This window comes from Panicum virgatum, chromosome 6K (assembly GCF_016808335.1).
Source record: "Panicum virgatum strain AP13 chromosome 6K, P.virgatum_v5, whole genome shotgun sequence".
Taxonomy (NCBI): Eukaryota; Viridiplantae; Streptophyta; class Magnoliopsida; order Poales; family Poaceae; genus Panicum; species Panicum virgatum.
The window spans coordinates 36,406,069-36,545,786 of record NC_053141.1 but is presented as its reverse complement, the minus strand read 5'-3'; the positions used below and the strand labels follow the sequence as shown (position 1 = coordinate 36,545,786).

At 43.6% G+C, this 139,718-nt stretch overlaps 14 protein-coding genes and 1 long non-coding RNA gene across 23 annotated transcripts; 10 read left to right on the top strand and 5 right to left on the bottom strand.

Annotated features, from left to right (window-relative positions):
• Positions 1-7,400: 7,400 nt before the first annotated feature.
• Positions 7,401-11,244, bottom strand: LOC120712417 (WAT1-related protein At5g64700-like). The gene is made up of 6 exons (XM_039998197.1): positions 9,276-11,244; positions 9,125-9,187; positions 8,745-8,861; positions 8,140-8,545; positions 7,846-7,997; positions 7,401-7,746 (listed from the first exon to the last, which is right to left on the bottom strand). Exons 1-6 carry the CDS (start codon positions 9,446-9,448, stop codon positions 7,545-7,547), a joined length of 1,113 nt encoding a protein of 370 aa, XP_039854131.1. The 5' UTR covers positions 9,449-11,244; the 3' UTR covers positions 7,401-7,544.
• Positions 11,245-19,588: 8,344 nt separating this feature from the next.
• Positions 19,589-23,984, top strand: LOC120712416 (ultraviolet-B receptor UVR8-like). 2 transcript variants are annotated; one of them, XM_039998196.1, is made up of 11 exons: positions 19,589-19,794; positions 19,913-20,057; positions 20,179-20,289; positions 20,382-20,442; positions 20,519-20,637; positions 20,991-21,076; positions 21,168-21,369; positions 21,725-21,778; positions 22,678-22,788; positions 22,909-23,021; positions 23,471-23,984. In XM_039998196.1, exons 1-11 carry the CDS (start codon positions 19,757-19,759, stop codon positions 23,514-23,516), a joined length of 1,086 nt encoding a protein of 361 aa, XP_039854130.1. In that variant the 5' UTR covers positions 19,589-19,756; the 3' UTR covers positions 23,517-23,984. The 2 variants fall into 2 exon arrangements, with proteins under 2 accessions (XP_039854130.1, XP_039854129.1); XM_039998195.1 differs by having other exon boundaries at positions 19,595-19,794; positions 22,909-22,965.
• Positions 23,985-24,414: 430 nt separating this feature from the next.
• Positions 24,415-28,344, top strand: LOC120712413 (translation initiation factor IF-2-like). Of its 2 annotated transcripts, none has more exons than XM_039998191.1 (7): positions 24,415-24,588; positions 24,706-24,976; positions 25,960-26,016; positions 26,712-26,944; positions 27,123-27,251; positions 27,361-27,417; positions 28,047-28,344. In XM_039998191.1, exons 2-7 carry the CDS (start codon positions 24,766-24,768, stop codon positions 28,119-28,121), a joined length of 762 nt encoding a protein of 253 aa, XP_039854125.1. In that variant the 5' UTR covers positions 24,415-24,588; positions 24,706-24,765; the 3' UTR covers positions 28,122-28,344. The 2 variants fall into 2 exon arrangements, with proteins under 2 accessions (XP_039854125.1, XP_039854126.1); XM_039998192.1 differs by having other exon boundaries at positions 24,417-24,588; positions 24,714-24,976.
• Positions 28,345-28,754: 410 nt separating this feature from the next.
• LOC120712414 (protein CURVATURE THYLAKOID 1A, chloroplastic-like) lies at positions 28,755-32,667 on the top strand. Of its 2 annotated transcripts, XM_039998194.1 has the most exons (6): positions 28,756-29,112; positions 29,171-29,294; positions 31,299-31,399; positions 31,487-31,594; positions 31,725-31,796; positions 32,249-32,667. In XM_039998194.1, the coding sequence occupies exons 2-6, from the start codon at positions 29,171-29,173 to the stop codon at positions 32,315-32,317; spliced, it is 474 nt and encodes a 157-aa protein (XP_039854128.1). In that variant the 5' UTR covers positions 28,756-29,112; the 3' UTR covers positions 32,318-32,667. The 2 variants fall into 2 exon arrangements, with proteins under 2 accessions (XP_039854127.1, XP_039854128.1); XM_039998193.1 differs by having other exon boundaries at positions 28,755-29,294.
• Positions 32,668-34,090: 1,423 nt separating this feature from the next.
• LOC120712412 (14-3-3-like protein GF14-C) lies at positions 34,091-37,132 on the top strand. Of its 2 annotated transcripts, none has more exons than XM_039998189.1 (6): positions 34,091-34,199; positions 35,219-35,631; positions 35,717-35,795; positions 35,919-36,041; positions 36,582-36,698; positions 36,789-37,129. In XM_039998189.1, exons 2-6 carry the CDS (start codon positions 35,240-35,242, stop codon positions 36,846-36,848), a joined length of 771 nt encoding a protein of 256 aa, XP_039854123.1. In that variant the 5' UTR covers positions 34,091-34,199; positions 35,219-35,239; the 3' UTR covers positions 36,849-37,129. The 2 variants fall into 2 exon arrangements, with proteins under 2 accessions (XP_039854123.1, XP_039854124.1); XM_039998190.1 differs by lacking the exon at positions 34,091-34,199 and adding an exon at positions 34,273-34,288 and having other exon boundaries at positions 36,789-37,132.
• Positions 34,124-75,802, top strand: LOC120712411 (14-3-3-like protein GF14-C). The gene is made up of 6 exons (XM_039998188.1): positions 34,124-34,199; positions 73,894-74,306; positions 74,392-74,470; positions 74,594-74,716; positions 75,265-75,381; positions 75,472-75,802. Exons 2-6 carry the CDS (start codon positions 73,915-73,917, stop codon positions 75,529-75,531), a joined length of 771 nt encoding a protein of 256 aa, XP_039854122.1. The 5' UTR covers positions 34,124-34,199; positions 73,894-73,914; the 3' UTR covers positions 75,532-75,802.
• Positions 50,343-55,341, top strand: LOC120712408. 3 transcript variants are annotated; one of them, XM_039998184.1, is made up of 12 exons: positions 50,343-50,472; positions 51,650-51,921; positions 52,008-52,110; positions 52,202-52,329; positions 52,427-52,508; positions 52,612-52,744; positions 52,848-53,002; positions 53,159-53,647; positions 53,751-53,823; positions 53,930-54,003; positions 54,878-54,973; positions 55,065-55,341. In XM_039998184.1, the coding sequence occupies exons 2-11, from the start codon at positions 51,753-51,755 to the stop codon at positions 54,951-54,953; spliced, it is 1,482 nt and encodes a 493-aa protein (XP_039854118.1). In that variant the 5' UTR covers positions 50,343-50,472; positions 51,650-51,752; the 3' UTR covers positions 54,954-54,973; positions 55,065-55,341. The 3 variants fall into 3 exon arrangements, with proteins under 3 accessions (XP_039854118.1, XP_039854120.1, XP_039854119.1); XM_039998186.1 differs by lacking the exon at positions 52,427-52,508; XM_039998185.1 differs by lacking the exon at positions 51,650-51,921 and having other exon boundaries at positions 50,399-50,472.
• On the top strand, positions 62,960-72,823 carry LOC120712410 (GDSL esterase/lipase At4g10955-like). Its single transcript, XM_039998187.1, has 4 exons — positions 62,960-63,050; positions 71,037-71,156; positions 71,323-71,336; positions 71,588-72,823. Exons 2-4 carry the CDS (start codon positions 71,073-71,075, stop codon positions 72,606-72,608), a joined length of 1,119 nt encoding a protein of 372 aa, XP_039854121.1. The 5' UTR covers positions 62,960-63,050; positions 71,037-71,072; the 3' UTR covers positions 72,609-72,823.
• An 11,222-nt stretch (positions 75,803-87,024) lies between the features above and the next one.
• LOC120712407 (probable ubiquitin receptor RAD23) lies at positions 87,025-93,765 on the bottom strand. Of its 2 annotated transcripts, XM_039998182.1 has the most exons (12): positions 93,566-93,765; positions 92,485-92,646; positions 92,217-92,267; positions 91,751-91,818; positions 89,336-89,398; positions 89,094-89,156; positions 88,749-88,926; positions 88,097-88,252; positions 87,902-88,018; positions 87,708-87,817; positions 87,532-87,613; positions 87,025-87,411 (listed from the first exon to the last, which is right to left on the bottom strand). In XM_039998182.1, the coding sequence occupies exons 1-12, from the start codon at positions 93,629-93,631 to the stop codon at positions 87,286-87,288; spliced, it is 1,242 nt and encodes a 413-aa protein (XP_039854116.1). In that variant the 5' UTR covers positions 93,632-93,765; the 3' UTR covers positions 87,025-87,285. The 2 variants fall into 2 exon arrangements, with proteins under 2 accessions (XP_039854116.1, XP_039854117.1); XM_039998183.1 differs by lacking the exon at positions 89,094-89,156.
• A 3,038-nt stretch (positions 93,766-96,803) lies between these two features.
• Positions 96,804-100,013, bottom strand: LOC120712406 (protein FLX-like 3). Of its 2 annotated transcripts, none has more exons than XM_039998180.1 (4): positions 99,805-100,013; positions 97,659-98,186; positions 97,338-97,471; positions 96,804-97,255 (listed from the first exon to the last, which is right to left on the bottom strand). In XM_039998180.1, exons 2-4 carry the CDS (start codon positions 98,177-98,179, stop codon positions 97,104-97,106), a joined length of 807 nt encoding a protein of 268 aa, XP_039854114.1. In that variant the 5' UTR covers positions 98,180-98,186; positions 99,805-100,013; the 3' UTR covers positions 96,804-97,103. The 2 variants fall into 2 exon arrangements, with proteins under 2 accessions (XP_039854114.1, XP_039854115.1); XM_039998181.1 differs by lacking the exon at positions 99,805-100,013 and adding an exon at positions 98,714-98,839.
• A 3,679-nt stretch (positions 100,014-103,692) lies between these two features.
• On the bottom strand, positions 103,693-106,157 carry LOC120639197. Its single transcript, XM_039915198.1, has 3 exons — positions 105,766-106,157; positions 105,584-105,670; positions 103,693-105,154 (listed from the first exon to the last, which is right to left on the bottom strand). Exon 3 carries the CDS (start codon positions 105,104-105,106, stop codon positions 104,282-104,284), a length of 825 nt encoding a protein of 274 aa, XP_039771132.1. The 5' UTR covers positions 105,107-105,154; positions 105,584-105,670; positions 105,766-106,157; the 3' UTR covers positions 103,693-104,281.
• A 609-nt stretch (positions 106,158-106,766) lies between these two features.
• Positions 106,767-116,002, bottom strand: LOC120713444 (replication protein A 70 kDa DNA-binding subunit B-like). Its single transcript, XM_039999405.1, has 14 exons — positions 115,896-116,002; positions 115,269-115,334; positions 109,392-109,536; positions 109,034-109,307; positions 108,848-108,944; positions 108,606-108,733; positions 108,451-108,532; positions 108,234-108,345; positions 107,999-108,156; positions 107,598-107,908; positions 107,408-107,496; positions 107,276-107,329; positions 107,124-107,188; positions 106,767-107,043 (listed from the first exon to the last, which is right to left on the bottom strand). Exons 1-14 carry the CDS (start codon positions 116,000-116,002, stop codon positions 106,974-106,976), a joined length of 1,758 nt encoding a protein of 585 aa, XP_039855339.1. The 3' UTR covers positions 106,767-106,973.
• Positions 116,003-118,820: 2,818 nt separating this feature from the next.
• On the top strand, positions 118,821-125,054 carry LOC120712404. Its single transcript, XM_039998179.1, has 5 exons — positions 118,821-119,224; positions 120,002-120,081; positions 120,196-120,549; positions 120,645-123,202; positions 123,314-125,054. Exons 1-5 carry the CDS (start codon positions 119,203-119,205, stop codon positions 124,545-124,547), a joined length of 4,248 nt encoding a protein of 1,415 aa, XP_039854113.1. The 5' UTR covers positions 118,821-119,202; the 3' UTR covers positions 124,548-125,054.
• Positions 125,055-125,813: 759 nt separating this feature from the next.
• LOC120712405 lies at positions 125,814-128,712 on the top strand. The gene is made up of 2 exons (XR_005690870.1): positions 125,814-128,259; positions 128,347-128,712. It is a non-coding gene; the product is annotated as an uncharacterized LOC120712405 (long non-coding RNA).
• Positions 128,713-133,201: 4,489 nt separating this feature from the next.
• Positions 133,202-135,538, top strand: LOC120712403 (cytokinin hydroxylase-like). The gene is made up of 4 exons (XM_039998177.1): positions 133,202-133,515; positions 133,620-134,091; positions 134,333-134,735; positions 134,849-135,538. Exons 1-4 carry the CDS (start codon positions 133,230-133,232, stop codon positions 135,287-135,289), a joined length of 1,602 nt encoding a protein of 533 aa, XP_039854111.1. The 5' UTR covers positions 133,202-133,229; the 3' UTR covers positions 135,290-135,538.
• Positions 135,539-139,718: the final 4,180 nt, after the last annotated feature.

Here is a 139,718-nt window from a genome sequence, read left to right as displayed (position 1 = left end):
ACTTGTGATCTACCGGTAACTTCCATATAAATTCGTTGATATTGTATAACAATTTAATTTAATTAGTGGATTGGCTGAATTAGATTTGGTGCTTTAGAACACTGGTTTAGTATTACAATTTGAGTACTGTTACAGACTTTTTCAAATAAAATAATTATACATTAGAATAGAATTATGACAGTACCTTATTGATATTGCAGTATAAGACAATAAAATTATGACAGTACCTATATTTTCACGCATCGATTTGGTATACGATATGTGCATTGCTTAAATCATTGTTTTTTTATTTGGCGCACCACACAATAGCGCCAATGTCTTCGTCAGGATCAACCTACATTCCTTGGAGCAAGTGTAAAGCCACCGTACCCGAAGGAATTGATGTGCCAATGTGCTTCTGCGGTTCGTTATGCAAGTTCATGCAATCTGAGGTTTTAGGAGATGACTACGGCATGAGGTTCTTTATGTGTGAGAACTACGAATATGATCCACCTAAGCGATACAGCAAAGACCGGGCCAAGGTAGCAGGAGAATATACGCTATTTTTCTCTGTGACCTAACATTGAGTTATGATTCTAACTTGTGTTGGACAAAGTCTCCTCCGCCTCTTTGTGATTTTATGCAGTGGTTCGACACCGTGCAGTCGCAGCAGGCAAAGGACATTGTGGAACAAAAAGCAAGGTGGGCTGCAGAACGTTGGCGCCGAATGAAGCACGAGGAACAGCAAGAGGAGAAGCGCAAGAAAGAGCAAGAAGAGATCCGCAAGAGGATTGAGGAGGTGGATTGTAAGGCGGCGGCCGAACGTGAAGCTGACAGGGAGAGAAAGCGAGAGAGGGCACGCCGTGCGAAGGAAGCCGGGGCCGAAGCAATTAGGAAGGGCAAATATCCTAGGTGCACTCAGTAGAGTAGTACCATGTAATCTCGGCATTTTACGTTCCATAAGGCATGGTAGGTTTAGATGCAACAAGAAATTATCTTGTTGCGTGCACATGCCACTGCAATTAGTTGTTTATGTTTTAAGTTGAGAGCTTAACTTTGTGTGTTGTAGCCTTTACCATTAATTTGTAGTTGTAGCCGGGAGTCTATGAAATCTTTGAACTTGTCCTTAATATTTTCGGAGCTTTTCATGTCACTAGAATACTAAAACACACACATTTTATTAATATAACGATAAGAATTAAGAACTAAGAAATACATCGGGGTCTGCTGCTAAAAAGCACACATTTTCATGTCACTAGAATACTAAAAAGCATCCAGAGACCTCACCCGCCGACGATGATGACGACTACACGCTCGAATAGCTCAAAATAGGAACCATAGTGTATCTAGCTGCGAGTACGAGATCACATGTTGCCACTGCTCAGCACGGCAATCACGGGTTTCAAATAGCAGTGCTCTTCCACCATTTCAAATAGATGTGACAAGCAACCACACCAGCTCATCTTCAAAGCAGTCTCTCTGGCGAGGACGACGGACCTGTCATTCTACAGCGAAGGTCTGTGGCGTGTAGTGGGGAAGGCGGCATCTAGGCGCGATCGACCGAGCGGCAGCAATGCAGTGCTGTGAGTCTGCATGCACAGAGATGCATCGAGTAGTCATTTCGAGCATCGAAGCTAGCCTTTTCAGTGTTAGGTCAGCTAGCCTCTTCACTGTGTTGTCATGTAGGCTTTTTAGGTGCATTTACACTCAACACTCCGGGTATCAGACCTTTGTGCGCCTATAAATACTCCCAAGTTTGTGAACTCCCAGCACAACTCAAACACCAAACCTCATTGTATACCCAATGTCTGAAGGTGGGTCTAGCGGGAAGAATTACTATGGTTTTGGGAAAGGAAAAGGGGGAAGAAAGGGAGACCCCATAATATGGGAGGGGCCTCTTGGACCTGATTCCTTTCCGGAACCAGTGTTTGAGTTTCCGCCACAGCACAAGAGTGAATTTACCAATGAAACTCCTCTTCGACAATACGATAACCGTAGAGAACCGTGGCCAAAATGCAGACATGGTGCGGACTGCTTAGTGCAGATGTGCACCGACGGGATGGATGGCGGTCGGCGTTTCTTTAAATGTCCACACGCATGGGTAATACTCGGTTGTTTCATTTCTTTATCTTCAATGAGACACCTTACATGAAATTTGTTTTGCAGTCTTCCGATGCTCCAGAAAACTGTGGTTTTACTAGGTGGGTAGATCCTGCACCAATTGATTCTGTTCAGGAGTTCATCGAATACCTCCAGATAAAGATCTTTGATCTGGAATGCAAGGTGAACCATTATGAGGAAGTGAGCGAGGGTAACAAAGATGACGAAGTTGATGATACCAGCAATGTAGCCGGTTCACAGGATGAACCATGCACTATTCCTTACTGCAACTGCCCTTGTCACAAGAAGAAGGGTCCTGCGCCTCCGGCACCACCGCCTGCACCACCTGCAATGGGTGGATACTGCGGAGAAGGCTCAACACAGTTTGCTACGTGGGGGTACGGCTACTAGGACTTCCCTAGTGCTAGTGACATGCTGCATCGTTGTGTTTGTTCTGTTTTTTTTAAATTACCTAAGGCATGTTAGGTTAGTCCGGAATCTGTTTACCGTAGTTTGTAACGGGTTCTGACATGCCACTGCATGTGTGATGTGTTTTTCATTATCGTTGTATTATGATATAAAATTTGGTGGTTCACATTACGTAATGCATTTCTTAGTTCTTATTTCTTATCGTTCTATTTATTACATGTCTGCTTTTTAGTATTCTAGTGACATGAAAAACTCCGATGCCATAGGGGTGGTTAGATATATCTGATGTTTGTATCTCTGATGTTTATTTGTAATGAGATAGCTGTGGACCGCTTATTTATACACATCAACGTTCGTCACTGATCACTCTCGTATTTTCCATTACATACAATAGATGGTATGTTTATACTTCGATGCTCCATTACGACTAAGTACGATTCAAACTCGACATTATGTACATGTCCAGTGAATGCAAGTTAGGTACGAGACATACATACAAGCATAATACAACATTAACAATACTAAATGCGAATACATCTTAAACCGATGAACATCATATGTTATAGATCATGGCATGAAATCATCTAGGTCGTCATCCCAGTTGACAGATGGTGGTGCTGCAGGTGGTGTAGTATGGCTCGACGAACCTCTTGGCTTTCCCTTTCTCTCTTTTCTGGATCTACGTTCATGTACAGGGGGGGAACATCATGTGTTGGAGGCCATGGTTTGGGGGGCATGAAGTCATCCATGTTGTCATCCCAGTTAACACAAGTTTGTGCTGCAGGTGGTGCAACATGACTTGACAAACCTCTTGCATTTCCCTTTGTCTCCTTTCTGATTCTAGGTTCATGTACAGGGGGAGGAACATCATGTGTTGGAGGCCATGGTTTGGGGGGCATGAAGTCATCCATGTCGTCATCCCAGTTAACACAAGTTGGTGGTTGAGGTGCTGAAGCATGACTCGACGAACCTCCGGACATCTGTTCTTGCGCAGGCCAAGTACTATCACCCGAAGATCTTATCCGCCTCCTTCGTCTAGTTTGCGGCATAAGTCCACCACCGAAGATACATACCAATTTACGGAAATTTGGTATCGTTTTGTTAATCAACTCCGTGTCCTCGGGGTAATCCTAGCATATAATTAAAAAACAATGTTACTGTTTCATAAATATGGATTCGAAATGACGGACGGGATTAGAACTGAATGAGAGTTACCTTAATGTGCATCTCATACACCTCTGGCCGCATCCATATCTTACAAGAACTTTGTAAGAATCCAATGATATTAGGATGATTTGCTAGTTCACATACTCTCATGTATATCTTCCGACGTTCTAGCAGGTGTCCCATTACATCTTGCGTCGTAATACCTCGAAATAATGTAAAATCTTTAAACTCTACTACTTTGGACAACACCATCTCTATCGTACCATTCGCTAACGGATCCAACTTCTTACTGATAACAAGATGGGTCATGATATCAAGTATTATACTAGATTTTTCTTCGGTCCATAAAAATCCTCCACAATTTGAGGCAGCCATTGCCTTATGCTGCAATATCAATAAGGTACTGTCATAATTCTATTCTAATGTATAATTATTTTATTTGAAAAAGTCTGTAATAGTACTCAAATTGTAATACTAAACCAGTGTTCTAAAGCACCAAATCTAATTCAGCTAATCCACTAATTAAATTAAATTGTTATACAATATCAATGGATTCATACGGAAGTTACCTGTAGATCAGGAGTACGCAATTCGGCAGAGCTTCGCCGCTTTTCTTCTCCTCACCCCTCTCTTTTTTCCTGAATTTTTAGGCTCAAATGACAAAGGGAATGGTGGCGAATGGCGGCCAGGGCTTAAATAGGGGGGAAGGGCCCCTGTCGCCCCCCCCCCAACGGGCGACAGGCCCCTCTTTTTTTTTCTCCAGGGACTTTGTTGCAAATTTGAAGATGAAAAAAATTACATTTGAGCCCTGTCGCCCCCCATAGGGCGACCGGGGTATATTTTTGAAATTTTCCAAAACGGACATATATTTTTGAAATTTTAATTTTTTTAAATATAAAAAAAGAAAAAACCGCAGGCGGCCGAACAAACATGGGCTGACATGCTTGCAAGCAGGCCAACAGGAGTAGAGCGTGCGCAAGCCTAGGCGGCCCAGCGCGAAGCTAATTCTACATTCGACCGTGATTTCTCTTCCGAGCGGTCGATTTTTTTCCACAGCTTCCATATGGCGGGACCCACCACCCACTACCGCCCCCCCCCCATCTTCTCCTTCCTCCGTCCCTCTCTCTCAGATCCATCCCCGCGCTGCGCCTCCCCCCTTCTCCTTCCTCTTGCTGCTCCCCTTCTCCTTCCTCCTTCCCTCTCTCTCAGATCCATCCCCGCGCCGCGCCTCCCCCCTTCTCCTTCCTCCTGCTGCTCCCCTTCTCCTTCCTTCGTCCCTCTCTCTCAGATCCATCCCCGCGCGCGCCTCCCCCCTTCTCCTTCCACCTGCAGCCTCCCTTCTCCTTCCTCCTACGTCCGCGACGCGACCACGAGTCCGCGACGCGGCGCGGCGGCGGCGGGGTGGGGAGCTCCGCTAGAGCTCCGCCCGCGAGCTCGGCGGCCCCGAGTCCGCGGCGCGGCGCGTCGGCGACGGACGTGGGTAGCTCTACACGCGGCACGGCGGCGGCCCGTGGGGAGGCGTCCAGATCCGCCGCCGCCTCGCGCCTCCATTTTTTTTGCAAAAATTTTTCAACAATTTTTTTGAATTCTTTTTGATTTTTTTCGGATGAATATTTTTTTAAATGACGCAAAAAAAATTTCTTGAAATTTTTTGTGCTCTCCAATTTTTTTTCTTGAATTTTTTTTTCTGGTCTCCAATTTTTTTACTTGAAAATTTTTCTGCTCTAATATTTTGCTTGAAATGTTTTTTTGGTCTCCAAAATTTTTCTTGTATTTTTAAAAAAAAAATTAATCAAAAAACGACAAAAAAATATATAAATGAAAAAAAAGTAACGGTCGGAAAATCGACCGTACGGGAGCCTCCCGTACGGTTGACCGTAAACTATCAATACCCGCGGCCCAGGCAGGGGGCGAGTGGCAGGAGCCGGCCGATAGCAGCCGCATGCTCATTTTGGTTTGCATTGTCTTAATGCACTTGCTATTTAATTCCTGCTCCCTTGCTTAAGTTAGTCAATTAGTTTCATTGTGTCACTAATATTTATTAGTCTTTGCTTGCTGAACTAATATTTGTACATCTAATTCTTGTTAATCTATGCATACTTAGTCTAGTAGGCTTTAGTTTATTTTGGTTGTGATTAGCTCTAGTTAATCTATGTACATCTAATTCTTGTAATCTATGCATACTTATCTTGATGGGCACTTTGGTTAGGCAGTGCTTCCGCTTGATTTTGAGCTTTGCTAATCTTTATGGAATCATTGCATACTTAATGAAGAAAGTTGTTTTGCGATTCTGGTTGGAAAGCTTTTTCGGCATTTTGGTAAATCGGTGCTTCCGCTTCGTGCTGTGTTTTGCTCGAGTAGATTGCTTTTCGCTTGCTTCCCCTTTGCGTCGAACTTTACGAACCGTTTCTAGGGCGAGCTTGTCACTTGACTTGTGTCATCCTACCGGTGTGGTGTGGGATGATAATCGGGACATAGGTAGATTCTCATAAGGATTTTTTAAAAGACTCTCATTCACTCTTCTTTGGTCGCACTTTTCCTATCCTTTACCAAATAAGAGCGTACAATCGATCAAACATAAACGAATCTATTATCTTTTGTTACTTTGTATCTTTTCGAAAATCCTAACTCTTTCAAATTCCATACCGGCTGTTATTCCTTTATCTCGATGATGTTCGAGGAGGTTCTAGATAACCAACTGGCTCTAAAACAGCCCAAAGTGCATTTACCTCGACGGGATCCCAGGATCCCTCGTGAATGTTGGTTGGATCTTCGTCAGGCTCTCCGATAAAACCGGCCCAACCGGTGCACCAAACCAGTCTAGCGGCGTTGCGAGGCACTATTGCGAGCATGCCTCCAAAACCAAGTTAGACACAGGTACCTAATACGTATGCATGCATCTATAAAATCTTTTTCAATTGAATTGCTTTACTTTTGTTTTCAATGATCATCTATTCGGTTTATTTGCTAAATAAAGTTCAGCACTGGCCATGAAGAAACTACTGATAAAAATTGAACTTGCAAGCAGCTAGTCTACCGACTTATTAGTTAATTTGCTCAACAATGTCATTTCAGTTCAATGGTTTTCTCCATTCATTAGATTTACAACTATCAATTGTACTCAACTATTTATTTATTGCAAAAATGATCATGCAAATGATCAGGTATCAACTGGTCAACTGATTTGCACAGTATCCTTTCAATTGTATTTTTCCAATTTCTTGATGGATTTATGATAGCCTATATTCAAGTACTATTTGTATTTTTTGTCATATTGTCGTTAAATAATATTTTAATATTTCCCTTGGGTGTGTTTACAACTGGCTAATATATGTCCTGATTGGTTGGTGAGAAGATGTCTTAACCAGGTGATTTCTATCCAAAACACTAACATCCAACTTTTCCCTGTCATCTATATTTAAAAGGGAACATATCAGGTGCAAACCAACCTATCCGTGGAAACTATGCAAACTTCAATCTAGGCCATCGGATCAACATCCAAGGGGAGGGCACAGGGGGAGTGGGAGAGAGATTTGCAAAAGTGTGATTATCTAATCCAAGGGCGGGCAGTTAATTGTAAAATTACCCCTTTCTCATGTCCCTTGGATGTTGATCCGGTGGTTCAGATTGAAGTTTGCATAGTTTCCATGAAGAGATTAGTTTGCACCTGATAACCTGTTAGATAGGGAGTTTGTGGTGTGCTTGTACCTAGGATGAAGCTTTTTAAAAAACTATTTCCCTATCGTCTATATTTAAATTTCTGCATTTAAGCAGCTGTTAATTATTATAAACTTTAATGCAACAATTTTGGTGGCTTAATTTGTAACAACAACGACGACATAAATGAATTAGAGGCAGTATATTTTTTATCACACTACTTTGACTGCTGACATTGACGTTTCTTCCTCTCGCTCTCTCTCGCCAAGCTCCGCCGCTTGAGGATTCTTGTGTTCTTGTCCATCTTGTACACCATTGACAGTGTTGGCCCTACACTCAAAAACCCTGCTCTCCCTGCTTTTACCCCATAAGACGCTGTAAAGGCCGCAAACCAATAGGAGTCCGCCCACGATGCTGCCAATGAGAAGAAGAAAAGGGACAAGATCAGCTGCTCAACATAATTCAACGCGAGCCCTTTAATTTGCTCTTGTAGCAATACAATTTGGGACTTACCTGCCGAGGTGAACGATCTCTCCAAGTAAGGAGGAGGAACAGAATGTTGTCAACACGAAGCAGAGCGGGCTCCATACGGCGAGGAAGACCGGGCCTTTTATCTGCACGCACCATGCTTGCAGGTAGTAGGAAACTCCAGTCACCACAAACCCCTGTCTCAACCATTTGATCGATCCATACATGCATAATGCAAAAAAACATAGCAGCCACGCATTAGCTTCTCTTTCTGCAACTCGAAAATTATTCAGAATTTCAGATAAGATAACATTCGAGCGAGTAGCAGATCATCATTACGGTGTAAGCAACAGCGAGCAAGCTGATGTCGAAACGGAGCTTCCACTTTGCGAAGTCCCGCTCGGCGACAGCCGCGACGACGAACGACTGCGCCGTGCTGAGCACGCACTGCGCTGTCGTTAGGAGCATCTTGTTGGGGAACTCCTTGAGCAGCGCGGCCTGCCAAACCATCCACAGGGACCATGTCACGTTGGACAGAAGCATGAGGAACGTGCCGAGCACCCATGTCCCGCGACTTGTTGGAGCTTTTGAGGCATGATGGGGAGTGCGGAAGGCACGGTGGTGGTTGATGGGACGGAGCGGCGGCCCGGTGTAGAAGGCGATGGTCAGGGCACCGGCGAGGCAGAGTGCCACGCCGATCACCTTGGCGATGCCTGAGGAGCTCCTGAATTTCACCACCTCCATCCTGCCATGCCGTAGCATGCATGCGAAGCAGTTAATAACAATCTAAGAAACAATTGTATTTCTGAATCTGGTCGTATCGATCGTGATCTTAGTATAAATAGCGGAATCTAATAACTGATCATTCATATATCTTGCAGGATTCTTAAGCTTGCTGATCCTCTGGATATGGTGGAAGATGAGCATATAGATAGCGGTGTTACCTCAGCAGCAGTGCCAGGCAGAAGGTGATCACAGGGGTGGAGTTGCTTGTTGCAGAGGCTACAGTCGCTGATGTGAGCGTCACACTTGCATTGCAGAAATTCATGCCTAATGTGTTCCTGGGAATTACAAAACGATATAAATATAGTGTATAGGAGTAGTATCATATCGTCTGATTTCGCTACGACATGCAGATTTAGCTCCAGAAGTATAAACTACATGACATGATCTCATACAAATTAAGACCAGATCTTGATAATGTCATCGTGCAAACAGAAATAGCCGTATGTAAGGCATGCAAATTCACCAATCATTCCTTGTTCACCGAAGGAGCCGCCGATTGACTAATCAGAGTATGAAGATGGCAAAATAGCATGCATACCCAATCAAGGCGAGGAAAAACAGCTTCAGGAGCAGCCCAAGGCGCAACGACTGCACATTTTTCCTGAGAATCGATCGAGAACTAAACGAATTATTCATCAGCTCGCCCAAGAATACGTAAGAGGCTGGATAGTTGCGAGTTACTGACGTACCTTTCGAGGACAAGTGCGATAGGCAGCAGGAGAAGTGATGCAGCAGCCTGGCGGTAGAAGACGAATACAAAGCTGTTCATTCCTTGGTTGAAGGCAGCCTTGGATATCACATACATGCCAGTGTAGATGGCTACTATGGTAATGGCGAGTATATACGGCGTCTTTGTGTCCATCTCAGATTGATGATCTTCAACGAATGGAGAATGGATCTACCTAGATCCTAGAGGTCAAGCACCTGCGTTGTCTATTGGTGTATATGTCTATATGCCTGAAACAAATAGGTGAAGAGTGTCGATCATGACCCGTGCCTTCAGTTATATGGTTATAAACTTATAATATAGTCTTTTGAGTAAAGTGCATGTCCGGTCTTTAAATTTGTTCGGCTGTGTCACTTATTAGATCCCTCTACTTTCAAATTGCAGATCTTTTTGCTCCCTAAACTTAGTCTCGGGTGTGTCATTATGTCCATATATGTTATCAAAATGCGGTTTTTAAAAAAATGTTATCAAAATGTGAATCTAAACCCCTAGACTTAGTTTCGGGCGTCATATACCCTATACTCGTAAAATATAGTTACATCCCAGCAATAAGATATAATAGGATCAAATATTGTGCTTTCAAGCAGGATTCTACTTTCGTTGCCTTCTTTTCTAAATGATTATGTTGCCCCATCATTTGGTCATTCAAGGTGTTCACAAGCCCTGATTCTGCTTTCTAGTTTGGCAGGTGCAGCTACAAATTATTTAGTTTGAACAATCTTCTAAGAACAAAATATGGTTGTCATATAGACCTAACAAACTAAGATATTGCCTCCGAAGTAAGAATATTATCAACCTTCCTGGATTCATACTCACCAACATTCTTTTATTCACGTTGAGCTAAAAATTACTTTATTTAGTATAAATAAATTATATTGATAAAAACTAAGTGTTTTACCAATTTAATTGGGATGTCACTGTATTTTGATAGTACAGGAACCTAGGTGACACCCGAAGCTCAGTTTAGAGAGCTAGATTTGTATTTGAGAGTGAAGGGATCTAAATGACACTCGACGCTATGTTTAGGGATCCAAATCTGCAATTTCAGAGCAGAGGGACCTAAATGACACATCCAAACAAATTTAAGGACTATGCATGCACTTTAATCTCTTGATTTTCTTATAGATAAAGGAAGAATACAGAGAGTGCCTAGATAAATAGATGGGTGTTAATGCGCAGAATGAATATTGTGCGTGCATCTATACTGATCACGGGTAGTTGCTTTCTTGTAACCTTCCTTGTTTCACAAAATGAGAAAAGCTATAAGTAAAGGAGAATCACTTCCGAAGATAGTTATAAATATATAGTGGCGTCTGAGTCATTCATGCGTAAAGGATTCACCCGAGGATTGCACTCAGATAACAAAAGTAACATTATTAACTTTTCACAAGTGGGATAATGGTACATAAATAGCATTCCTTTATGCGTGCGGCGTCATCTCCACGCGACCATATTAGGTTAGTTGGAAACTTAGGAAAAGCTGTATTGAATTTCTTTTGACATTTTCTATAATCAAGAGCTAAACCATTTCCATCGTGACCCATAATCAAAGGCATACTTTTCACAAAGCAAGTGAATAGTATGCAATATCAGAAACTAAACAGAACTTACCACTACTAAGTTACATAGGAAGCTGCAAGTGCACAAAAGTGGTTAAAAAGTGTAGGAAAGAGATGGATGCCTTCCAAATATACCACTTTTAACATCACAAATTAGGATGTTCAAACTAAATTGACGTAGAAAATCTTTGATGTGAAGTTGTACGATTAGATTAACTTTAGATTTAGGAATTTACTTGAGCGGTTATTGCAGCTAATTCTTTAACAATTTGATTATATTGACATGATATGAAAAGGAACAGAAACATCAGCTTAGGGACTAATTTCTATTGGAACATCACTTCTTTGAATACAAGCAACAACCCTTGTACAAGGACCGATCACTTTTTTTTAGCAAAACAAGGACCGATCACTTACCTGCTCTATTTTGCCAATCTCTGCGTGTATCTGTCTCAGGCGGGCAAGAGTAGAATTCGGGCGTCGATTTATGGGCAGATTGGAAGGTCCAGATCCGGTCTTTCAAGCCCGCGCGGGGTGGATGAATCTCAGTTTTGGCACAAATATGGTTGTTGGGCTTTGCATGAGCCTATGTGTATTGGGTGGGCCGTAAGCACATTTTAAGCGGTTCCAAACAAACTCTTGGAAGAGTCGAATGGCCCATCTTCGCATTCTTTTTCTTTTCTGTCCAAACATATTTTAAGCTGTCCCATTTCCACAAATAAGAAAAATTCTCGGTTTGGATCCACAAAGATAATCCATTAGCTAGTTAGCTAGAATTAGTTTTTTTTTGCGATTAAACAGAGCCTTTATAGATTATCAGTCATGGCAGCATTACAATCTTTAAGAACAAGGTGTTTCAACAAGGTGTTTGATACATTCTGGAACACCTGCTAACCACACCGCATACGCATTAACACGCGGTACGCGATGACTCAACCAAGGTTTTTTCCCGACCGGTCCGATGAAACTGCCGCCATCCGGTTTCGGTAAACCGGTCCGGTTTGACCGGTTACAGTAAAAACCAGTCAAATTCAAATTTCAAACAAAAAATCACAGTTCCACCGGTTAGCCGATCGGTTTGCTCGGTAAACCGGTTCGGTGAACAAAAAACCGATGGCTTTTAAGTGGTCCTCCGGTGTGAAATAAATGAAAATTTTGGCAGGAGCTATGCACATATTAATGTAAAAGACAACACCAAAGCAACAATTTACAATCATGCATACAAATACAATAATAATAAGCGTGCATACAAATACCATAGTCATAATCGTGCATACAAATACAATAGTCACTGATACACATCAATAAAAGTTAAACGTAAGAATGGGAAGACCCCCATTTGGGACGCCATTTGGTATTCGGCGGTGGACATCACATTCAAACATCGCACTCTAAGCAGCTCAACCTTGTAGTCTTGCCATTTTTTTCTTTTTCTTTTTTGGTTTAAATTTAAATGCCCGCAAAGTATACTAAATAAATAAATATTTAAAAAAATTTGACACCATTAGATTCGTCGCAACTTGAAGTATTTTTAGAAATTTTTCATTTTTTTGAATTCAAATTTAAATTTTAAATTTGGATCGGTTTCCAATCGGCCGGTACCGAAACGGCGGAACCGGTCCGGACCGGTTACACCGATAACCGCGGTTTTCGAATCGGTACCGGTCGGTAAAAAAAACCCTGGACTCAACTCGTGTGCTACTGTCTTTTGGCATCTCTTTACATGTTGCAACCTGAATTCCTTTAAATTTGACATATACTCCTTTGCATCAACAATCCATGGTGCTAGCTTGATCGGTCTCTTTCCTCTGACATCAAGCTTCTTCTATACTGTGTTGTTATCTGATTCCACCCATGACACCATTGTGAAATCAGCCGTAGTCCTTCACAGCACGCTGCAATTTCTACCTCCTCTGCTGAAAGACAGTCAAAAAGTACACACCATGACGAGACCACGACCACGACGTGACCTCGGTGATTCCTTACCACTGCACCTGTGCATGCCTGTCCTGTTGCCTCTACGAAGCTTGCATCAACATTTAATTTTGCTCAGGTGGAGTACACATGCGCTGGCCTAGATGATCGCTAGATATCTTTTTTTTTTTTGAGGAAGATGATCGCTAGATATCTTTGCCAGCTCTCTCTTTCATCTTCTTTGATTCACCAATGACAAGATTCCCTTTAACATCATCTAATTGGATCATCATTATTTAGCTAGTTATTATAAGACCACTTCCGGTGGAGATTTTATGAGAGTTTTATACACATTAAATAGGGTGTCATGTCACTATTTTAAATGATGTGACACTGATTTAATGAGAAGAGAGATGAAATGAGTTTCATCTAGATGAAATCATGTATGCACAGTTAGCAACACTTGATGAGTCTTAGAATTAAATAGGACAAGAGCCTATGAAATAGCAAACATGAAGCAATACATTATGGGGTGAGTTTCATCCATGGTTTTATTTGCGTTTTGGTGATATGACACTCTTGAAAACGAAAAAATGAAACTACCCATTGAGATTAGCCGAAGGACTTTAACTATGTGTTAGCTGGCTCCATTTGGATCACCCCAGCTAAAGATAGCTACCAGCTATCAGCTGGTGGACCCAAACAGACTAAAAACTAGTGTTACGTCCACTCTTGTTTCATTTGTCAACTTGGAGCACCCAAGGCGCCAACATGCTAGATGTACCCACACAGTCTATCAAAATAAATGCACCTTCAAAATATATTTCATGATGGACTAAATGAAACTAATTGTAAAATATTGGTGTCTTTTCTTATAAACACGATCAAAATACATATGTTTTGACTTAAGATAAAACTAAAGTGAGCTATAATTTGGAAGTTGGAACAGAGAGAGTAACACTTGAAATTACGTATTCAATATGCCTATTGAAATAAATGGTGGATGTCTCCGCAACTGCAATCGCTCATGGAGCATCTCAACCAATGTTGACAACGTGCTAAACACCAATCTTTTTCATTGCGATGGACATGTTGAATCCTACAAAACAAGTACCTCACCTAGTTTTATCTCCAATTCTTCTCTCCCTTACATTTAGTTAACCCATTAACTCATTGTAAACTTTTCTGCAAATCTATAGCCCTCAATCCTACATCTGTATGATCATAACTACCAATCACCCACTAACTAGTCGGTATTGTCATGAATCGAAAAAGATGACATGATAGCAGATTGATCATGATTTTTTTTTCATTTAGTACGTGTCTATGTCATTTCAGTGGCACTTATCTTCCACATCTCCCACCTGTTTTTCTTAGAGTCAATGTCTTTTTCGAAATGGCACCATATCATCGTTACATATCACTATTAGAAATTTCACATCGTATATGCCCTAAATGCAATACAATCTTAATAAAACGGTATCTTGAACATGGCAAACTTATTTAATAACCACCGCCGCATATAATTAGCTCATACCATATTAGTCCACTCAACAAAAACGACATGATTTTAGCATGGCTGGTCACCATTTCCCCCATAGTAAGGTACCACCCCCTTCTAATAGCATTTATCTTCCAATGTTACCATACCACAAGTCCATAACCAACAAAATCCTTTCAACCCTCACACCACCAACTGCAAACCGCTAACCAGAGACACAGTAGAGGTAGTGCAGCAGCACTATGGAGTGTGGACAGGAATCTTTTTGGGTGCATGACTCACCAATACCAATTCTGGCCATTTGGATGACTCACCATGCCGTGGGACCCACCTCACCTCACGCTGGCCCACCCCCGAACCCAAAACCCTACTGCGCCGCGCACCAAAACCCACAAGGATAAATTTGCTGGGGGACATCCTTCAAATGTGACTTTTGCTAGTAGCCACTAAAAAAACAACATCCCTTTGCCCAAAGATATTTTCCAATCAATGTAATTTGCCACAGGACACTGTAACTCATATAATAGTATTTTCAACCCAAAGAGATCATAAAACACAATTTCTGGACAGATTTACCCTTACCCCTTCAAACACATCATATTTCAGCAAACCAGGTCAGTAAAATTACATATGGCAAATTTTAACAGCAGAATAGAACAGATCACAAAAATAGCCTCCTCCAGCCACGTTTGACCATCAAGTACTGTATCATTACATAGTAATCCATCCTTCGGTAGTGATGCCAAAGGAGCAATCTCAAGTCTACCATTTTCTCCATGTTAAAAAAGCAGGCCAATGTTACATAATCACCATTTAAGCAGTTCCCTAAAGTCTTAATAATGATGGAAGAAAAGAACAAAACTTTTATTTGGATGACCTTAAGTTGGCAAGCTGTAACATCATAGTCCAAGTGGCCCTTCCAAGCAAAATTATCCCACTGGCACAAAGAAAAATCCCGGATTATCAAGCAAGCTTGGGCCCTGTCCAGGACATGCAGTGCTTTTAAGGCCATCATTTCCATTCTGCACCGAAATTTCAATGTTCACACCTGAGGATGCAAAGAAGAGTTTAGGGACTAACAGCACTATAACAAAACTAAATATCTGATATTATTCTAAATGTAAATGCCAGTGAGACACTAGCCGATTAGGTTCTGCAAAATTATTTAGGTGTTGCACTTCAAACCAACCTTTTGAGAATCATGCGGGCACATATAATGAACTGGAACTGCAAAATAACTAAATGATCCAACCCGTGAACATAGAGTTTTACTAAGGACATTGTGAGAACCGCCCAATTTGATACTATTTTAAACGAACCGCCGGTCATTATCATCTAGATGAAAGTTAACACGTGCTGCCCGGAGAGCGTGCCACGTGTTATCCCACATCTAGAGAGACGAATAACCGACACGTCATCCGTCCAAAATAACATCAAATCCGGTAGTCCCGGTATGTGCTCCAACATACGTCCAGGATCCAATATATGCACATACCGTTTACAATCAGATATGTCACCACAGAACCATAATAGCAGTTTTACATTACCAAGTTCAACATAGTTTTAACATAGGAGGGTTCAAACTAACTTCCATTACAAGCCTTGGGCTCACGAAATCCATATTAATCAGGAACTTAGAGTTTATTGAATTTACATGCTCTCACGGAGCTCGACTACGATATCAACATACTTAAGATGACGGTGTCTTGCTCAAGGACACCACCACGACCGCAGCGACCTACTACTCCTCCGTACCTGGATCGGCGGGGTAGAAGTGGCCGAACACCACTTCGGGCTCACCTGCAACTAGGTTTAGAAAGCAACCTGAGTACAAAAGGTACTCGCAAGACTTATGCAATTAAATAAACAAGGATCATGCAATGGCTTAAGTAAAAGCTTTGATGTTAAGTAATTATTGCAGAAACATGAGCTCTTATCACCTAGCCAAATTGATTAATATTGCCCAACCCCAAACAATTTTAGTTGATTGAGAGTGTTATATAAACTATTATCGATCATCGAGGTGATAAGAACCACTCCCACATACCGAAACTTTCTACGAAGAGTTCAACAGACAAAGAGCTTGCTCATAACCGAGAGCGCGGCAATTCGAATTGATTTAACCTTGCAAGGGTGTACTACTTTACCCACACGACACAAGGACCATGCGGCTCACCCAACTAGCTAGGTTGGATAAGGGGGTACTCGCGTCAACCGTTCCCAACAAGGCTCAACCGTTGAGGGTACGCCTAGCTTGCGCGGAGAGTCACTTAGGTCCACCGGGGACACCCCTAAGCCTCTCTACATAGCCCCTTGGCCACGCATCTAGGACCGGGCCTCAATGATCAAGTCAAAGGAGGTAATTGGCTCATCCGTACCATTATTTGGATATGTGGTAGCACGGAAAGGTGCTCAAAGCCGACGTCATCCACGGACGGTCCTTAAACGATCCGAGCGGACTATGCCTATGTGACTTCATTCTCTAGGCCCTACCATTCCGCTCGAATCTCGATACCACCAAACCCTTAACAACCAAACTGAATCAGTGCGATCAAGGGTAATCGGTAAATGTGATCCTCCAAACTATTCCTGTCTAGCGAGCAATATAAATATCCTAAGCAGGGCTAAGCATCTAGTCAAGTTAAGTGATTAACTGACTAACTAGTGCCAAGAACAAAGATAACAAATCAAGAAAAGATAATGCATGCAAGTAGGTACAAAAATGCAATACATACATAATATATAAGCAACCCAACAGTACCCGAGTGAGATAGCTAAACTAATCAAATTAGATAGGTGCAAGGAATCATGCTTAGCTGCTTGCCTCGGTTAACTTTGGGATCGACTGCGAACTGGACTCCGGGTTCAGGCTCAACGGACTCGGCGGGCTCCACGGGTTCGACCTCCGATGGTTCGGTTACTATAATGCATGAATGCGATGCAAGAATTAAGAAATGAACTTATACAGCAAGCATAAATCATCAAATAATTAAGCTTGCAGAGGACATTACAAAGAGCTCATGAAACTTGGTTTGGCAGCAAAAGCATTTTCCTATAATTAATCATAAATATATTAAGTTTCAGCTATTCGAAACAAGATAAATCAGAAAAGACATGCAACCTTAACCAAACAAATCCAAGAAAATTATCTTAGATACTAGACATGAAAACAAAGCTAACAAAACTTGTTTTATCCTTTTATCACTTTCCAGCAAAAAGTTCTACAATAAACCATTTTCCAATAGAGCAAAAGAAAACACTCTAAAACTTTAACAAACAGCAAGGAAACATATGAGAAAGTTGCACTATTGGAAACTATACTTCACAAGGAGTCTAGCAAAATTTGGTTTGGAATTTTTAGAGCAAAATACAAATAAATAAGCATTTTAATCACTTTAATAAGATAAAACTATAGATAAATCTACAGAAAAGTAACATGCAAAAAAATATTTTTCCTGAGTAGATCTAAGCTAGTGGAATCCAAGAAAATAAGTTCACATTTTTCAGAGCTATACACGAATTTCTACACATTTTGCAAGATTGCTGTTCAAACAAATATGCTTGAAAACGCTAAACGCACACAGATCCAGCCACACCAGCCAGACCAGAGGCCGACAGGTGGGCCCCACGGGCAGGCGCCCCACCCAGGCCGGGTCAAGGCAAGGCCGGGCCTTGACCGCGGCGTGGGCGCGGCCACGGCGCGCGTGGCGCGTCGCGCGCGCACACGCCGTGCGCGACGACGGCAGCGTCGGCGCAAGGCGGCGCCGACGAGGCGGGGCCGGAGCGGGGCAGGGGCAGGGGCATGGCGTGTTCTATGGTGAGGCAAAACTCACCCCACAAGCGGACGGTGAGGAGAAGCGATGGGGAGGCGGCGCGACGGCAGTGGGCGGCGGCGGGCGGAGGTCAGCGCCGGCGGCCCTGCACGGTGAGGGAAGGGGCCGGGTGAGCACCCAAATCGATGGAGGAGAAGGGGGAGATGCTCCCCATGCGAGGAATCGAGGAGTGGTTCACCGGAGATGACAAAATCGCGGCCGGCAGCGGAGCTTCTCGCGACGGCGTCAATGGAGGTCGGCCGGGTACGGGGTCGATTTCGGCCAGGGTTGGGCTCAATCGAGTCCGGTGATGGGCGGGGGAGACAGAGGGCGAGGTGAGGAGGCCGTGAGCGAGCAGAATCGAGGAGCGGCGACCGAGGTTGGTCGGGGTGCCGGCGGCGGGGCAACTCTGCTCGGCTCGTGCGCGAGGAAGAAGATGAGGAGACGGGGAACGCGGCCACGGGGAGGATAAGGCCGGTGACGACGGCTGTGGATAAGGACGCACGCGCGGAACGAGGATGGCCAACGTGTGTTACGAGGATGGATGCCGGCGACGCCGACATGCGGCACGCTGCGATGCGCGCCACGGCGAGCACACGCGCTCAGCGCAGGGGTCGTGACAGACATGAAGTCGAGCGCCGCCAGGGCCCTCCATGCTCCGCGAATCCCCTGCGCTGGCCGCCTGCGACGCTCCCGCGCTGCCGTTAGAGCAGGGCTTATAGATTTAGCCCGCTGCCGGCGGATAGCAGCGCCAGGTCATCAGCGATTCTTTTTTTATTCATTGGCACTTGCGCCATTTATTGCACGTGAGCACGATTCATTGGCACTTGCGCCATTTATTGCACGTAAGCACGATTGACCAATAGGAGTAGCAGGATGCCAGGATCCATACTCTGCCCGCTGGAAGCCGGCGTTTTCTGAACCGCCCGTTCCCTCCTCTCTCCTCTATTATCACTCCACGCAGGACTTCGCTGTCTACTCGCCGGCCACAATACTTGCTCTTAGCACCCCTGCGCGGACGGCCGGACGGAGGAGGCCTGCACGCCGGGCGGCGCTAGCAGGCCCTGGGCACGTGTGGACGGATGGCCGGAGGGGGCCTGCACGCCAGTCGCCGGAGCAGGCCGGAGGGGGCCTGCGGTAGGCGCGATCGTGCGAGCAGGCACCTGGAGAGTGTTGGAGGGGTGATGGCGTGATGCGGATGGATTGGATTGGGATGGGTGTGAGGGCAACTTGGTCATTTCGTTGGTTCACAATTAACCTAAATAAATAATAGATTTTGGTGTCTTGTGGTAAATTACATTGATCGAACGGTGTCTCTGCTCAAAAAGAGATTTGTTTAGTGGCTACCAGCAAAAGCCACGTTCCAAGAATGTCCACCAGCAAATTTACCCAACCCACAACCGCTGGTTCCGCACGGGGCCGCCGCACGGGCGCGGGGGCACGGCGCGCCCACGGACCGGACGGACACGCTCCCGAAAAGATAGCCCCAGGCAAGGGACACGGCCCCAAATCCCGGCCCTGCCGCTGCCGCGGCGCACGGAAACCCACCTCCACCGCGTGCGCCGTCGGCTGCTCGCTTGCTCGCCCCTCTCCCCATCCCTTCCGCTCCCGCCGACACCGAGCGGCCCCGACGCGGCGGCGGAGCTCTGCTGCCGACATGGCGCCCCCGCCGCGCGCCACCACGGTCCTCGCCTGGTGCGCCCCGCCGCCCTCCCTCCCGCTCATCCTCTCTCTCGCGCGCGCGCCGCGGGGGGAACTCAGCTTGTCGCGACGCGGCCGCCGCTGATTTCTCTCTGGCTTGTGCTCGCCGCAGGGGGTCCGGGGAGGACGGGCAGCTGGGCATGGGCGGGAGCGAGGAGAAGGACTGGGCCCACTGCGTGGAGGCCCTGGAGCCCTACAACGTCACCGCCGTCGTCGCCGGCAGCCGCAACTCCCTCGCCATCTGCGACGACGGACGCGTGCGTCCCGCCGCCCCCCTTCCCGGCCGCTGGCCTGCTCCGCCCACTTGCTCGCGAGCCTCTCTGCTCTGAGTTCTCGTTCTGACCCGTTTTGCTCTGGGCTTCCTCTTGCCGCGCGCAGCTCTTCACGTGGGGGTGGAACCAGCGCGGCACGCTCGGGCACCCGCCGGAGACCAAGACGGAGAGCTCCCCGGGCCCCGTCGACGCCCTCGCCGGCGTCAGGATCGTCCAGGTGCGCCCCCGCCGCCTCCGCTCCAGCCGCGAGATTCGCGTCCCTGTGCCGCTGACGAGACGCGCTCTCCGTATGGGTTTCGTTGGTTCCAGGCGGCGATTGGCGGGTGGCATTGCCTCGCGGTAGACGACAAGGGCCGCGCGTACGCCTGGGGTAAGCGGGCCCGCTTCCTGGCGCTGCCCGTGGCCGATTCACGGCTGGTTTGATGCAATGTGCGTCGGTGGTGCAGGAGGGAACGAGTACGGGCAGTGCGGCGAGGAGCCTGAGAGGAAGGAGGACGGGACGAGGGCGCTCAGGAGGGACATCCCGACCCCGCGGCGGTGCGCGCCCAAGCTCAAAGTCCGTCAAGTGAGTGCAATTCGATTCCTGAGCTGTGCTGAACACCAGTGAGAATGTTCTTTTTGAACTTTGGCAATTTTGGTTCGGTGCCCTGGTTGTGGAGAATTCAACAAGTTGCTAATCCTCTTGTCACTTTGGCATATGCCTTGTTGCCAAAGAAGTAGTTTGGTTGCGAACCACATATGGGATAATTTATATGATGGAACTCGAACTTTTATGATGTTTCATGTCTGTATGAATTATTCCTGTCCCGTGGAGTGGAACTGGAACTGGGATAATTTATATGACGCTGCAACTTTATCTCCTGCACTCATGATTCCCTTCATTAGCTTTTGGGTTGCTTATTCATTTGCTAATTCTAGGTAGCTGCTGGAGGGACGCACTCAGTGGTTTTGACTCAAGAAGGTCACGTCTGGACATGGGGGCAGCCATGGCCTCCTGGTGATATGTATGGTGCCTTGTGCCAAAAATCTTCAGTTTGTTTTATTTGATTTGTTATTTTCTCCTTGCATCTGTCGTTGAGCATCCGTCATTTTCAGCAAGCAAATATCTACACCAGTACGTGTGCAAGGTCTTCAGAAAGTGAGGGTGATTGCTGTAGGCGCATTCCATAACTTGGCACTAACAGATGATGGAATTTTGTGGGCATGGGGTAATAATGAGTATGGTCAACTGGGAACTGGAGATACCCAACCAAGGTCACAACCAATCCGTGTTGAGGGGCTATCTGATCTCTTACTGGTCAGTCAAGTTCATTTCCTTTTTCTTTGAATTTTTAATACATTTGTAAATTATCAGTGTACACGTGGAGTTTTCTCAAATTAAGCTGGCTTGCTGGCCAACTGAAGTAAAAAAAAAAAAAATCCAAACTTAGGTCTTTTTACCACACCATCTAAAATTCATACCGACTTGCAAGGAGTTAAGCTTCATTCGGCCAACAAGTTTACTCAGTTCGGGACTTCAAGTGTAATCATCAAACATTAGCAATAAATATGTTTGATGTTGCTAGTACAAAGAATCACACACCAGATATTTTGTCTGCACATTGACTTTCTGATTTCTCGCTTGTTACATATACTCCAATTTCAATTTGCAGGTTGACATTGCTGCTGGAGGTTGGCATTCAACTGCTCTAACCAACGAGGGAGAGGTATTTCAACTATTTTGACTTAAGGATTACCATCTTGTATAGATACTGCTTTATTCTGCCATGCCATGAGATGACACAGATTTAATTGGCTGTGTACTTTTCTTGCATTCTAGGGAATTAAATTTGTGAAGGCTGTTGTCATGTTATACACTTACACATTGTTGAACTGTAAATTCATACTTGCTTTTTATTGAGAGCATGCTTGAAAGTTGTCCATATTATATCCCTGAAAATAATTATTTACAATACATATTATATGATGAAAGTAACCTAGAGTAGGGTGTTAACCATGCTGAGCTCATCTGAACCAAATACAGACCTTTGTTCAAAATATGCTACTGACTCAGGTTTACTTGAGTTCCACTGATCTAGTTCATGTGGTCCTCATTCTAAATTTTCTGCAAAACGAACATTAATGCCATGGAAATATGTTTAGTCAGTAGGACAGTGGCACTGATTACAAGAAAATGATGAAAAATATATAAGGCATGGCAAGCTAAGTATTTTATTGCATATTGAGGAAGAGAGATTGAGGGGGGAGCATGACGAGGGTGTATATTGAGAGATGAACTTAACTAGGCTGCTTAGGTTTTCTTTTAATAGACAATAGCGAGGCCTTGTGGCTTCTTATTCAGAAACAAACATTGCACATGTGAAGCACATAGGTGCTGTGTTGTGAAACTGCAGATATGCACTTAGGTGTCTCTGCTATGCTTGTAAATTCAAAGGAATGAGCAAGTTGACCTGATCCAAGCTCAATTAATTCTGTCATCTTGAAAACAAGTATTTCCTTTAACTGCAGCATCTATTCATCTCACATCAGTGACTAGAGCAAAAGTGTGTTTTAGTCCTCCACACGGTTAAGCATATTAGCTCATTTGTTTTTTTGGTACATGTAGGTGTATGCTTGGGGTAGAGGAGAACATGGGAGGCTTGGATTTGGAGATGATAAGAGTAGTCACATGGTGCCCCTAAAGGTTGAACTTCTAGCTGGAGAGGACATTGTCCAGGTAATACACGTAAACTATTCCTAGAATGTTGACTAGGATCATCCTTTTCTGTTGCCCTGAAGTGGTTGAACAATTTTCTTCTCCAACTTGAGAAACAGAGCTCATTCTCCATGTTTGCAGGTATCATGTGGAGGAACCCATTCAGTGGCGCTAACTCGAGATGGCCGAATGTTTTCTGTAAGTAAAATTTATCTCCAGCTGGTTACCGTGTGCTTTGCAAGTATCTTTTGGAGGTCAGAGTTAGGATATATAAATGAAGATTATTTGGTCACTTGACCATTTTTACAGCCTTTTTTGGTAGGATTTAGCAACAAATTTACATAAATAAAGCATTTTTGACTGGAGCAAAACAAGGCCTGTCTAAATCTTGCATATGCTATATATTTTTGCACCAGCATGAGACACAACACCATCACAATTCACTGGTCAGTTGCCAAAGCTCTGCAACAGTTTTTCAGAACATGCCCATAGTTGAGTAACAATATATGGACACTGAAGATAAACAGACCATGTTGCTTTATAACAAATAAAGAACACTTGACAGACGGCTCAGGAAGTGTTGATCTGTAAATACCAACTGTATGAAATTTACCCAAGTTTCACTAACCACTTTTCAGTTAGCATTATTGATTTTCCGAGCTTTCTTCTCATGTTAACCGTGAAAACCCTTCTGCGTGGCCAGTACGGGAGGGGTGATCATGGCCGTCTGGGCTACGGCAGGAAGGTGACGACGGGCCACCCCCTGGAGGTGCCCATCGACCTGCCGCCCCCGAAATCCAGCACCAGCTTGGACGGGCAGTGGCAGGCGAAGTACGTGGCCTGCGGCGGACGGCACACCCTGGCCATCGCCGAGTGGAATGAGGCAAACGACTGATCTGCGTGCCACTCCTGAGCTGGACAAGTGTATTCCTACTACAGCGATGGAAGAATAAGCATAAAGCAATGCAGAATTAGGCATCGTAAGAGTTTTATTATACGAGCTGAGTTTTGGTAACGAAGAACAACAGTCGGGAAGGGAACTTTGTGCAGAGATAAATGAGGTTTTGGTGTTTCGGCAATATATCGATGAACTAATTCTGGTCTGTGGTCACTGTGTTCGGTGGTCATTTAATCTACGATCACCAATGTGGACGATTGCAGCAGAAAGAACCACTGCGTTATACAACAGGAACAGGGTGTGTTTTTCGTGTCTGAAAGTCAGTGTACTAGCATTTCAATCCGCAATTACGGTTTTGTTCCTTTTGGCTAGTCCGTCGTACAATAGTATACTCTGAACAGCCAGCCTCTATCTGGTCCCTCGCGCTCTGAACGGTGCCGTTAAGCCTGCGGCGCCGGCCCCTCGTCGCCGGCTGGCATCGCCTCGCCATGCCGCGGCGGCGACGCTGCAACCGCCTCACGCTGTCACACATCTTCTCTTCTCCCACCAGGCCACCACTACAGCAAGCTCCGCAAGGGATGGGCTACGGATACGGATACGCCGCCGAAACGTACGGAATAAGGTTGAATTATAGGATTTTCGGATACGTGGGCCGACACATTTCAGCCCATATATTCTTCTGTCGGATACGGCCCAGCCCAGCTAACGGACGGTATTTGAGGCGTCGCGTCGCTACTGGCTCGCTTCGTTCTGGCCGTTGGTCCCTGCGCCAGCCCTAGCCGCCGCCGCCGCCGCAGCAGCAGCAGCTATTCCCCTCCCCTCGACTCCGACGGCGTCGTGACAGCTTGGCCACCGTCGAGAACTCCCCGCGACGCATCCGCCCCGCCGCTGCAGACACACCGCCGCCAACTCCGGTCCCGCAGGTCTGGCTCCTCGAATTCGATGTCAGTGTCACCTAGCAGCACGCGGATGCGGCTGACTTCTTTGGTAATGGCTGAGTTTGTGTAGCTGTTCCGTTCGATGACCATTGCTCCGTGCAGAACTGCAGATTTCCCCTGAGCCTCACCTGACCTGGCCCAGAACCCCCGTCGGCGGCCGCGATGATAAAGAGGCGCTACTTCAGGCAGGACCACGGCGACGATAGCGCCTCCTCGTCTTCCTCGTCGTCGGGTTCGGACTCGGACCGAGACGCGGCGGAAGAGGCGGCGACCGACGACGAAGTAGAGGAGCAGGAAGTGGAGCAGGAGGAAGCGGCCGGGGAGGAGTCGGGAGAAGAAGAGGAAGAATTGGAGCAACAAATTCAGGAAGAGGGTGAGTGCTTCGCCACATTATCGCACCGTGGGGATGGGATCTTTCGCATATATTCTTCTCAATTACGTCGGGTAATTTCGTCTTGTGTCTGTTCAAGTGGATGGGTTTACCGAGTTTAATCTGTCTAGTTGAGTCTGCTGTCTATGTATCTTCTGAAGCAGAGGATGCATTGCATTTTTCATGTGGACGAATGCAGCTATTAATTTCTCCATTGTACCTTTGTTTACCATTTGGAGTGGCCAATTTTGGCACCGCATGTACTAAATGTAGACATGTAACATTTCCAACCTAACAATGAAAAAATTTCAGTATATTGGCAAAGAATATTTGCCTTTTTTATGGTACAACTTTCATATGATGTTAGGTCTAGCTAGAATTTTCAGTAAGGCCACGTTTGGAACCTTGGAATTGAACTCCATTCTAATAATCATAATTTAGACACAAATCTATTAATCTAATATGATTATATATACGGAATATATTTGTATACTATTGTTGGCCATATGGGGAGATACTTATGCACTATATTTGTACTATAAATTACGGAATAGACATATAACCTGGTGGTGTATAGAATTAATTTCCATCTCCCATCTCCCACCCTATGAATTTATGATAGGCTTATATCTAAACTTTGGAAAGTGGTGGGGTGGGATGCCAAATTCTAAGCCAAATAGCCTAGTTTATTAAGTACTAGATTTCAATTCCTCCAAAATGAGAGCATCCAAACAGCCCCTAAGGGAAAATGTAGAATCGATGGAGAAACTGAACAAAGGAGCAGTGTGGCATCATTTGTTAAGCAAAATTGTCATACCCTTTAGTTATTGTTAGACTCTGTTTATACAATGTTTCTATGTTCATTTGTTATTTTTCAATATATGTATAAATGATTAAAGTTACCCCCAAATGCAGGAGTAAATTAAAGTAAACTTGTGACGTGAGAAAAGCATTGATCAAATTTCTTCTTTTTTCATGTCTATCAGGTTCAGGCTACCAAAGTGAGGAGAGCTCTGGGAATGTTGTTGATAGTCCATCAGTAGGTATTCCTTTTTATTGCTAATACGTCTTGCTTTATCAATTCTTGACCTTAAGTCATTTCCCCCTCAATTTAAAGGAGCTTTGAAGTGTGCAATCATGGTTTAGACTAAGTTGGATTCTCTAGTTATTGTAAAGCAGCCGCTGATGTCTGTTTGTACTTAGTACAAGAATCAATTATTATTTCTAAGACTCATCAAGGTACTTCTGAAGTCGTGCCAAACACCGAATTGCGGTTTGTAGGAATTACAACTTATAGTGGTCATTTCACAAAATTAAAACTTTTACTAACATGCACAACTTCTACAGAAATCAGTTGTGGGCCCACCTGTCATCCAAATAGATGTGGACTATTCTCTATTTTATTGAGGGTCTCTTAAATGTTTTTGTGGAAGTTGTAGTTCCTTGTTGGGACAAAGGTGTAATTTCGTGATATGATCACCGTAATTGTAGTTTCATTTTACATCACCCAGTACTTGTAGTTTTGTGATATTAACTCAAAAAAAAATTGTTTTGTGTTTGTGAAGAGTGAAGACCAGCTACCCAAGCAGTACTTATCTTTATTTCTGATTCATGTTATCTTTATTGAGAAGTATGGAAGGGAGCTGGTTGTGCCCATTGCTATTGAAGTTGTCTCTCTTATGTCTTGACCATTTCTTGAATATCGTCGACACCAATTTTTTAACTGGTTTGGTTTCAGATGATGATCACAGCAGCCCAAGAGATCAAGAATGCCATGAAATAAGTTTGCCTGTTAAGAAATCTTCTCCAGCTAATGCTGACTCTGCCAAGAGCGCTGCTAACACGGATGATGCTGTTGAAGCAGATTTTGCTAACTACATTCTGAAGTGCAAATCTGTGTATAAGTGCAAGCTCTGTCCAAGGATCATGTGCCTAAATGAGGAGATGGTTAGGGTACATCTCAAATCAAAGGTAATTAATATTGAGGAATGCTAATATTTCCTTTCTGTAATAGAAGGAACAGGGTCCTAAAAAATTGATAAGACTTTTTCTGTTATGAAGATTGAAAGCAACCTTGTATCACAGTAGAGTCTCGTACCTGTTCCTGCCCATTTTTTCCTCATGCTTTCCATTTCATTTGTCTTTGTAGAGGCATGCTCGGTCCAAGAAATTACTAGGAGAAGGGAGGCTTAAGATGATGCTCAACAGTGATGGCGAGCTGGAGGAAGAGGAAGAGACACATGCTGAACGACATGCTAGAACTATAGCTCTCGCTCAGGTATATGCACTATTTATAAAATTCTTTTTCCTCCTACTGATACTGATATATTATTTTAAATAACATTCAGTATATAGTTTTGGCAATAATTTGTTTATGCCTATTTCAGCAAGTACAGAAACCAAAGAAGGATTCAGGAAGGCAGCGGCAAAATCGGAGAAAGAAGGTAATTGAATTATTTCTTTTTGCATGTGCACTTTTTGTGGAGCACATATCGAAGGCTTTTAGGTGTCATTTGGAAAACCTATTGAGCTCAAAGTTTGTGCTATATTGCTTTCATCATCTTGGATGATCTCAAGCAGCACACCACTGCAGAGGTCATATTTGGATGTTGAATACACTTAACTGAAACTGCATTACTGTGGTACTGCATGTAGATTTTTTTAAGCACACATCGAAGGCTTTTAGGCACCATTCCGAATGTCCTGTTGAGCTCAAAGGTTGTGCAACATTGTGTTGTCTTTATCTTAAATGATCTCAAGCAGCTCACCACCATGGAGGTCATGTTTAGATGTTGAATACATTGGAACTATGAAGTAGTACCGCATTTTGATTTTTTGGTGAAGCACGGGTCAAAGGCTTGTTAGGCGCCATTTGGAAAGGCCTACTGAGTTCAAAGCTCAGTGCAATATTTATCATCCACGTTGAGTGATCTTGAGCTGTATGCCACATTGGGTTGTTGAATACATGCAATGAGTTTTCCTGGAATGTGAACCTGTAAGGTATTATGGTCTGCGAAGCTACTGGATGGTCCATTACACTGTATTCTGATATACTTTGCTGTATATCTTACAGAGGTCTCGGAAGCACCAGGAGAAGAAACAAGAGGCACAAGGCTCTAATAAAAGGCAGCGCAAAGCTAAAGGATGAAGGGGTTCCACAGAAACTGTACTCAGATATTTTTGCTGGTTGCAGCTTGAGATAGTTGCGGTATTCAAAGTGTTTTCTGCTTGGTTGTACCTTCTGTTTCAACCCAAGTTGGTTATAATTTGTTGAAACTGAAAAGGTTGAATTGAAATGGAGAAGACTTCTGTTAGCACTGAACCACCAACACTTGGAAATCCTTACTGCAATTTATCTTCTATTACCGCAACTTTGTTTGTTACTATTGTATTTGCATTTGCGATTTCACAGAAAAAACAAAGTTTTAAATAGCTAGCTATGGCTGTGTTGAACTCCTAAAACGCAAAGCTATTATTGGCTGAGCGCTATTGCTTTGAATAGCTTGGCTATTTGCCATAGCTTAGCTATCATATATTTGTCTCCATCTCTACAAGACCACGAGATTGATTTGTTCATGACCTAGGCCTATAATACGATTAAAGTGGGGCTACTGGTCTTTGTGTGCAACGGTGCTACCTATGGTATCCAGTCAAATTTTCGCAAAAAAAAAAAAGGTGCCCAGTCAACTGAATGAAACTGCTTGTAGCGAGCTTCAGAAATTGGTTCTCAGAAATGCTCGAGGCATATCTCTGTTTATTTGCGAACAACCTGAAGAAATTGCAATAGCTTTGTAGCTGTCGTCTGGATACCTCTGACTCTGAGGCTAACCGGCCTCGATCTGGGTCGCTCAAAAGCTCGATGGAACGGTGCCAATAGCCTGCGGCGCTGCCGGAATCTTCTCGCCGGCGACACAGCCGGCCGCCCGCCGCCGCCTCACAGAAGTCTTCTCACACTGTCCCAATCACACGGCTTCTGGCACCACGTGCTGCACCTACCCGTTGTCCGCTCCAGCCCACCCACTGAAGCCCCACAAACTAGCATTTACTCTTCTCCCTCTTCCTAGGGTTAGCAAGCTTGATCTCCTAGGCCTGCGCTGCGCGACTGCGCCTGCGGCCCCGCTGACCGCACCGGCGCCGAGATGCTAGCCGCCGCTGCGCGACTGCGCCTGCGGCCCCGCTGACCGCACCGGCGCCGAGATGCTAGCCGCCGCTGCGGCGGCGCGGCCGGTGCCCCTCCGCCGCCCAGGCGCTCTCCTCCGCGCTCCGGTGCCCTGCAGCCTGCCGGCCTCCCGCGTCGCGGCGCCATTCCCCCGCCGCTCAGGTACTGAGTGGCTCTCGTCTTTTGATGTTCTTCTGAATCGCTCATATGCTTCGGAATGGGATGGGCGACGGTTGTTCATGGCATCGTCCTGCTTAGACGAGCGAGCTGTTAGCTATTCGAATTTCAAAATGCCTAGTTGGAGCTATGCAAAATTTTGAGGATTGGGATAATAAAACTACACTATAATAACACATCTCGAACGTGCAGGTTAAATAAAAAAAAATATTGGCTAGCATCTGGACCTATTTGGCAAGTTTTAGACATGGAGCTGGTAGGACCAACTAGCAGAGCATAACTTCCTCATTCATCAATTTGTGACACAGCAGACAGTTCAAGTCATCTAGAAAAGTACAAAACACATGATTCAAATGCTAGAATCGAAAGTTTTCTGATATTTCTCATGATTCAGATGATCATGTGTTTTGTACTTTTCTAGAAAATGATTTCATGAGTTGCTTAGAAACAGGGGCTATGATCATTTTTTCTGTCAGGTCCTACTTTTGCACTGAATGTTGCTACTCAATCATGAGTTCATTAACAAGTTTCCTTAAACATTTATTTTTTTTCCTGCTCAACAAGTTCCTAAAAAATGCCATCCAAACTCCTAAGTTTTAGGCTGATGTTTCGGTTTGTGCTGAAATGTTGTTTGTCATCAATTTCTTTGTTTAGGATGTTAAATATTTTTTTTTGAAAAAGGATTTCCCTGCTTTTATAGAAAGCATATAGTAAGTTTGATACAACCGAACCGACCATAGTAGCCTGCTGGGGAAGTGGGGATAGCAGCTGTCCAACAGAAGCACCGATAGCCAAAAAAAAAAACCACTCAACACCTAAAAACAACCACAACGAAACAAACTAACACAACCAGCTAACAAAAAGAGTTCCTCTGAGGCCTCCTGGATCGTTCAAATAGGTCTCCACCCACGCTCGAACTTCAATCATCCATCTGTCCAGCTTCTCTTGATCAGCAGCAAATTAATCTCACCTTCCATCTCTGCATACAAGCACAAGTTCTGAACATAATCCCATAGGCTCTCGTAGAAACTCTCCCTTAGTTGCTCTTTATTCCTAACACCCCACAAGACCCAGAACAGTACCACCAAAAGAAACATTTTCATATTTTGATCAGCCCCCCCCCCCCCCCCCCCCCAAAGGAATCCAATTTTCCAAAACATTGTACGTGGTGCTAGGAACCCCCCTCCACCCCTGAGAGCCTCTCTGAAGCAAGACCAAGTAAACTGTGCTATTACACACCGAAAAAAGATGTGATTGACATCCTCATCCACCCTACAAAGACGATGCTGATCCCCTTTCCATTTCTTCTCTTTCAGAGCTGTCCCTCTCTGTAACCTCTGTTGCATTGCTAACCACATGAAAACTTTCATTTTCATCTAAACGTCAAAAAACTTTACATAGATCTGACAGTGTAAGCTTTTGACTTTACCAGTGCCCAAAACACTTGATCCTGAACCCAAGTTTAGAGAAACATCCTGCCCCAGTGGATTTATCCCATTCCTGCAAATCCTCTTGGGCAAAAGCCCTACAGAAGTCAAAACATAGCTCCCCTTCCAGAAAACATTGGCTTACCGTTGCACAGTTAACCCTACAATAAGAGTAGGCTTTGGGGAAGAGGATTCTCAAAGGAACCTCTGCAATCCAAACATCATCCCAGAAAAGGTTTAGGATGTTAAATCATTATTACCTGTTAAGAGGACATAGGTGCCAAGACAATGGAAGTGCTATTACCTCACAAGATCATCTCGGGACAACTAGAGAACTCAAGCTAACTTCTTGCGTTTGTGCAGGCTGTCATAACTCATAATTGTGATTTGGTAAAGTATGTTTGTTCTTGTTAAAGGAAAAATTCAATTAGTTAACCCCTCCAAAGAAATAGACAAATGTCTGCTATATAATTGGCAAAGTTATCTAACAAATCTAACAAATATTGCAGAATTTGGTTGATGGTAAAAACCAGTCTAACGAAATTTCATTCTTCTTCAACAGCTTCCCTGAAGATTTCTCAACTCCAGTTAACAGCAACACGATTTTCAAAAGAGAGTGACTCTGCTGAGGATGATGAGCTCCTTTCTGAACTAAGGGAAAAGGTTAGTTAAAAAGCAATAATGCAATATTATCTCTATGCTTATAAACTTGGTACAGAAAATCAGAAATTCAGCATGATGAGACTACAGTGGGATGCCATGGGGAACAAGTCCTCTCTTCTCTTGTATGGTGGTGGAGCAATCCTCGCTCTCTGGATATCCTTGGTTGTGGTCAGAGCTCTGGACTCTGTCCCATTGGTATATAGCTAGCTTATCTTGCTATTCCCATTTACTTGTGGCTGTTTGTTCTCTAAGGCCATGATGTTGTTCATATTGCCATTGCTTATTTGATTGCTGTTTCTCTTCGTTCCTTTGCCATGATCTGTAGCTCCCAGGCTTACTGGAGCTAGTCGGGCTCGGCTACTCGGGATGGTTTGTGTACCGGTACCTGCTCTTTCAGGTAATCTTTAAACCATGTAGGTTGGCCGTGAGGCTTCTTTTCCAGTATCCAACACTAGTTTATCAAGTTCAAGTTGTCCCTAAACTGTGAACACCTAAAAGGCTGTTGGTGGAACTGTGGAAGATGCACAGCTTTGATATTAATGAGCTAGCACAGATCAAGTTGCCCACTGTCATTGCCTGGCGTGCCTAGCAGAAAAACAGCTGTCCAGTGTGCTTTGTCAAAGCTAGATACAGTGTCCCTTGCATCTGGTTCAATCTGAAGACAATTCAACATATAGCATTCAAAATGCAAATAATTTATATTGAATATGTGTTGGTGCAACCTGCTGTAAGACGAAGACCCAATACCTGATTCATGTTCTTTTAGTTTGTCCAAGTATTGGTTCTGATCATCAGTATGCTTTATTTCCATTAATGTATGTTTTCTGACAATCTGTATTGTGCTGGCAGGAAAATCGGAAAGAATTGGCCAATAACTTGGATGCTCTAAGGAAAAGGATTACTGGTGATGATGAATAGCTGTATCCTGGTTTGAGATTCTATTTCTCTGGTGAAACCTTGTAAACTTCTATTATTAATGCCAGTCGATTTAGGAATATTCCAGAAATATTCAGAGCTATTGAGGTATGGCCTTCCACGCCTTCTGTGCAATCTGCGTTTCAGCATGGTGTTCGTTGAATCTTTTGATTCCTGAAGATGCATCTCTACATTTCTAGCCGCCCTGAAATTCTTGTGATTCCCCAATTATACCACCGTGGTTCTCTGTGCTGCCCACATCAGAAGTTAGCCGTCAGAACGTACAATTGTAAGATGTAAAAATTATTTGGAATAAAACCACTTGGTCAATCATGCCACACCTTATATTGCTAGTTGAGTGATCACTAATTTTCCAGCACTGTGTATATGCCACTTCTTTCCTTTCCATGTTCTGCTGAAGTTGTTGCCACCAACCATTTCTGTTGCCCTGCAGTTCCATGCATGAATTATCTATCACACGAATAAACGCTGTATTCTTTTCAAAAAAGAATCAATGCTGTATGATATGTGATGGTTGTCACGCACCGTCTGATCTGCGTCTGATTGATATCTTTGCCGTACGAACGCTGTCAAAGACCCACATCTGGCCCGGGTCTGCAGCCCGTGCCCATCACCCTCCGGATTGCCATCTTCGGCGAGATGCCATCCCTGTCTTCGCCGGCGATGTGTCACCCGTGACGGCGACCCCCGCGATGGCTGGCTGGGCCGGGCTGCAACTTGCCGGGAAGTGTGTTGTTTCTTTGACAAAAGCTTGTACGGCGCCATATTTTTATATATTTTTTAACGATTTTATTTTTAATTTTTAAGGAGCGTCTAAATTGAGAGGCGTATGTTCGCCCTGAGAAGAAGAACTTGGCCTTGTCCGGACTAATTTTAAGATATTTTGGCAGCGGTACCATGGCTACAATTCATTAAGCTGCTCGCATGTGGGCGTCCACAATGCTGGAAAAGGCACCGGGTCACCGAGCATTTGATTTTCTTGGTGATGTGGTTTGCTGGCAAACCACATTTCAGCCGCTTTTTACGCCTTTTTATAGCATCTGAAAGTGTCTTTTCTGGGCAACCGATGTCTATATCAAGATTCAGGCTTGTTGTCAACACTGGCACCCGAAAACATAACTACATATTTTAAATGGTGGGGGAAAGCGATTGCTATCTGCATGATCTCCTACCTTTTTCCAAGAGAAAGGGCTACAGATTATAGTAGTTGGAGCAACCTTTTCCTGTGCAATGCTATGTGCAAGCAAGCTGACCAGCTGTGCATGATGCTGAAGTGCTGATGAACCGTCAAATTAGACCCTACTAATCACATGATTATGCTGATGAATTACAAGGCTTTCCCTTGTCATGATGCCACTTATTTAGCACAATAGTAATGTGGGGTTTTCCATTTTTGCAGAGATGACCATTTCCATTTAATCGAGGAAGGGAAAGCCTGTTCCAAAAAAAATTTGATCATAGGGATCCACATGTCATAGGCAGGGGCCCAACCTTTACCAGTTCGCGGAGCCCGGGGGAGAGGTTCTCAATCGCGCAGGGGGATATTCCCCACCGACCACGTACTCCGAGCCTGCCACCCACGGCAGCCCATCCTACTGATGCTTGGGTCCCACCGCCTGACCGGGCCCGCATGCCAGCCTCAGCTGCCGCTCGCCGCGCCTTGCTCGAGGGGTGTCGGCGTGGGCCCCCCCGACGCAGGCGTGGCGCCGCGCCATTGGCCCGCTGACCGCAGCCTCGCGGTCGCGTCCCGCTATAAAGATGCTACCCCCTCGGAGTTGCTTCCCCTTCCACCACCACCCCCGCAGCAATCCGGCGTCCCCCCCGATCGCTCGAGAGGCAGCCGCCCCCCACCCGCGCCCAGGAGGTTAGGGTTGCCGATCCGCCCATCCCTTCTCTCGAGAAATTAAATCCCGCGTGCTGTCGCGCTTGATCTCCTTGTGCTTCGCGTTCGTGGTACGGGAGGTGCGCGAGCGATGTGATTTTTTGTTTAATTTCTTCGGGCTGTGTTCTGGGATGCGGTTAGATCCGCCCGTCCCGGTCGCTCGGGCGTTGCTAGGCGGGTTTTCCTGGGCTCGATCTGTGAGATCTGGCGCGGGGCGCGTAGATCCGCACGATTCGGCAATTGTTTGGTGTGGGGACTGAGGAACATTTGGGGTTCCCCTTCGTAGTTGGCAATCGGGTGGGGAATGGAGGGTGGAATGTGGAATTTCGGCAGTGTAATGCGTTCGTTGATCTGAACGGTTAGTGCATGCCATGGATATTTGATCTCGGTCTGTTGCAGGGTGTGCTGGGTCTGTGATTTTTCGGTTGATGAACTGTTATGTGGGATTTGCTAGGGATACGGAACCTGTTGATCTGCAGCGGAAAATGTATTATTGTTGCAGAATCATTTTCTATACCTGTCCTGGTTAGATCTAGCTGGCCCATTTCAGTGATCTGTTAGTCAGTAATAATGTAAATAGATGGCTTATAATTTGGACATGACATGGATTCTTTTAGTCTCTTGCATCATATTGTAATGTGTGATGGTTTGCTTGATTCAAATGGATTCGGTATTACAGAATTATATTCACTAATTTGCTTGGATTCACATTACTATTTTGAACCTGACTTTTGTGCTAGCTTGTTCAATTGCTGATGCCTCGTGGTGTGAATGTATGCCACTGGTTGAAATAGATTTGTGGCCCTATCTTGCTGCTCATAAATGTTTAGTCACAGGCTCACAGCACGTTCTCAGCAAACATCATTGAGCCGAATGACTTGTTTTTACAGCCAGCCATGCACATTTACTGTATACCTGAATAATTTAGGTTACTCGCGCCGTTGTTTTGGCTTTCCTGCTAGCTCTTGGCAGTGGCTTATCAGTTCCTTCTGTTGTTGCAGTAAGTTTTTTACTTGACCAATATGTCGAGGGAGGAGAATGTTTACATGGCTAAGCTGGCCGAGCAGGCTGAAAGGTATGAGGAGATGGTTGAGTATATGGAGAAGGTGGCCAAGACTGTAGATGTCGAAGAGCTCACTGTTGAGGAGCGTAACCTCCTGTCAGTTGCATACAAGAATGTGATTGGGGCTCGCCGTGCTTCATGGCGCATTGTCTCATCCATTGAACAGAAGGAGGAGTCCCGTAAGAATGAGGAGCATGTTACTTTGATCAAGGAGTACCGTGGCAAGATTGAAGCTGAGCTGAGCAATATCTGTGATGGCATCCTGAAGCTGCTCGACTCACACCTTGTTCCTTCTTCTACTGCTGCTGAGTCAAAGGTCTTCTACCTCAAGATGAAGGGTGACTATCACAGGTTAGGAAAGATGCATTGCAATATGTAATTGAATATTATAATCTGAAGTAAGAATGACACTTGTTTACCTTTGAAATTATTGCAGGTATCTTGCTGAGTTTAAGACCGGTGCTGAGAGGAAGGAATCTGCCGAGAGCACGATGGTTGCTTACAAGGCTGCTCAGGTTTGTTCATTTTGTTGCTGGAATTTAATGACTACTGTCTATAGGTGGTCACTATCTTTTCACATACAAGATGACCAGACATCTGAGTATTTATGAAACTCTATTCTGCTCTGTGTTGTGTAGGATATTGCTCTGGCTGAACTGGCGCCTACTCATCCTATCAGGCTTGGACTTGCTCTTAACTTCTCGGTGTTCTATTATGAGATTCTGAACTCCCCAGACAAAGCTTGCAACCTTGCAAAGCAGGTTGGTATCACATCTACCGTTTTATCACATTCATTTTACTTGCACATGCTGTTTGCGGTTCACTTGAACATGGGCTAACGAACAGAACCAGAAGTTACAGGATCATTATTGTCCTTTTACTGTTTAGTATATATAAAGTTCTTGATTGTCGTGTCATACTCATATTGTAGAGCTTGTGGTCATATATGTTCACAATTCAGTTTTAGTACTAAACACCTTGATTGCTAGACACGTGTTCTTTGCTGCACATAACATACTTTAATTTAATAGGTGTGCTAGTTTTGTGTCATTTTGCATTCTGCCCTGTCATTGCTAGACATTGTATTAGCACTCTTATTCATGTTGTGGGATTATGATGAGAGTTGCAATGTCTGGTGCTCATATTATCAAATGATAACGATTTGTAACTATGCCTTGTTTACTCTGCCGAAGGACCTCAGAATCTTCTGTGTGGGTTGCCTGAACTTTTATATTGTCCCTTATATGTCTAAAATTCATTGGAATATTGATAAATTGATATTGATGTACTACTATTTGCAGGCGTTTGATGAGGCTATCTCTGAGTTGGACACCCTTGGGGAGGAGTCATACAAGGACAGCACTCTGATCATGCAGCTCCTGAGGGACAACTTGACCCTCTGGACCTCTGACCTCACGGTACCTCCACCCTGCCAGCTTCATCTGTCATAGTCTATTCTGTTGTGTGCTCACCTGTAGTTGCTAAAACTCTGAAATTGCTGTGTGCAGGAGGATGGTGCTGAGGAGGGGAAAGAAGCCCCGAAAGGCGACGCCGTCGAGGGCCAGTAACCCTTGAGGCTTGTTCTTGAAGCCCATTGTTTTAGATGCCTCTGTGCTGGTTGAAGCTGTGCGCTGCGCCATTATTGTAGCTGCTTTCGTTTCTGCTCGCTTCTTTCCCTACAGTAGGCTGGTAGTGGTCGAATTAGTTGTCATTGCTTTGCATTGCCGCTAGTTGGCACTAGGTCCGTGTGGACTGGTATTGTTGTCCTGGATTTGACAAGCATGTGTGTTGTCCCTCAAGCGTTTTATTAAGCAATATTGAAGTTGTCATTTTCAAATAGTTGTTGCAATCAGCTGTTGGTAGTGGTTTGCGAGTCAGGTGTGTGGATTGGCCGACTGGACTTTTGCTAACCTGTGTGGCCTACAAATGTGCTTCTGGTTCTCCGGAATGGGCAATGCCACGATGGGACTCTTTCGTAACCTTGCGCCATGTTGCAAAGGAGCAGCTTTCACGAATGCAGCATGCGTCTGTTACCATTGACGAAAGGCACATTAAAATGTTGTGAATAAATCATCCAAAAATATGAATCGATAGATGATGCATGCAGAATTGGAGATTTTTTTTTTGATAAAATGTATCTGTATTCCTATTGTTGGGTAAGAAAAACGTAAAGCAAAATGTACAAAGACATGAATACAGATACGGTACAGCAGGATACAGAGGCAGCTATCCCAACAAACACGAAGAGGCCCCTAGAGAAAACAAAAATTATAAGAAGGTCCTTATCCTCCGTGCCTTCATCCTCGATCCTTGGCGAGCTCTGCCGCCGGTCAGCACCAGCATCAAGAGCACCCGAAGCTTAGATATGGAGAAGCCCCATCACTAGAAAGCTTTGAAACGAGCCGAAGTTGTTACTCATCACCATGCACGGGATGAAAGACGTCGGCGAAGACACATCGGCGGGACGCACCCCAAGCCTCTCTGATCATGGATCAGCACTTGTCAACGAACGCCGATGGAAGGTCGAGGTCAATCCACTCTCCAAACCTACAGCTGTTGCAGCCCTTTCGATGAAACGCGCCGCAAACACCGTCTCGTCGTGGAAGCGATGCAAGCTTAGACTCCTGAACAAGAGCCGAAGCCACACTCTCCCTCCACACGCTCGTCGCCGACATCAGAGTAGAGCATCGCCGAGATGGGGAAGAGAATGAGAGGACCTTATTCCTTGGTGACGCCATCACCGCCGCCTCAACTGTGCCGCCAGAAATCTAACCATAGATCTACTAGGACTACCCTCGATCGGCGACAGATCGGCGACATACTAGCGGTCTCCACTACCTTGCAAGGCCTCAAGGGCTGTCGGAGGCTGGTTTTGCCTCTCTCAACTGTAGGTGATGCGAAAGAGTTCGAGAGAGACGGAAGGGCTAGAAAATTTGAGAATAGAAACAAAAGGAGAACATCAGCATGTTTATTGCCTTACTGGACATTCTGGGTTACTATTAAGGAGTAATTTTTGCTTATGGTGAATGATTTCTTCTTAGGTGAGCTAGACATATCTAGACTTAATCGTGGGGTTATTACTCTGGTTCCAAAGGTCAAAGACGCCATCAATGTGAAGTAGTTTATGCCGATTTGCTTATTGAATGTGAGTTTTAAATTTTTCGCCAAGCTACTGATGGAAAGGATTTAGGCGTTTGCTGATAGCATCATCAGTAGGAACTAGTTTGCCTTTGTTATAGGGAGATATAAATTGGATCATGCAGTGATGCTACATGAGGTCATGCACAAGCTATCCTCCAAAAATCTGAAAGGAATTCTTTTGAAAATCGACTACGAAAAAGCTTCTGACAGTATTAATTGGAACTTTGTAGAAGAAGTCCTGAGTAGAAGGGGTTCGATCCTTGGCTACAAAGTTGGATCATGAAGACGTAGGGGTGGTAAAGTTTGTATCAACAATAATGGTCGCAAGGAGGGGTACTTCAAAACACTTAAGGGCTTAGGCACTGTGGGGGTCGGAGTGATGGGGGTCGGAGTGATGATCCCAAGCAGAAAAGAAGGGAATAAACAAAAGTAGTGAACCGGGGAACAATGGCACAATTGTAAATTGCACTATATTCAAAAAATGTTCAACCGGTTACGGTGTTGTGGAGGAGGGCTATTTATACCCCTATCTCATTACATCATTCCTACAATACCTCTCCGTCATTTGCAGAGGTTCAGAGATCATGGAAGTGGGTTTTTGGTCTTTTCCCAAGTTGAAGTGTCCAAGTTGCTCACTCCAACCTAGATCACGCTTCTCACGCGGTTCCAAGCCGGACTTCGGATTCCGACCTCCGCGAAAGGCTGTCATCAGCGCACCTTCGGCCGACCTCCAGTTCCCCCAAGGTTCATCTTAGGGAGACCATCGCCCCGCTTGTTCTTTTGGTCCTGCACAAGAAATTCACGAAGTATCATTGGCTAGTTAGTTTTTGTCTAACCTTCTGTGAGCCACCTTCGGGTCCACCTTTAGACCATGAGGCAATCCCCAACAGGCACGGGGATCCGCTTTCACCTCTTGTGTTTAACCTTGCCGTGGATGTTCTTGATGATATCCCTAAAAAAGCTAGAAACGGGGTTTATCAAAGGAGTTGTCCCTCACATTTTTCAGGAGGATGGGGGGTGTTTACACATCTGCAATATGCGGATGACACGGTAATCCTCATGGATTGTGAGGATTCCACTATAAGAAACATGAAATTTCTTTTGTATTGTTTTGAATGGATTTGGGGCTTAAAATTAATTACCATAAGAACGAAGTGGTGGTGTTTGGGGTCCTGGAAAAGGAACAATGGAGAATAGCAAACATGCTGAATTGTAAAGTTGGGGGGTGCTCCCAATGAAATACTTGGGGCTTCCTATTAGGAACAAAAGCCTGGGGTGGGTTCATTCTCTGATATGGTGGGGAAAATGGGTATAAGCTGCAGCCTGGAAAGGCAAGCATTTATTGTATGGGGGTAGGCTGGTGCTTACTAATTCTTCTCTTAGTAGCATACCGACTTATATGATGGGGATGTTCCTGCTCCATGAGAGTACGCTTCAGCAAATGGATTCCATAAGGTCTAAGTTCTTTTGCAGGGGGCTGAGAGCAAATTCAGGTATCACATGACAAAATGATGTGTATTCCAAAAGGATTTGTGTGTGTGTGTGTGGGGGGGGGGGGGAAGGGGGGGGGGGTGTGGCATAATTAGCACTAGGATTATGAACGATGCTGTTATGGCCAAGTGGGTGTGGAAGATTTATATAAACTCTAGTGAGGGTGACCCTTGCATTGACCGGTTAAGAGTAAAATATCTCTCCATTAGACCTTTTGCGAAGAGCAAGGAGTGGGGTGAGTTCACAATTTTGGAAGAGGATTATGAAGATTAAACACAAATTTAAATGGGGGTCGACTAGCTATGAAAGTTGCTGATGGGATGAACACCCTTTTTTGGGATGATATTTGGGCCGCAGAGGTCCCTCTCAGACTTAAATTTCCTAGAGTTTATAGATGTTGCTGTGACAAAAATGTTCTTGTCAAAGACTATTGGTCTTCCGGGGCATGGGTTTTGATTTTGCAGAGCCTTTGGGCCGGATGAGCTCAAGGAATGGGAGGAGCTTATCTCTCTTCTTCATGATTTCAACTTCAGTAACTCTTCTGACAAAGTTGTTTGGGTATTAGATAAATCTGGGTTTTTCTCTACTAGATCGCTGTATAGGCATTTGTTTTTTAGGGGGGGGGGTGGGGGATGGTTAATAAACGAATGCAGCTAGTTTAGGAGAGCAAGTTGCCCATGAAAATTGAAGTTTTCCTTTGGATGTGTTTCTAGAAAAGATTTCCCTCGGGGTATGCTCTTAAACGGAGGAAATGGAAGGAAGATAGCAGATGCGCCCTGTGTCGTGTGGTGGAAACAACTGACCATATTTTCTTTCATTGTTGCATGGCACGCTTTGGACTTGTTTCAAGGAGGCACTGGGTTAGGACAGGACTCTGGTGGGCATGAATGATTTTTTAGAAAATTGGCTTCCGTTGGTTGCTTCGAGATACAAGTTCAAGTTGTTTCTTTATGCAATTGTGCTTTGCATTGGGTGCAAGTTCAAGCTTTAAATAAATTGAGAATTGAAGGGGTGTTTGTTCGTAACCCGTCTGAATTAATTATCAGAATACTATCCTATTTACAGAAGTGGAGAGTGCTGCTATGAGCTGCTGATCAGAAGGCGATGGAGGAACAGAAGACGCTGGTCTTTTCTATGAGGCCGAGGGAGGCTGTGGAGGATTTCATTTGATATTGGTTTTTCAGTTTTTCCTCAGTTGTGTAGGGGCAGGAGTTTAATTCTTGCAATGATTTTTTCTTCGTTTTTGCTGTTCCTGACTGTTAGCTAGCTGGTAACCCCAGCGTTGCTGTACCGGATTTCGCTATATGCTCTCTCTAAAAGTAGGGTTAACCCTTTTTCAATAAAAGAAAAGAAAATACAACGACCTTGATGACTCTATGCATGGCTAGTTAGACACTTAGACTGACAGAGGAGAAAAACAAAAGGTGCACTCATCATCGCAATGCAATGCATGATCAAAATTTCAAAACAGATTGAAATCAGGGGGCAGTGCATGAGTGGTTTAGTCAGTTTGGATCCACTACTGTAACTGGTCGTCATCATTTTACGTACGGCAAATTAAATAAATTGTCATATCACTTTTCATTTTTTTTTCCAAATAAAACAGTGGATCGGATGCATACATAGTGATAAGTGATGCATAGATGGTCAAAATTAATGTCGACCCCAGCAGGGGCGGACCCAGGGCCCCGCGACTCTAAGCACCGGCCCGGGCTCCAGCGCCATCGCTTCATAAGGCTAGCATCACTCACTTCATTGGATTGCTGGGTCACAACCCTTTCTATCAGAGTGGTAAAAGAATTATCCTAACTTGGCCCAGGCTGTGCTGGATTGCTGGGTCCGCCATTGGACCTCCGGCCGGCCATTTTGGAAGTTGTTTGGAAAGGAGACGTCGGAAAGGGGACACGTGCTAGATAGGCAATTAGGCAATCCTGGAGGCAGCCTCTGCGGATGGAGGGCATGGAGCTGCTTGTTTTCTTTCTTTCTTTCTTACTTTCATGCAACTCCAATACTCCATCACTAGCCAGTCATAATCTCCGTACTAGCTAGCTAGCATATTTTGACGTGAACTACTGCAGGCAAGATGACAGCATGAACTGTGTGTGTGTGATGACCGTACATATTCTTTTCCTCCTTTGCAAGAAGCTGTTCCTCTTTTTTCCATTATAGACGTGCATTGAAAGAGACCTAAGATTTCTCCATACACCTGTTCCGTCGTCTTATTCGTCCGTTCAATACCATCGGTCAGATTCAATACATGATAAGTACTGTACAACGTTAGCTGGAGCATATATATATTTCTATATATTAATTGTGCACCGCTCGGGGTCCAGGGAGCCTATCCACGACATCAAAAAAGACATACACCGTACGATCAGCATCTTATGTTAGGCAATGTCGCGCTTCGCCCACACCTGTTGCCCCGTGATGTGTCATCATACTTGGATTTGCTGGAACTTTCTCGGCTTCGCAGGCGTCGCCCGTGACTCCGTGACCTTATCGTCTCGCCTCCCTCTTCCTGCCTCTTCCTCCCTCAATTTTCCCCTGCAACCGACGCCCTCCTTCCCCATCGACGGAGCTGCGGCGCCCTTCTTCCTCATCGACCAAACTGCTGAAGCTACCCCACGCTCTCCCTCCGACCGAGCTACAACATGGCGCATCCGCATCGCTAGCAACCGGATCCCCACTGACCGAGCTCCAGCAAGGCGCATCCCCAACCCTAGCAAGCGGATCTCCATTGTTCAAATCGCACTGACCGAGCTCCAGCACGGCGCATCTCCAACCCTAGCAAGCGGATCTCCATTGTTTAAATCGCAGGTTCAGTTCCATCAATAAGGTATGTCCTCACAAAACAGCTGCGCCAATCTACCCAGATGAATTTGTGTTGCTTTTCCTATAACCATTTCTACAAAGCTTTCTTAAACTTACTTTGGCTCATTCAGATCTGGATCCGCAAATGCTATTCCAATGACTAGCTTCTGCGCCTGTTGCCTCCTCGTGTGTGCTACCCGTTCATAGGTAATTTCCATTTTCATGAATCCGCTCTGATTTAATCTAAGTACCCTGAGTTCTATTCCTCATTTATCGTTTACGCAAACAAACTGACCTAATGTGACCTGCTACACCATAATGCACTACCTTCTTAGTACTAATGGTTCTAAGTGTGCTCCTGATTCACAGATTGTCGACCTCACTACACATTTGCTCAGAACTGGTTAAAGCTCTGTTGCTTCCCCGTGTCTGCTAACTGCTAATAGGTATGTTTCCTTTATACAAATCCGGGCAGATTTAACTTAAGTAGCTGAGATCTATTCCTCAGTCATTGTTTTCACAAAGAAACAGACCTAGAATCACCTGCTATACCATAATGCACTGCAGATTTAACTTAAGTAGCTGAGATCTATTCCTCGGTCATTGTTTTCACAAAGAAACAGATCTAAAACCACCTGCTATAACATAATGCACTATCTTATAAATACTGATACTTCCAAGTGTACTTTTGTTTTACAGTTCACTGATCTCACTGCACATTTGTTCAGAGCTACTTACAACCTGACAAACCCTATCTGCTTAAACAATGAGGTTCGTCCTACAAATTTTTATGGCAAGAGAAATATTACTCTTCTAATTGTATCTATGAACATAATATCTATTTTCTTCGAATTGCATCATACTGTTTCCGTTTAGATGTCGCTTTCTCATATATGTTGAATTTGTTTACAGATCTACATTTCACTAAGGAGTACACTAGAAACCTTGTGACTTCAACGGAACGCCTAAAACATTGTTGGTAATTATTCAATAACACCACACTTTCTTCTTCGTTCTTATATTTACTGAACTTTCAATTTGGTCATGCTTGGACAAATTATTCTCTAAGACATAGCAAGTTAATACGTAATGGTATATCAACACTCCTCAAACAAATCCGAACTCCGTACTATTATATTCATACTACTCCCTAACTGACCTACTAAGATCACCATTGTGTTGGTAAATACTATATATATATATACCCCGGACTGGCTATGATATCAGGCATATTGTCTCATATTGAATAACTAAAAAACCTACTATTGGCTACTATAATAGAGAGACCAGTATGTGTCTCTAACTCTTATCCCTTTCCTCGCTCTTCCTTACTGTACAGTGGCTATATAATTAAACTTCTTACTACTAATATTACATTAACCACCATTATGAGTAATTACCTTATCTAACTACCTTTTTCCCTGTGCTTTTATTTTATTTGATTTTGTTTATTGTTTCTTTTTTCCCCTCTTTTCTTTTATTTTTCTCTTTTTTGTAAAAAAGCCCCAGGAAGCAACACTGCCACATTGTACCAAGTACACCATGATCATAAAGGAGACTTCTCCGATAGCCTTGCTTCATGCTGCGGCCTCGGAATGCCACTTGGAATATGTGTCCCTCATCGCTGAGATAGCAAGTGATGAAACAATCTTATGCGGTGTCGAATTGGAACCGCCACAGAGAGAACTAATAGGCCCACGCCGTGAATTTTTTTTCTGGGAACCTGTTATTACCGGACCCTCCTTAGCATATGCAAAAGCATGCTTAAAAGCAGTATCATTCCTGCAGATCTTTTTCAATTTAAAAATAACAAACTATTATTGCGCTGGCATGCTTATCTATAGGGAACTGAACATAGAACATCAATCTGAAATCATGGCATATAATTTTCCACTACAAGTAAATGATTTGCCTAAAACTACCACAAAACCACACCACAGAGACAACCACAGTTAGCTTGCTATTTTCCCGAATAATTTATCCTAAAACTATTGCACACTAAAGATAGCCATAAACACATCTGCTCTTTTAAATTTTTGCCCCTCTCTTTAATGTGTACGTTGTATGTATTTTATTCTTGATTTCCCAATACTATGTAATATGTAATTCGATGAGAGAAGTCTTAAATATTCTTCCCTCCTGTTTTGTATTTTTCCCCCTCTACTCTCATACCTCCTTTTTATACTACTACTTATTTTCCCTCTTCTTTTACATTAATGATAGCTTCTTTGTCCTAAATACATATTTACATAGACTATTCTAAAAACATATATTACTACCATCTAAGTACTTTGTACTGCCAATTATAACATTCCAGAAGTTACTAATGAGACATAGCCATTATATGCCAGTCCTAAGAACAAATCTAATTGCTACTTATGTGCTTGCAGAACTTACGGTTTATATACTCCACAGGAGTTAGAGACTGCAACTTTAAAAAAATATATCCTGAAAAATATTCGAACAATGGCCACATCAAAGAATACATATACTGGAAATCCAAATGATCGTGGATGTTCCTCAAAATGACCACGAACACTTGCAGATACAGGTTCTTATGATCCTGTAATATCAACACCATCTGAATGCCGTGCCAAAAGGATTAAAATCTTAAAACAAAAACGAGCTGCTACAACAGGTATTGGTTGTGCGCTTTCTTTATCGGACATATGATTACATTCACCATTACTGACCATACTTACGCTTGACCTATCATTAGATCCTACATCTGAACACAATCTATCTCGCAAATGTGGATATTTCACACAAGAATACATCAATGCACTGAAAGGTATAAGATACTTTTCTACCTAATCTCTTATCAATTTCTTTAACAAAAACTAATTTTATCAACTAACCATATTTATTTTCCTGACTACTTCTTCTGACCTTCAATCCTAATTTGGTATAACAATGATATCCTCATGTCTTTCACGAACAAAAAAAAACATCCTATCATGAAAGGTCTTACTTGGGATCTCCTGATTATACATGCAAACATTGACATGCCATATTCTGGTATGAAGAACGGATCAAGTCAGATTCTTCACGTCGGCAGAATATAATTACTTATAACTCTTGCTGTAAAGGCGGAAAAATAAAAATACCCCGGCCACGTGACTGTCCTGAACCTTTGGCTTCACTAGCAAGATTTGATGGTGATTCCAGAAGCACGAAATTTATACGTAATATCCATCAATACAACTATTTATTCGCTGTCACATCAATGGGAGCAAATATAGACAAATCTGTTAACGATGGCCGCGGTCCACCTATATTCAAAATACATGGCCAAGTACATCATCGTATTGGATCTTTGTTGCCTTGTGATGGATCTCCACCAAAATTTCTTCAGCTCTATATATATGATACTTCCAATGAAGTTCAGAATCGAATACAAGCTTTGCATCCAACTGATCAGGCTAATGAATCTCTTGACCCTTCAATAATTGAGAGTTTGATAAAAAAAATGCTTGATGAACATAATCCATTTGCAAAGCAATTTAGAGCTGCTCGAGATAGATTAAAAGATCATGAAAATGAGGAATTCATTATTAGAATTGTTGGTGCTGCTGAGGGTGATCCAATTCAATATAACTTGCCAAGCACAGATGAACTGGCTATGCTTGTTGTCGGTGATTTCTCTCTTGATAATTTCAAAAGAGATATAATAATACAGTCTAAATCTGGTAATCTACATCAGATTTCAAGTTTACACCCAGCTTACATGGCACTGCAGTATCCACTTTTATTTCCATTTGGGGAAAGAGGCTTCCAGATTGGAATTTTATATAACATCACTGAATCTGGAAGGCGCAAAAAAAGATGTACCATGACAATGCAAGATTATTATAGATACCATTTCCATTATAGAAAGGGACAGCCAAATCCTTTTTTATGCTATGGACTTCTTTCCAGTCAAGCTAAGGTTGATGCTAGAGCTGCCATAGATGAAAATAGACTTTGGTATATATTACAAAACCAAGATAAATTTAGGATGGAAAATCTCCAGGGCATAGCAGATGCTGTTGGTCGTGGTTGCATTGATGGCAGTGAGATGGGTAAGCTAACTGTACTACCAGCCTCACACACTAGTGGCCGTCGCTATATGATACAAAACTATCATGATGGTGTCGCAATCTGCCGAGTTTTTGGTCCCCCCGACTTCTTTATTACTTTTACATGCAACATAAATTGGAATGAAATAAGCTTGGGGATTCTAGAACCAGTTCAAAAACCATCAGATAGAGCTGACATAGTTGTTCGAGTATATAATATGAAACTAGAAGAAATGCTTGATGATATTCGCAGTGGCAGAATATTTGGCCCTGTAGCAGCAGGTACGTCTAAATATTCTCCATACTTACTAAAATTTCTTTACAGTAAGCTACAACCTAACTATACATTGTCTACATCTGTCTATATTCCTGATCCTTACTAACTTATACAAAAAATAAACTATGACAGCTCTACATACAATTGAATTTCAGAAACGTGGATTGCTTCATGCACATCTTATATTCTGGTTAATGGAGGACACCACTAATCCAACACCATCTTTGATCGACCGATTTATAAGTGCTGAGATTCCTGATCCAAATGAAGATCCCTTAGGATATGCTCTTGTAGCAGAACATATAATTCATGGACCTTGTGGACCTCTCAATCCTAATGCCCCATGCATGAAAAATGGTAAATGCTCAAAAGGTTATCCCAAGCCATTTCAAACTGAAACCTCAATTGACCCAAATGGATTTGCCACATACAAAAGACCTGATAATGGTCGCTTTGTCCAGAAAGGTCCACACAGATTATCTAACCAATGGGTTGTACCTTACAATATGTATTTACTTAAGAAATTTCAAGCACATATTAACGTTGAATGGTGCAACAAAGGAATATTCATCAAATATTTATTCAAGTATGTCACTAAGGGGCCAGATTGTAGCAAAGCTTACTTTCAGCGCCTCCGAAATGGAGAAGACGTACCTGAAGATGAAAACACAAAGACAAGAAATGAAGTCAAAGAAAATATTGATTGCCATTACATATGCGAACAAGATGCATGTTGGCGAATATATGGTTTCGATATTCATCGTCATTATCCTGCAGTGGAAAGATTACCAGTACATTTACCAGATTAGAACAATATTCTTTACCACATAAACGCTAACATGGCTCAAATTGCTTCAAATGACTTCTTGAAAAGAACTATGCTTACTGAATGGTTTGCAGCCAACAGAGCATATGAATCAGCAAGAACTTTAACATATCTTGAATTCCCTTCAAAATGGCATTGGGATTTACAAACAAGAACTTGGGAGCCTAGACAATCATTGAAAGGCAAAATAGGCAGACTTTATTATGTACATCCCTCCATTGGTGAAAGATATTATCTTAGAATTCTACTTATGACTGTCAAAGGTGCACAAAGCTATGAAGATGTCAGAACATACAATGGAATAATTTATCCTACTTTTAGAGTAGCTTGCAATGCTAGAGGCCTACTTGGTAATGACCAGGAATGGTATCATGCTTTCGATGAAGCTGCAGCATGGGCCACATCAGCTCAACTTAGACAACTTTTTGTCACAATGCTTCTTTACTGTGAAGTTGCAGATGAATTTGCCTTCTTCAAAAAAGTTTGGAGGTTAATGGCAGATGATATCCAATACCAACTTAGAGAAAACATCAACAACAAATCATACACAATACCAGATTCCACACTAAGAGATTTCCTTCTTGATGATTTAACAACACTTTTCGTCCGTAACGGCGGAAACATTCGAGACCACAACATCCCTACAAGAAATAATCCATCTTCTTATTTTCGGGGCAATCGTCTAATCCAAGAAGAGTTAAGTTATGATGTTGCTGATTTACTAATAAAATCTGAAGAAATGATGTCAAGTTTAAATGATGAACAGTCGTACGCTTTCAAAACAATTACATCTGTTGTTAATGAAAGCAGGCCTGCCTTCTACTTTGTATCTGGATATGGTGGGACTGGAAAAACTTATCTATGGACGCTATTGTTACTTATCTACGAGGTAATCAGAAAATAGTACTAACTGTTGCATCTTCTGGTGTTGCATCATTGCTTCTTCCTGGTGTCCGTACAGCCCACTCCAGATTCAAAATACCATGTGATTTAGATGATGACACTATCTGTGATATCAAACGAGGAATTATGCTGGCAGAGCTTATTCAACAAACATCACTCATAATATGGGATGAAGTTCTTATGACACATAGAAGAGCTTTGGAAACACTTGATAGAACACTACGAGACCTATTATCTGTTACCAATCCTGAACTGCGTCACATTCCATTCGGTGGTAAAGTTGTTGTCCTAGGTGGTGATCCACGACAAATACTTCCAGTTATAGAAAATGGAACGAAAAACCAAATTATAGATGCTGCTATCATTAACTCTCCATTATGGTCTTCAATCACTATTCTTATATTACACAAAAATATGAGGCTACAAGCAACAAATTCAGATGCTGCATCACAAAAAGAATTATCTGATTTCAGTGAATGGGTACTATCTATTGGAGAAGGAAATGTGCCATCACAACTTCCAATTGATACTCCAGATGAAATGCTAGTGCCAATACCACAAGACTTTCTTATAAAAGATTACACTGAACCCATTCCTACTATAGTTGATTCTGTGTATGCTGACCTGGCAAATCAATATAAAAATGTTGATTATTTAAAAACCAGAGCAATACTATGCCCGAAAAATGACACAGTTGATGAAATTAACACATATATAGTCTCCCTTCTTCCTGGGGAGATCAAGCAATATTTAAGTTGTGATAAAGTTGTCAAAGCACCGGACAGCCATGAATCATATGATATCTTATATCCAATTGAGCTCCTTAACTCATTAAATGGTTCTAACTTTCCAACTCATGAACTCAATCTAAAGGTGGGCGTTCCAATCATGCTTCTGCGCAATCTAAATCAATCGATTGGCTTATGCAATGGGACAAGACTAATAGTAACAGCTCTGGGTGATATGGTTATACAAGCTACAATTATGAGCGGCTCATTCGTTGGCCATAGTGTTCTCATCCCAAGGATACGACTAACACTAAAAAATCATAAATTACCATTTGTTCTTGAACGAAGGCAATTCCCAATAAGAGTATGTTATGCGATGACCATTAATAAAAGTCAAGGTCAGACATTAGCCACTGTTGGAATATATCTGAAAACGCCAGTTTTCACTCATGGACAGCTCTACGTAGCAATCTCCAGAGTTACATCTAAGAAAGGATTGAAAATTCTTATTGAAGATGATAATGGAAATTATTGTGACACAACCAAAAATATTGTCTACCGTGAAGTATTAGCGGCAATGAATTGCCAAACAAACTACTCAGCAATATGAATCCAAATTTATATATATGTACTAACCTCCTTTTGACAGATTATTAACTAGGTAATTACACACGTATCCATATTTATGAACCTATTGCAGTTCATTTTCATTTCAAACTGTGTATGTACAGGAGACACAAAAACATATATACATGATACAATATCCAATCTATTCTCACAGTTACAATTTTCTCTCTCTTTTACAGATCAAGATGGTTTTCAGTCCACTCTCAAGTTTACAACCCAGAGACTGGCACAAGACAATCCATGTACGTGTTTGCAGAAAAATGGGAATTCCATGGAAGCAATGAAAATGGTCCACTACAACACATTGATATGGTTCTTGTCGACAACCAGGTAAACCAACCACTCATCATGTTAGATGCATGCTTTTTTATCCCTTTAGAGTTATAGCAAATGCATACCTGCCTTGGTAATGTGGATTATTTATGCCAACACTGTTGGACCACATAATCTCAAGTGTTCCTGTTTTGTGTTATCTACCTATTTAAACTGTTGGCAGCAAAACTTTGCATGCATTCCATCATGTATCAGTGTATTGCAGACCTGGCTTAGAATCTTGTAGTGTCAACAAGATCAAGAGCCTCCTCACAGCCTGTTCGGCTGGGTACAAGTGGCTGGAGCAGCAGCTCCACCCCAGCCAGAACCACCATGCCTATCCCCCGCTGCTCATCCATCAGTCAGCTCCAGCATCAACTTAAACCCAGCTATTTATGATGAGCCGAACAGGCTATCAGTCCTCACCCATACATCATTCAGTTAGATAACCCCCTATCCAAAACCCTAGCAAGAAACAATTGACTGTTAATATAATCGATGAATATAGGATAAATGCATGTAATCAGCTGCACCATTATACATTCCATCATTCCAGATCACCTTCTAGTGCCTCCATTCATCTGAACTAGCTGATACCATGCTAGGCTATCCTCCATATGCTATTATGGTAATTAATCTATTTTTTTAGGATGGAGTCATCATATACCTTCCTGGATGCGCAAATGCACTTCATTTAAGGAAAAAAATTGTTACAGGCCATTTCCAATTATACTGTGTAACAAAATATTTGGTTTGTGTATTGTTCATTAAACAAAATCCTTCAGAATCCAAAACTAGAGCTTTACTTTTCTGTTATAAGAAAATTTCTTGGACTGTTCTTTGTTTCAAATTTCAGAAATCTGTAGGTGATTCTTCCTATTTGCAATAATTGAGCAACATAATTTGCTTTAAGCAAACTTTAACAAAATATGGACCTTTCAGATCCATTTTTTTGTGACACATAGACACATTGTGATGCCAGAGTTGTCTTATGGGGATGTCCCTCTAAGATTCTGTTTGTTATTATGGTGACACTTCCAAAACTATCTCTTTCTAGAAAAGATATTTGAAAATATGTATGTTTTCATGGATAGCTCATCATTACGAAGATGGAATAAACAGAATAATAATAATATTGAATTTCATACAACACCTAGAACTAATAGCACTATATTTTTTTTGTGCTCACTTACAGGGAAATACCATGTACGCTGAGATACCTGCAAAAGAAGCAGACAAGCTAGGACCTATGATACAAGTGGACAGAACCTATGTTATAGCTCGCTTCAAAGTTTGCAATGCAAATTTTTTTTTTCAAATCTGTCCCAGGTCCCTATATGCTAGAATTCACCTGCCATACCAAAATTAGTGCTGCAACCGAGCAAATAACTGGGCCTAAGTATATCTACAACCTGACTCCTTTTGAAAAACTCCCAGAATTCATCAATGACACCAAAAAATTCCATAGTTAGTGTCTATACTAAATTATCTGCTCTACTTTAGAAGATACATTTATATGCCAACTCTAATTTTGACTGATTTTCTATTGGCAGATATCCTTGGCATTATAACAGAAATCAATGAACCAGAGTGGATTCCCTTCTCCAATCAGCCTAATCATTCCCTACGACGTGACATCAGGTTGACAGATGGATGGTAAGCAACTCATCGAACAAAAAATATGGCATTGTTAATTTCGTACATATTCCACATTAAAGAAAACAAAAAAATAACATATTGTCATCAGTGGCCAAGAGATAAAAATGGCAATTTGGGGTTCAAAAGCAACACAATTTAATCTCCCTGAAGATCCAAATATGGAAGATAGACCAGCTATAGTGCTATTCACAGGATGTCTAGTGAAATACTATCAAGGTATGTCATTCTCCAATCCTATAATATTTATTAAACATATTTGTCGACATAGTATTTGTATTACTAAATAACATTGCCAAAAATATTATCCCTGTAGAAAATTTTTATGTTAGTGGGTACTCTGCATGCCATTGGTATATCAATCCTGACATACCAGAAGCAGCAAGCCTACTAAACAGGTATAAAAAATATATTACTTTCCCTGCACATATATATATCAACTTATCACATTGTTCCATATTTACTTACTTCAAACTCTATCTGTACACTATACTGCTGTAGAACACATGGACAATCTTACAAGATTAAAAGATCCGGCATTCCAATTGCTGAACAAAGCCAACCAGAACCTCCACCTGTACCTGATTTTCTCACGCTACAGGAAATGGAAGCTATAGACCCATACGAGTTTCCGGTAATATATATTCTAATATACAATTCCAGCAAGAAATATTTACCTCCGAACTCCATTGTTTAAACTGAAAGTTAAATCTAATATCAACCAAATGCTTATGCAGGCAACTGGATGCCGATGCACTGTTACAATTGTCCGTTTAGTTGAAACACAAAATTGGTGGTACCCAGCTTGCAACTTATGCAAAAAGTCATGCTTACCAGAAGGTTCATCTTACAGGTGTCCAAAATGCAACATATTGGACATGTACGCATACAAGTAAGTTTACACATGTCATTGCATGCTTTTTCATTCCAATTACAATTAATATTTCCTCTCCCTCTCGAACAGCAACATGTTATTACTTATTTTAATAGCTACTATATAGACACATACATATTTATTGGTACCACACTAAAATACAATTGCAATTAGATACAAGCTGCCATTTTTTGCTTCCGATGGAACTGAAGAATCAGAGATGATTGCCTTCGCTGCTGTTGCTCAATCCATAGTTGGCAAACTAGTTGAAACTGTGATAAGATCAATAAGAAATAGAGACAACATTCCTCCTGATATTGCTGCCATTGTATCCTCAAAATTCACCTTCTCTGTCGCAATGGCAGAATCTAGCTTCAGTAAACCAAAGAAATCCTACCAAATCAACAGCATATTGCACAATTATGGGAAACAACGTGCTCTACCATTCCACGGTCCAAATCAAGCTCAACTGTCAAATGAACATAACCAGTTATCTGCCCAGCCTAGTGCAAGTACTTCTCCATCATACATTCCTCCTGGTAGTTCTCAAAATCCTCTCCATGAAACTCCAACCAAAATACTACCACTAGACCAGATCCTCCTGCAAACTCCACCAAAAAACATAGAGATTCCTAAAAACAGCAAAGGAGATGACAGTATCATGTAAGTTCAGAACTTTCTCCATGTTTTCACACTTTATATATAAATTATATAAATTTTCTGTTATTGATAAGTTGCATTAATCTGAACATAAAACTTTAACCAGTGATCCTACACCATCAATCAAAGCAAAGTCAGCAAAGAAAAGACTGCACATTTCAGAAAGAGATGAAGAAAAGGTATGCATCTACATAATTGTATTAGAACAGCATCAAATTTTAGTTGTTCTAACACCTAAATTTGGCAACAAAAAAAAATTTGATCCCTGTATTAATAATTTACTAGAATGGAGAAGAACCATATTCTGAAACAACTCCTGACCAAGAGATAGCTCAACAAACAAATCTTAACAGGCAAAGGTACTATACAATTTACAACTATATTAGTTCTTGTTTATATATTTTACAATTACTTCTATTCTTAGGATTAAATTTAATGTATGCATTTGCCATACAAGGATAGCCACTAACAATTGTTAGTATCAAACTAGAGTGTCTATATACTTAACAAATGCACACACACAACCAGCACTTATAAATATTAGAAAAAAAAGTAATGCCTCCTAGTGACTATGCAAAAACAAACTCATATTGGTCTCAACCATACTAACTGGATCATATCTGCAAAATCTTTGACTTGCTAGATTCTACTTAATGCATGATCTATATTAGTACCATTAACATAGCTTATGATATGAAAATAACATGATTCAGACTTAGTTTTTTTTAGATCTATGACATATTAATATTGAGAGCTTGTAAATGACTTTATGTTTGCATACTATTGAGAGATCCTATGGTTTTAAGTTATTAAGAGCTCCTATATCATTGTTCTCAAAGAAGCTAACTGCATCTACAGATAATAAGATTCAAGGATCCATTCATGGTGACCACAGCTTTGGTTGCCCTGGTTTCCATAGCTTATGTTTTATCATGTTACATAGTTGGTCCATTCGATATATAGATTGGTCATGCTATTACATCCTGAAAATTCCGACATTATTTAGAACATTCTAAATTTAAAACTCTGAAAAAAAGGTTTTATGCAGTCAGTTTATTTTATGTGTTTAATTGATAGGTCACCAACATATACATGATAAATTATATTAACCCTTTACCAATTAATAGTACGCAAACAAATCACCGATCAGCACTAAGAAGTAAAACCATAGTTATCAACATTCAGAATTTTGAATTTTATACTACTGACACATTCTACTCCATAAATCACCAGCAACGTGCAGCGAACAGCGGCATCACCTGCAGAAAAGATTAGTTCCTCTAGAAGCTCAAAGAGCCCTAAGAAATGACAAGATCAGCATTTAGTCAGGTATATTACTTTACACTAGCAAACTACACAATAACATACATAAGATTTCCTTCTTAATTTCTTGACTGATACCATAAATGCTTTATTTCAGCTTTCCCGGCCTTACCACCAGACACTACCTAGCAACCAAAACTCGACGAAGCAGTGGCAGCGCCAGAACTTTGATCTTGCCAATCAAAATTAGAAAATAGAGTACTTATATATAAACTAATGTTTGTCAAACCATCAGTATGGTAGTCGTATGTCGTATACCTAACTATTTGCAGAGTTGAACACCTTGCATACACTAGCTGTAATGAGACATAATACTTTTATGTGTACATACTGCATGCGCCTACTATTTAACTTAGATACGCACATTTCCATTACACAATTAAAATTCAAGTTATAGACACACAACGATAGCGCGCCAAGGCGCGCGCAAAGTACTCGTATATATCCCTAGAAGAAATTGTTTGACAGCCGACACAAAAAAAGAGTATGTATATAGAAAAAAAATTCTTTCTACACTCGTTTGTGCCTACTCCTACACACACATAACCAACCGGTACTAAATTACCGCCCCAACCCTCCCCTTTAGTACCGGGCAATCCGACTGGCACTAAGCGCATTTAGTACTGACCAGTCGGTAATGTAGCAGTGGCTAGTTGCCATGAAAGCAATGCTAACAGTGAACTGGGCTGTGTATGTATAGGGACAGTGGCGGAGGGCCTGTTATGGCGCACTATGGCGTGCGCCATACCTAAAGCCCGGCCCAAAAAAATTTTCTCCCCTCGTCGCTGCATTCAGCCCGTCCGCGCAGACTCCGCCGCCCCGCAGCCGCTCCGCCTCCGCCCCGCTGCCCCGCCGCCCCGCTGCCCCGCCTGCTCCGCAACCCGTTCCTCCTCGGCTTCCCCGTCGACGCCGCCCTCCTCGGCACGCTCCTCCCCGCCTGCGCCGCGGCCAAATCCTGCGCGGGCCCGCCGCCCTGCCGCCTCCCCCCCTCCGCCCCGCCTGCTCCGCAACCCGTTCCTCCTCGGCTTCCCCGTCGACGCCGCCCTCCTCGGCACGCTCCTCCCCGCCTGCGCCGCGGCCAAATCCTTTGCGGGCCCGCCGCCGCCCCGCCTCCGACCCCTACTTCCGTGTCCTGACCTCACCGACTTCTTTGGCAAGTGCTCCCTGTTTCTCCGCTGCACATGTTTCGGATCACCAGCTTCCCCGAGTTATACTTTTGTCTTGCGAATTCAAAGGATCTCTTGTAGTAATTTCAGCGAAAATTCGTTGATTTTTTTTTGTTGGGGGGGGGGGGGGCTACGATACACTGTGAAATGGATGGTTCTCGGCTGAGCATTAGGGTTTCGATCTGGTTAATGTTCAATGGTGATTCAATAGGATCAGGTTCTTTCCTGTGGTAGACGATTAGTAAAGGAATATATCATTTGTTCGTTCATCTGACATCCATAAAAGAATGCTTAGGTTTCTTCTTTTAGATCTGTAGGGAATGCTTCTACATCATCTTTGAGGACGAAATTCATCAAACTATTGTCGAAAATTCTTTGTTTAAAGCTGGTGAGCGTGTGGCAATAGGTGCTTCTGGTGGAAAAGGTATGTCCAGACTTGTATGCACCATCAGTAGGTAAAGAAGTTGTAACTGCATTTTATGTTTTTCATGGCAATATGTGCATCTTTATAGTTTTCTGCATAAATGCTTGAATATGTACAAACATGCTTCATAATACCTGTCTACGTATTAGTGATTCTCTTCTGAAAATAACTGCATGACCAACATGGAAGGCGATTATGTCTTCTTGTTGGGAGCCTTATGTCTGCATTTCATTGATCTGTACAATTTAGGTTTCGTAGCTGTAGGTTAAGTGCCATTCTACCATGAGTACGAACACCTTGTAGTGATCATAGCATATAACGTGCTGCAGCCTGATTACTTTCTAATATGAGATTATTTTAGTTTGCCATGGCACTCGGTCAGACTTGAACTATCTTTCTAATTACAATTCACTTATTGTCTTCTGACATCTTTGCATTAGTATAGGAATGAATAAAAATGAAACCATCCTAGACATGCTTAAGATCTCTTAACTCTTTAATGCAGGGTAATCGGAGTATGAGGCGTCAAGCAAATCAGAAAGCTATCGCAGGCTCTTTTATTTGGCATTGCCTCCATCTGTCTACCCTTCAGTGTGCAAAATGATCAGAACATACTGCATGAATCCATGTAAGTTTATTCCGTATTCTATATGTTTTTTAGAATTTGGATAAGCTGTTGCATTTTATTTGTTTAATGAACAAACAAGCATGACGAAGTTAGTGAGAGTTAGTGAAAGCTTCAGCTTCATCAACATCTGTTTCCTTTTGCTTTTCTTAGAGCACCATAAACTTTTACATTGTTCTTCAAAACTTTTGGAGCCCGCGCGCACCGCCATACCTAAATCTTCGGCCGTCCTCCGCCACTGTATAGGGATCGGAGAGGCTTGTAGACGTGTCGTCGGTGGTAGTAGCAGAAGTGATAAATCGTCGGGATCACTAGTGGTAGATCAAGAGGGTTCTTTGCATTCACTTGTGAATAAAAGCATGGTAGGTCAATAGGGTAGGCTTTGATTGACGGCTGGCCAGGTTGAGGTCGACGACCAGGTGGGCAGAGTCAGGGTAGAGGCGCAGTGGCGACGAGGACGAGGGCAGCGTTGCAGGCTGGTTTCTCTCATTTCAGCGCCTCTCTGATCGGAAGAGCTAGGGTCTGTGGGAGCACAGTGCACTATTTAAGAAAAGAGTTATAGAAGACGCGGATTAACTCGCATAGGAGACGAGAACAGTATACTCTGGCAGATTCCCTTCTCTTTATATAGAGTTGCGCGAGAGGATGCTCACATCTAATGAACAGCTGGCGTGCCCCGTCAGGACTCAGGACACGTTAGGAGGCATAGGAATCGGTCTCCTGACCGATCCGAGATCCTTCTCCAAAAATAGCATAGACGAACGTGTGACACACACGTGATTTAAAAAATCTATTTTTAGGTCTTAATTTGAAAATGCATCAAATTATATATTAATAAAATTAATATTCAAAATAAATTTCAAAAACATGTACTATTATAGACGTTGCTACTATCTCGTAGCTTAGGTCGATACACACCTATTGGTTGAGCGTCCAAAAATTGTTGGCCAACTACTACAGAACAAGTCTTTGATCCCTACATTTGTTACGGCCGCCGTTGGACCCGGGACGGCTAGAGTGTAGGGGTCTTTTGTCCCGGTTAGAGCTAATAGTTGTACATATCTAGAACCCATTCGAATTCACAAAATTTACCTTTGAATCAACAAGCTAGATTTTTGCGACATTCCTCTGTATAGGAGCTTTGTTCGTGGCTCTATGCTAATAAAATTGCTAAGCAATCCAAACACGTAACACAATCTGCAAGTGGCAGAAAAAAATAGAAATTGATGACAGTTCAGTATTGAGGAATAGCTGCAGTAAAGAGGATGAACTTGGATCTTGATGAGGCCGCCGGTGCTGGTTAGGTAGTGGAGCCGGGGAGGACGTGCGTGGATCTTGACGAGGGCCAACCATACCATACCATGGTCCCTCCAGTCCAGGTTGCGGGGGAACCTGTTGATGGGGAGCACCAGTGCCCCTGCACGTTCTTGTGGCAGCCGTAGTCGCATTGCCGGCGCCGGCGACTTGGCGGATCCCCTCCTAACGACGACGAGGATGACGACATGTAGCTACCGCCCTACCGGGCGCATGCGGCTTGGTGGACGGCGGGCCAAGAACCTCCAATGCTCCTGAAACAAACCGCAGCCTACTTGGTCGACCCCGCCAACAAGGACGAGGATGACGACGACGGAGCGCATGCGCTGTGCCTAGACCGGCGAGCCGAGATACACGAGGACTGGAGGTGAATGGGGTCACCGGTCCTGTCGCACTGCTTTGGTGGATCGAACGTACGAGGATGGAATCATGGAAAGGGTTGCAAGCTACAGGGAGGGGCGGCGCGGTCAGCGCGGCAGGACTGGAGGCGCGATCGACACGGACTGAGGAAAGACGGCGGGCGGGTAGGCAGAGTGTTGGGTGAGAAAAAATTAAGTTTTCGATAGAAACATGCTTTAACTCGCAGTTTTTATGAATCTTCCCTCCCTCCCATCCCCCTCCACCCTAACAGTTGGATCCAACGTGAGGAGTAAGGTGGGCCCAAATTGAATGAGAAAAGTTTTTAAATTTTTTCGGTTTTTATAATATATATACAGAAATAGCTAACAAGAAGCAGAGCATTGCCCACTGCCTAAGATGGCAGCGGCGGCCGATTTGTGCTCACGGTTTGATGGAGAAGAGGGAGTATAGAAGACCGCGCTCACGGTTGCCGCCTTGACGTCTCCATCAGCAGGTTCAGGTCTCCGGCGACGAATGCCAAATGGAAAACGGGTCTTGTTTAGTTGTAAAATTTAAAATTTCAAAATTATCCTATCAAATGAGAAATTTAGATGCATGAGTATTAAATCTAGATAAAATAAAAAACTAATGGCATAGCTTGCTTGTAAATTACGGGACGAATGTAATGAGCCTAATTAGATTATGATTAGATACTAAATTGTTACAGTAATTGCTACAGTACCATGTGCTAATGCTAGATTAATTAGTTTTATTAAATTCGTCTCGTAGTTTACAGTCGAGTTTTGTACGTAATTAGTTTTGTGATTAGTCCATATTTAATACTTCAAACGTGAAAAAATTCCATTTTAAAAACTTCACATGTGCAACTAAAAAAGGCCTCAGGGTCTCATTGGTTCCTTTCTCGGTTAGGCCAGGCTCGCACCACGGAACCAGGCCACCGTCAGCCAGGCTCGCATCTCCATGACCTTTGGTTGCTTGGTTCGTTCCGGTCAGCACTACTACAGAATTTTTAACCGAGGCGAGCAACACGGCTTAACTGAGGTGGTTTTTGCAACCACCTCGGATGCAAGGCCACAGTTAATCATTGACTTACTGAGGCGGTCAGCCAACTGCCTCAATTAATAGTTTAACTGAATCGATTTTTCTAACATAACCACCTCCGTTAATAAATATTAATGGAGACAGTTTTTATAATTTAACCATCTGGGTTAATAAATTCTCATACCTCCACCGATACAGGATACAATGGTTAATGGTTAGGGCACGTATGGAACTTTTTAAACTTCATCAACATTGGCCGGATCATCTTCTTCGCTTGATAGGTATTGATGGGCACATTGTCACCCTCTGGGTATGTATCAGCAAGCATACGTAACAGGTTGTTGAAGCTAGTGTCGGACCACCAATGGCGAGACTTCAGCATCAGCAATTGGAGGTTAAAATGCAACGCCGTCTAATGCTTTGGACAGTCCTTATACAACAGATCAATTGCTGCCTACTTCATCTTCTTGAAATTCTTCCATCCAGTTAGCAAGGTTTTCAAAAATCTCTACATCTTAGAGCCCCAACAAATCACCCTGCTCATCACCGTTCTCATCACCATCATTGATTGCCATGTCCCGAAAAAGTTCATCAATGTTGATGTAATCATGATTCGCACTACTATCACTGCCGCTGTTGCTGCTGCTGCTACTGATGAGGGTTGTTGTCCTCTTTCATTCACCGGCGAGGTTGTTGTCGACGAGTTTCGTTCAAATGCACATGTGACACTCGGATCTTCTTCGCCGTGAAACTTCCAGACAGTGTTTCTCGACGAAACCATGGCGGATTAAGTGAGATTGCACCACGCTGTCTTCATGGAAAAGTTTGTTCTGACAGCTATCGCACGGACAAATTGTGCGCTCCCGAACGAGACTCACACAATGCTTTTTCGCTGTGGCAACAAATTTTCTCACATATTGCAGGAAAATCAGATCGTTGCCAACCCTTGGTATTGTGTACATCCACTTTGCCCTGTCTATGAACGAGACCTCGCACACAGCGAGAAACTTGAGTCAGATAAGCAGATCTACAAAATCCGGATCCGATTTTCTCTCTCCTCCATTTAGATCTAGATCTAGACCAAAAAGCAACTAAATCAACCAAAAAGAGAGGAGGAGAGTAAGAAATGAACCTCTTGCGGTGCCCCTCCACGGTGGAGGCTCCACCAAATTCAAGGGCAAAACGTCCCCCTCTAAAATGGCCAATTTTAGTGTTTTGAGCTCAAAATACACAAAAATGGAGTCGAAGCCACGGGAAAGAAGAGAGGGGGATGTACTGTTATATAGGATACTTAATCGAGGCGGGTACAGTAACAAAACCGCGTCAGTTAATTGTCCTTTAACCGCGGTGGTTTTGTTAAAGTGTACCACCTCGATTAATGTCCTATTAACTGAGACAGTTTCCTTAGGTTGCATGCCTTAGTTAATGTATTAACCGCGGTGATTGTGAGGCCGGCAACCCGACCACCATTAACGGAGGCGGCCGAGCCGTTTTTAAAGCGTCTCGATTAATCGGTTTTTTACTAGTGCAGGCCATGTGAAAAAACCGATTGATTGCATGCATTTCTGGCCGCACATCCATGCTGACAGCGTGTTGCGATCGCCGTGTGCCCACGACTTGCACGCGCAGAGTCAGGCTCCCGAAAAACGCCCAATTTTCCCTTCTCCCGCGAGCCAGGCCCCGAGACGCCTTTTGCATCTAGCCAGCCAGGCCCTACCCGAGGTAATCGTGCCGCGCTTGCACCCAGTGGCCTGGCCAGCCCATATTCGGGTAACCAATCAGACCCACGTCTGCTCTCTCCGATCCACACACGTCAGCACATACAGATACAGCTAGCGACGCGCGGCCGGGCCACAGTTATCACGGCCCGGGTGACACACTGCCACCACATCCGGCCTCGCTTCTAGTCATCGTCATGCTTACTATTGGAGGATCAGAACGCAGATGGAACCCACTGGTCACGTGGCGTCGCTGTTTATCTTCGGGCACAGGGCGCCCCGGCAGGTCAGCCAAGATGTATAGGAATCCCGGTGGCCACTCAACAGGCTGGGCCGTGCGTTTAGGATAAGACGCCGGTAGCCGTGCGTGGAGTCCACCACAAGGACTTGTGGGAGGAAATTATTAGCGCCCTCTTCTTCTTCCTCTCGAGTCTCGATCTATATATTCAAGGGTGGGTATTCGATTTTTCGATTCGATTTGGTTCAGTTTTTTTATAAAATTCAGTTTCTTAAAAATAAAAGCAGATCGGTCCAAGAAATTTCAGTTCTCGATTATTTTGATTCGATTTTGGTTCTAACTAAACTAACCAAAAAATTTTAGCAGAAGGTAAGATGACAAGAAAAAATATACTCTCTCAATTCCAAAATGTAGGTCGTTTTGACTTTTTTAAATTCATATATTTTACTATGTATCTAGACATATGTTATATCTAAATATATAAGAAACACTATGAATCTAAAAAAGCCAAAACGACCTATATTTTGGAACGGAGGGAGTACATGTTCTATAGTAAATTTAGACAATACTCCCTCTATTTTGAGAATAATAATTGAGAAGAGAGCAATAATGATAGAGTAAGAGAAATACATAGCAATTGAAATATGACACATATATAAACTAAATATACTCCTACAAAAAGCAGGTTTTATATAATTCGGTTCTTTCAGTTAATTCAGTTAACCAACAGTAGGAGCCGATTTTTTTCTGGTTATTTTGGTTCCATGCTTTCTGGAATTGAATAGGAAACCAATTTTTTCGGTTTGAATTTTAATTCTCGGTTAATTATGCCCACCCTGGGATCTATATATCGAAAAGTCCACCAGAGAAAATATGTAGGGGGTGTTTGTATTCGCTTATAATCCAAATGTGGATGGAAATAATCCAACATCCCACCCAAACGGCTTGCTTATTTTTCGCTTGTGTGGCCGCTTGTCTTGGAATCTTGGATACAACGCGAAAGAATATTCTCCTCGTGCACCCGATAAGCGAGGGGATTTCCTTCCCCTGCCCCGCGACACCCCCTCGTCCTCCTTCCCCTCCCCCCCCCCCCCCCCCCCCCCGTTCCAGAGCTCCTCCCCAAGCTCCCGCCCCCCGTCCAGCGCCCCTCCCCGAGATCCGCCACCGCCACCTCCCCGTCCAGCGCCCCTCCCTGAGGTATGTGCGTGCTGATCGCGCGATCATCAGCTAGAGCCTTAGAGGTACGTATAGCTTGTTGCTTAGGTCCGTGGTGCGGATCTATGTCAGTTGGCATCTGATCGATGATCTCTTCCTCGATTATTCACAAGTCGTCACGCGACTTGTGAGTCAACGCTTACAAAAATTGTTGCTGGTTAAGATTATTGGCATCGATCACTTGTTTAATTTCCCACATCTCGCCAGGCCATCTCACTAACAGTAGTAACAGATCCAATCATATGATCAAACACTCTCGCTGGCTTCTCTTTAATTAATCCACTATCCACACTGAGCTGAATTGGAAGGCTTCATCGCTCTCGTACGATATATATTAAATAAGCAAAATAGGAGAACAGTGAGATCACGCCCAAGAATATACCATCCAATGTATCTACTACTGGTCGTCTACTCCTCAACTGTAGCACTATCCTCAATGAAGGTAAAGCTAGAGATGGTAATGGATTATGGTCCTAATTCTTTCTTCACAATCCAACTCAGCCTTTAATCATTCTCAACTCAAAAACATATAGAATATGAGTCCGGCCCTTTTTGAGCTCGATCCTTAAAATTCTCATAGTGAGAGACTCAAGCTAACATACTGCATCAAAGCATCAAGCTTATGCATAATTTATCAAATAGATCTCGTGAGCTCAATTTTTTTTCATGAGTGGGGCTATTTGAATAGTTTACACCCTACAAAGGAGTTCAACAGTACCCACATGACATAGGATCAACATCCATACTCTTGGCGAAAACCCAAAACTAAGCATTATATTGCTTCAAGTGTCAACCTTCTGCATACCCCCACGAATGCTTAGCTCATGGTAGGCAATGTAGAGCTGCAACAGAAACACTCATCCCACCCCCAACCAGATGAATTAAGTTATCTGGGTGATTTATGTAGTCTAGTTTCTCTTAACATGTTCATATATAGTATACTCTGTAGTCGGCCATAGAATAAGTTACTTTGTAGCCACTGTGGTCCGCGTCCATTTAATTGCACACGAGCTGAGCTGGAATAAGAAATCCGGCCAGCAGAGCTGATGACCCTCATTATAGCATTGGTGGTTTAATGCGTCTGTTAATTCACGTTGATTGGCTCAGAGCGTGATTTCCGTAAATCAAATTCATGTGGGCTCGGAGGGTGCATGCAAGCAAGTGAGCTGGATGGCTCACGAGAATACATGAACATTATTTAGTGTATGCGCATGTGCTTATCTGTTACGAGAATGCCTGAACTAAAGTGGGCTGTGAGCATACATGTAGAACTAGTACATCCGAACTACAATTGCCTTGACACGGTAGTATTATTCTCACAAGGAGACAAGGAGTAAGTTTGGCGTCAAGCTTATGTAGAACTAGAACAAATAAGTAGTTACTTTACTAGTGAGTCAAATTTATTTACCACAAAATACTTATAAGAACTCAAATCTCTAGATGATAATAATTTGGATGGAGAGTTGGCATCAAGCTGTTTTCAGAAACGATCGAGTTACTATAGTGATAAGCTGGTTAATATGAAAGACATTGTAGGGACAGCTACCATAATTTGTTATAGGAATAAAATTGATAATGAAATACTTTAGAGAATTGTGCTAGAAGGTTCCTGGGAACCTCTCGATGCAAAATAGTGAGAAGTCCATCCTGATTATAGTCTCAAGCCAATCAAAATATGCTAACCATTTCATAGTAAATTGGTGTCAGCGTTATAGTAACTGGTTTCTCAGAACAGTTTAACACCAAATTACGGTAACTTATGATCCTAATTATCATATTAAGTCATTTAAATTGCCATAACAATTTTATGGTAAATTATCTTATTTACTTTCCACAGAACAACTTGTGGTAAATAATATTTGAATTATCATAATAATGATACGGCAAACTGGTGCTGGCATTATCGTAATTTGTTCCCGAGAACATCATGATGCTAATTTATCATCTCAAGATATTTGAATTCTCGCAACTATTTCATATGGTAAATTTTTGTTACCATTATAGTAATTTGTTGTTAAAGAAAAGTTTGATGGCAAATCTATGCATATTCTCATTGTAGCTTGCATTGTATTCTTGTAACACGACATGCACAAGCCTTAAAAAACCCCGAAAATTATCACGTACACATGCAAACCAAGTGTATACAAACCATGTTCAAATATTATGGTAAGCCAGTCCACTAGCTTGCGGGCACGCCATAACCGTTAAATCGAATTCCCAAAACAGCCGTGCACTAATCAACCTGAATTAATTACTATAGGTCCTTGCACGCACTAATTAGTGCTTGCAGCACGCGGCCAGGGGTAAATGCCCAAACGGAGTCAAACGGAGTGGCTACAAAATAACTTATTCTGTGGCCAGCTACGGAGTATACTCTATTCATATGAATTTTGATTAGGTCGTCCCTGATACATATACATGTGTGCTCATTTATTTCCTTTTTATTTGTGTTCAGCCCTTAAGTTAAGAATAATGTAAGGAATTGGCTTTGAGTGATCGCATAGGCCGGATCCTATTTTCAAAAAGAAAAGTGTCAAAGCCATAACATATTGATTATTATAATCAACTTAAGCGGGACTCTCTCTCTCTCTCTCTCTCTCTCTCTCTCTCTCTCTCTCTCTCTCTATATATATATATATATATATATATATATATATATATATATATAGAGAGAGAGAGAGAGAGAGAGAGAGAGAGGTCGGATTAATTCCGTTAACATGAGCCTACCAACAGATTGAGTCTCGAATCGTCATATTCAATTGCTCAAGTTTAAATACTCACCAGTTATCTAGATCGTTGCAGACTTGTAGTTTAGTTTAGGGAACAGCTGAGATATATAATTCTTAGTGTGCGGCCGTTGAAGTTACCTCAGATTCTCTATATATGTGCCACTGCCGCTCGTCGTCTTCCTATGGTGAAAATTCCTTACACTCGCTTATAATTACTCCCACGTGTGTATCTTATAATTACTCCCACGTGTGTATCTTATGTCCATATACTCTATGTATGGTCACATACTCATCACATACCCAACACATATATCATTATGGATATTCTAGTATGAACACATACTTCACATACATACTCTTCGTTGGATCAAATACGTCATGTATCATGAGATACACACATGGGAGTAGCTACAATTTCTTTCTACACTCGCTTGTAGCTACTCCCACATGTGTATATCATGATACAAGACGTATCTAATCCAAAGAAGAGTATATATGTGAAGTATGTGTTCATACTAGAATCTATTATCTTAATACAATAGTGTTAAAAGAAGCCACCACGTTCGCCGAGAGAGTCTAGAAATTCTCACGTTAATCTAAAAAAGAGAAAAATTTGCACCGTTGAATTTTATGAAGATCTAACGGTATGTATTATTCTAAAGAATCTATATCACATAAAAAACTATATTAGATTAAAATTTTATGTTTCCTATTTCCTATTAGACTTGGGCTCCATTGTTTTGTTACACTCGGACTCTATTGTTTCCAATCTAAAAAAAGACTCCATTATTTCCATGACGTAGAATTCGTAAGGTGTACTCCATCCTAGCTATCTAGCTATAGGAATATGTTGATGTGTAGTTTAGTTTACAAAATAGGATATGTGTATATGGTGCGCTGCTGTGATCAGCTGCCACTAGAAAAGCAATTGACATCTATTTATTATATTAACTAGCATAGTGCTTGTGCATTGGTACGGGTAATTTAAATTTTTCCTAGATCTATATGAGACCATCAATTTTTTTACTCTCTCACTCTACAAACCGTATGGCGATAGTGTGAGATATTGATTAATTGCCCAGCTTCCAATTTTTATTCAGATTGATTTTGTTCGGGTTCTGCTTAGGATTTCGATTGCAAATCTGCCCCCATGCGTGCTACAGACAAAGTTGGTATAGGTATCAGATACATATAGTTGTCCGTATTTTAATGTATAAGGATTTACGTGATTGAGTCGTGGACAGAGGAGTTGTCCGACTTGCATATGTGATGGACTAAGATTCACATGTCAATGACACAATACGGACTAAACAAATAATTAAGGTGGAAACCTTACTCGGTTTAGAAATAGGTACATATAAGAGAGTGTTAAAGGAAGCCACAATGTATATCGAGAGAGTTTAGAAATTCTCACGTTAATTAAAAAAGATAAAAATATACTCCCTCCGTATAGGAAAAGAATATCGTTTTGGATAAGGTTTGGGTCAACCATTGGAAATATAAATCATGAATAACTTTTCAATTATTAAGTTTGAAAAAGTGAAAGCCATGAAAATAGATTTTTCTTAAAAATCACTTATATATATATATATATCACTTTTCAACAAATATTTTTATAAAAACAAGCAATCAAAGTTATGCTTTGGAGACCGTGTTGTTATCCTAAAAATCTTCTATTTTCTATATGGAGAGAGTACATCGTTAGATTTTATGAAGATCTAACGGACAGGCTAAACTAACTTGAAGAGAAATTCCCACGTTAATCTAAAAAAGTGAAGGATTTATTAAATTTTATGAAGGTCTAACGGTCTAGACTAACTCGAAGAGAAATTCCCACGTTAACCTAATAAATAGAAGGATTTAAATGGTTAGATTTTAAAAAGATCTAGCGGTTCATATTAATTTAAAGAATCCATATTGAATATTAGTAAATAGCTAAATAAGAATTAGTAAATAGCTAAATTAGAAATTAAAATAGGATAGACCAAGTTTATAATGTCAAAGACTTTTCAAAAAAAATATGCTGGAAATCAATCTTTCATCCATGTGCTATTCAAGTCAAAATCTATTGCATTAGGCCTTTAGCGTTAGAAAATAGTACTATTGGTTTTTCTCATTGCCATGGGAATAGGTCGCCTTAGCCCTAGATAGATATGGGGTAGATAGACTCAAAGGCCATTCCGACCTGCCACCAGGTAATGGTCTAGAATGAAACGCACGTGTGGAGCCCTTCGGATTGAAGGGCCCCGCACCGGGGGAGGTCACACGTCCCTCAGAGGTAGGGTGATCCCTTCGTGGAGAACGGTTAGTCTGGCGGCACATTTAATACATCATCTCGGTGCAGCATAACAGGGCTCGAGAATGACGCGCCTTCCCCATAAAACTTCATGATTATAGGGGAGGCGTGCCCACAGACGGCGCTGTGACCATGCTGGGAGGGGGCTCCCTGGGGTCACGTCGCATCAACTGGCGATGGATAGTGTGGTGCCCCCAGCATCCGCCGCTTCCCATCGTGTTAGGCAAATACGGAGAAGAGCAACCGCGACCCCGGGCAAAAACTTAGGGCAAAACAAGGATCCCAATTTACCCCAGAACATCACGGGATCCCTCGGGGTACAATCCCGAACAAGAACAAGTCTGCCCTTCAGAATTGGGCCATGCCGAGCCGGTAGGCACCACTTGCCGCCCGGCGCCTATCCTAGGGCATCGCGTTCACACCTAAGCCCCCCCCCCCCCAATAAGTAGAATAGAAGAGTAATGTGTAAGTGGGGGATGATCGGATCCTGATATAGGTCTCCCTCAGTTGATGATACCAGACTGAATACAACAACTAGCATCACACAGAACATAGGGTGTTACGCTTCCAAACGGCCCCAACCTATCTAAACTCATTTGTCCACCGTTTATCTCACGGATGGGATCTATCCTGTGTGTTACACCCCTAGCTGAATCTCAAAACGGGTGTTCCCATGAATCTCTGCTCGCGGTACTCACCCACCGTTAGTTTTTCTTAATAAGTAAACAATAGTAATTGGTGTATATTAATTTTAGAAAACAATTTAATTTGCAATTTTGTGGATAAAAGGCATAAGCAAAAGGGAAAAAATTATCAATCATGCGGCAGAGTATGCAAATATATATATCGTTGCCCGAAAAGACAGACTGTCTTGGCCAACAACTAGCATCAATCAATCATGCAAAAGGTTTTGAAGGGAAGAACAATTGTACTTGAGAGTGCTCAACTTGGGGGAGTGTGACAATAACCAGCACATGGACATTAGGAGCATATGAATGAAAATTTGGTGATGCAGCCATGTTGTACGAGAGTATCAACATGATGCATCCTAGCAAGTCATTGCCACTGCAGCATGCTCGTCATCACTAGCAACTGGAATTATTCAAAAATTAAATTTTAATGATACCAGGATAGTATACATTGAGCCACTCAAAAGAACTTCTTCTTAATAAAAAACAAAGAGAAATTTTTAACCGTAACCAAACTTTCATACAAAACTATTCATGACAGTCAAAAATAGAAATATATTCCTATTGAATATGAGAAAATAACATGTTGTAGGGAAAAAGTGGTGATATGATCCAAAAAAACCAACTCGGGACCAATATTTGACATGGATATACCTAATTATGGGCAGTCCAACCCAATGAACCTGACCCGACACGTCCAAAATGCCCAATCCAACCAATATGTTGACCAGTTTGGACAGAAATTTTCGACCCACAAGAAACAATATGTTGGATAGAGCTAGACTTTTCTTACCCAAAATCCAAAAAAAAAACGGCCCGACCCGAAAATTGTACATGAAAAATTGGGTTTAATCCGACCTGACCACATATCGGGCCGGGCTTGGATAAAAGAATCCGACCTGGTGGCCGGGTCGGGTCGAGTTCACGCTGAAGAGAATACCGAGCTTTTCTTTGACTCAGCCCCCGATCAGGTATGTATAGTAAGTCGCGGACCATCTGAGATGCATCTAGCTTCACTGACTAAAGTGTAGCGGGCAGAGCTTCTTGGGTGTAATTTTAGCAAATAGAACGAGCTCAAGGGTCTATACCTTGCTTGCATAACAACAAATTTATTGGTGCAGCAGCCGTAAAACAAGGGGAGCATGTTTAGATCTGTTGTAGCAATTGGAGAGGCTGGATACGAAAAATAATAAAGATAACGCATCCACTACTCATTAAGTTTTTTGACTAATATTCATAAACTAAATTCTAATGATCTCAGAGTAGTGTATATTAAGCCACTCATCTAAATCTTCTTCTTAAAAAAAATAAGAGTAATCTTTAATCGTAACTACAATTTTCAGACAAAAATATTCACTACCAGTCAAACAACAAATATATTTCTATTGAAAGCTTAATTTTTGTATTACTTTCAATGAATATCAAAATTATGTTTCTACGTGAGGTATTCTAAAAAATTATATACCACAAAGTATTATGGTGGAAAAAAAACATAGATGCTACCTTCCTCTAGGATATTGGGACAAAACAATTACAATGACATCACAAACAATAATATTGGCGTAAATTTTTTTTAGAGTAGAATACAAATGTTATTACATCCATTCAAAATTATTTAGCACTTTAGTTTTGTCGTAAGTGGAACATTTTTATTCACTGACCAGGACAATAAAATATATTAATTTTCATAATACCAAATAAATACACTATAAATATATATTTTATGATAGATTTAATGAAACTAATTTGACCTTATAGATGATGGTACTATTTTCTATAAATTTAATTTGAATTAGATTAGTTTCAAGTAGAACAAAGATAATACGTACCTAATAAAGTGACTAATAATTTAGATAGAAACAGTAACATAAAAAAATATCAAATATCTAGCTACCCGCGCTATTTGCGGGGGCCTCCTTGCTAGTTATATATGATGATATATATGTTTGGTATGTAACCATACATAGAGTATATAGACATACTTATTTTATATACTAATATTAAGGTATAATCATAGTATATTTAAAGAATATGGCTGTTTTTGAAAATTTTCATGTATACACCTTTGTAATATCTTAGAATAAGTATATGAACATACTCAAAGTGATAAATGAGTATGCGGACATACACATGATGGGATACTGATGATGAGAGTAGCTACACGCAAGTGTAGAAAAAACTCGTCCATATATGTAATACTATATGTGGATTACCTTCTAATACATTACTCTGTGTCTTGCTCATTTGGTAGTAGGGGTATTGGCCGATCATAGCCGGCGTGCCCTCAGTCATGGACTCATCAGATGACAAATTCGCTGTCTCGGGCCCCATGCATATGATGGAAATTGGCACTGGCTCTTCTCCGACGAAGATGGCTGCGATTAGGGGTGGTAAAGGGCCCAACATTTTGAACTAGAAAATCTAAGGATCGGGTCCTAAAAGGGCCGGGCTCTAAACATATGTATTTTTGAACTAAAAATTTTAAGGGCTTTATTGGGCTGTGAAGAGGCCATTAGGGCCATGGCCCATTACCACCCCTAGCTGCGATAGACTGGTATATATATGCATGCACGTCACTCGTCGGTACTCATGCTAGCCTAGTAGGCGGAGCTTAATTATGATGTATACGCTCGATCAAAATTAAAATAATTAATTACTTCCACTGTTTGTATATATATAGATAGATAGATGCTGTTTACTAAAATTAAATTCTTTTCATCAGCGTGGTAATTATATTATTATAAATTCACGTTTATAGAAAGGTAATTTTTTTCAAAGCTAATTAATTTGAGGACTTAATTTCAGGGACAACCAGGAACACCGCCGCTGCATCGCCGCCTGCCTTACTAATGGAATTTACGTCATGGAGAACGATCGAAGCAAGATAAGGCTGCGCCAACGTGCGCACGAGCTCGCGCCGGCGTGGTGGGAGAGCTTCCACTTCCAGCTGTTTGACAAGCTCGAGCATCCCTGCAAGTGCATCTGCTGCAAAATGTCCGGAGACGGCACGCGGTTCATCTATGGAGCCGTCTTCAAGTACTCGCCCCCGGGCGGCGCCCCCCCCCCCCCCCCCCCCCCACCCGTCTGCTTCATCGTCGCCTTCCGTGGCACCATGCCACGGGATCCCACATCTTTCGGCGACATGGGCCTCAACCTAAGAGTCCTGTTCAACAGACAGCACTCCTCCAGCCGATTCCGCAACGCGCGCGAGCTGGTGGAGCAGCTCCTGGACTCCAACCCCAACCGCGTGGTCTGGCTCGCGGGGCACTCGCTGGGCGCGTCCATGGCGCTGGACGTGGGGCGGTACATGATGATCAAGAGGAAGCACAACAACCTGCCGGCATTCCTCTTCAACCCGCCCCAGGTGTCGCTGGCGCCGGCAGCCAGCGGCATGGACGAGAAGGCGAAGAGGCGTCTGTACGGCTTCAGCTACTCCCTGAAGTACGGGCTGGGGCAGACGATTCTATGGCCCCTGAGGAGGCACATGGAGGTTCTGTTCGAGTGGCTGTCGCCGTGGGTGCCGGAGATCTACGTGCACGACCGGGACGGCATCTGCAAGGGCTTCATCGACTACTTCGTGATGCGGGAGCAGATGGGCGAACATCTGGGCCCCCACGTAGCCAGGTCGGCCACGATGCTGTCATACCGCGATGGTCTAATTTTCAGCGCCGTGGTCGGCTTCGGCGAGAAGAACAAGGAGCAGCCGCACCTCCTGCCGTCCGCAAGGCTGTGGCTGAACTCAACCGCAGACGGCAACGCGCACGAGCTCCGGCAATGGTGGCAGCCGAAGCTCATGCTGACCTCCAAGCAATACAAATGGGTTTGAATTAATAGCAGCCCAAGGGTTTGCTACGACATTTTCTATCAACATACAATTTATAACTTGCACCTACTCCGTACAATGTTATAGCTTGGAACAACTGCTGTAATAAAATTGAAGTCTTGAGGCGCCATAAATGATACGGTTTCATTGATTTAATATACCGTGAGTTGAGGTATACTACCTCTGTCATGAAATATATGTGATTTTAAGATTTAAAATTTGTCCTCAAATGTATGTCATTCTAAGAGCGTCCACAATGATAATAGCTAGTACTAGCTACATAGTCTGCTGATGTGGAGGTGAGAGATGAAAAAAAGATTATTTTATACTATTGGATCTACACGCTCCTCTCACATGTTCTTGGGCTACGTGAAATAGACTAGCTATTTGCTCGTCGCTAGTGACTACTCTCTCTTCTACTTTTTCATTGCCACATCAGATCTAGCTAGCTAAATAGCTAGCCATTGCGGACGCCCTAAGTTGAGAGTGAACCCAACCATCTTAATTGTGCATCATTTTCGGGTCTTTCCCAATAGAAAGATGTACATGCACACCTAAACCCACTCAAATTGATGCCAGTCGGGGATCAACTGTTTCACTCCAAGACACCGGTTGTAAATTAGCAGTTAAGGCACCATCCAGCTTTCTCGGGTCTTGGGCACAACCTCCTACAAGAGGTCACCCCGAGACTATGAAGCCTTCCTTGTGTCTCGGGGAACGTGTGGTCATCACCTCCTCCCCTGCACTGATACTCTATCCTTACCAGCAGAAAATGTGTTATTGTTGTTGAATCATTTTCTATACCTGTCCTGGTTAGATCTGGCTGTCCCATTTCAGTGATCTGTTAGTCAGTAATAATGTAAATAGATGGCTTATAAATTGGATATGACATGGATTCTTTTAGTCTCTTGCATCATATTGTAATGTGTGATGGTTTGCTTGATTCAAATGGATTCGGTATTACAGAATTATATTCACTAATTTGCTTGGATTCAAATTTCTATTTTGAACCTGACTTTTGTGCTAGCTTGTTTAATTGCTGATGCCTCATGGTGTGAATGTATGCTACTGGTTGGAATAGATTTGTGGCCCTATCTTGCTGCTCATAAATGTTTAGTCACAGCCTCACAGCACGTTCTCAGCAAACATCATTGAGCCGAATGACTTATTTTTACGGCCAGCCATGCACATTTACTGTATATCTGAATAATTTAGGTTACTCGCTCCGTTGTTTTGGCCTTCCTGCTAGCTCTTGGCAGTGGCTTATCAGTTCCTTCTGTTGTTGCAGTAAGTTTTTTACTTGACCAATATGTCGAGGGAGGAGAACGTTTACATGGCCAAGCTGGCCGAGCAGGCTGAAAGGTATGAGGAGATGGTTGAGTATATGGAGAAGGTGGCCAAGACTGTAGATGTCGAAGAGCTCACTGTTGAGGAGCGTAACCTCCTGTCAGTTGCATACAAGAATGTGATTGGGGCTCGCCGTGCTTCATGGCGCATTGTCTCATCCATTGAACAGAAGGAGGAGTCCCGTAAGAATGAGGAGCATGTTACTTTGATCAAGGAATACCGTGGCAAGATTGAAGCTGAGCTGAGCAATATCTGTGATGGCATCCTGAAGCTGCTCGACTCACACCTTGTTCCTTCTTCTACTGCTGCTGAGTCAAAGGTCTTCTACCTCAAGATGAAGGGTGACTATCACAGGTTAGGAAAGATGCATTACTATATGTAATGGAATATTATAATCTGAAGTAAGAATGACACTTGTCTACCTTTGAAATTATTGCAGGTATCTTGCTGAGTTTAAGACCGGTGCTGAGAGGAAGGAATCTGCCGAGAGCACGATGGTTGCTTACAAGGCTGCTCAGGTTTGTTCATTTTGTTGCTGGAATTTAATGACTACTTTCTATAGGTGGTCACTATCTTTTCACATACAAGATGACGAGACATCTGAGTATTTATGAAACTCTATTCTGCTCTGTGTTGTGTAGGATATTGCTCTGGCTGAACTGGCGCCTACTCATCCTATCAGGCTTGGACTCGCTCTTAACTTCTCGGTGTTCTATTATGAGATTCTGAACTCCCCAGACAAAGCTTGCAATCTTGCAAAGCAGGTTGGTATCACATCTACCGTTCTATCACATTCATTTTACTTGCACATGCTGTTTGCGGTTCACTTGAACATGGGCTAACGGACACAACCAGAAGTTACAGGATCATTATTGCCCTTTACTGTTTAGTATTAGTATATATAAAGTTCTTGATTGCCGTGTCATACTCATATTGTAGAGCTTGTGCTCATATATGTTCACGATTCAGTTTTAGTACTAAACACCTTGATTGCTAGACACTTGTTCTTTGCTGCACATAACATACTTTAATTTAATAGGTGTGCTTTAAGTTTTGTGTCATTTTGCATTCTGCCCTGTCATTGCTAGACATTGTATTAGCACTCTTATTCATGTTGTGGGATTATGATGAGAGTTGCAATATCTGGTGCTCACATTATCAAATGATAACAATTTGTAACTATGCCTTGTTTACTCTGCCGAAGGACCTCAGAATCTTCTGTGTGGGTTGCCTGAACTTTTATATTGTGCCTTATATGTCTAAAATTCATTGGAATATTGATAAATTGATATTGATCTACTACTATTTGCAGGCGTTTGATGAGGCTATCTCCGAGTTGGACACCCTTGGGGAGGAGTCATACAAGGACAGCACTCTGATCATGCAGCTCCTGAGGGACAACTTGACCCTCTGGACCTCTGACCTCACGGTACCTCCACCCTGCCAGCTTCACCTTTCATAGTCTATTCTGTTGTGTGCTCACCTGTAGTTGCTAAAACTCTGAAATTGCTCTGTGCAGGAGGATGGTGCTGAGGAGGGGAAAGAAGCCCCGAAAGGCGACGCCGTCGAGGGCCAGTAACCCTTGAGGCTTGTTCTTGAAGAACATTGTTTTAGATGCCCCTGTGCTCGTTGAAGCTGTGCGCTGCGCCATTATTGTAGCTGCTTTCGTTTCCGCTCGCTTCTTTCCCTACAGTAGGCTGGTAGTGGTCGAATTAGTTGTCATTGCTTTGCATTGCCGCTAGTTGGCACTAGGTCCGTGTGGACTGGTATTGTTGTCCTGGATTTGACAAGCATGTGTGTTGTCCCTCTAGCGTTTTATTGAGCAATATTGAAGTTGTCGTTTTCATATAGTTGTTGCAATCAGCTGTTGGTAGTGGTTTGCGAGTCAGGTGTGTGGACTGGCCTACTGGACTTTTGCTGACCTGTGTGGCCTACAAATGTGCTTCTGTTCTCCGGAATGGACAATGCCACGATGGGCACTCTTTCGTAACCTTGCGCCATGTTGCAAAGGAGCAGCTTTCACGAATGCAGCATGCGTCTGTTATCCATTCATGAAAGGCACATTAAAATGTGTGAATAAATCATCCAAATATATGAATCGATAGATGATGCATACAAAATTGGAGAATTTTTTTTGATAAAATGTATCTGTATTGCTATTACTATTACTGGGTAAGAAAAACGTAAAGCAGGATACAGGGGGGCAGCTATCCCAACAAACACGAAGAGGCCCCCTAGAGAAAACAAAAATTATAAGAAGGTCCTTAGCCTCCGTGCCATCAGATATGGAGAGGCTTTGAAACGAGCCAAAGTTGTTACTCATCACCATGCACGGGATGAAAGCCGTCGACGAAGACACATTGGCGGGACGCACCCCAAGCCTCTCTGATAATGGATCAGCACTTGCTGTCGACGAACGCCGATGGAAGGTCGAGGTCAATCCACTCTCGAAACCTATAGCTGTTGCAGCCCTTTCGATGAAACACGCCGCAAACACCGTCTCGTCGTGGAAGGGATGCCAGCTGAGACTCCTGTACAAGAGCCAAAGCCAAACTCTCCCTCCACGCACTCGTCGCCGACATCAGAGTAGAGCATCGCCGAGATGGGGGAAGAGCACGAGAGGACCTTATTTCTTGGCGACGCCGTCACCACCGCCTCAACCGCACCGCCAGAAATCTAACCATAGATCTACTAGGACTACCCTCGATCGGCGACAGATCGGCGACATACCAGCGGTCTCCACTACCTCGCAAAGCCTTAAGGGCAGTCAGAGGCTGGTTTTGCCTCTCTCGACTGTAGCTGGCGCGAGAGAGTTTGAGAGAGACGGAAGGGCTAGAAAATTTGAGAATAGAAACAAAAGGAGAACATCAGCATGTTTATTGCTTTACTGGACCTTCTAGGATACTATTAAGGAGGAATTTTTGCTTATGGTGAATGATTTCTTCTTGGGTGAGCTAGACATATCTAGACTTAATCGTGGGGTTATTACTCTGGTTCCAAAGGTCAAAGACGCCAACAATGTGAAGTAGTTTACGCCGATTTGCTTATTGAATGTGAGTTTTAAATTTTTCGCCAAGCTACTGATGGAAAGGAATTCGGCGTTTGCTGACAGCATCATCAGTAGGAACTAGTTTGCCTTTGTTATAGGGAGATATAAATTGGATCCTGCAGTGATGCTACATGAGGTCATGCACGAGCTATCCTCCAAAAAACTGAAAGGGATTCTTTTGAAAATCGACTACGAAAAAGCTTACGACATTATTAATTGGAACTTTGTGGAAGAAGCCCCTAGTAGAAAGGGGTTCGATCCTTGGCTACAAAGTTGGATCATGAAGACGTAGGGGTGGTAAAGTTTGTATCAACAATAATGGTCGCAAGGAGGGGGTACTTCAAAACACTTAGAGGGCTTAGGCACTGTTGGGGTCGGAGTGATGACCCCAAGCAGAAAAGAAGGGAATGAACTAAAGTAGTGAACCGGGGAACAATGGCACAATTGTAAACTGCACTATATTTCAAAAATGTTCAACCCGTTACAGTGTTGTGGAGGGGTGCTATTTATACCCCTATCTCATTACATCATTCCTTCAATACTCCTCCGTCATTTGCAGAGGTTCAGAGATCATGGAGTGGGTTTTTGGTCTTTTCCCCAGGTTGGAGTGTCCAAGTTGCTCACTCCAACCTATATCATGCTTCTCACGCGGTTCCAAGCCGGACTTCGGATTCTGACCTCCGCGAAAGGCTGTCATCAGTGCACCTTCGGCCGACCTCCAGTTCCCCCAAGGTTCATCTTATGGAGACCATCGCCTCGCTTGTTCTTTTGGTCCTGCACAAGAAATTCACGAATTATCATTGGCTAGTTAGTTTTTGTCTAACCTTCGGTGAGCCACCTTCAGCAGTCCCCAACAAGCACGGGGATCCGCTTTCACGTCTTGTGTTTAACCTTGCCGTGGATGTTCTTGATGATATCTGTAAAAAAGATAGAAACGGGGTTTATCAAAGGAGTTGTACCTCACATTTTTCAGGAGGATGGGGGGTGTTTACACATCTGCAATATGCGGATGACACGGTAATCCTCATGGATTGTGAGGATTCCACTATAAGAAACATGAAATTTCTTTTATATTGTTTTGAATGGATGTTGGGGCTTAAAATCAATTACCATAAGAACGAAGTGGTGGTGTTTGGGGTCCTGGAAGAGGAACAATGGAGAATAGCAAACATGCTGAATTGTAAAGTTGGGGTGCTCCCAATGAAATACTTGGGGCTTTCTATTAGGCCTCCTCCAAAGGTTTCGCCAGCTGCAGGCAATATCACCAGCTCACGTGGAGCATTGAATGCGGCATGCGGCGGCACACAGAGAGAGTTTTTTTGGAAGGCGTGCTCGATCAGCGATTGCAGGCTCGCTAGCTGGTAGCTTTTTCATGCTCTCTCTCTTCCACGTCAGAGAAAATCTGACGCCAGCCAATGATTTCGGCCACTATTGGAGGAGGCCTTAGCAACAAAAGCTTGGGGGTGGGTTCCTTCTCTGATATGGTGGGGAAAATGAGGAATAAGCTGCAGCCTGGAAAGGCAAGCATTTATCGCATGGGGGGTAGGCTGGTGCTTACTAATTCTTCTCTTAGTAGCATACTGACTTACATGATGGGGATGTTCCTGCTCCATGAGAGTACGCATCAGCAAATGGATTCCATAAGGTCAAAGTTCTTTTGCAGGGGGCTGAGAGCAAATTCAGGTATCACATGACAAAATGATGTGTATTCCAAAGGATTTTTTTTTGGGTGGGGGGGGGAGTTAGGCATAATTAACACTAGGATTATGAACGATGCTGTTATGGTCAAGTGGGTGTGGAAGATTTATATAAACTCTAGTGAGGGTGACCCTTGCATTGACCGGTTAAGAGCAAAATATCTCTCCAATAGACCTTTTGCGAAGAGCAAGGGGTGGGGTGAGTTCACAATTTTGGCAGAGGATTATGAATATTAAACACAAATTTAAATGTGGGTCGACTAGCTATGAAAGTTGCTGATGGGATGAACACCCTTTTTTTTTTGGGATGATATCTAGGCCGCAGAGGTCCCTCTCAGTCTTAAATTTCCTAGAGTTTATAGATGTTGCTTGGACAAAAATGTTCTTGTCAAAGACTATTGGTCTTCCGGGGCATGGGTTTTGATTTTGAAGAGCCTTTGGGCCGGATGAGCTCAAGGAATGGGAGGAGCTTATCTCTCTTCTTCATGATTTCAACTTCAGTAACGCTTCTCACAAAGTTGTTTGGGTATTAGATAAATCTGGGTTTTTCTCTACTAGATCGCTGTATAGGCATTTGTTTTTAGGGGGTTGTTAATAAACGAATGCAGCTAGTTTAGGAGAGCAAGTTGCCCGTGAAAATTGAAGTTTTCCTTTGGATGTGTTTCTCGAACAGATTTCCCTCGGGGTATGCTCTTAAACGGAGGAAATGGAAGGAAGATAGCAGATGCGCCTTGTGTCGTGTGGTGGAAACAACTGATCATATTTTCTTTCATTGTTGCATGGCACGCTTTGGACTTGTTTCAAGGAGGCACTGGGTTAGGACAGGACTCTGGTGGGCATGAATGATTTTTTTAGAAAATTGGCTTCCGTTGGTTGCTTCGAGATACAAGTTCAAGTTGTTTCTTTATGCAATTGTGCTTTGCATTGGGTGCAAGTTCAAGCTTTAAATAAATTGAGAATTGAAGGGGTGTTTGTTCGTAACCCGTCTGAATTAATTATCAGAATACTATCCTATTTACAGAAGTGGAGAATGCTGCTATGAGCTGCTGATCAGAAGGCGATGGAGGAACAGAAGACGCTGGTCGCGGCCGGGGTGGAGTCTTTTCTGATGAGGCCGAGGGAGGCTGTGGAGGATTTCATTTGACATTGGTTTTTCAGTTTTTCCTCAGTTGTGTAGGGGCAGGAGTTTAATTCTTGCAATGATTTTTTCTTCGTTTTTGTTGTTCCTGACTGTTAGCTAGCTGGTAACCCCAGCGTTGCTGTACCGGATTTCGCTATACGCTCTCTCTAAAAGTAGGGTTAACCCTTTTTCAAAAAAAAAATACAACGACCTTGATGACTCTATGCATGGCTAGTTAGACACTTAGACTGACAGAGGAGAAAAACAAAAGGCGCACTCATCATCGCAATGCAATGCATGATCAAAATTTCAAAACAGATTGTCAGGGGGCAGTGCATGAGTGGTTTAGTCAGTTTGGATCCACTACTGTAACAGGTTGTCATCATTTTACGTACGGCAAATTAAATAAATCGTCATATCACTTTTTATTTTTTTTCCAAATAAAGCAGTGGATCGGATGCATACATAGCGATCGGTGATGCATAGATCGTCAACATTAATGTCAACCCTAGCAGGGGCGGATCCAGGTCAAGCTGTCAACCACGGGGATCCGCCCCAGGAACTATAGGGATGGGGGGCATTTTGGCCCCGCAGGGCTGGCAGGGCGGGGACGGGGGGCGTTTTTGCCCCTAGGGATCCGTGGTGCCCCAGAAAAAAGAAAAAAAAATGCATTCTGGCTCATATAATAGGTAGCTCAACAAGGCCCAAGTCCAACCGAAGAAACTCTAACACTTAAGCTGTATATAATCCCAGCCCCCAGGCAAACCCTACTCACTCTCTCCACTCGACTCCTCATCATGTCGCCGCCGCCACCGCTCGGGAGCATCGAGCGAGTGCGCGTCAACTTGGCCAGCGCCCGGTGGCCGCTACCTGCTGCCGCTCGTGCGCGTCATCCATGTGCCATCCCTGGTCGACTTCGACTCCTCCTCGCCATCCGTCCTCCACAGCCCGACGGCCGCCGCCCACCGGCCACTGCCGCTCGTGCTCCGCTGCTCGACTAAAACCAGTATGATTAACCATTGATAGAGGATATTCATGACGACATATCGTAAGGGCAAGCTCCTCCCTAACAACTTCTTGACAACTGTTCTTGTGACAACTGTTGCATCTGAGTCAGCTTTTAGTACTAGTGGGAGGGTCATCAGTCCACATCGTTCTAGCCTTACACCCAAAATGATAGAAGCTCTTATGTGCATGCAAGCTTGGTCTCGTGCTGACATGTTAGGTAATATGTGAATTCAAGCAATCTGACTTTGTGTTCCTTGCATTTTATCTTCTGAAATCTAAATACTACCTATCTATTATTTCGTGGCAGATTCTGGTGCAGCTGCTTTGATGACTTGCATTGAAGATGAGGAAGAACAAATGGTATGTGTCTGAACTTTGAATATGCTGCTCACTGGTGCATACTGCTTTTGTCTTATTGCTTGATTAATTCTTGTCAACCCATTTTTCTTGAAGGAGGAAAATGAATCTACTGTCGTAGACTGAGATGAATGATGAGATGGCTGAAGCAACCAAGCTCAAGTCAAGCGCATGCTGCCCTGCTCTACTGTCTTGTTGGCCGCTGCTACTTAAATAACTTATCTAGACTATTAGCTGTCCCTCTGCGTTGGAGGCTTGGAGCTGACAACTTGTATGCGAGGCATACTTCATCTAGTAGGACTTAAAATATCCCTAGCCGCCGCCACTCCCATCCACCTCCTCTCCTCCTCGCCGTCGTCGGAGGCAGCTGCCGGAAGTCCGCATGGCTCCCTGGGAGGGCGGCGGCGGGGACTTTCTGTGCTGCGCTCACAAGGTCCGGCGGGGGACCATGTTCATCGGAGGTGACGCCCTGCAGGTCATCGGTGACAGCGTCTCCGTGCGGCAGGGCCTGACGTGAGGCGGTGGGGGCGTGCATGGCGCGGCTCCTACTCGGCATCTCCAGGTGGCGGCCGACTGGTGGCTGCGGGGCCCCTGGCGCTATCTGGCACGGCCCCTGCCGGATCCGGCGGCCATGCGGCCTGGGCACACGCGGCTCCTGGCGACAGCGAGGTCTCGACGATGGATGCCCGACATCACGGAGTTGGGTGCGGCGTACGGTGCTGGCCGTGATCTACTCCTGGCTCGGCGCAGGAGTGTTCTTGCGCGGCCCTTGCATGACTTATGCGGGGTGGAGGAGGCCGTGGAGACGGTGGGCTGCGGCGGCACCGTGGCCCGCAGGTGGCTTGCGCCGTCTGGCGGCGCGGTGCGTCGGCTGTGTGGCGGCACGGCTGGTGTGCTGGCCTAGGTGGCGTGGATCTGGCACCTCAATGAGTGGATCCATCATTCCCTGGTCGTGCCCCCGCTGCTTTCCGTCGGGTGGGCTTCCGGCTTCGACGACGGATGGGTTAGCTCCGGGTTTTCTTTAATCGCGATGGTTTCGTTAAGGTGCACCGCCTCGATTAATGTCCTATTAACTGAGGCAGTTTAATGTCCTATTAACTGAGGCAGTTTTCTTACGTTGCGTGCCTTAGTTAATGTATTAACTGATGTGGTTGCGAGGCCGGCAACCCGGCCACCAATAATGGAGGCGGGCTGCCGACCTGCCCGTCTCGGAGCCATTTCAAAGCGTCTCGGTTAATATTAGTTTTTTTACTAGTGCAATAGCAGGCCACGTGAAGAAACCGATTGATTGCATGCATCTCTGGCTGCACATGCATGCTGGCAGCTTGTTGCGATCGCCGCGTGCTCACGACTTGCACGCGCGGAGTCAGGCTCCCGGAAAATGCTCAAATTTCCCTTCTTCCCCTAGCCAGGCCCCGGGCTGGGACGCCACAGCTATATATCGCTTGGGATGCAAATTCTCAATCCATCGCCCGAAGGATTCCAGACAAGCTGATAGCATGGGTTGAACCTAATGTTAACGTTGATTCTCGCGGCCCAATAAGATGTCAGCTCAATTTATTGGTCTGCTGGCTCTTAAATCTCTAATGTGCCATTAATTATAGTTTTGAGCCTAGCACTGCATATGAGAAGATTGATTTGATTGAGAGGAAGGACTCGGCACACCACGTGATATATTTCTCACATGATAGCCCATGTGATATTCCTGCATGTATGCATGCGTCCATATTCTTCTCTTCTTTTTCTGTCACCATAGATTTTTCACACCAACCATGTTCTGCATGCATGCATGACCATTCCTTAGCTTTCTCTCTCTCCATATATTCTGACAACTTTTATATTTGAAATATGCTTTGCTTTATGCTTGCACGGTCCCTTCTCATCATTTTCTCTCTGTATATTCTGACAACTCATATGTGTTGCAGCATGTTTTTCTTTATGCATGTATTAATATTTGAAGTTTACTTTTTCTCTATATACTCCTGACAACACATATGTTTGGAGTATGTACCAATTGATTTCACCGATACGGTTGTACGTGCTTGCCCACTAGCAGTGAGCCATGCCGCGCTAGCACTGGAGTGCTTCCTCTCTTTTTATTTTCCTATTTTCTCTCCCTACTTATATTTTTCTTTCTTGATTCTAATTCTTTAATGATAATTTCTCTTTGCTTTTCATTTGGTTTCTAATTCTTTATTCTCATAATTTCTACTTTAATTATATAGTATTTGTATTATTTATTTATATTTTTATAATTCATATTTATTAATTTTTTTATATTTAATGGTTTAAGTGTGCTGAGTTATATTAATATTAGGTGTTTCCTTTCACCGATATTTTTTTGTATTTATTGAGTTAGTTTTTCTTTTATTCCTATCCATTTTTCCATATTTAAAAATGTCTCATGTTTAATGTATACTAATTTATTATTTTAGACTCATTAGTTGATTTGTAGAATAATTTAGTTATGTACTACTTATTCGGCTCATATTCATATTCCATTTGTGTGTAAAAATAATTTATATGCCAAATGCATATGTTGTTCTTTATGTAAAATTATTTGGCTGCATGTAACTAACTTGCTCGCAACGTCAAATTATTTGTTCCCTTTGTAGATTAGATTGTTCGGCAATGTTGATTCTTTTGTTCGTGATGCTTTTTCTATTATTTACCCTAACAATCAAATGTTCGTGATGTTCAATATTTTGTTCGTTGTACATTATTATTTGTTCACTATTTTTTATTTTTTATTTTGTAGAACTAATTATTTGTTTGTGTTGTTAAATTATTTGTTATTAGTCGGCGAAACTAATTATTTAGTATTAAAAAATATTTTTCTAAAAAAGTTTGCGAAAATATAGGCAAGTGTGGTCTTGTTTTGAAGATCTTGTCAAAAAAAACACAGTGGTGCAATTGGAATTTAATTTGAATCCTCACTTTAATATTTATTGTTGTTTAAATTTCAAGTTTACATGCATGTGGGAACGTCACGTCGCTGCATGCACAGAATTTTTTGCCATCTGGAGCGTGCATGGATTTGCGGAAGGAGTTCATCTCAGCAATGGGACTAAATACAGCCCATAACAGCAGCATCTACGATACATCTCTTCGGGCCTGTTTGGCTCCAGGACTTTTTCCAAAAGTCCCTATCACATCAAAAGGAATCTTACTATTTTATATTATTAAATAAAATCTGTTTATAAATGTTTTTTGACAGCTGAGTGCTTTTTCGCGAGACGAATCTAATGAGCCTAATTGATTGATGATTGGCTACAGTGATGCTACAGTAACCATTCGCTAATCATAGATTAAGATACATCATTAGATTCGTCTCGCAGTTTAGCCCCAGGGTTCTGCAGTTAGTTTTATAATTAATATTTATTTAATACTTCTAAATACTAAAAAGTCCCTAGGACTTTTTTGAAGTCTCTGTTTAAACACCCCCTTCGTGTCATGATTTGCAGAATTATCGTCTGAAGCCATATATAACCACGCCCGCTCGGGACGCCTTTTGCATTTAGCCAGTCAGGCCCTACCCGAGGTAGTCGTGCCGCGCTTGCACCCAGTGGCCTGGCCAGCCCATATTCGGGTAACCAATCAGACCCACGTCTGCTCTCTCCGATCCACGCAAGTCTGCAGGGTCTGTAGACTAGGGTTACACGAGGCTAAGTATCATCTGAGGTCTTGAGTTCGACTCTCCGTGAAAGCAAATTTTCTAGGATTTAACGGTATTTGTGCTTTCAGTGGTAGACGACGTTTCCGTCGACAGTAAAGTGCTGTGGTGTCTTAGTCAATTTCGAGGATTTGCCGGCTCAGTCTCTCGGAGGTGCTCATGGAAGTAGAGTTGCGTGCGTGTATTTATAGGAATGAGTGTGCATGCGTGTTTGTGAGCGTCTACTTGTATTGTGTTTCTCGAAAAAAAATACAGCTAGCGACGCGCGGCCGGATGCATGCATGTATAGGAAACGAAGAGCCGGAGATGCATGCATGTATAGGTATCCCGGTGGCAGATGAATACATGCATGGATGAAAATTCTCTGCGGCGGTGCCGCACCACGCTTGCCGTGCAACACCGCCCAAATGCCCGCCGCGTGACACCGTGGCGTGCATGCTCTCAAATTTGTCATGTGTACACGTTGTCTCAACTTGCATGTTTGTCGGATGATTGTCGTGTTCCCTGTACTGGATTGCATTATGGTGGCTCAACTTTTTTTAAAAAAAATAAGATATGCAGTTTCATTGTCGTGTTTGGTTTGGAGTACGCTGATGGGTAGAACCCATCCCTGATTTTTGGAACGAAATGGATCCATCCCGTGTTCGAAATGGATCCATCCCGTGTTTGGTTAGCAGGAACGGGATTAACCCTTTCTTTTGCAGTACAAAGAATAGGATGGATTGGTATGGATGGTGTCGTTTTACACCATTAGTACCATTAACCATTGGACCACATGTCATCCGCAATGTACACGTTCTTCTTCCTCAAATCGGAATCAAAAACTTTTCCACGAAATTCATACATATGTAATAAAAAAAGGACCCGATAAGACAATCCGAGACAATGCATGATTTTCGGTCCGGCCCAAACACGTCACACCTTAGTACTCCGTGGGGTATGCCATGCCTGGGCCATCACAACGGCCCGGCGGCCACCTGCCACGTATTTCAAAAGTCAGGCCCGGAACGGCCCTTTAACTCCACCTCCACTTCAGCCCATAGATAAGGCACTCCTCCCCCCACAAACCTTATTTGTTCCACTCACCATCAGCAGAGACATGCACGGAGCCACGGACGCACCAGACGCTCTCTGTCGGCAGAATATGATGTTTTTTTTTCCGACCAACACGGTAAAAACCTAATTTATAATGCTAGATACAACAATTTTGTAAAACTAATTCAACACGGTAAAAAACCTAATTTAACACTTTAAAAAAACTAATTCAATATTTAAAAAAAATGCTGAAAGAGTATACTACAAATGTTAACACAATATATTGAAAATGTTGAACTATTATATTAAAATGTTAAAAGGTTAAAATAAAAAATAAAAACTAGCATATTGGATCTTATTTGTTTGCATTAATTCTAATAAATACAATGGTTCGAACGGATATTAAATTTGGATGTACGGTTGAAGAGAAAAGACTGATAAAAGTTTAGAATTTGTTTATCCTCCCATCCCTCCCTTCATTTGTACAGCAACATGTGGTCACTGCAACCAGCTGATCCCTCTCTCCAAGCGATGCGCTACAATCCCTTTGCCCCGCCAGCCACGTGATGTGCCATCTTGATGTAATCATTACCGTCCATAGTGTTACACGAATCTCAAATGAAAGATACATATTAGACTATAAATTTTGTGGATGATGATAGAATTTGCGGCTGTACTGGGCAAAAGAGCTGCACGGTCGCCTATATCTGAGTCCACGGAGTATTGGAGTTGAGGGCCAAAACTAACCGAATTGAGTAAATTATGTCGTATGGGTTTTGTTAGTTGCCCATGGCATATGGGACGCGGATGGAGAACTGGATGACAAAGGCTATCTCTAGATGACGCGAGGCCATCATGTCTTTCGCGATCTGACGGACCCTTCTTCCTTCTCCACCTTGCATCAATGGTGCTTGCATCGATGGTGCTGCAATGCTTCACCTGGATCCGCCGCTGGTTAGCACACTTTTAGTAATAACCATAACCATCGACTGATCGACCTACCAAACGGTGCACCTAGCCTTCTGCGAATTAAAGCAACAAAGGTCAGCTAGTGCGCTTCAGCCTGCCAACAAGTCACAGCAAGTCAGCAACCTACCGCAGCAGAACCCTCGATCAGCTGCCGGCTCAAGCACTGACAAACAAGAGCAGAACACGCTCGATTCTTAACCTATAACATTAGATCCAGTTAACCAACCATCCCGTCGACACTGTAACACCTAGCTAGATCTCGCACTTAACATGAATCCCAAACAGGAAAAAAAAAAAGGATGATTGAGAAACTCAAAATAGCTCTTCACGACACCCTAAATTGGGGTAATCAGCCTTCAAAACACTGATGCTGCATTCTGAATTAAGTCGCATCATCAGCCATGTACTTCAAGCCATCTGACACCCTATTGCTGAGCTTCGTCAAAGTCATTCATATGGTCCAACAGATAGTTGGCAGCCATCTGTTCATCCTTGTTGCAGGCAAAGAAAACCTCTAGAACCAGATCGCGGTCAAAGCCCATTTGTTCAAGCTGCGCAAATAGTAAACACGACAATGTTACATGTGCACAACAGCCATAAACCAATCACTAATAAAGCGCAGATACACACTCATAGTGTAATTGAATGAATCAAGGATCCAAGTGCCTTACCCGCTGTATAGCTTCATTCTCCTCGGGTGTCACTGCTATTGTTTGAGGCATTTCAGCATCAGCAAACTGATCTAGCAAACTCCTGGTTCAAGATGTCAAGAGCGTCAAATACAGAACACAAACACAAACTTCACTGGATATATAATAGCATCAATCAATAGATGCTAAATCCGTACCCTTCAGCTCCCTCTGCGGGTTCATTGATCAAACGCAGAAACTCGGCTTGGTTTTCCTGAATCAGCTGCATAATATGTGGATTTTGTTTCCCTAGTTCTTGAAGCAAAGGCTACATGCAATAATTTTGTATCAATGAAGATGGCTCATGGAATAGAAAACTAGAATGGAAAGATTAAGAGGAACATAAAAAAACCTGCAAAATTTGAGGGTTAGCCTGCACCAAGGAAAGCAAACCTCTGAACTGTGTATTATTTCGCAGAACATCGAGATTTTCACCACCAGCAGCATTTGAAGCAGCATTCGGCAGGGCCTGCAGATAAATTCAGCACAAGTTAGAGATAAGGGAAGAGGAAGGGTTAGGGAGGGAAGGAGGAAGAAGGGAGGGAACCTGAGGAAACAGGTCCAAGGGATTAGCATTGGGTCCAGAAGATGGAATTGCAGGTTGCGCTGATTGTGGAGCCTGAACTGGATCAACCGGTTGGCCGCTTGCAGGAGCTGGTGCAGCAGCAGCAGCAGCAGGGGCCTCTTCCGGCTCAGGAATCCCCTAAATACAGTTGGCAATGAAATTAGAGTAGATGACAATTGAAAATATACCATACTAAAAATCATGGCAGAACACAAGACAGTATCCTGGGATCAGTTTTAAGAAGTCAGAAAACATTGCTACAGCCTACATATACCGTTGTCCATAATTTCAAAGAACACCAAATAAACAAGAACCTTATTAAAGTTACTCAAGGAACTTTGTATTAAGTTGTTAGAGTTAAGCCATGTTATTTTCCTTGGTGGAAAAGCAAGAGAATAGTTAACATAATGGTTTGCTAATATGCTGAGAAGAGAACAGTCATTAATCACATAAACACATTATATTTTGGAAGAAGATTGGGAGGAAAAATATATTCCTTATAAAAGGGAGCTTAAGTACAAACTAACACCAAGCGCTAATTCTCCATTCATTTAATAGGTCTCAACAAACTAAGAACTCATCCAGTGAAGTAGAGAAGAAACAAAATTGTGGGAAAAAGAGACATCATCCTTACAGAATATAAATATTCAACAGCACGCTCTGGGTTGTTATATGCAGCCCGAAGAGCCCGCACAACGGTGTCACGGTCCCATGCACCTCCGCCCATTTCAAGAATAGAATGTATAGTTGCTTCTAGATTGCCACCAGCAACAAGGTTTGACACAGCTTGACCATAAGGATCCGCTTCAGTGCTGTTGGTAAAACCACATCAAAATGTTACACTGAATGCCATTTCATGTTTTGCCAATCAGAATCAACAATAAAAGTTGACTAGGAAAACTGATGTCTTGACAATTAACAAATAAAGTTGGGAAATTTATCAGAATTCTAAAGTTAAAAGGAAATATGTAAAACATACATTGCCGCAACAGTGGGAGCTGGACCAGCTGCTGCAGTTGGGGCAGGTGCACTAACAGGCGCACTGTTTCAACAGACACCAAAATGAGTTAGTCAGCTAATAACAAAACAACATCTATCAATAACAGCAACCAGCAAACGATTTCAATAAGAACATAGGAAAACTGATGTCTTGCCAATTAACAAATAAAGTTGGGAAATTTATCAGAATTCTAAAGGTAAAAGGAAATATGTAAAACATACATTGCCGCAACAGTGGGAGCTGGACCAGCTGCTGCAGTTGGGGCAGGTGCACTAACAGGCGCACTGTTTCAACAGACACCAAAATGAGTTAGTCAGCTAATAACAAAACAACATCTATCAATAACAACAACCAGCAAACGATTCAATAAGAACACAGTTAAAGAGAGTTCTCTTTCTGACATTCATTTGAACTCTATTCATTATTCTGCCATGCAAAAACCACTTGTTTCTCTATTGCAACTCTTCCAGTAGTAGGTATTTTTCTTTCATCAATGGCATCAGGTCAATAGGTTGATCATTAAGAAAGTATCGTATATGGTATTGACGTGATAGCAATGAAAAAACATCTCCCACCTTAATCGTCTACTCCCTCCGTCCCCCTAGAAGAGTGCAATCCTAGCATTTGGAGAGAAAAAAAATCCCACTGAAGAGTACAATTCTAGGAATTGGACAACTGTTTAATTTAGTGGTCAGATCTGTTTTGCATGCTGTCGGTACCCTGCAACTGGGGTACCCACTCCTACTGTGCCAAGACTCGCGTAGTTATCCGTAACTACGCCCTAAGAAGCTGAGCAGCCGGACCCCTGGGGTCCGACTCCATCTCACCGGACCAACGGTCCCGGACCCGCTTCCCGCTCAAGGACGGGTCCGGTGTCACCACGTGTCCCAGAGGTGGAAATGCTCAGCACCTGTGGCCGCGGACCCGGACCCCCGCAGGTCGGTCCGGGACCTCCACGTGCCATCCGGACTCCCGCAGATGGGTCCGGGACCTCCACGTGCCTATCCGGACCCCCGTGAGCTCTCGGCTCAGCTAGCTGCTCGGGAGGGGTCCGGAGCCGCCACGTGTCACGCAAACGCGGGCGCGGGCGCAAGCCTTCCGCTGGAAGCTCCCTCACCCACCCGCATTAAGTGCGAGTGGTTGAGGCGGGCTCTGCTGCCGCTGGGCACGGGGCAGCTTTTGTCAGTCCACACTGTGGATCGCCAGTTACCGAGGCGGCTCGTCAGTTACCAAGGCAAGCATTAAAGACTCAGCGCCGGGCGCATGGGCGACGAGTCATGATGACCAGCTACTGACTGGAGCAACAGTGCATACTGCTACAGTGGACTGAGTCAGTAGTTCGGCGCTTCATCATGACCTCGACGTGTGGCTGCAGAGGCTAGACTCTACTCTGACAGGACAGCTCAAGACCATCCCTGGTCAGAAGCTACGCACGGAAGCCGACGACAAGATCTCCGGATCTAAGACATTTAAGGCCAAAGTGTAGTTTATAATACATCGCCGGGTCCACATGTCGGGGCCCCGCTCAGTGTACGTGCTCCCCTTGGACATATAAAAGGGAGAGCACGCCCGCTAGAACACATATACACACACAGTGGACGTAGGGTATTACGCTCCGGCGGCCCGAACCACTCTAAACCAGTTGTGTTCATCATGTTCTTGCATCTAGATTGGACTAATCCTAGCTAACCCCCGAGTACTCACCCTCTGGGTTTAGGCGGGTGCACTACGCCACCCGGCTGTGGGTTTGCACACCACGACACATGCCAAAATTATCTTCTGTCTGTGATTTTAGTTAGTCTGGTTAGTTGCATGCAGTCAAAAACTGAGGGCATGGAGGTCATTTCGCACCACCACTAATATATCTGAAAAAAAAACTAGAATTGCATTCTTCATGGGATGGAGTACACATTACGGTGGAGGTGTTCAGGTAAGCTCAGGGTATTTCGGGCACTATGCAACCCAAAGAATGTAAAGTGATTGTTGACAAGCTCATGGACAAGATAGCAAGAACCTCTATCACAAGCAGCCCTTGATGTGGAGCCATTGCTCATGGTAGAGAACAGAAACCACCAACTTTTGGAAGACTTGATGACCATGCATGCATATCAGAAGTCGAATGAGTGCAGAAGGCACGCATTTAAACATTCAAGGATGATCTAGAAACACTTGAAATGGAAAGTTAGGAGAGCATCATGAATTAACCATGAAGATGACAACAGTCGCAAGGTCATCAATGACATGTGGGTCACAATGGTATATATCTAACTTTGGGATCTTTTAATGGTACATATCTAATTTTTCCTAAATAAATTGAGAAAATGGAGGAAAACGGTGTGAGAATATCCCTCCAGACACAATAGCAACAAATTCCTCAAATCATTACAATGCTCGTGCAATTTACCGATCTTGATACAATAATAGTCTAGAAACTAATTGGCTGGCTCAAGGCACATGAGGATCAACTGCATCAAACATTATCACTGTGAGGAACTAATTTCCAAAACAGTAATGACAAGCTTAGTTGTTATTATTGAAGTAAAACTAGAAAACCATTTGAAAAATGATAAGAAAAGCCTGGTTCCACATGATCAGAATTCAACGTTCTAGTTTGCAAATGATAAGTGCACACTTACACAGGTGCTGGTGCTGCTGCTGGTGGTTGAGTTGCAGGAGAGGCAGGAATCGCCCTATCAACTGAGGCCTGCAGGAGAATACAGTTTAATTGAACTGGACACTACCAAAGAAAACACACAATAGCAGATTAAGATAAATGAATTGATGTATCAGGAAATAACCATAGGGCATGAAAACATTGTACAAAAATGTGAAACCGTTGCCTTGTTAACAGTTTTGTTTTTCTCAAACACGTTGTTGGCACAGACATTATGTATCACGAAAATAATACTCAAAACATACAATCAAAAGCGTAATAACTTCAATTCAACCATAATTGTCCTTCTTAAATGGTATAACAAAAAATCCATAAAGTCTGGATAAGACGAAAAAGTTCAACTAGCTTATTGGTTTTATTGTTTGGTTTGGAAACTGCATAGAATGCCTAATAAAATATGAAAAACAGTTAATCCTTAGTATGCCTACCTGACTTGTGGGAGCCTTAGCAGTAGCTGAAGCAGCACTTGATGATCCCTTCTGCAGAAAGGTTTGTCCAAATTGATATTAAGAAACCTAAATTACAAGGATTTAAAAGTCCTGGTGCCATTCACATTACACATAACACAAAAATCCAAACAAATAGAAGAAGGGGTATATACCAAAATGTAATGTATGTATATGAGCATATCTTTTATTGCAAGTCAACACAAAATCTTAAGCTCTCTACCACAAGAGTAGTGAACACAAAGCGTACCTTGGACAACATTATAACAATGAAATTGTTCTCCAGAACTTTGTTCTCTTCAAGTGTCGTCTCATTTTTTAGAACATTCCCTTGATGAATAAGCATCTGTTGATCAGCTGGGTAGACATTCTGCCCTTGTGTAGTCTCAATGAGCTTTTTAACATCAGCAACCTAGAAAGTAAATTCTAGTCACTTGTCAATCACAATTTTGCATCTATATTAAGTCAATAAGAATCAGGTTTCAAAAGAGCAGAAAACATCATCTCGCCCTAGTGAGAAAATATGAGACATTCTATTTAGATGAAGTCACTAGTACTACCAGTCCCTAGTCCAAAGCTCAGATTTCAGCGAAACTTCGGAGTGCAGTGATGCTACCATTAACACTTGGCAAACACTCCTGGCAATTCTCCCTCAGCTAGTGCAGTACAACAGCACCAGAGCATTCTGCAATGATACCGCTACACGCGAGACTTGTTCACTTTGATAGTCATTTATTACAGCCTGCATACTCATACATGAATCGTTAAACCGGATATAAAAGCGAACCACCAACCGCTAACGGCAAAGTGATTGCCACCTACAACAACCAAGCCACAGCCATGCCACCATCAAACAATTGGCGCACATTCAGTGGGGACGGCATCCCACCCCAGTGTCATAAGGAGGATGAGAGACATCAGGACCCAACCCAACTCATCTACAGCTCCCACGACATCAGGACCCAACCCAACTCATCTACAGCTCCCACGACCACCCCCAGCGCAACAGATGAGCCCACCTGTCCACGCGCCCCGACGGCCCCACCTCCCCCGCAAGCCCTTGAAGGAACGGCAGCTTCTACAGCATAAACTGATTTCGCAATCCCGAAAAACGCCATAGCAGATTGGCACCAATCGCGACCAAATCCCTCGACCCTAGCCATCACGGCCGCAGGCGAAAAAAACCCAAACCCGCCGACGAACCCTAGGCCCGTGCCTCCCAAGGCCAGCTCGGTTCAACTAGCGGCGCCGGCAACGAGCAGATTCCGCTCCGCGCAGAGCCGCACGAGATCAGGATGAGAGGGGGGGAAGAGCGCGGCGGCGCGGCGCACCTTTATGGAGGGGTCCACCTCGATCTCGAAGCTGGAGCCCTTGAGCGTCTTGATGGAGACCTTCATGGCGGCGCGCTCGACTCGCCCGCGCCGTCGCCGCCGAGCTCTGGGGGTTGGGAGGATTGGGGAAGGGGAAAGAAAGTTTCGGGAGGAAGAAACGGCGGAGTGGCCTGGCTGGGGTGGGGTGGGCAGTCCGCACTAATATACATGGGAGGAGGGGGCGATTTGAGAAGATACCTTTTCGGCCTCCAAGGTGCCTTTCTAGGCTGGGCCCTCCTCGGTGGGGTTATTTTCGGATAGACCCTGATGGAGGATTTCCTTGCGCGAGAAGCTTGAATTTTTTTTTTTGATCAAGCATATACCTGTATTCCAAGTTAAGGATACTGTATACAGCCCCGTACGAATGCAGATACGAGGAAGGATATAGGGGACAGCTGTCCCACCCAAATTGCACAGAGGCCCCTAATGAACAAAGAAATTACAAGCAAGTCCCTGGAAAATTTTTATCATAATTTTTATTTTACCATCTTAATGTTTTTACAGAGCATAAGAACTCATCGCAAAGAGGCTTTGTGAGTTGTGAAATTGGTGGATTTTTCTTGAACAGGAAGGATTTTTTTTCTCAACGGCTATTCCCAACGAGTGATTTTATTTTTGTTCCCAGTAATACCACATAAACCCCGAAACATAAAGTTGAAGGATGAAAATTTTCATACAATGTATTATTTTATTTTTGGTGTTTCATACGCAATACATGCAAAGACACAACCTATATTAGAAATAACAATAGTTTTATCTGGACGAAACCTATTTCATATATCTCCTCATTAATTATCCATCCCTTCAAAAAAATGTTAATACAACATCCTATTTAATATACATGAAACCATGGATGGACTAAACTTTCATTCACCACGCATGACGATGACAAGGGGCGATTGATTTATTTACTTTCCTTAAACTTAAATGCACATGCACACGGTTTTTGTTTGGGAGGTCTCACGGCACGCACGTCCTCTTCTATTTTCTTTCCTAATGCACCAGCGTCCTTTTATCTTTTATTTTCTTTCCTAACTAATGTTTGGGAGGTCTCACGGCACGTTTTTGTTTGGGAGGTGTCACGGCCTTGCGAGCCCCGACTCGGCGCCAATGCACCGGCGTCCTTTTATCTTTTATTTTCTTTCCTAACTAATGTTTGGGAGGTCTCACGGCCTCGCGAGCCCCGACTCGGCGCCACGGGTGCCCGTGTACGGGTTCGACGACGAGGCGGCGGGGAGGACGCCATGGTGGGCATCGTGAGGGTGCTCCGGCACCAACTGCCGATACAAGACAGGTTCGGTGCATGCCGCGCGATGTTTGTTTGTGCATGGATGAATAGTGGTCGCAAGTGTCGCCCGCCTGCCAAGCTCGGTCCAATCTTCTTGCCAAAGTTACTAACAATTAGTCTACCTGTGACGTTAAAAAATCGCAGATCAAATACTGATCAAAATAGTAATGTGTATCTATATTGTTTAGTTTTTGACGTTCATATATATCATAATTCATAACTTACACAGACCATCTTACTTTTTTTTTTCCAAACAGATGAACCAAAATGTAAAGTTTAGTTCCACTCTAACTAAAGTTTAGTCCATCGGCCCATAAAACCCATCTAATTTGGACTAAACCAACATGCGAATTACGAAAAGATCAAACTACCCCTCACTATGCGCATATAGGCACACAACAGTATAATACAAGGGTAAAAAGTGATATTTCTATATTTCTGTATATGTTCTATCTAAAGTTTAGTCCATGGATCCAAACAAATATATGGACTAAAAATGAATCACCTAATATTTAGTCACCTAAAGTTTAGTTCAAAGTTGGAACTAAAGTTTAATCGAACATGATTCAAACAGGACCTTAGACGTTCAATGAACAGTTATAACTAACTTTTTTCTGAAAAGACAGTCATAACTAACTTTTTTTCTGAAAAGACAGTCATAACTAACTGTTGCGAGGACATGGCAATTGCACGGCTAGATTAAGAGCGACCATCTCATTCAAGGCTTAGATCGCCACGTATCAGCTGCAAGGGAGGGCACCGTTGCAATTTGCAATGTTATTTTTAGGCCAGTTAGAAGTTCTTTCCAATTCCATGATTCCATCTGTTACGGGTATTTCAGATCATGCTACAGTAATTCCCTACCGCCGTAATATGCTTTTCGCTTTGAAAGAAGATTAGAAGAGTCTTCCACAGCGCAACCAAAAGGGAAAACGCTGAATGGTACTATTTGTAAGAGTTATGTTAGCATAGTTGCAAGATTTTTAATCACCACACCATTTAATTTTTCACGATCATTCGAAACAAAATACATTTGTAATTCAACATTCGCAAACAGTTCAATCAGCAATTCAGCATACAATGGGGAAAATTCCCAGCATATTCAGGACAGATTTACTATGAGGGTATTCAGCACCAAAGCTTAAGGGGTGTTTGGATCGAGTTGCTATTGCTTAAAAGTGCTAAAGTTTAGCAGTAGCTACAGGAGAGCTAATAGGGTCGAAACTTTAGTCAATATTCAGAAACTCTAGCAAAGTTATCCAAACAAGCCGTTAATCTTCCGCCGAGAACAGCGAAGCCTCACCACTCACAATGCAGGTCTGTAACACCACAGTTAGGATCTATAAATGAGCTAAAGTTAAGTGCTAAACACGTACTAAAGTTTTCGAATCTTAGCTAAAATTTAACACACCTTATTAGCACTTCCATTTGGATGAACTAATACTAAAGTTTAATACTTTCACCTATTTTAACCATCCGTTTCCCTTTGCTCGGCAATTAGCATACTGGTTACAGAAACCAAGCTACGGCAGAGTACAACACCAACTACCCTGCGTAAAAGTGGATAAAGCGCCTTTAGAATACCACAATCAAATAAGCCATTGCATGTTGCCAAGCTACACCCACAAAAGCACCGGATGACACAGAAGCAATGCTAACAAATACAAGCTCAAAATAGCCATTCAAATACGGTAATTATTATGAACTATTTTCGAAGCAGAACACCTCATTTGCCCTCCTTAGTGATGTATTGCAATATACTGACCTCCCTGGCAATACGGAATATCTCATCTCAGTACAGGAAACAGCTCATTAGGCCACTCATTGCAGATTTTGCGAATGGGACAAATTAGGGCCTATTGACTTAGGCAACGCAGACCAAGCAAGTACTTAGACAATATTCAGCCTGAATGATGCCACTGTATCCGTAGACTCTTTTGTGATTTGCAACAGATAAGGTGCAGATTACCTGGTTTTCCATTTATTGCAGTAACTACGGCTAATGGACATCTGTTTTCTTAATACACTGGATTGTATATTCTGACTAATAGATGGTACCAAGATAAACCTGAGCTGGTATAGTTCTGTGTATTGGCCAGCAAACATTGCACAAGCCTTACCACATCACAAAGCTTAGTCACAGTACTCTACTCAGAACCCAACTGCGCTATGAAGGGAACTGTCCAGGGGACAATGTAGTCAGAAGCCCAATTACGGTTGTGGATAACCACGGGGGTCATGCGATCCCCAAGGCCCAGTGCCATAGCGACTCCCCATCGAAGTATATCCACCATCATACATGCCTTGCAAACTCATCCCAGGAGTCGACAAAGGTGCACCATAAGTTCCATGGCTGCTGAAACCTAAAGGTAGACCACTTTATAGGATAAATTTTGCAATTATTTCACTAATGTAAATGCAATGTAAGTGGGGAAAGAAACTTACTAGGTGCCCTTCTCTTTGCAATGTCAGCCCTCAGCTTCTCAGCCTCCTGAGCCATAGCTACAAGATCCTTCTCCATTGCTTGCACCTGTGCTGTCAGCTCTGGCTTTGCATTCTTCTCATACTCAAGTGATGCCCTATAATGATATTTATTATTAGTTAGCAGCTTTTTACTCAACAATAAATAAAAAAACAAAGCAAAGCAGACACACTGAACTAAACATCTCCTTGGAGGCAGCAATCGGAGTTATCACATGATCCATCAAAAATATTAACAGGATACATCCATTCTATAAGAAGGGCAAAATAATAAATGCTCAATACCTAGCCTGGATCAATTCTTGACGCAGAGCATCACGCTCAGCTATCATAGCAGGTATTTTCTGGCTTTCAGATTTCTGATGCTCAAGCTCTTTTAATAGACCCTGAACTTTTGTAGTCAGCTCTTGCCTCAAAGACTGTAGTTTACCCGCTTCAGATCGCAGATGCAAAGCATCTTGCCTAAGGGGTTCTAAGGAACGTAGCTCAGCTTCCAGCTTCAGATTCCTCTGAGTTAGCTCCCTCGATTCAAGTTCTTTATCTGCCCGGAGCTTAGGTACAGCCTGACTTGAGGCGTGGAGGTCTTCTTTCAAACGAGGCATGATTTGCCTGAGACCAACAATTTCATCTGCCAGACGCTGATTGTCTTCACGGATTCTGCGCATCTCGGCACGGCGACTAGACAATTCCTCCTCCAAGCGACGGGGAGAGACAGCCCTTGTTTGTGATTGGGGAGGACGTGGAGCATCACGATATCCTCGAGGGCCATCATGGTATTGGCGGGGTACACGGTGTCTTCCTGCCATTTATTACCTAATGAAGAATAATAAAAATAATTAATTAATTAGATATAACTCAAGATAATAAATTGTGTGCATGCTGTGTGAGAGATAAATCCATGAAGACCTTGTAGTCACCCCCTTAGATGACACATAAATACTAAAATCAAGGCCTTTGGTAAATTTTACAGGAAATAACACTGGATTCCATGTGACCTTTCACTTTTTAGCACAGAAGATCCATCTACAATATCGTCACAAAACTCCAAGAATTAAGCTAAAACAATTTCTTCAGTTAGTTGATGAGATCTATCTTACAAAAATGACTCTTTTTTATGTATGTACGTATTTGCATTTTAACATCTCAATAACAACAAAGGTATATGAGCATTCACAAGTTTGCAACAACCATGTTCATTCTCATGATGGTACTGGAACAGAAAGGTATATGGATGCCAGTAAAATCTCAAAGAGAGGGGGTGTATGGGTATTAGTATGAACACACACAAAAATAGTATAGTACCATAATAAGCATTGTTATGGGTGGCAACAGGGACCAACCTAGGCAGTGGGCTGGCCAGCCAGGGAGGCAGAGAAGCCCATGCAGAAACAGAGGATTGGATTAGAGGATGTTAGACTACTGTTGTGTCAGCTGACTATATAAGCACGGCATGTCGCCTCCTGTCAAGCGAACCAACTCGGCTCATAACATCATTCCTTAGGGCAAATACCATAATAAGAATTCAAAATATTAGAGCCGCTGGTGGGGACAGTACATTATGTTTTACACAAAGAGCCATTGAAAATTGGCTTGAGTTTTGGTTTATAAACAACTCGTAAATCAACTGCTACTGTTTCTCATCAAACAAGAGACATCCAGGCGATATGCCAAACTAAGGAACTGCTTGATCCTTCTTAAACTGGAGGGATGAAGAATAAGAAATAAATGTGTTCAGGAGTTTAGTTAAACTTTCTCAGTTTTCAAAAAAATACACAGATTTATCCACTTCTCAAGTGGGATACTATCACAATTCTCACAACAACAAGAAAAGTAAAATGTTTGAAAGAATCCCCCCTAATCCCAAATGTTCAAAACTAAATATTGGCGACATTATGTTTCTTTTTGTTAGGAAGCTACTGTAATGTAGTAATACACAGTATGCTTTAAGTTCCACAGCAAGTTTCTGAAAGGATGAGCATATAACAGATGGCATAAATGAATATTTGAGGTAAGGCAGGTTAGGAGGTCTATCTTATTGGTTTGATGGGAAGGATTTTTTACTGCAGAGACCAGAGGGACAGAAGAAAAGGAAGTCATTTATCAACTACTATTGTAAATTATAACTATTTGGAATTTCAATGCATCAGACGAACAGTATGCGATAGCTGTAACATATCTAACTGCTTATTCTAGTTCGTGCCGTAGTCTATAATCCATCTAGACAGGCACGCATTAGACCACAGGCCAAAGGTGTTAAAATTCCCAAGGAAGACGCCCAGGGGCGGACCCAGAATAGGACATGGGTTTTTGCAAACGAAATCGAAGTTAGTAATATATCGTAACTGGATTCAGATCCGAATACAGATAGTTTTGTTAGGGTTTGGGGTGCTCCGCCTCGCACAGCAGAAGGAAAGAGAAGGGGCGCGCATACCTGGAGGATGCGCTCGTCGCCGGCAAAGGGCTGGGCGAAGACGTGATCAATGGCGCCGCCGCTCGCCCAGTCGTCGCCGCCAGGGAAGGAAGAGCAAGGGGAGGAGAGAGTTTTTTTTTTTTTTTTGATGATGGAGGAGGAGATGAGCCTGAGCTCCTCAGCTCTGAGGTGGGAGGGCTGTCAATGAGCCGAGCTCCACCGAGCCTTCCACCACAAGCTCGAGCGAGCCCTGAGATGGAGGGGCTGTCAATGAGGCGAGCTCGAGCGAGACAGCCACGTGCCACCTCGATCTGGAGTTCGAAAGCATTCCCCGAGCCGAGGTCGATCTGAACCTCACATCCAGCCCCTCCATTTTTTTAAGCCTCTTGTCTGGTACAGCTGTAGCATCTGTTCGTACACATACGCACGCCACACACTGCACACACACCACACTCACTCCTCATGCGTACAAGCAGACCTACAACTACACATAGATAAAAACCGTGTCCTTCTAGAGATCACCGGAACTTCATGGCTCCGTAGACGACGGGCGTGTCACAATCTCTTTGTGGACATATTTTTTATTTTTGGGACATGCCCCGGTGAGACACGAACGCAAAGTCTGGGGCTCGAATGCTCGCGGGGAGGAAGCGATCAGCCGCTCCCTAGCACTGGGCTATCAGCCCGTTCTCCAGCCCCTCCATTTTTGAAAGAGACATACGTAGTCAGTTTTTTTAGCATTCTACACTTTTTTTTGGTAGAATTCTGCACGACGCACATAGCAAAGAAACACATAAAATAAAGAGTAAAATGTATAAATTGATATTGTATGTGTTAACGTATTTCAGTTTGGCCATTGTATTTTGAAAAGTGCAAATTGTGATCACTAAAGTCATTTGACTCTATCAATACGGTCATTACTTTTGTAGCCTTATGTATTTGGATGACATGGCATCCAACGTGTTCTTTTTTGCAAATTACCCCCTCTCATTTGAGTTAAATCTACAAAAAAATAGAGGTTAAACCTGTTAATTTTGACGCCCATGGGATACAGAATCAAGCGATTCATCTTCGAGCTACAGTTCGAATCAAAATTTCTGGAAACAATAAGCTTCCGAGCTTTAGGAAATAATAAGCTCGTACATGCACAATTTAAGTTTGTGTATGCACAAATTATTGAAGTGCTCTCAATCAAGCTTAACACTCCGTAAAATTGTAGCATTGTGGTGGCGACAGCGGCGTAGGTCAAACTTGTGCTTGATTTAGATAGCAAGGTCTATTATCATGTTGACATTTGATACTTTCTATTTCGGCTTACATGTCTCAAATAACTCAAATGAGAAGGAGCAATTTGCAAAAAGGAAGTCCATATTGGATGCTATGTTATACAAATACATATGATTATAGAGGTAATGACCGTATTGATATTTTCAAACGAATTTAGTGGCCCCGATTTGTACTTTTCAGAATACGATGGTCAAACTGAAACACGCTAATAAGTATAATGATTATTCATGCATTTTATTCTAAAATAAATATGCAGATCTCGTTTTTACTCTCCCACAAGCAAAACTTTGAAAAATAGTAAGCAAATTAGAACGTATATAAACACATTTCACCTATCTAAATTCTAAGCATTAACAAAATTTTAACACTACCAGCATACATGTGATTACCTTATTGCCTCCACTATTGTACCGACCAAACAAAAAGATTAGAGCTACTACAACTACTATGTGCCGCTCATGAATCAAAATCAAGGTTGAGCTGCAACTAAACTACTGCCAATGACAATCTGATGAACTTTCTGGCCACCAAACATCAGGCCGAATAGCATGTTACAGTGCTGATTCGTTGAAAAAACTTGCAGGCAGAACAAAGGGCACATTAGATTTCAGGTGTATATGACAGAAAGAAATAACAAGTGCAATTATTATTAGGAGTAACAAATCAGCAAGGCTGAAAACTTCTGTTAACAAACAATGCTAGCTCTATATAATCTAATTCATTATCATATTTTTGCTAATACATAAATACATTAGTGCCTAATTTTTTTGTTATTACCTAATTTAGAATCATATTATTGCCTAAAACAATTGCATAATTAGCTTAATCTAGAACAATATTATTACCTAATGAAGTATATATTTAGACAAAAAAATTATAAGAAATGTACTTGCCCTCACTGCATATGTACTTATTTACTTGATCTGGTACATATACACATCATATCTTCTTCATGAATTGCATGAAGTGTACTTGATCTCCCCCGCAGAATAACACCTGCAATGTAAGAATAGAAAAAAGAATAAAGATAAAATAGAGGAAAAATAATGCTGTAAAAATTGCCCAACGATTTGCACTGTTTTGCCTTGATCTTACGATAATATTACTTGATCATAGTACATTTATTTGCATGTTCTTGTTGGGTGATCTGTATTGACTTAGATGAGTTAATTGGGGTGTTTCATATGGGAAGATCTCTGCTTGCCCTTATATAGTCTACTAGGTCAGCAGCGCGCTCCGCCGCGCCCATCTGGATGGAGCATCGGCATGGGCTCCCATGTTTCTGGTGGGCTGGGCTGGTGATAGGCTTGTGGACTGGGCTGCTGGTAGACGGCGTGCTTCCTGTTCTTTGCGTTTAATCCCGTCGCAGGTCGGTTTGTTGGCCACGCAGAGACATAGGCAGTTTCAAGAGGTCGGTCGCGTTGGCCGGTTTCGTTGCAGGCAAAGCACCTGGTGTATTTTAACGGAGGGCAGTCTTAGGCTTTGTTGTTTGTGCGTGGAGGCAGTGGAAGCTGGTGCTAGCGTTGAGGCGATGGCAGCAGCTACTGGTTAATATACCTTAGTCTTTGTTTGTGCAGTTTGAACCTGAAGTCATACTACATTGTGCGTTTGCATTTGCTCCGCAAATGATGCCATCTTGTATCCTTGTAGGAGCAGTCGTTGTGGCATATGTTTCCTGCCATACTATTTTGAATGATGTGGTCAAGACTTTAGAGGGTTCCGTTCCTTTCTATTCATTTAAAAATGTTGATGGTCTCTATGTGGCAACCGGTTTTGTGATTGTCCCTCTACTTGCTGAGGTCGATGAGTTTATTCTTCTGGAGGCAACGGGCTGTCCTTCAGTGACGAAGGATGGAGCAGAGGAGGCCGCGGTGAGTGCACTGATCCAAGCAGCAAGGCGTGATTTTGGTGTTGTTGTCACTAACCCAAATTTCAGTGGTGTAGAAGATCTACGAAAGAAAAATGAAGAACTGCGCAGGAACAACATGCTGCTCAAGTCTGGTTGGTCTGAATCAATAGACCATGTAGAGATACTTCAAAAGACGCTGGAACATATCACTTTGGACGCCATTGATGGATCTTCGAGGACGGCCATCGGGTTACTTGCTCATGGAGCTGCTGTGTGGGCAGAGGAAAGTGTTTGGAACGCGACAGCCGCAGTGGAAGGACTCTCCTCAGATATCATGGATGAAACCTAAATAGTTTGTTGTGCTTTGTGGGGCAATGAGTTCGTGTAGGCATTTTGTTGCTAAGACAGTATGTGCAGCAATGCTTTGTGTGGCTCAAAATGTTAGGTGACTTGATGTGGCTGAATGTATCTTATTCTGAATTGTATCACTCTTTTGTATGACTGAAAATGGCAGCAGGATTAATGTGGCTAGAATGTATCTTTACCTGAGTTCTCTATCGTTTGCTGGATCATGATAGCATCCATAGTATCCTTTGATCTCTGAGTGCATATGTTGTAGTGATTGAAATGTCAAGGCGCAGGGCAAACAACTGTTTGGCAATGAACAACGGACTTGTAGGATTTACTTAGCAGGAAAAACAGCCCAACAAAAGAAACCACACAAAAAACCTAGTAAATTAGTAGCCATGCTGTAATCATAGTAGTTGGCATAAGCAACACTTCACACGGCCACAATACTCGAATAGAAATAGTCGTGCATATAAAACTCAAGCCCAGTTTGGATGATGACAGTGATATTTGTCAGAAGTTCCTAGGCAAATCTAACAGGCACAGCTACGATAATGAGGTAAACATGCACTCTAAACACGCACAAAGTAGAAACCAGCAAGGAGAGGTAAGTACGTTTTTGTCGATCCCTGTCTTGCATTAAGAAGCTGAGTGAGATCTCCGAGTGCACCATCCTGCTCATGATCCAGAAGCTGGTTTCTAGCCCTTTGTGTGTGTAGGTGACACAGACCTATACTTCAAAGGATATTTTGGATGATTGTTGTAATTGGTGTCTCGCGGTGGACGACCCAAAAGAATATCGGCACAGTTGTTGTGCTGGTATTGTCTGTAAAGACAATTGGCAAAAGGAAGTGCTATATACCACAGTTAGTTATGCTAAGTGATAGAGCACGCAAAAGAACCCATTAGTAGGGACTGAGGCAGCTGCTGTCTTCGTCATTGCAACTTAGAGGTGGTACCAGAAGGTGGGGTATATACAATGGATGGAACACCTCTCTTCTCCTGCAGGTAGAATTAAACTGAGTGTTGATTAGGTAACTGTGCAGGCAGAGCATAAGGCTGCAGAGAGGCGGTTTCAGATAAGGGCAGCAACTTACAGAATGCAGTGGTGGTGTGCTTTGTCTCGTAGATGATCCCATCGTGTAGGATCTTCAAGAGAGCCAAAGCAAGTTGATCAATGCGAGTTGGATTGGTTTTGCTGCCACTGAAAATGAATCCAGTCTCGTTGAATTCGGAGACGCTCTGACAATCATCAACCTTTTTAAGTGACAGGAGGTCGCCAAAGTCATCACAGATAGTAGTCATAGCCTGTATGATGCTGCTGTAGCAATCTTTCTGAACATGGGGATCTTGAAGCAGGCTGCTGACTTTGTCTTGCAGGATCTCATAGAAATAATCATTGCTAAGTTGGTCCTGCTTCTTCTTGATGAAAGTTTCTGTTAAAGGCTGTAATTTCACATCTGCACTCTGATTCTGGCTCTGAAGAACAGCAAGAGCGGCATCCCGTTCTAGCACCAAACACATCACTCTATCCTGCATGGCAGCACAGAAGAAATTGCTTGCCTCTAACTCTTGCTGCTTCTTTTTCAGCACACTATGACTGAAGTCATCAATGTCAACATCTCTAGCACTACAATAGTAGTTGAGAACTGCTTCACACGCGCTTTCATCAGCTTCATTGTGGGAAGGTTGTGGAGAACCAAATATGACGGTGCTGGAATCTGCTCCAGGTTTGTTACCGGACGGTAGATCAACATGCATCCAAGCTGTTTCCATGTTGAGCCCTTGCAACATAGAGTCATACCCGGAGCTGTGCAACTTGAGCTTGAGATTATCCATGACTTGACTGAGGATGACACGTCAAGACACATGAACACTCCCACGTATCTGGATCCACAATTCAGAGTATCAGTTCTACTTATTCTTGACAGTGTGTAAAATGAAGAAGCAATACATGTTTATGTTGTCATTTCATTTGGCGCACTGTAAAAGAGTGTAGTGAGTAATTTTAGGGAATGCAGCACAGCATGGCATGTCTGAATTAATTGTGGAATAGGGGTACCACACACTCCAGCACTATTTTGTGGGAATCCAAGATTTGACAATAATGGATTATGCTGCGTGTTTATAAGAGTTACAGAGGCTTCGTGGCTAGAAACATTTGTGCTCAAAATGGTGGCATAGTCAACAGGTTAGAGTAGGTCTGACTTATTATCATGAGGTCTCCGCATTAGGCAGGAGATTAAGGGGAAAGATGAAATATTTGACAGATACACCAAGGCGTCAACAGATCTAATGTAGTGCAGGGGTTTTGACCTTAGGCTCCGTCTTGATAGTCGAAGTCAAGAGAGAAGCATCATAGAGTTTGAGAGTTGTTTTCCCATCATCGCAGCACAAAGGATGCTGGTAGAACAATTTGGGTAATGAAAACACAGTGGGAAGTAAAAAAAAAGTATGGCAATTGAAAGGCTGTTCAGTAGTGGAAATATAGACATTACCTTTTCTTTTTTGGCAGACTGCATAAAAGAGAAATGGTCTGGACTGTTGTTGGCAGGGGTAAGATCCAAAAGATTGGCAGGTAGATATGCTTCCACGCTGGCCATTGGATCTGGAAGAGACATCACCTGGTCCATCTCTGTCTTGAACATAGCTTCAGCATCCACTGTGCCGTGGTCTGTGGTGTCCACCTTTTTGCAGCACATTAAATATGAAAGAAGGTAACTGATCATTCAATGGCAAGATCCAGAGAAAGTGTGTTAGGAAAGATTTATTTTGAGATGGAGTAAGATACATCGCCTCTGCCTCTTTTGACCCCAAGAAGTTTATCCGCAGCTGAACCTCGGACGCACAACAGGAACTGGGCATCTTTATCTATAGCGACACTGCCATTTTCCATCTGGAAAAGAAGAATGGGCAGTTTATTTTAGATGGTTTTGTAGAAGAACAGATGTCACTGAAAGTGCTAGCGAGAGCAAAAAGAAAAGAGACCATGCACTGCATCTCTGTAGAGGATAAAATAGGGTATTAAATTTGTTGTAGGAAGCAAGGAATCGTTGTGCCTGATTCAAAGAGGATGCACCTGCCGTGGTCCACTTGCTAAGCAGTTTTTTTTTGGGTTGAGCAGGTCCTGGTGCTCCATTGCCGGTGTAGATGAACAGGGAATCCAAGGCTCTGACAGTATATGTAGGCGTGCGGCTGGAGGCCTTAACGTGTCGATCAATGAGGGGAGAATGACTAAAACCAGCCAGGTTTTACTATTGGCGGTATGGCGTATGGACCTGGCGTATGAGCAGGTAGGAATCCAAGGGCAGGGCGGTGAAAATGGGCCACAAAGTAGTTGGGCTGGCCCAAAAGAGCTGGGATGCATGTATAAAATAACAACTGGTAATCGTTTAACAGCCTATCGGCTGGAATACCTGGCCTCTCTAGTGCTGATGCACAACAACAAAACATATGCATTACATACCACCAACATAGCTAATAAGAAGTGGAAGTTGTAGGTCCACAATACAAACACTGTATGGCAGGCATAGGAGGTTACAGACGCTTTGGCACAAAAGAAGCATCACAACAAAATATGAGGGAGGTTGAGTTGGTGACCAGCTGTGTTTGGCCCCGCAGCCCACTCTAGTGAGATACAATTCATGTGATGTCCTAGTCAGTAACAGATGTTGTAGCCCTGATCTATGTTAGTAACCTAAGGTGGCTACTCATCATCTTCGCTGGCAGTCATGGAGAGCTTCCTAGCTGTGCGTGCCTTCTTGTCTGAAGGCATGCTGAACAAAGATAGCATTGGGGAAGTAAGTATCTGGTCCAGACAGCAAGAATGGTAAAAGTGAAATTTGAAGAAAAGCACATAGTTTCACAGTCGCTGTCCTCAAGCTCCCCTTCTGCGTTGGTTTCGCTAATGGCACGTTTTTCCTACATGAGTGATCAATTAGCAACCGAAGATAAGTTTGGCGACTGAAAGAATACTATAACAGGCAGGAGGCTAGAAGGACGCAGCACCTTGGCAAGGAGTGGTGTGCTAGTCATCGGCACTGCGGCAATGTCCAGGACATCCTATATAGGCCACTGTTAGTTTGCAAATAAGCGTGGCACATCGGATCAGAATTGCGCTGAATTGGGACTGGGACATACCTTAACAGGTGTGTTGGCTCCCTTGTTTGATGGATCAGATTGGCTGGTGTGCATAGAGACAGCAGTTGTCATGTTTTCTTTAGAGTTGCCTGTAGTCACAGCTGATGTGCACAAAACTTATGTTAAATTGTGACTAAAGACTCATGCGGGGAAATAGTACACAATGGACCGAGCAAATGAAAACACATACGCGGTGCCATTTGAGGAGGCACTTGTTCTTCGAGTTCGGTAATTCTTGCAAAAGAATCAATTCTGAAGCTTGTTCTTCCAAAGCGAACAGCACCTCTTGGCACACTCAGGCTGAAGTCATATCTGGCACCATACATTCTTTTGATCTGTTCAGGAATAAATCCCTGAACATTTGAGCTAGCAGCCACAATGCTGTCAGCTGTTGATCCAACCATTTCATCGGCAACCGCTCCGAAGCAGATGATCTCAATTGCCTTCTGTTCGTGTTCTGAAGCAGTTTCTGGATCAACCGCAAGGAAAGGAATTTTGTACCTATTTGTGACCAATTTGAGATCTAGTCAGTAAAATTTCAATGCCATGGACTTGGAAAGTGTCTAGGGGGCAGATATAGCAGTTGAGTACCTTGGAATGGCACCTGTTCCAGGGCATGTAGTGTCATAGCATTTGTAACTATCTCCATTGGCCCTTGTGCTTCTCTTGCATTTGGTACATGCTAGATACCACCACTGCTGATTTGGAACCAGTTCCTTGATCCTTGCAATGACCTTGTATTTGTTACCCTGTTGAGGAAAAGAGTTTAAACAGGTGGGCCACAAAGAATGCAGAACTAATAGTGTTTCTGCGGTGCCAAACATACCTCCGCTTCATGTGGATTTTCAATGGTGGACAAATCAGCGACAGTGGTAGCCTGCTGACTATTCTTATATCGTTCACCTATCCAATACGGATGCCCAATAGCACTTCCAAAACTGTTTAGCAAGTAAATATCAATTAATCTTTGGGAAGGATTTTTTTTGCACGCATGATATTGTTGGAGGTTGGCAGCATTCTGATCAAATAGGCAGGAAATTAACCTTTGCCGCAGCAGCGCCGCCTCCGGCAGATTAGGGTTGACATACCAGGTGCATGTTGTTGAGCATTGAAGCGTCAGTTGACCTAAGTTGATATAAAAACATCAACTGATTGTGCAGGGCAATCAAATTATCGTTCAGACAGCAGAGTCACATACCATCAAAAGTGTTGGAAGTGACGCCAACAAAGAGGAGCACCACAGGATCATTTTTGCTCATTTCCATGAGTGCTTGAGCATCAAACCTTTCTGCATGCGAGCCCCATAGAGCAAGTATAGCATTGTCCCTGAAATATAGGGAGTTCAAGCGAAGAATTATATGATAATCTGTTATAGTAGGGGACAACTGAAGTTAACTTTAGATTGTATAACAGCACATGGGCCAAACCATGAAAGTGTACCTGCCATCAGTAATGTGGACATTGATCAATGACTGTATTCCATGCTTGGTTGATTGCTTTGTCATGCGTGAGCACTTAGTAAACAGGCCCATAGCATCTGTGTGAGAGAAAAGCACAATTATGAAGGAACACAAGAGGAATACAGAGGAAATATTGATTTTGTCAAATAGAAATAACACACCATACCTGACATATGCTCTCTGTTACCCACTCTAGCACGGAGCACGTGAAATGGCGTGATGCAGCATGCATATGCTGGAAAGTTCGGAGGAACCGTTTGAAGCTTACTGATCTTGGTGTGCTTCGTGAAGCGAGCCATGTACGGATGGTCAACAGCCCGATAGATTGCTCTTGCATTGCAAATCTCAAAATATTGTATATTGTACACAGCCCCTTCTATAAGCTTCGGCCTTTGTTCGTCGATCCATTTTGGTGGGATGATAGCCTCCATGGCAGTATTCTGCGCAGGAATAGCAGGTCTGATGCATTGGAAATTACATCGAAAGCTGTATAAAACATTCACGATGTAGGAACGGCGCCATACCTCCTCATCCAGCATGACAAATTCAAACCTGTAGATTTTTGGCGGCTTATCATTTGTGAACTTCTCAGTAAAGCGAACAGCTCTGATCTGGACTTTCCAGCGAGAATGGTCTGGGCAGACCTTTTTCAATGGAACATAGGCCATTCTGCATTGACAGTTAGCAGATAACAGTTAGAGGTAGAAGAAAGAAAAGTAAGAGTGTTCTAGGGAAAAGCGAGCAGCTAAGGCAGGTAGTGTATACATGAGAAAGGCACTCACAGATGCAAATAAATTACATATGCAAAGTAAACGGGCAATAAACACCTGTAATATTACCAAGCATACGTGGGAGACCATCCATGGAAACAATGAATACAGAAGAGCTACATGGATTCTAGAATTTCTGTATAAACAATATTTTTTGTGTTGCCTGCAGCAGACCCCTTGTCATCCTCAATAAGTATTTTCAGCCCTTCCCGTGACGTCACTCTTGATATGGCAACGTATAACTGTCCATGAGTGAAAACCGGCTCTCGTAGATACACACCTACTTGGTTAAGTGTCTGTCCCTGGCATTTGTTTATCGTCATGGCATAGCAAACTCTAATAGGAAATTGACGCCGCTGCAATGTGAAAGGCCAGCGCAGGCTTGTGCCGTTTAGGACAATTCGGGGTATGCCTACCAGCGCACCAATGTGGGTTCCAGTCATTATTTCAGCCTCAAGAATGTGATCTCCTAGTCTCCTAATCAGCAGCCTAGTTCCATTGCAGAGCCCCTGAGCTTGATCAATATTGCGTAGCAGGACCACTGGAACACTAACCTTAAGTAAGAGGCAATGTTGAGGATAGTTGTTGAGCACTATAGAATTGAGCAGTTCAAGTGGGTACAGCAGTTCGTAGTCAGATGGCATCTCTATGGAGTTTGCAATTTGATCAAAACTCCTATATTCCTTAGAGGCACCAGGAACTCTATCAACCATGATTTCGTTGAGTTCATCCACAACAGTATTTACAGGGCATACTATGCACCTCTGGGCTAGGTAGGGCACCGAGGAGAAAAAAATGTCAAATTCATTGTAAACAGCGTCTACTATTGCGGCAATCTTATCACCCTCTGGAAGTATAACTACATCATCAGGTATGTGGATCCATGTATCTTCAGTCTCTCCATCTTTCCGGTGTGCAGGAACTCTTCCTTCACCTACATCTAAGACCCATTGAGCAAAGTCCGACATGCGGGCCTTCTCTGTAGGGCTGAGTGCTGGGCTGGAAAGCCGCATGTTAATTGTCAATTTAAGCACGTGCACATGCTTCCAAAGAGGGGATCTAATCAATGATGCATTTACTATTTGACTACGATCTGCTCCTTGGATGACAGGGAGCACCTGTCTGAAATCACCGCCCAATAGTATAGGCAGACCACCAAAGGGTTTGGCTGCATTGGAAGGATCATCTACAGAGAGCAGGTCTCTAAGGGTTTGATCCAGTGCTTCGAAGCAAAACCTGTGTGTCATGGGCGCTTCATCCCAAATAATAAGAGACGTCTTTTGTATGAGCGCTGCTAATATGGTCCCTCTACCTATGTTGCACATACTCCTATCATGTATATCCAATGGGATTTTAAAATGGGAGTGTGATGTTCGCCCTCCAGGCATCAATAGAGCAGCAACTCCCGAGGATGCGACGGCCAGAACTATATGATCCTTAGATCTCAGTTCTGCAAGGATCGTTCTCCATAGAAATGTCTTTCCCGTGCCACCATGGCCAGCTACGAAATATACAAAAGGTTGCCGCTGGCAAACATTGCGTATGACAGCGGCATAAACTGCCTGCTGGTCACTGTTAAGCGCTGAAGACATAGAGATTGCTTCAGTAGCCAATGCAATCCTATCATATGATAATTCTTCGAGAATCAGCCTGTTAGAACCCTGCTCATGAGAAAGTTCAGAAGGCGGGGGCAGGTCATAGGAAGCTATAGAAAGGCCATTGTTCGAAAACATGGAGGACAATTCTGTCAGCAGGCCCGACAATAGGACGTTATCTGGAACAGCATAGGTAGGATTGCCAATATTTTTCCTCATCCGGTATTTTATATCATCGGCCATGTATATCCAGTAGGCATCGAAAAGGGCTCTAACATTTCCCACATCGCAGTATACCAAAACCGTCATAAATATGCTTCTAAGCTGGAACGCAGTTGCCCACTGAATAGCCTCGTCAAATAAAGATGCCCACTCACTATCATCACCGATGAGGCCACGTGCTTGGCAAGCCTCTCGGAATGTCTCGTACACAGTACCATTGTATGTTCTAACATCTATGTAACTAAGCGCACCTTTGACAACCATGAGGAGCATCCTAAGGTAGAATGCATCGCCAACACCTGGATGAATAAAACGCAGGCGCCCGATTTTGGCTCCTCGCCTACGACCCTCCCATGTCTTCTGCTTGTTGTTCCAAGTGTAGTAGTTTGGAAACTCACAATAAGTGTACTGTCGGGCTGCTGGGAAAATTTCATTAGCAACAAACCACTCTGTCAATGTACTTTTGCTCGAATCAGGATCATTCAGAACTTCCTCTAAGTCATCATCTTCTGCTACAGCCACTACATTCATACCAGGTAGGTGCACATGCAGCCTCTCAACAGCTGGGAATTTCTCATGTATTTCAAAACCAAGCAACCGCCACACAGCTTCACACCACGAAAGGTACCTTGACTTAATGTATTCAGCAATTTCATCGACACCCTCAGTGCTCCTTGAGGCTGCATCGCCGTTTGCGGCAGGGTCTGCAGCAATACCCAGCCTTGCAGCATCAGCACCTTTATGGCAATACTTGAAAAGATACTTTATAAGGTATGACTGATTGCAGGCTTCCACATTTATATGGGCTTGAAATTTCTTTAGGATTTTAAGGTTGTGCGGTACAACCCATCTGTTGTCTAGATCCACATTGCCTTTGCGAGCTTTGACTTTCGTATCCCGTCGTCGGTAAATAGGGAAGCCATCCTCATCAAATTTGGTGTGATCCTGGAAGCTCTTTGGAAATCTCTTAGAACACTTCCCATCCTTCATGCACGGACATTTTGGATCTAGTTCACCGCAAGGGCCATGCATCATGAATTCTTGGACCAGCACAAAACCTAATGGATCTTCTTCTGGATCAGGCAGTTCCGCAGATATAAACTGGTCCACAAAGGCAGCTGAAGTTTCACGGTTGCTATCAGTTTGCCAAATAAGGATATGAGCGTGTGGAAGGCCTCGTTTTTGGAACTCTATAGTATCAGCAACTACAGCGAAAACATAACAAAGGTAATATGGGGAGAGGTCGATATACAAACAGGAAAGAAGACAAACTAAGGGAGAGCTAATTCTCACAGGCTGTGACAGGACCATAGGCTTCCCCACTCCTAATATCCTCTATATATTCCTGGAGTTTCATGTGGAAGACACGGCTGGTAATATCAGCACGGTCAGAAGGCTTTTGGCCAGGTTCACACCTCAATGTGTCTTGTATCTCCGGCCAATTAGCATTGCAGGTGAAAGTCGTGAACAAAGTAGGACAACCATATGTTCTTGAAATGGCCATACAGTCATGATAATTTTGATTTAGATTTCGCCTGCTCCCTGGGTAAGAAGCTGGCAGCATTGTCTTTACCCCAACATCCCTCCCCGTGGCTGCACCTTGAGAGAGGGCATCAGAAATGCCCTGGTATGTCTCACTTCTGAGGAGCTTCTGATTAAAAAAGTGAAAGGAAAGCCTATTGGCCTCAACACACGAGTAGGCATTAACACCATACTGTTGTGAAAGCCGGCCTGAACAAAGGATTGGATTTGGCTCGCCTGGGCGATAGTGCTGGTAGTACCCGTAGAATTCCATCATGCTCACTTCACTACGCTTACCTCGGTACCCCGAAGAGGCATCCCTAAATTTCATGCCCAACTGGTAACCATTATCGCCGTACGGGAACAGAATGGGGTATTGCAGGGCCATAAGAGCAGGATGGATAGGAGGCACACGTTTGAACCTCCCCTGCTGCGACTCCACAATTATATCAAAAGGATGTGTGGAAGAGGACATGTCCCCCACAAGAAGTGCGGCCAATTCAGTAACCGCCGGGAGGCTATACCTGTCCTTACTTGTATCAGATGAGCCAAAAAGTCTGATACGGACATCGGGAGCTGTAGGGGAAAGAAGCCTATCTCGTGCCATGCGGAATTGCTTAACCAAAGGATTGTATTGATCAAACATGTCAATCAAAGACTCAACAATGCGAGCATTTGGCGCAGAATCGCCATCTGGATCAGCAGAGTGGATAAAAAGCCTATTGCGCAACTCATTTTCGGTGTCATAGATGTAGAGCTGCGCATATTGGGGCCTATTCCCCTCTACTGGAATTAAAGAACCAATACGGTGATGAACCACTCCGTTGATTCGAAATATATAAGGCCCTCGACCAGTATTTATAGACCTGTCAATGTCTACTCCTAAGGAGGTAAAAGCAAACATAGAATTGTATTGCCTGATTAGCTTCATAAAAGTATTTGACGCAGGACCTCCATTAAACCTTATGAGATCACACAAGGGAGGAGGGAATGGCCTATTCTTTGGAAGCGAAATGCGGCCACCGCGGCAACATGAATGGTACACAATCCTCTTCTGCACATAAGAGCTAAGGCTGACCACACGCTCCTGGTACCAAAAAGCGGCGTTACAGTGTTCACATACGTAATCCGGGCCACCGTAGTAAGAACGGCCGCAATAGGTTTCTACAGCAAAAAGGTAAGAGCGTAAGCTGCGGAAACATGGACCACAGGCAGCAGTTGTTGTATAGGAAAGGCAAAAAGGGCACCGCACCTTTCAGCAATGCAGCAAATTCTCTTGGGAAGGCGACTATAGGTTTAGCAAAATCCTCCCAAGGGAAATAGCCTGCATTTTCCAAGCTAGTGGTATGAAAACCAAGTGCGGAGAAGCTCGAGGAGTGAAAAACGACAAAGCCCAAATTAAGCCAACCTTTCCTCATTAGGGACTTGTTCTTATTTCTGGCCATTCTTCGAGCCGTATTCTGTTTAGCAGTGGTTACAGGCACACGGGGACAGAAGTGATCTCCTAAATATGAGGGCCGCATGTGTCAGATGCTGCTAGGACCAAAGAATAAGGAAAAATGCTAAAATTTTGAGGGCAACTCACTGAGAGTTGTGCAACGCCATGGGGAAGGAGAGGCATTGGCTGTGCCTAGAATATTAGGAGCAAGTGCCGAGCACGAAGCTCGGGACAGAAGCAGTTTTGGGCTGACATTTCTATCAGAAGCGGCGGGGACACAAGCAGGTAAAGCACCTGCAGGAGACTAAAGCCGTCTTGACGCAGCAGCACGAGCAGCAAAAGTGGCTGCAGCAGCCTCTTCGCGGCGCCGCCGCCGCGACTGATTTAGGTCTGGTCTAGGACACCTAGGCCGCACATTTCTACCAAGGGAAGCGCCACATTCCCTGCTACGCCGCCGGGAAGGACCAGGAACATCCATCTAACGAACCACATGAAAAAAACACCTCCCGTCAGGGACACGCAAGCACAGATGGCCAGGATCGGCTAACTTTGTAGCAAGGCAGGGTCTTTAATTTCTAGAAGGGCAGCTAGAAGGTTCAAAGATGGGAATACCAACCACTGAAGCAGTTGCCTATTAGGGCCAATAAAATCCTTGCAAATGGCCAGCAAAGGCATTCTGCACATACCATAGCATACACATATAGCACACCACAAAACGTAACGCACAAAAGACCTCAACGCAGAGCATGTTGCAGCAGCACTCTAATCTAATGAGAATGATACCGGGCACATGTAATATAGCAAAGATTAAAAATGGCGCATATCACAAAACTAAACAAAGTGTAAAGCACGCACCCGACGAACTGCAGCGGCAGGCAACCACTAAGAACGCGTATCCGAAGCAGAGCACCTGGAGATAACCTGCACATGATGAGCACGAACATTAGATGAATAGGAAAGAAGAGGGTCACGGCCCGAAGGTAAGAATCACCTGAGGAGAAGCAAGGATAAAACGGATCTGCAACCCAACGACCACCTGAGGAGACCACAAGCTACGGGAAGCAGGCAACGGCGGGCGAAACAATGGAGGTCTGGAGACCACAAGAAGTCAGGGGGCACCAACGAGCAGTGGAAGGAGCTCAAAAAGAACACGAATAACAAAGGTAAGGACCAGCAGTAAACGCGAACAAACCCGTACAGGATGAATCAGATCCAGTGCTCACCAAAGGGGCGAAGAGAACAGGGGCAATGCAGGGAAAGAGGCGCGGCCCAGCGCGACCGTGCCTGTGGGACGACGCCGTCGGCCGAGCCTGCTCCCGGCGGCCGGTTCCTGCGGCGCCCCTCCCCTGCAACGGCAGCGAGATTTGACGCCCCTCCCCCAAAATCTCCCAAACCCTAGGCGACAACGAGATGAGGAAAGCGAAAGCGGAAAAGAGACAGAAAGGAAAGGGGCGGCGTCCCGCGGAAGCAGCGGTAGCGCACCTGCGGAGGACCAGGCGGGTCGTAGGCGGTGCGGCACCAAAGAGGCCCACACGCAGAGCACGGGCCGCGCCCTCAGCGAGAGGCGGAGGCCAGAGCGCGGAACCCATGGCCCGCGTCGGGCGTTCTCCGCCTGGCACATGTCGCGACGGGAGCAGCGGGTTGCTCTCGCCGCTCCCTCTCCACGGTGCATAGTGACTAGAGTATGGGGAGGAGTCCTCCCTGAGTACTACTCGAGTAGTGTCTATACCGACTAGTTCTAATTATACACGAATACTTTCCATGACGTATGGATATAGGACATGTCTCATCTCATATCTTGACAGCGCCACGGTAGACATCTCGTGGCCTCGGGTTTGGCAGGTGACTATTAGAAAATCTGTCAACTACACTCCATCTCATGAAGAATGTAATTCTATTTTTTAGACAATAGTAGCATAAAAAGGCTCAATACCCTTGTTCGTTGGCCATATGCTGTTAGTTTTGTCATGCAAATTAAATCCGATCCTTATTAACACAAGTTAGTTGAGAGCTTGAGATCCCATTTCTAAAATTATTTGTTTTTGGGTTTTTTTTAAAACACAGAACTGCACTTTTCTGGACGTAAAAAAATGAGAAGTTCGCACTGTAGCATCATCTTCCTGTAATGACACCCACTAATGAATCCTGTGCATTGGTTTAGGATCTGACAGCTAAGCTCCATTCATCTGACCTCAATCCTCGAGGGGCACTCCCGTGAGCAATTCCAACAAATTGATTTTCCCTTTCTTCTTTTTACTTTTTCTCAATACAGAGGGTTGATGTTGAAAAAACCTATTCCAGCAGATTGATTTTCCATTTCCCTTTCTTTTATTTTTTCTCAATCCCTAATAATTTCTTTCCAATCCCCAATAGAAAGGGGAGACATCACATCTCATTTTCCATATAGAAAGGGGAAAAATCAATATGTTGAAGCACTTCTTTTATATATGTTAAAATTGAGAAAGAAGATTTTCCTATATGATGAGAAAGGAAAAAGAGCAAGATCAATCTGTGGAGGGTTTTACATGTATACCATTACAAAAGATAGCCCCAACGTCTATACCACTAAAAAGTTTGGTGACACCTCTATATCATCGTGTTTTTTCGTTTTGACATCTGTACCATTCCATCCATCATCTGTTAGAAGTTAACAGATCTAGAATTCTGACGTGTGGGCCTGACCTAGTAAAATGACCATTTTACCCTTACATCAAACCTTGTCCTCCCAAGTCAATCTCACGGGCACCCCATCCACTCCCAGGCCGCCGCCGCCCCCATCCCACACCTCCGCCGCCGGTCAGGGCGCCGTCCCGCCCCTCCCCTCCCCTCCGGAATCACCTCGCCCCAGGGTGGCCCGCGCGTTGGGGCGTGCGTGCGCGGGGTCTGCGCGGCGCCGCGGCCTCTGCGTGCGTTGGGCTGCACGTCGCTCCGCCCTGGCCATCGCCCACACGGCGGCCCCACCCTCGCCGCGGCCACTCTGGCCACCGGCCCCGCGGCGGCCCCGCCCCGGCTGCCCGGGCCGCGTGGCGGCCCTGCCCCGGCCGTCCTCTGCACACCACCCTGGCCCGTCGCCGCGGCCGCCCTGGAGCTGGGCGAACGACGGAGGGGCCGAGGGCGCGACCCAAGGAGGGAGCGAGAGGGGGCCGCTCCGCCGCCCCTCCCAGCATCGGACGCCCCCGCTGACCCTCTGGATCCCCGTCGGGCACGCACGTGGGGGCGCCGGCCCTGGGCGCGAGGCGCGCGCGTGGTGGTCCCATGTGTGGGGGCGCGCTGCTCGGTGTCAAGATGCAGATCGGCTTCCAGTTGGCGCGAACGCGGTGGGCGGCGGCGGCTCGGCGTTCGCGTGGTCCGAGGACCTCATGTCCATGGCGCCCGAGCCGCTAGACGACACCCTCGTCGTGCTGGTGGCCACCAGCGCGCTCGTGGACATGTACCTCAAGTGCAGCAGCCCCGGGGACGGGCGTTCGCGGCGGCGCCGGAGCGGAACGTGACCATGTGGATGGCGGCCATCTCTGGGCACGGCCAGCATGGGCGCGCCGCCGAGGCGCTGGCGCTCCTCGACCGGATGGCGGCGGACGGGTTCCGGCCCAACGACGTGACGCTCCTCGCCGTGCTCTCGGCCTGCGCGCATGCCGGGCTCGTCGACGAGGGGTTGCGGCGGTTCGCGGCCATGTCGTCGGACTACGGGCTCGCCCCGAGGGTGCCGCACTACGCGGCGGTGGTCGACATGCTCGCCAGGGTCGGCAGATTACAGGAGGCCTACGAGCTCGTCGAGAGCCTGCCGGACTGCCAGGAAAAAAATAATGCTGTGTTGCTGTGTTGCTGTATTGTTGTATGCCAGGAAAAAAATAATGCCTGCCGGACTTCCAGTAAAAAAAATTAATTCTCACATGTTTTTCTTTTTTTATTTAAGTGGTAGATCATTTTTTTCCTTCTTTTATTTGTGTGAGAATTAAAAAAATATATCATATTACAAAGTATATTGCATTCCTGCGTGGAGTGGCATGGAGGGCAAAAAAAAAATGGGTGTACTCAAACTTTGCAAGCAAGAATGGTATAGAGGGCAAATCAAATTTTGGGCACCTAAGGGCATTATGGACTTTTTCCAGCTCCGTTACTCTCTGCTAGGATCCATTCCATCCATAATAGTATAGGCGTCAAAACGAAAAAACACAATGATATAGAAGTGTAAAAAAACTTTTTAGTGGTATGGACGTCGAAATCATCTTTTGTAATGATATATATATATATATATATATATATATATATATATATATATATATATATATATATATATATAATCCTCCTATCTGTGTTGGGAGTTGCTCTAACCGGATTCCCGTCATGCCCACCAAGCGAGCGAGGAAAAAGCCGAGTATTAATACGGCGCCCTCGCAAAATCACAGAAAAATATAGTCTTGGTCTTCTCCTCCCAACCGCAGGCGGCGAAGTAGCACAAGGAAAGGCTCCAATAAAAAAATCGCCACCGGCGGCGACGGCGAGGCGGCTGCGGCGGCAGGCGGAGACAGCAGCGGGGGCCGCGGCAAGGAGGAGGCGCCGCCGATCGATCTGCCCGGCCCGGCGCGGCCAGGGGTCAAAAGCGGAAAAGAGGAGCCGCGGGAATTTCTTCGCACCGGGGCGCACGCAAGGAATCCAGCGAGGACGGGAAGCCATGGGCCGGAAGGGTTCGGATTCTTCCAGCTGAGCCCTGGGAACTCACGCGCAGGAGCGGGGGCAGGAGAGGGACAGAGGCGGACAGGCTGACGCGGACGCGGCGGCGCTGGGTTTGATGAGGAAAGCTGGAGCCAAAGGTATTTGCAACCTTAGATCTTAGAAATCTGAGTAGCCTCCGCGGCTGCTGCTTTGCCGGCCGCCGCGACGCCCGGATTTGGCGGGGGTTCAGGGCCAGCCGCCGCCGCCGCCGCCACGGAGATCACCATGGGAACCTCTGGTTTCGTCGTGTGGTGCGGATGAAGAACAGGTTCTCGCCCGCCGGACTTCAGATCTGCTTTCTCTGAGGGGTTCTGGTCTGCTGGCCGCGGATTTCTCCGTCTCAGGTCAACTGACGGGCTTGCTGTTGTTCATCGTCTCTACATGTCTGCTGGGAAGGGCTGTTCATCAGAAATTCGACCGGATTTCAGATCTACGTTCTTTACAGGGGATTAATTGTCTTCAAAGGAGAGGAATTGGTGTTCTCTCTGGTGGAGGCCGATGGCTGATTCCAGAGGGCTGTTGACTTGACTTGTGGAGGAGCTGCTGTGTTTGTTTGTGCCCTACTGGGTTCAATCCAGGCTGGGGGACCTTACTTTTGGTTTAGCTTCTGGTATTCATTTTGTGCTGCAAGATAAGATTGCTTGTTCGTATTCGGTGGTCTGGAAGTTGAAACCTTTTTCTCAAATTTGCCCCCGGAGGGTTCAAGTACTGGCTGATGGTTGACTGGTGGCGGTGGCATGGCTGCGGAGGCATTCTTTAGTTTTTAACCTCTTGCTTGTGTGCATGCTATGTGGACTGCGATGCTGTTATTCTTCAATCAGTACCATAAGCTTTGTGGCATGGTGCTCCAACCTTATGTTGTTTTTGTTTTCCAGAGGGATCAATTGGATCCAAGGGTGCAGTTGATGTGAATAGTTCACCTGTTTCCACAACAATAACAGGAAGACCATCTATGGTATGCACATAATTTGCCAACACATTGTTTTCTATCTTGCATAGCCTGTCTGCCTAGCCAAATACCTGCCAAGTTTTGCTTCATTGTATTTTTATTTTTCTTCTGTATTTGCAGATCAAAGTTTGCACTTGCAGTGGAGGGTCATCATCATCATCTTCATCACTTCGCAGTCTTAAGAACACAAATATTTCAATGACCTGCAAAGGCTGTACTGGTGAATCAACAACAGGCAGAGGTGGGCCATCATGTAGCAGCAAGTTTAACAGTACGGGCTTGGAGCTCCCAAGACCTATAGATCCTGAGGTGAGATGGAAGACTGTAAACAGAAGACAGAGAGCTGCAAGGAAAGCAAGGACCTTTTTTGGGGAAGACAGAAGGAACAGTGGAATTGGATCTTTCTATTTATTTGGCAGTGCGACGAATCAAGAGATGACACAAGAAGATGCACCAGTCTCTGAATCTGAGAAGGTTTTTTACTTTTCTCCATTGAAATATAATGAAACAATGTCGTCAATACATTCATTTATGACAAGTTTATGAATGGTCTAATTGTGTCTTTGCAGCTTGGCGTATCCATTCTCGGTAGACGCTTTAGTGATCCTGTGGAAAATGTTCCTATAAAGAAGAGAAGGTTTCTTATGGATTGTTCTCCATCGCCTCCACCCACTCCATTGCTAGTGGATTCATGTGAAAAAATATTGGGCAGCTCTTCTAGCGGTATCAAATCATATGAGAAGCATCTTAAGATTAAGATGCTATCAACTGAATGCATGGAGGAGAGAAAAGGTCCTTTTGGTGCGGATGATTTTTCTGGTATATCAATACTAGCCACCGCAGCTTGTGAGAGTGAGATGGATGGTGACATACTAAATGGAGCATGCTCAAAGTTAGCTGATCCTCTACAAGAAAGAAAGCTGGAAAATACTAGGGGTAGCACTGAATTGAGTCTACTGCATGAAATGAAGGAGGATAAGTTAAAAATTCCTGGCGCTTCACATTGCATACATGATAGGCCTATTGGCTCATCTAATTCTGCTCCAGATATGAATCCCTTACTTGCTACCACACTATTTAACTCAGAAAATCTTGTTGAATCTGCATCGCCTCTCAAGGTTAATTATTCATCCCATTCTGCACTGAACGGTGCAAACCAAATAGAGATTGCTTCTGATGCCAAGTCTTCAAGTGTCACAATGGCAGATAGCTCAGGTAATCCAGAAAAAACCATGGGTTGCTCACAAGATGCAGATACGCAAACCAACCATGCCAATGCCACTCGCGATTCTAGGCTGCACTGGGATCTTAATGTTCCCATGGAGGCATGGGACACCGATTGTGGTGGTGATAATGATCCTACAGTTGCTGCTGTAAGTGATCATAATGATGCTGGAAATGACATAAACAAATCACAGCCATCTCATGATCATTTTTACTCGACAGATGCTGGCGATGCATCAAATAGCCCTATTGACAAAATTCAAATGGCTGATGTATCAAATGTGTGTGTGACAAAGGATGAAGGGGGTTCTCCTGCTGACAGTCCATCCCACCTTTTGCTCCATCAGCCTTCCCAAAACTTTCAGCTATTGGAATCTGAATCTGTAGGGAACGATGCCCTTGCCAAAACAATGGATTTGCCTGACCAGCAGCAGAACAGATTTGCTACCGTTATGGAATCACACATAGGATCAAATCCAGAACCAGCTCTTACCATGGAGCATTTTCCTTCTCCACGCTTGGAGAAAATTGATGGTTCACACCCCCCATCTGTTGATTGTGAAGGTTTGTCTCATATGTCTTCTGTGAATGGCCATATAGGATGTAACTCACTCCAAACAATTGAATTGGGCTCCACAGTGAAACCTTTGGCAAGCAGATTAGTTTCTGAGGAAAGCACAAACCTTCCAACACTAACCCCTTTCCATAAAAAAGTTACTGATTTTGGCTGGAGTGACAATAAACTTGAAGAAGCTTCTGAACAAAGCATATCTGAATCTAAGAACCAGGAGCTTTTGGATGTTGATTCAGGAACTAGTAAAATGGACCAGTCAGTCAGTAAGAACAGTGGACATGACACTGGTGTATTTTATGTTAACAAGAGCCCTGCAGATGCAGAAAACCTCACCCATCCAGAGGACAACCCAGGGTCTTCTGACTGTGATATGGCTCATGTACATGAGGAAGATGGTGCTGATGCAATGATTAATTCAAAAGACTGTTTAATTACTTGTGCCAACAGTAGCAGTGCCGAAACATATTACATTTCAGGTACGGCTCCTCAGGTTCCTCTTGCAAGTTCAGAATTCCCCAGACCAGGAGTTACTGATGCCAATAGTATTGTAGATTCACGAGAAAATGAGCATGGGAAGGTTGCATCAAATACTTATTCTGAGCACTGCTACGAAACTGACACATCTCATATTAGCGAAAATCTTGCTGGGGTTGGAAAAGTTGATGTTGAGGAGGATGATTCTCAGTATGAGGATGGAGAACTTAGAGAATCTGGTGATCGTTATTGGGTGGGTGATGGATATGAAGAAGTTAAGCCTGCCAACTGGGATTACCAGGTATCAGATTACAAGAATGGAGCAGCCATTCCCCACCTTGCCCCTCTCCCTGTTGACTCTCTTTCAAAGAATGTGGGTATTCGTGTTGGTAGTTACAATCAAACACAGAGAAAGGAAGATGTGCCTATTTCATCTGTCTCGTCTAAGCGTTCATGGTTAACAAACTGTTTAGATGGTGGACCTCTTGCTGATGGAAAGGCTCAAAGTATTCATTCGAGAGGTGATACTCAGATATATGGGATAAACCCAGGCCGTGTACCAGTTGGATCTGCTGCAATAGCCAGCCAGTTTGAAAGGTGCAGTGATGGCCTTGGTGATGATCTGTCAAGTATCAGAATGAAGAACACAGGTTGGGATATGTTGCCTGAAGATCAAAAGCACTCTCGATGTGATCCAAAAGATGGGGCTGATTCGTCTAACCATTGTGGTTTGAACTCGTCAGATACAGCTGGAGATGACAAGTCGTTGCAAAAAATGGGTCTATCAAATAAAGATGTGCAACGAGTGGAGTGGCAAAAGTCATTTGACAGACCCCAGAGAAATGAGCTGATCAGGTAAATTTCGACTGATTTCTGTTTAGTAATCTTAGAGGTAATTCGTTTCCTGATAATTTTAGTGTTATGACACCATTGACTAATACCATGATACCCCTTATTTTGTGCCAGATCTGATGATGGTCATGGCTCAGGCTCAAAAGCTGAAAGGACAATTGACTCTCATAGATCACATGGCACCTATGATGCATCACGACATGTTCAAACAGGCAACCAGGGGCAATGGATGGAAAATTCAAAACATCCTCGTTCTGCTCGGCGTAAATCACCTGAATGTTTTAATTATGGTCCATCTGGTCCAAGGAATGCTGCAGAAGCTGCTGTCGCAAAGATGGAGAGCAACGGCTTTGTTGTTGCACCTGATGGCACCTTAGTAAGGGCTGCTGATGCTGCAAATGCTGGTCAGATGCCGAGAAGGATGAGAAATACTTCAAGTAGCTCATACCGCCCTTTATCTGGACGAGGTTCCCCAATTGGCAGGGATGGAACTTGCGGGATGTCCAGAGGTCCTGTACATTCAAGGGATGCATCTCCGGAGCGGCACTTTGGTGCTAATAGTAATCGCTCTGGTCGATATGGTCCAGAGATGGAGAAAGATTATACTGATGGAAATTTGAGCTCAGTCCGTTGCTCACTGCCGAACAGACAACGAGGCATCCCTGCTGGTAGGGCCTCCCTTAACCTTTCGCGTGCTCATAGCAGATCTCCTTCGGGGTCAAGGTCTCGATCCCCACATGACTGGGCATTACCTAGGAACAGAAGGAAGATTATGGCAAATGGAGGTTCAAATTTAAGGAGGAATAGTAGATCTCCACCTAATCACATGGCTAAAGTTAGAATGGGTAGAATGACTTCACCTAAGCGACAACCTGGATATGATGATAGATCTTTGCGTTACAGTCCTCCATCAAGAAACCACACTTACTCCCAACATGCTTCTACATGGGTTGATGGAAGGAATGGCTCGACAGTAGATCTTTCTGATCATAATAAAAGATATTCAAGGAGAAGTCCTCCCCCAAGAATTACCTCATGGAATGACAGATTTGATGTAATGGACTCCCAAGGACGATCAAGGTCTGGAGAGTTCTATCGTTCAGCAAATGGAAGACTTCCTTATGGCTACGATAGGGCAAATAAGCATGATGGGAATGGCGATGATCAAAGGGAGTATGCTGATAGATATGGAAATCATTCTGTCAAACCATATGACCGTAATGGTGCTGTAAAGCAATTCAGAAATAATACTGGAGATAAATTTCGGACTCGTATTTCTGCTCCCAGATCACCAGAATCCCAAAGAAGGGCAAGTCCTCGGAGATTTGACAGGAGCTTTGAGAGGTAGCTGACTAGCTGTCTGTGAATTGGCCTGGTAGAACTAGAAAGGATAATAAAGATCCATCTGGATATGTTTGAAGTGGAAAATGCTGCAAATCCTTGATGGAATTCAATTTTAGCGATTTGATAGAGGGCTCTCCTTTGAAGGAACTGCCTTTTCTGCTTCTGCTGCATGTGTTCAAAGCACAGAAATGCTGGAATGATGCACTTCTTTGGAGGGAATGCAGATTAACTTCACAATTTTCCTGTTTCTGTTTGTAAATATTTATATTGGAAAGTAGAATCACAATTACTGCTTTCAGCTTTATAGCTGTTTTTTTTTGTTCTCTCCTTTATTTCATTCTCTTTTTGGTGGGCATTATCCCTGTATGAGTTCCATTTAAACATGATCAATCAATTAATTTTGAGCCCTAACACTTTTGTATTTCTTCCAGTTTCTTTTCATATGGCATTTTGTATTATCTGATTGCCAGTGAGCACTTTGTTTTGTGCTGTTCAATGTATATTCAATTCACAGTGCCTGTACCATTTTAAACTCTGCTCAAAAGTTGAACATCTTTAAGGTGAATAATTTTCTTTGCTCATGTTATACATTTTTTCTTATTAAATTGACTTTGGTTTTCTTTTTCAAGGCGAAAAGTGGGCTCTGGGCTCTTGTACATCCAAGAAGATGGCAAGGTATTCTGGTCTTTAGTCTCTTCCATTTTCGAATATCTACAAGAGTGGTTGATTTGTGTACTTGAGGCCTGGAGCAATTTCGGAGTTGGGTCCTCATATCGATCCGAATGAATCAGTCTTTCTACAGAGGTCAATCTTTGCCTATTAGGCAAGAGGATAGCAAGTTCGAAATTCTCCAACTCTCCACCTTCTAGCTTGTGCTGCTTACAACTCCTAATATTCCATTTTGAAAAATATTGGAGACATAGCTCCACCTCCATATGAATTAAGGGGATTGTATATTACTGATGTTAGTTTACTGTTAGTATAAGTTACATGGTTTAATAGTTAGTTTGGTATGAATGCAGAGCTGTGAATGTGTCGAGCCTAATTATTTTGGGTTCAAAGGTCCTTTAGAGTCCCCTTTAGCCATCACAGCCCCCCCCCCCCCCCCCCCCCCCCCCCGGCTCCCTCTCCCTCACTCCTTCCCTCGCGTCTTGTTGAATAGTTCAAGAAGTTCTAATTTTGATCATTGGCGAGAACTGTTTGATAGTTTAAGAGGGAGCAGTAAAGTTGAAACGGTCAGTACCCTTTTAGTAGATGATTGTGGACAGTTGCACTACAAATTACAGATTTTACATACTGATTGAAAACTTATATGTACTGTATGAAAAATGCAAGTGAAAATATGCCAGGATTTGAATAGCAATTCTTGGCTGGTTATATGTCTGCCAGCATGTCATGTTCTGCTAGCCTGTAATCTGTACGAAGTAGGTTATTGACCAACCTAATAACTGAAGTTGTCATGTTGTGCTTCTCAGACCTGTAAAGTCTTTGCCTGCAATTAATTGACACATCTTTAAATAGATGCCATTGCATAATGGCCTCATGCTGATTTGGGAGCAAAACTGACAAGGGTAAAGTCATCATTCATCAGTCATTGCGCTCTTTTGTGGCCTGGGAAACACATACACATCCATATTTTCACCTACCAACTACCAAGTCTGCAATTAGTAAAAATATGATATGATATGATTTGCTTGGCAACCATATGTGGTGTGCGGTTATAATTAGTGCATCCTCTATTATCAATTTATCATGTTGTAGTACATGGCTTATGCAATGTTAATGTTAATAACTTTTTGAAGATGGTTGTTTTGCTGATTGAGATAACACATTTCATGAAAGCGAAACTGCTGATTTTTTTACCTAGGGTGCTTCAGATAGTGGCATAGTCTGGACTTGCAACTCCTCTTTTGGCTTCGTTGCATGATGGAGACCCTATCATGTCTGCGCAGGACATCTTGAAACATCCAAATTGTGCTGTCACTAGAGACTTTGTAGACTGTTTATTCTTATTTGAAATAGATGACATGTTCTGCATCTCAATTCAACCCTATGCTATAATGGTAGCGGGACTTCCTGATACCAAATTGTAGTCACTAGGAAAGGCAATAAAAATGGGTTAGAAGTGATAAAAACCGTCCATTTTCTGTCTTAAGGTGTGGCAACACCCAATAATACTTGAGAATCCAATTCTTTTATATAACTTTTGTATCGCTTAAAAAGCTTTAGAACTGTTTCAATAAAATAGAACACACTGGACTGGATTTAAAAGCTTTAAAAGCATGTATGTTGAAACCTGATGACAACTGTTTCACTGTCTCAACACTGGATTATTCCATCCTTTTTCTATATGACATCACTTTCTGTTTTCTGATTTCAGTGTTATTAGTCATTTTGATATTCTGGCAGCAATGCCTCCTTGATGGTAGTACATAGACATTTATATTGTGCAATGTTGGAATTTATTTACCAACTGAAATGAAGTAATTGCAACTCTCCTTACTTTGTTCTTTTGGGACCTATCTTTTTTGTTCTTGGGTGCACTTGCCAGATTCCAGGCTGCTCACTAGCTTTCTGCGCACGGGGTCCAGGGCTGATAACCGGTAATTTTGATTTTTAGACTGGTGTTCCATCCGATTTGCACCAGATGTTATATAAATCATATTGGAGCATATGGGGAATTTCAAGGTGCAGTTAAGAGGTTCCTGCTGCAATCAACTAGTGTCCAAGATATCCGCATGACAGCTTTGGTGTTGCTTGATTTCCTGCAATGCAAACCCTCTGTTATCCAATGACAGTGATGTTCAAGTTTTTGTTGTCCAAATTTTTCTTGCTTTGCTACTACATTTTCATTTTTCTTGCTTTGCTACAAATCCTTTCCTTGCGTAAATTTGTTGAGACCTGATGACAGCACTTATTCACCAGATGCCAATGCTTTATCATCGTTGAGAACAGGGATTTGTCAATTTTGATCAAACTTAAATTTGTAGGGTTCTGAGTACTTCAGATGACAAATGCTGTATGCACAGATTCTCTGTTTTTTGATAAATGATCCAGTTTAGGGCCAAAAGTCCACTAGATTGAGGTTTGTGGTGGAACCGTTGTGTTGCTTACTAGCAAAGCCAAATAATACAGTTTTGTTAGAAACACTTGAGCAATTGGTGCAAGCATATTTATTATACGACACCATTTTTTTAAATATACAGAGTGATTTGTGCTGTGGAATACCATTGACGTTGAAGCTGAAAACTGAAACTGTAAGTCTAATTGCTTTTATATTTTGTTTGACTGTCCTGGTGAATTGCTGCAACGTGACTCCCATAACCAATTTTGATGAGCTGTTTTTTTATAAAACAAACGTGATTCTGAAACTATCGTTGCTGCAAGATCGACCTGATACACTTTATGATCGTTTTGATTTGTATCCGGCTATTTCTGCAGGTGTTGGTAACAAGCAGACATTGGCACAGTTTTCGTGCCTTGTGGGACATGTCCCGCAACTCTGTTCCAGAAGCCTGGAATAAAGCTTGCAGAGGCATCCACATGCCATCTAGCAGACCAGTCTGAGAATCTCCTGAACTAGTTGCAAATATTTGCCCCTCTCAAGCCTGTTGAGGAAAATGCTGGGGGTGTGAGGCCGTTCGTGGACCATCCAGACGGTTTCATGGTGGCTACTTGTCACTGAAAAGATGTTGGAAACGCGGTGCGCGAATCAGGTCTCTCTGAGCCCAGTGCAAAGATTCCCCAAACCTATTTGGTGTACTATTAGATTAGATCACGTCTGATTGCGTCCTTGTTTGCAGAATATGTTTGCTACCTTTCATCTTCTCAAGCTGGGGGCAATCTGGCGAGTGTTTTCAGTGAGATTTGCAACCTTGTATGGTTGCAAATTTAGGAATAATGCGCCGAAAAAATGCGTGTTGTTCGTTCATTGGCAACGCTGGTGAAGGTCGATAAAGTGTAATGTGCTCGTCTGGGCAGTTGAATTAGTAACGCACATCCATCAAAATAAATAAAGGTGCCACTGTCGTCTCGAGTCTTGCAGTCTACGCCCCCCTTCTGTGTTTCCTTTTCCTGATTCAACGAAGCACCGACATTGTTGCTCAACTGCCAGTCTTGTCACTCTGATCTGATCTGATACTTTGTTATAAAACTTATTTTGGGGCATTAATTTCTACGAGTACTCCATTTATTTTTCTAAGATGTAGTTTGGCTGTCAAGTTTGTACTTTGACTAACAATTAGTCTAATAACACACAAGTCTACATCATAAAAGTATGTGTTGTATTACAAAATGATACCAAAGGATTAATTAAAAATCACTTGATGGGGGTAAAACTCATGGTAAAAATTTGGTTTGGCAATGTCAAACTATACCATGTACACTGGGTACAGCCGTACAGGAGGCATAATATCTACTTGATGGCGTAGAATAAACCCCGAGAACAAATATTTGCTTTATAGCGCAGAAAGCGATTGAAATACTTCAGAATATATACAGTATCGTTGTCCTCAATTTGCAGTATTCGGCATCCTTGCTTTCTTCTTGTCAGGAGAGGAAGGAACTCCAAGAATCACTGGATTGGTAGGCCTGCAGAACAGAACTCCCAACAGTCAGTGAATTAGTAGGCTGCAGAACAAGCCTTCCACAATGTTCAGTATAACACACGCTGTCAAGCGAAGAAAGAATGCTTGACATGTGAAGAGGTGCAGTGCATGTTTCACAGATATGAGAGGTTCAGAAGCCAAATACATCCGCCTCGCTTCAAATTTAAGTGGCAACTGAAACTAAGGGACAAGTTCTTATTCCAAAGAATTTTGTAGTCTCAACTTCCAACTTTGAATTTCAGGTTCATTCCACTCGACTCACTAAAAAAGACCCTGTGGCCTTTGACCTCTATGGTGTGATGTCTAGAGGTTTGTGATGCATCCTATTCAGACCCTACTGTTTCTGAAGTTACATCCTTCTAAAGTGACTTAACCACAACACTTTTATGCTACTTGCATTAAGTGGAGGGTAGCAATGTTCCTTAAGAGCCTTTGTTTCAGAGAATCATCTATGCTGAATGACTGAAAATGAGGAGAATAGAATAAAGTCTCTGGGAAATATTTCTTTAATAGAATGACTTTACCGAATGCTTACACAACAAGCATTTCAACTTCTGAATTCTGATAAATTTCCTTGGAATGGACTCCGGCCTTTGATTACAATAATAACAGTCATGATTCAAATGTGAAGTTGCTGATGCTGTATGGTACTCATAGTTGCCTCTTCTTCACCTTCTTCCACAATAGTTTAAATTAAATGATAATAATAATGGAAAACTCTGCAGCTGGGAATTTTGATAACTGAATGAAATGACCAGATCTTTGTACCCCACCCACTCCAAGCTTATCATGACTCAAATGAAAACCACAAGCCCAAATCGAGGTGTCAACTGAAATGCCTTTGCCATAAACAATCTGTTTCAATATTGAAGATATGCTGCCTCTTTTTACTTAGTGGCAGGACTGATTGCCAACCAGTTGTACTTAACTAATGTAGTTATCTTAACCATGCCGGTTCGCCACTTTATGGCCAAGCACTCCCCCCTCCCCCACTAACGCACCACAAACTACTCTCAAATTCACCAATTCGGCCCCCTCTTTTCGGTCAAAAGTCGGTCAAGAACACCTTTCTCTGGCTTAGTTGATCGCTACCGTTGCGTAAACAAACAAGTATGTTCACCGAGCGAGAAACAATACGGAGGACAATAATTTGTTTGATCCATACTAATTTTGAACTGTTTCTCGTGAAATTCTAGATAGGCCGAAGAAAAGGCGGCGAAACCTCGAATGAGAGATGGGACCTAGTGACCAACCAAACCTGTAAAAAGAAAGAATTTAACATTGCTATATAGGTGTTGTGTAAGGAACATGGCCCCATTTAGACCATTGTTTGTGATTTTGGTGATTGAGTGACAACATAATCAATGGGATTAATGAGTTTGTGAGATCACACTTGTAGGAGTTTTTAGGTCCCATGGATATGAGTCAACATGTCTAATTCATCGTCAAGACGCAATGTCCAATCTATCGTCGAGACGCCAAGTCCAATCCACCATCAAGATGACAAGTCCAATCCGCCGTAGAGATGTAAAAGCATAGTGGAAATCCAGAGATAAAATAAATTTGAAGGATCCAATTGATCGCTGCGATGCATTGGACGAGTTCGGCAGAAAACAGAGGCACCGGTTTAACCGATGCATGAGCATCGGTGCATCCGATGGTTGTCGGAATATCCGACGCCCTGTCATCGGTGCAAGTCTGAGCGCTTCTGTAGATAAAGGGAAGATCAACTGAAGAAAGAGTGCATCACCGGTTGAACCGACGGTCCATTCAGAGGCATCGGTGCAATCGATGTACCATGTTCCAGAGACGATGTCAAGCGTGCAGCAGCCAAGCCTTCAGCACCGGATGAACCGATGGCCATCGGAGCAATGCGTCGGTGCAATGACGTCAGCAAGGTGTAACGGCTATATGAAGATCAAGTGTCACTGGAAGTTCCGACGCTATAGCATCGGTTCATCCGATGGTCCCTGAAGTTGCTGCAGCAGTGTCAGAGAGGCCAACGGCTACTTTAGAGCGCAGAGTGACCGGAAGAACCGATGCCCTATGCACCGGAAGTTCCGATGCCTACGCAGAAAACTGGCCAACGGCTAGTAACGGCTCTCTTGAGTTGGTGGCCTATATATACGCCTCACCCCGGCTATTTTGAGCTTGCTATAGTCCCAAGACATCACACACACCCAAGAACACCTCCAAGCCATCCAAGAGCATAGAGTTCAAATCCTTAGTTCTTAGCACAAGCTTTGTGAGTGTTAGTGCTAGGTTAGCTCTTGAGTGAGTGATCAAGCAAGGTTTAGATCCTTGTGCTGTGATTCTAGAGTGAACCAAACTTGTATCTCGGTGCACCGGCCTCCTTGGAGCATTAGTGGCTCGCCGGCAAGTCAACGACCCTCCGGCTTGGTGTGGAGTGGCGTCGACGACATTGTGCGGGGGACGGAGACCCCTCCTTCGTGGGCAATCTCCCTTAGTGAAGATCGGGATCAAGGTGACCGTGATTGTGTTCACGGAAGAGACTTGATTGCCGGGAAGCGATACTCTTCGTGAGTGCTTCAACAACGTGGACGTAGGGGCGCCTTTGTGGCAATCCGAACCACGGGATAAATTCTCGTGTCGAGAGTTCGCTTCCTCTCATCCCTCTCATTAAGTTTCCGCATTTCATATTGCAACTTGTGTGCCTTTACTTTCTTAGTGTAGTATCTTGCTAGGATTGGCTATATATTGCAAAACTCTTTTGGGATGAGGTTTTCACACTAAGGTGAACCGTAGTTGCACATCTAAATAGCTTGAATCAGTTTAAGTTTTGTGCAAACTAGTTGGAGCTATAGGTTAAGGTTTTAAAGTGCCTAATTCACCCCCTCCCCCTCTTAGGTTAGAGCACCCGATCGTTTTCAATTGGTATCAGAGCCGGAACTCATTTTTCTCACAAAGAAAGCCAATTCCATTGGCAAATTTGTGTTTACCGGCTCATTAGATCGGTAGGCTTCACCGCCTAGTGAGTTAGCTCTTAGGGGGAAAGGATGGATCATTTTAGACCTGCTCCACGGTTCGACGGAACGGGCTTCCAATGATGGAAGGTCTTAATGCAAGCCCATTTCCAAGCAACCGGACTAAACGTTTGGAGAGTAGTGAGTGAAGGGGTAAAAAATAATGGTCAACAAGAGAAGCAATATGATGTCATCGCTAAATGCTTGTCTTCTATTTGTGATAATGTGTTCAATCGTGTTTATTCTTGTGAAAATGTTCAAAAGCTATGGAAGACTATCATTGAGAACCATGAGGGCACGGAGGATGTTGCCAACGAAAGATATCATGTTCTCCTTGATAAGCTAAATAGTTTTAAACAACTTGATGATGAGAATGCCGAATCAATGTACTCACGCTTGAACACTCTTGTGAATGAGATTAATTCCTTAGGCGTGAAGCAAATTGAAGACTTGGAACTCATTCGCAAGATCCTTCACTCACTCCGAAGGCCGGACTATGATTTGGTGACCACAATTCTATATGAGAAAGAGCTCGACACAATGGCACCAAATCAAGTCCTCAACAAGGTGATCGCCCATGAGCTAAGCAATGACATCAAGACAAAAGCGCCATCTTCTTCACCAACACATAGTGCACTTGTATGCAAGCAACTCAAGAAGATGAAGAAGATGGCCATCAAAGGTAGCTCAAGTGATGAGGAAGAAGAGGATGCAGGAAGCTCCTCAAGTGATGATAAAGAGCCAATGCACCCCAAACTCTACAAGCAAGTAAAGAAGATGAACAAATGCTTGAAGATTGGCTATAGGTTGCAAAACTCTTTTGGGATGAGGTTTTCACACTAAGGTGAACCGTAGTTGCACATCTAGATTGCTTGAATCAGTTTAAGTTTTGTGCAAACTAGTTAGAGCTATAGGTTAAGGTTTTAAAGTGCCTAATCACCCCCTCCCCCTCTTAGGCTAGAGCACCCGATCGCTTTCACGTTGTTTAGTTACAACTTCGGGATGTGCCACATCCCCTTATATATATACAACCAGGATGCCAGTGCAAGCTGCCACTGGCACTGGCAGTTGGGAACAAAACAAGCAGGCGACGAGATGGCATTGGGCGTAGCCGCCGGCCTCGTGCTCGCATTGCCACTCTTGTTCTTGCTGGCAAGGGCCGCATGGGTCACCGTCACCTGCTACTACCTCACGCCGATGAGGATCCGGAGGATCCTTGCCGGCCAGGGCGTCCACGGCCCGCCGCCGCGCCTCCTCGTCGGGAACCTCCGCGACGTGTCGGCCCTCGTCGCCAGGGCCACAGCCGGTGACATGGGCTCGCTCAGCCACGACATCGTCGGCCGCCTCCTGCCCCATTACGTCCGTTGGTCGAAGATGTACGGTGAGTATACATGTCGTCGCCGGTCGACGTTTGCATAATTGCATTGCCGGGCGGCGGCGCCGGGGCGGAGATCGCTGACCGGAGCTAGCGTCGGCGTGTTGCAGGGAGGATGTTCGTGTACTGGTACGGGAGCGAGCCGAGGGTGTGCGTGACGGACGCGGGCATGGTGCGGGAGCTGCTGTCGTCGAGGCACGCGCAGGTCACCGGCAAGTCGTGGCTGCAGCGGCAGGGCGCCAAGCACTTCATCGGGCGCGGCCTGATCATGGCCAACGGCGCCACCTGGTGGCACCAGCGGCACGTGGTGGCGCCGGCGTTCATGGCGGACCGGCTCCGGGGCTGGGTCGGGCACATGGCGGAGTGCGCCCGGCAGGCGGCGCGCGCGCTGCGGGAGGCGGTGGCGCGCGGCGGGAACGAGGTCGAGGTGGGCGCGCACATGGCGAGGCTCGCCGGCGACATCATCGCGCGCACCGAGTTCGATACCAGCTACGACACCGGCAAGCGCGTCTTCCACCTCATCGAGGAGCTGCAGCGCCTCACCGCGCGATCCAGCCGCTACCTCTGGGTCCCCGGCAGCCAGTGAGCACCATGACAAGATCCTCTTCCTCGCTCTCTGCTTCCGCGTCCAGACACAGGCAGAGCATTGCACAAAAGTAGTAGCGCCGCTGCGGCGGCGGCAACAGTGTTCACTGACAAGTGGGATCCACCGCGCAGTGAAACTGTCGGATGGGCCCCATTTGTCAGTGGAGACATTCCTTTTCTTTTCATAATTTTTTTTCGTCTTTTCTAACCATGCTACTTTTTTTACAAAAAAATTCAGGTATTTTCCAAGCAAATACAGGCGGGAAATAAAGCGGCTGAACGGGGAGCTGGAGCAGCTGCTCAAGGAGTCCATCCAGCGCAGCCGCGAGATCGCCGACGAGGGCCGGGCGCCGTCGTCGGCGTGCGGCGGCACGGGCCTCCTCGGGATGCTGCTGGCCGAGATGGAGAAGAAGAAGAAGACCAGGTCCGGCGGCGGCGAGCTGGGGTACGACACCCAGACCATCGTCGACGAGTGCAAGACGTTCTTCTTCGCCGGCCACGAGACGTCGGCGCTGCTCCTCACCTGGGCCATCATGCTGCTCGCCACGAACCCGTCGTGGCAGGACAAGGCGCGCGCCGAGATCGCCAGCGTCTGCGGCGACGCCCCGCCCACCGCCGACCACCTCCCCAAGCTCACCGTGGTAAGCCACTCGTTCCCGGCCGGCGGCGAGCATCCCGCCGCCCGTCCACGCCGGCCACCGGCCGCTGGGTATTAGCAAGCAGTAACGCTCCTCCCATTCATTACTATGAGCAGCTGCAGATGGTGATCAACGAGACGCTGCGGCTGTACCCGCCGGCGACGCTGCTGCCGCGGATGGCGTTCGAGGACATCACGCTCGGCGGTGGCGAGCTGCGCGTGCCCAAGGGCGCCTCCGTGTGGATCCCGGTGCTCGCCATACACCACGACGAGGCCGCGTGGGGCGCGGACGCGCACGAGTTCAGGCCGGACCGGTTCGCGCCGGGGCGCCCGCGGCCGTGGGCGGGGCGGTTCCTGCCCTTCGCGGCGGGGCCCCGCAACTGCGTCGGCCAGGCGTACGCCATGGTGGAGGCCAAGGTCGTGCTGGCCGTGCTGCTCGCCGGCTTCCGGTTCGGCATCTCCGACGAGTACCGCCACGCGCCGGTGACCGTGCTCACGCTCCGGCCGCGCCACGGCGTGCCCGTGCGGCTGCTGCCGCTGACAACACGACATCAGTAGTAGTAGTAGTAGTTGGCGGCCTCGCAGTTTTGGCTGCGTGAATTCGCGTGACGACGTTTTGCTCCCGGACTCGCCGTTTTTGGTTCTTCACAATTTCGGGACGTTTTTGTCTTTCATTTTGATTTTTCGTGCTACTTGATTAGAACTGAGGGAGGAAATGTTGTGCGGGGTTCACGAGTGATGGTCTGACATGTAGAAATAATAACAACAGTTCTGCTAGCAACCAGCCGTAATGCTTTTGATCTCTCACATCAAATCAACACCAGCCAGTAGTACTTTTCTTTCACAGCAAATTAGCATCAGCCACCGGCCACAACCAGCCGAATAGAGTGAATTGTGTGTGTGTGTATATATATATATATATATATCTCAAGCACACAGTATAGAATACTTTTTTTAAAAAATAATCTCCACAAGTGGTACACGAGTGTGATGTTGATTGCATATATATTGATAATTGCCCACTTGAGCACTTAGGCAAAAAGGGTACAGTGCTAGCATGCTAGTAATGCCGTACAGCTGCTGCAAATGTTCATCCGTAAGTTGGAGCTTAATCCAGCCATAGGATTATGCTTTATCGCAAATAAATTTAATAGGTCTAAGGATTCCGTCCCCTAAATTAAGACCCTAGAGGCTGCATACTTAATTAATGGGCCCATCAAAGTAGACTAATTTCCTGAGGTAGTTAGGATGATAGGCAGTGGCAAACTGGCATTCCATCACACACCAATTTTTAATGATAATGGGAGGATAACCTTTCCTCTGACGATGATTTTTTTTAGATGTGTTCCATTTAAAGAAACACACATGATTTTTAGTTTGTGACCTCGGGGCTCTCGCCTCCTGCATATTGCATAGTAGGCAGGTCCCGTGTGACCACCTTCCGTAGTAGAAATGGTGTCTTTGAAATAATTTTTGTAGAGTTACAAAATTTTATAATTCTTTCCATGATGCTCCCACATGGAAGTAGCAACCCATACTTTGGAGTAAAATTTGTTGACTTATTTTTGCCGCTTGTATTCTTGCACATTAATGATAGCAAATGTGTGTTGGGTTATTATGTGGCTTTTCAACATTCACTGCTAGAAAACTTATCATTAGTACCAAGCCGGAACCCCCGGTTAGTACTAGTTCCGCACCGGGTACCACCTGGTTAGTACTAAATATGCCTGCACTTAGTATCAGTCAGTCTAACTGGTACTAAATGACACATTTAGTACCGGTCGGTAACACCAACCGGTACTAATCTGCTCCCCCCCCGCGCAAGTGTGTTTAGGGAGGTAGTTTAGTACAATTTGGTATTACCAACCAATGCTATTTTTTTTGTTATGTCTCTATTCTTTTCCTTTTTAGTTTTAATTAGTTCATATTCGTATTCGCATCTAGCATTCGTATTTGTATCTAACTAAGCAAAGACTACAATATATATAATTTTACACACTTTAAATATTACATTTACTTCAAATAATAATGCACTTGGGATCAAATATTACAAGTAGCCATGCACATAAGTTGTTTCCTGATAAGTACTTCAAGTATTACTAGTCTTCTTCATCATCCCTATCTGTAACAAGTTGACCCACACTTACCCTATGACCTGCATAAAATTCTCTGTTATGATTTATGACATCATCCAGCAGGAATCCCCAAATTGCTTGAATTCCCCTAACTCTTTCCAGTTCGGAGGTCTTCTTTCATTTTCCATATTTGTCACGTGCAACATCAGTATTTAAAATCAATACATGTAAGGAATTAGAGGCAATAAATTTTTACTAATTTTCTACGTACATCAAATTATTTTTGTGTCATCCTCTTGTTGCCACCGCAAAACGTGTGGATGAACTCACATATGTAGCACCCACATAAGTTATTTCCTTCTGTCTATCTCAAACACTATATATATATAGACTATGAAATATTCATGGTAATGATAATAGAATAACCTTTCCTCTGATGATGATTTTTAGATGTGTTCCATTTAAAGAAACACATATGAAAATTACTTTCTAGAGGGTTTGTGACCTGACATCGGGGCTCTCTGGCATATGGCATAGGCAGGTCCCTTGTGACCACTTCCGTAGTAAACATAGTGTCTTTGAAATAATTTTTGTAGTAGTGTGGCCGCGTATTTGTAGAGTTAGAAAATTTTATAACTTTTTCCATGATGTGCTCCCACATTAAAGGAGCAACCCAAACTTTGGAGTTAAATTTGTTAACTTATTTTGCCGCTGGTATTCTTGCACATTACTGACAGCAATGTGTGTTTGGTTTTTATGTGGCTTTCAACATTGTTCATATGCTATGATTATTGTTCAACTCAGTCGGAATTATTCATATACATTAACAGGGAATAATTAGTGCAAAATTCAACTAACAAAAGTAATACTCAAGACATTGAGGACATCTGTGTTGGAATACAGTAGATGAATAATGTTGATCATGGCACATAACTTGCACATGTGTTCTTAGGACTAATATATTTTAAACTCGCCAAACTGGCTTGTTTGATCGTGAATGGTGACATGGTTGAGTCACACGGTTTTTCCGTAACACATAAGGAATACTTGTAATATTTGGAATTGGAGTCTATAAATAGATTCCTAATCTCTAGTCTCAAAATGTATTAATTATCCGTGGCACCACGGATAAGGTAGAGAAATAGATGTAGATCATATAGATCCGTATAAACCCTATAGGGTGAAATTATTCTGGGAGCATATATATACCCACATGCTATTCTACACCCTAGGTGTAGCTACACTCAACTAATTACTGAACAAATTTTCAGTAATAACCACTGCGCGTGATTACTAAACATGCATGGTTCAGTAATTCAGTAACTCGCTTCAGTAATTTTTGGTCAGATCGGTCAGTAATTTGACTGCTCGGTGTATAATAAACTACTACACCTAATATATATTGCATGTATCAATTCTTACCATTACCTTTAAGCTCAGTCCCCTTTTACATGGGAGAACTACAATCCCCCTTTTTGCTAAATAAACTGCTACACCTAATATATATATATTGGAAAACTTGTAGGCTTCTCATGCTTCAGAGATAGGATATGTAAAAAACAATTATTTTATTAAATCATGTTAATTAGTTATGTTTAAACTCAAAAAACTATCTCGTTTAACCCGAATGATTTAGCCGATGGTAAACCTATGCATCTATCTATATAGACAGATCAGAGTAAAGGATAACCTTATAACTTACAGATATCATCCAGTTCTAATATATATATATATATATATATATATATATATATATATATATATATATATATATCTGATCAAACGCGTTGGTCATGCACTCTTAGCTTTATCGTTGCTTGCCAGAACCAAATCCCATGTGTTTCTGGTTTCTACTAGGTGGTACTTGCACTAGGATAGAAGGATGGAACCAGTTGGTGGACACTGTTGCGAGCATATCATCATCACGCTAGTCGTCTCTCTCTCTCTCTCCAAATCCAATTCAGTTGGTGGCTAAGGAAAAAGTTGAGATAGCTAGAAAGCTTACCTAAGGTATATATAAAATAGAGTTTTCCTTGTTCTTGAAGAGTTATAAAAGAAAACACTCACCCTGTTGCCACCGACTATTCCCACTTTGTCAGATCAATTTATTAGTTGCACCGGTCAGATCAATTTAGTCACCTCGCAAAAAAAAAAAAGAAGATCAATTGAGTTTTGTTCCACCGGTCAGCCACTTGTTGTGAACTGGGGTACATATAACTTAGGAGATGGAATCCTATGTTTAGCTTTGTTTTTGTTAAAAACGCAATGACCCTGCTGCAGCTATAAAAAGCTACCAATAAGGATGTATCCAGCATCAGTGCACGGCAACTTTTTTCCCCTTTGCTCTAAGTGCTTAAGTTGTCTATAATTATTCAGCATCATGGACATCTCTTGTCCTCCTTTGTGTTAATTAATCAAGTATTCCGTTTCTATGTGCTCCGATCCACTGCGTCAAACCTTGATCATTGCTCCCTCAATTTCAAATTACAACACGTCCGTAGTTGGACGAGACATGGTTTGGCCTGAAATTCTCTACAAATTAAAACTACACCATGATAGTTAATTTCTCTTTCCATATATCGTACATCAACAAAATTATACCATCATATGATAGTATATTGCAATGTCAACTTTTGTTAAAAATGTATGTATTATTAGATGAACTTGTTGTCACAGGTAATGAAGTTTGAGTCTTGAAATACACTCTCTCACGCACTTCATAATAAGAAATATATAACTAATTAATAACTAAACAAGTAAGCCGCACACGGTTTTGCTATCTTTAATAACAGATGCCCTAGGCAATTATAACTAATAATACAACTAGGTAGTTTAATTGCTAGGATTGGTTATAGTGTTGCGCTTGACAGGCCAGGATTTGTCGCCAAGTGCCAAGGTATCATGTGGAAAGC

Bases quoted from the DNA above. Each gene is read 5' to 3' on its own strand.
- LOC120712417 (XM_039998197.1), bottom strand. From the start codon at position 9,448: ATGGACACAAAGACGCCGTATATACTCGCCATTACCATAGTAGCCATC. The intron at 8,546-8,744 runs GTAACACCGCTA...ACGGCATGGCAG, and splicing joins TGCCTGGCACTGCTGCTGAG to GATGGAGGTGGTGAAATTCA. The intron at 7,998-8,139 runs GTAATGATGATC...TGGTTGAGACAG, and splicing joins TGCTCGCTGTTGCTTACACC to GGGTTTGTGGTGACTGGAGT.
- LOC120712416 (XM_039998195.1), top strand. From the start codon at position 19,757: ATGGCGCCCCCGCCGCGCGCCACCACGGTCCTCGCCTG. The intron at 19,795-19,912 runs GTGCGCCCCGCC...TGCTCGCCGCAG, and splicing joins GCCACCACGGTCCTCGCCTG to GGGGTCCGGGGAGGACGGGC. The intron at 22,789-22,908 runs GTAATACACGTA...CCATGTTTGCAG, and splicing joins CTGGAGAGGACATTGTCCAG to GTATCATGTGGAGGAACCCA.
- LOC120712413 (XM_039998191.1), top strand. From the start codon at position 24,766: ATGATAAAGAGGCGCTACTTCAGGCAGGACCACGGCGACGATAGCGCC. The intron at 26,017-26,711 runs GTATTCCTTTTT...GTTTGGTTTCAG, and splicing joins TGTTGATAGTCCATCAGTAG to ATGATGATCACAGCAGCCCA. The intron at 27,252-27,360 runs GTATATGCACTA...TGCCTATTTCAG, and splicing joins GAACTATAGCTCTCGCTCAG to CAAGTACAGAAACCAAAGAA.
- LOC120712414 (XM_039998193.1), top strand. From the start codon at position 29,171: ATGCTAGCCGCCGCTGCGGCGGCGCGGCCGGTGCCCCTCCGCCGCCCA. The intron at 29,295-31,298 runs GTACTGAGTGGC...CTTCTTCAACAG, and splicing joins GCCATTCCCCCGCCGCTCAG to CTTCCCTGAAGATTTCTCAA. The intron at 31,400-31,486 runs GTTAGTTAAAAA...ATGAGACTACAG, and splicing joins TTTCTGAACTAAGGGAAAAG to TGGGATGCCATGGGGAACAA.
- LOC120712412 (XM_039998190.1), top strand. From the start codon at position 35,240: ATGTCGAGGGAGGAGAATGTTTACATGGCTAAGCTGGCCGAGCAGGCT. The intron at 36,042-36,581 runs GTTGGTATCACA...TACTATTTGCAG, and splicing joins CTTGCAACCTTGCAAAGCAG to GCGTTTGATGAGGCTATCTC. The intron at 36,699-36,788 runs GTACCTCCACCC...TGCTGTGTGCAG, and splicing joins TCTGGACCTCTGACCTCACG to GAGGATGGTGCTGAGGAGGG.
- LOC120712408 (XM_039998184.1), top strand. From the start codon at position 51,753: ATGCAAATTTTTTTTTTCAAATCTGTCCCAGGTCCCTATATGCTAGAA. The intron at 52,111-52,201 runs GTAAGCAACTCA...TATTGTCATCAG, and splicing joins ATCAGGTTGACAGATGGATG to TGGCCAAGAGATAAAAATGG. The intron at 52,330-52,426 runs GTATGTCATTCT...TTATCCCTGTAG, and splicing joins TCTAGTGAAATACTATCAAG to AAAATTTTTATGTTAGTGGG.
- LOC120712410 (XM_039998187.1), top strand. From the start codon at position 71,073: ATGGACTCATCAGATGACAAATTCGCTGTCTCGGGCCCCATGCATATG.
- LOC120712411 (XM_039998188.1), top strand. From the start codon at position 73,915: ATGTCGAGGGAGGAGAACGTTTACATGGCCAAGCTGGCCGAGCAGGCT. The intron at 74,471-74,593 runs GTTTGTTCATTT...TGTGTTGTGTAG, and splicing joins TTGCTTACAAGGCTGCTCAG to GATATTGCTCTGGCTGAACT. The intron at 74,717-75,264 runs GTTGGTATCACA...TACTATTTGCAG, and splicing joins CTTGCAATCTTGCAAAGCAG to GCGTTTGATGAGGCTATCTC.
- LOC120712407 (XM_039998182.1), bottom strand. From the start codon at position 93,631: ATGAAGGTCTCCATCAAGACGCTCAAGGGCTCCAGCTTCGAGATCGAG. The intron at 92,647-93,565 runs GTGCGCCGCGCC...TTTACTTTCTAG, and splicing joins AGGTGGACCCCTCCATAAAG to GTTGCTGATGTTAAAAAGCT. The intron at 89,157-89,335 runs GTATGTTTTACA...CTGTTGAAACAG, and splicing joins GCTCCCACTGTTGCGGCAAT to TGCGCCTGTTAGTGCACCTG.
- LOC120712406 (XM_039998180.1), bottom strand. From the start codon at position 98,179: ATGGCAGGAAGACACCGTGTACCCCGCCAATACCATGATGGCCCTCGA. The intron at 97,472-97,658 runs GTATTGAGCATT...ATATCATTATAG, and splicing joins CAAGAATTGATCCAGGCTAG to GGCATCACTTGAGTATGAGA. The intron at 97,256-97,337 runs GTAAGTTTCTTT...GTCTACCTTTAG, and splicing joins TGCAAAGAGAAGGGCACCTA to GTTTCAGCAGCCATGGAACT.
- LOC120639197 (XM_039915198.1), bottom strand. From the start codon at position 105,106: ATGGATAATCTCAAGCTCAAGTTGCACAGCTCCGGGTATGACTCTATG.
- LOC120713444 (XM_039999405.1), bottom strand. From the start codon at position 116,002: ATGGGTTCCGCGCTCTGGCCTCCGCCTCTCGCTGAGGGCGCGGCCCGT. The intron at 109,308-109,391 runs GTATGGCGCCGT...ATTCCTGCGCAG, and splicing joins TTGTCATGCTGGATGAGGAG to AATACTGCCATGGAGGCTAT. The intron at 108,945-109,033 runs GTATGGTGTGTT...TCTCTCACACAG, and splicing joins TAACAGAGAGCATATGTCAG to ATGCTATGGGCCTGTTTACT.
- LOC120712404 (XM_039998179.1), top strand. From the start codon at position 119,203: ATGAGGAAAGCTGGAGCCAAAG. The intron at 120,550-120,644 runs GTTTTTTACTTT...GTGTCTTTGCAG, and splicing joins CAGTCTCTGAATCTGAGAAG to CTTGGCGTATCCATTCTCGG. The intron at 123,203-123,313 runs GTAAATTTCGAC...ATTTTGTGCCAG, and splicing joins CAGAGAAATGAGCTGATCAG to ATCTGATGATGGTCATGGCT.
- LOC120712403 (XM_039998177.1), top strand. From the start codon at position 133,230: ATGGCATTGGGCGTAGCCGCCGGCCTCGTGCTCGCATTGCCACTCTTG. The intron at 133,516-133,619 runs GTGAGTATACAT...GGCGTGTTGCAG, and splicing joins CCGTTGGTCGAAGATGTACG to GGAGGATGTTCGTGTACTGG. The intron at 134,092-134,332 runs GTGAGCACCATG...AAAAAAATTCAG, and splicing joins CTCTGGGTCCCCGGCAGCCA to GTATTTTCCAAGCAAATACA.